The sequence below is a fragment of the Coregonus lavaretus genome, assembly GCF_964263955.1.
Source record: "Coregonus lavaretus genome assembly, chromosome: 23".
NCBI lineage: Eukaryota > Metazoa > Chordata > Actinopteri > Salmoniformes > Salmonidae > Coregonus > Coregonus lavaretus.
Genome location: NC_140010.1, coordinates 38942006 through 39086184, shown reverse-complemented (window position 1 = coordinate 39086184; position 144179 = coordinate 38942006). Strand labels below are relative to the sequence as shown.

The 144179-nt window shown below is 43.2% G+C and overlaps 1 protein-coding gene across 3 annotated transcripts; it reads right to left on the bottom strand.

Annotated features, from left to right (window-relative positions):
• Window positions 1-54089: 54089 nt before the first annotated feature.
• On the bottom strand, window positions 54090-115845 carry LOC311150679 (fibroblast growth factor 12; the record flags this gene model as incomplete). 3 transcript variants are annotated; one of them, XM_084188181.1, is made up of 6 exons in its annotated part: window positions 54090-54202; window positions 55275-55473; window positions 87760-87863; window positions 96509-96619; window positions 99505-99552; window positions 101426-101624. In XM_084188181.1, 6 exons carry the CDS (start codon window positions 101622-101624, stop codon window positions 54090-54092), a joined length of 774 nt encoding a protein of 257 aa, XP_084044307.1. The 3 variants fall into 3 exon arrangements, with proteins under 3 accessions (XP_084044307.1, XP_084044309.1, XP_084044308.1); XM_084188183.1 differs by lacking the exons at window positions 99505-99552; window positions 101426-101624 and adding an exon at window positions 115755-115845; XM_084188182.1 differs by lacking the exon at window positions 99505-99552.
• Window positions 115846-144179: the final 28334 nt, after the last annotated feature.

Genomic DNA, 144179 nt, shown 5'->3' with positions numbered 1-144179 from the left:
TGCAGAACCGTCATATGCCCTCGGGAGTGAGAGCCGAATGCCACTGGGTTCCGGTACTGAGAGAGGAGGACTGGCCGTTGGTGATGCGATGTTGTAAGGGTCCTTGGCCACCTCAGAGTTCACCAATCGGCGCAGGGCGTTGGACACCTCGTCCATGGCGGTCCCGAGTTGCTGGATCATGGCGTCCTGGAAATTGATCCGGTCCAGCAGGGATTCGGGTGCCGCCGCTGATCCTGCTGACTCCATGATGGTGTGTTGTTCTGTCATAAACCGTTGTGGATGTGGTGGAGGAGTCAAGCGCAGGAAGCAGAGGTTTAGTCCAACAAGACTTTTAATAGTCTCAAATGCAAGATAACAAACCCCGACCTCGATAACACGAAGTGGCGAGGGAAAATTACGCACACGCGTAAAACACTAAACATGGAAAAATGACACGGAAAACAAACACGTATCATATACAAAGTGGCAACGGAAAAACAACACACAAATACCCTAGATTACAACACGGAACTTATAAGACACGTAATCAACTCTCAAACAGACACAGGTGTGACAGACAGACAAAAGCAATCAAACTCAGAAACATAGAGCGGTGGCAGCTAGTACTCCGGGGACGGCGAACGCCGAAGCCTGCCCGAACCAGGAGGAGGAGCAGCCTCGGCCGAAACCGTGACATTATACTGTTATACAAGCTGTACACTCACTACTTTACATTGTAGCAAAGTGTAATTTCTTCAGTGTTGTCACATGAAAAGATATAATCAAATATTTACAAAAATGTGAGGGGTGTACTCACTTTTGTGAGATACTGTATGTAGGCTATATATTTTAAAGATGTTATACAATAGGCTACATGTCTGTGCCAACTTTCATTCAGAAATGATGATGTAATGATAATAATAAAAAAATGTGCTCAGGTAGACTACCTAAAAAATAGCACTACAACACTGGTAAATGTAAAGGAATTGCTATGTGTGGTCAACTGATCATTCCAGCACCGTTTTGATTGGGACAGCATCATTGCACTGCTTTGAGACAAGCATGGGAACTAGTCTTTATAAATCAATCAACGTCAGATTTTTGTTTTCACTGAATCTCCTTTTGGATATTTGGTTACAATTAGGCTGGGAAATGTTAGCTAAGTTGAGGCTCATGATCATTAGTCTAGCAATTGAAAGCAATGCAGATTTTCTGATGCTTTGCAGTCACTTAGCCTACTGATGCGAATACACATTTGTACACCTTTTCCATAAGCTATTCAATTCAATTGACATATTTTCTTATTGGTTGGTAGAGCATGGCGCTTGCAACGCCAGGGTTGTGAGTTCGTTTCCCACGGGGGGCCAGTATGAAAAATGTATGCACTCACTAACTGTAAGTCGCTCTGGATAAGAGCGTCTGCTAAATGACTAAAATGTAAATGTTAAAAAGGTCATTAGGCCTACATCGTTTCAGTAACAATATATCTGAAACCACTATTGGCTTCATTGACTTACTGAATTTATTCTCTTGTAATTGTAGGCTAGGCTACTTGCTGATTACTTGCAGATTATTTTAAATATGATTAACAGTAGTACACAATAAACTACTATGGTGTTACTAACCACAAGCCATTTAAATAATAATAGGAAGTGTTGATTATTTGGCCTTGGGGACAGCAGGCAGCAGCTAAACGGTCTTTCGCAATATTTAAAAAATAGAACTGCAGGAAAAAACAGTTTGGATAAGTGAGTGCCACTGGAGAGTTGGTGGACTTTAAATTCCTCCTCATATTGTAGGCCAAGAATCTGTGTATCCACTCTTTTCATTGGCCTATGCTATTGGTTGCATTGAAGACATGGGTCGTTAGTTTTATTGATCTCAGTATGTCAATGTCAGAGTGGCTTGTCATTTGTGTTGTATAAAAAAGTATTATTGGGAGATCACGTGACCCTTGAACGAGATGGCCGCATGAACTAGGAGCTCCGCACAAGTAGTTTCCAATTCCTAATCTTACCTCCACTTCAAGTTTAAACTCATTTAGCTTTAGTCAAAAAGTCATGGCGGCTTCAAAAGGCAACACTACAGGTGACATTTTTACCCGGACTCGAGTACTAGCGACGGAAAAAGCCTCCAAGAAGCAGCTAGCTTCAGAAAGGAGAAAGAGGACCCGTCCCCCCCCGAGGCCCAACGAATGCCAACCTCGCACTCTGTCGAAGACATCTTTTCTGAGCTGAGATCCCAACGTACAGAACTCAACACTAAACTAGATGCCATTAACGCTCAGCTCAGTGCGATAGGGGGCAAGGTGACAATCCTGGAAAATGCCTTGCCTGACATAAACAACAAGATAACCATAAACGCGGGGCGCCTGGACGAGGCAGAGGGGCGAATCCTATCCACGGAAAACTTATTGACAGACGCCATGGAAACAATAGCATATGCTAAAAAAAAAATAGAGCAGCTGGAAGAGAAAACAGAGGACCTGGAAAACAGGGGGCGAAGGAATAATTGTGTTCTATTAAATCTGGGCGAAAAAGAAGAGGGAAACATGCCACTGATCCGCTACCTGCAAGACAAACTTCCCGAGTGGCTCCACCTGTCCACCGACAGGCCCATAGAACTCGAGAGAGCTCACCGAGCACTGAGGCCCCCACCAGCAGCCAGACAACCACCGCACCCAATCACCATACGTTTCCTGAGATTCACCGACAAGGAACGAGTCCTACAGGCGGCGAAAACCAACACCATTACAGTGGGAAACGCCAAACTCACCTTACTCCAGGACCTGTCAGCTGGAATACGCCGAAAGCGCCGAGAGTTTGACGAGGTGAAGAAATGCTCCATTGACCGAGGCATCTTTAGGGGATTCAAATACCCAAACGAGCTCAGGATTCTTCACCAAGGAGCCCTGCGACACTTCAAAACTCCCGAAGAGGCAAAACGTTTTTTGAAAGACAACCCCGGTCAATGAGAAATGGACCATTGACTAAATGCGATTAATGCGATTACTGTTATTACTAAAGGAGGTAAGACAACATATAGCCGATATCCAAAGACCCACCGCCCTGCTAAATTTCATTATAGCCGTCCAATCTATATTTATGTTCCTTTAGCTGAGAGGGATAGGCCCCATATTATAACTTAGGCCTACTGTATGTAGGCTGGGCTATTGATTTTATTTTCTCCCTTTCTTAATGTGGTCTGGACGGGGGCTACGTTGTCAGTTACTCAATGCGGGCGGAGAGGATGAGGCATTTCTTTGGTGGGGAGGGGGAGACGTTGTGCGTTGCTAACTGTTCCCGGTCTTTTTTTTTGTTGGAACACAGAATTGTGACTGAGCGGGGAGGTAATAGATCCAACGGGATATGTCGAGTTGTTTGGGAACTCGGCTGGGGTGTTCAGAGATTGTTATTTTATGTAAACCATTTATTTTCCTTTTATGTGAACGCAGCTGTAACTACGATCCACCTTTACCCAGAGATGACTTGCACTAAAGTTCGATTACTGATCGATGACGATGACTAGTACCTTAAATCTATTGACATGGAACTGCCACGGTCTAGGCCATGCAATAAAACGGAAAAAGATACTATGTGCTCTAAAAAAGGAAAAAGCAGACATCGCGCTATTGCAAGAGACACACCTCTGTGATGCCGAACATGCCAAACTCCGCAGAGCTTGGGTGGGACAGGTGTATTTCTCATCTTTCAAATCCAACAGTAGAGGTACAGCAATACTTATCCATAAGAATGTTCCATTCATAATTGACAAAAACATATCTGATCCGGAGGGGAGATTTATCTTGATAACTGGGTCACTGTATGGGCAACCAATTACTATCTTAAACATATACGCCCCTAACACAGATACTCCTGCTTTTATGTCGAAAATGATAACCCTGTTCAATGAGCATTGTGTTTCCTTTGGAGTGTTGGCCGGAGATTTTAATTGTACCCTGAACCCAACCCTAGACAAATCATCTCAAATCACCACCACAAATCCTAGATCTGCAAAGATGTTGAACTCTCTTACTAAAGAGATGGGACTGATAGATATCTGGAGAGAGACTAATAGCTCAGCTATGGACTATACATACTACTCTAATGTCCATAACACCTACTCCCGTATAGATTACATTTTTATCCCAAAGAGTTTCATAAATTCAGCCACGTGTACAATCGGACCCATAGCGCTTTCGGATCACGCCTTTGTCCACCTCCGCTTTGACCTCTGCAAAAACATCCCGAGATCAAAGAGCTGGAAATTCAACACCTCCATGCTATCAAACGAAGCATTCCATACATTGGTAACTACATGGATAGACAACTACACACAAGACAACAAAGATTCTCCTGTTTCTCCGGCCACAATGTGGGACGCTGCTAAAGCCACACTAAGAGGTCATCTAATTGCATATGCTTCCTCTAAGAAAAAAGCAATGGAAGCACACAGGCTAGATCTGGAGAGGGAGCTGGAACGCTGTGAAAAAGTACATAAACAATCCCCAGACAGCACCTCCTGGAGTCAACTTAAAGCAGCCAAAGCCAAACTGAATTTGGACTATACTCGGGAGATTAAAAAAAAAGTTTTCTTTACTAAACAGAAATACCATGAGTATAGCAATAGGCCTAGTAGATTGCTTGCTTATCAATTTAAAAAAGAGCAGTCAGAGCGTACAATTATGGCTATCCGAACAGCAGAGGATGAGGTCACATATGATCCAAAAAAGATCAATTTAACTTTTCATGATTTTTACTGCAAACTATATACCTCTGAGAGAAAACACACGGAGGCAGAACTCCACTCCTTCCTAGAGGGAATCTCGCTACCTAAACTATCAGAGACCGACCAAGAAGATCTCAACTCCCCCTTCACTCCTGAGGAGATCCTGGAGGCAATTACCTCCATGCCACCTAACAAGTCCCCAGGCCCAGATGGATTCCCCAGAGAGTTCTACAAAGCTTTTTGGCCCCAGCTTAGCCCTATTTTCATGCCAATGCTGGAGGATTTTTGCAAAAACTGAGTTCTCCCAGACTCAATGCACACAGCTCGCATTACAGTGTTGCTCAAAAAAGACAAGGATCCCCTATCCTGCTCCTCCTTCCGGCCCATAAGCTTGTTGGATTTCGACTACAAAATAATCACCAAATTGCTCGCCAAAAGACTAAACACTCTTCTTCCCAAAATAATAAAAGCGGACCAGACGGGATTTATTAGAGACAGATACTCTTCTGATAACATTCGCCGTCTTTTTGATATTATTGATCAAGTAAACGCACAGAAGACCCCTGTCCTGCTGGCTTCACTGGATGCTGAGAAGGCGTTCGACAGGATGGAGTGGAGCTTTCTGTTCTCAGTCTTAGAGAAGTTCAACATGGGCCCAAACTTTATTAAATGGATCAAATCACTATACTCTCATCCAAATGCCATGGTGACTACTAACGGACTGAACTCTGACAGATTCCCTTTGGGACGGGGCACAAGACAAGGGTGCTCGCTGTCCCCCCTGCTCTACTTGTTGGGGGCGGAGCCTCTGGCAGAGTTGATAAGGAGCAATCCAAGTATTATGGGTGTTCCTGCAGGCGGCCTGCAGCACAAGATTTCGCTTTACGCGGATGATGTCTTGCTCTACATATCCAACCCTGAGAAATCCCTTCCTCCCATCTTAGATACAATTGCTCAGTATGGCACGTTTTCAGGTTATAAGATTAATTTTAACAAATCCACTGTCTGCCCTCTCAATATTATACTCACCAGTTCTATGAAGACACTATGCCCATTCCAATGGAAGACACAGGGGTTTCAATACCTTGGGATATTCATAACACCAGATCTGAATAGGCTTTTCAAAGAGAATTATCTTCCACTCCTGGATCAAATCAAGAACAACCTCCAAAACTGGATCTCCATCCCAATTAGCTTAGTAGGAAGAATTAATGTAATCCGTATGAACATCCTCCCTAGACTGAACTATTTATTTCAGATGCTCCCATGCTATCTCCCAGCTTCCTTTTTCAAAACAATTAACCAAAGCATCACCAAATTTATATGGGGCAATAAAAAACCTAGGATCAAGCTTTCCACTCTATCGAAACCTGAATCTAAGGGTGGTCTTGCCCTTCCCTCCCTTCAATTGTACTACTGGTCTGCCCAAATCCGCAACATGCTAACATGGATCACAAACAGACAAGAGTCAACGTGGAGCCAGATAGAAGCCCAATCTTGTGGTTCATTGCCACTAAGCTCAACTATATTCATTGATAACTTTAGTGAAGTGGGCAACATAGCCAAAACATTTGTGATTTACAGTACCCTACGAGCGTGGAGGGACTGTAAGAAATACTTGGGCATCTCCTCCCAAATATGTTCTCACTCGCCTATAGTAGGCAACCCAGACTTGCCAAAAGCCCTGAGAGATGCCAACTTCAATCTTTGGCATACTCTAGGAATCAGGACCTTTTCAGACCTATTTCATCAGAAGACCACTACACTGAAATCCTTTCAAGAGCTCTGCAATGAATTCAATGTGCCAAGATCCCATTTTTTTAAATATCTACAAATTAGACATGTCATCTCCTCATTTACTTCCAAGAGGAGGTTTAGAACTCAGTTGAATGAAGTTGAAACCCTTCTTGTCACAGCACAATCCATTAAAGGCAAAATATCCTATATCTATAGACTCCTTTCTGAGAAAGGAGGATCCTCCTTTACTCCTTTGAAAATAATATGGGAAAAGGACCTTGGTCTGACTATCAGTGATGAGTTATGGGCGGAGGTTTGCGACAGGGTATACTGCTCCTCTACTAATGTAAAAATGAAAGAATCTAATTACAAATTTTTGTACAAATTTTATTACACTCCCCTGAGACTCCATAAAATGAAAACAGACATTTCTCCTAATTGTAATAGATGTACCTCTGAAAGTGGAACCTATATGCATGTATTTTGGAGCTGCAGAGAGATTGCCAGATTTTGGCAATCTATACATACTGCAGCACAGAAAATACTAGATGTACAGTTTGATATGACCCCGTGTCTCTATCTTCTTAATGCCCAGCAGGACTTTGTTCTTGATCCTGACAGAGAAAATTTGCTCATGACCATTACATACTTTGCTAAGAAATGTATTCTTCTATTGTGGGCCTCTAATACTTCTCCTACATTTAAAATGTGGATTGACCAGATTGTTGACTTTCTCCCTCTTGAAAAGCTCACTTATGACCTCCACAAGAGACAGCCCAAGTTTGATAGACTCTGGTCTCCACTACTCAACTATATTTCAAATTGGACAGAGTGAATGGGGGAACCAGGGAGATGGGCAGATGCGTGTTGTGTAAGGTGCTGTAAAACCTAAAAACTAATTATTGGCTCGTCATCTCAGCTAAGGCTGGAAATAGCTAATAAGAACCTTGATAGTGCTGCTGCAAGTTCTATAATTTAAATGTTGTTATAATTATTATTTGTGTGTGTATGTATGTATGTATGTATGTATGTATGTATGTATGTATGTATGTATGTATGTATGTATGTATGTATATATATGTATGTATATATACATACATATATAAAATAATTTGTTATTATTATTATTTTTTTGATTTATTTGAAAAAAAGTATTATTATTATTATTATTTTTTTTTAATTCACATCTGTGAATGTGGAATGTGTTTGGTTGGTTGATTGAAAACTTAATAAAACTTTAAATTGAAAAAAAAAAAAAAGTATTATTGTGATGTCTCCAGTCATGTAAAATTACATAGAATTGCAGGAAATTATTTTAGAAAAGGCTCTTTTTTTTTTTTCTGACCCGCAAACCCCTCAGCTCCTGGTCTTCAGGACTGAGCCCCGAATGTTATGAAACTGTACTGTGTATATAGCATATTTTGTATTTGGTTAGTTTCAATTGAAATGTATATGTTTTTCAGGTCTTTTGCCATTTGATCAAGTATGTTTGATAATGTGTCTTAGTTATCCGTTTCAACAAAGGTGCTCTCACTAAAACACGTTATTTTAGCATTTACACTATTTTATATTACACTGGTTGGATGATGCCAAATAAACATACACTTGGAGTTAGATTTCTTTACATTTCCTGGGTTTTTGGTCTAAATGCAATACAAATATAAGCCCCAGGCCATCTCTGCTTACTTGTTGTTGTTATGTAACGTCTCTCCTTGTAATATATTTTCTCTCCTTGTCATGCTGTCAGGGTACAGTAGTATTTATGAGTGGGTCAATAGGTCCCCAAGGCCCACTAAAGCCCATTCAACCCAGTGGAATGACTTTGATCCTAGGCTGCCGGATCATCTTCATTCATCTTTATGGCCAATCACAACAGTTAGCAATAATAATAATTCACTTCATTTGTAAAGCACTTTTCTCACACCCAAGGCACTAATTTAGTTTAATAATAATAATATGAATAATAATCAAAACAATCCAAAACACAGAACATAGAACACAGACAACAAACAAAGCTATATGCAGGTGTTGTCAGATCCAGTGGACTGGAGAACAGAATTAGCAGTGGTCGTTGAAAGCTTTTCTGAACAGCACGGTCTTGAGCTGTGCCTTAAAGGAGGACAGAGACTCTGCAGCCCTAATAGTGTCTGGAAGTGCGTTCCACAACCGCGGAGCCGCACAACTGAAAGCCCTGTCACCCATAGTTTTTAGTCTGCTGCTGAAGGGAGACGGACCTGGAGGAGTGAATGGTGCGGTGCGGGGCTGGAGGGTAGAATGAGGTCAGACAGGTACTTAGGTCCAGAGTTGTGGATAGCTTGGTAGGTGTGAACCAGGATTTTGTAGTCGATGAGTGAGCATATGGGGAGCCAGTGGAGCCAGTGGAGGTTGAACAGCACTGGAGTGATGTGCTCGCGGGGGAGGTGTGGGTGAGGACACGTGCAGCACAGTTCTGGACATATTGTAGACTGTTTAGACACCAAAAAGGGTGTTACAATAGTCCATACGGGATGCAATAAAGGCGTGGATGAGTCGCTCAGCTGCAGGTTGTGATGGCATAGGTCGTAACCTGGCAATGTTCCGTAGATGGAAAAATTAGACTTTGGTCACGTTCTTAATGTGGGCCTCAAACGAGAGCTGACTGTCAAATATCACACCCAGGTTGCGAACCTCACTGGAGGGGAGGACCTTGACACCACCAATATTGAGGCTGTAGCTGTTGATTTAGTTATGATGGTGTGAGTGCCAATCAGGACGACCTCTGTCTTTTTTGCAGTTTAACTGCAGGAAACTCAACTGCATCCACGCTTTGATGTCCTGCAGGCAGCTGACCAGGAGTGCAGTAGCATTGGCAGTGTCAGTGTTTGTGGAGACATACAGCTATGCGTCGTCAGCATAAAAGTGAAAGCCCAGTCCGTGTTTCCCAGTGGTGTAGAGGTGCCTGGAGAAGTGTGTATACTCTAATTTTACAAAAGAAATCCAAGCGGCGCGCCCGGCGAAGGAAAGGCGCCCTTGTGTGAGGAATTCTATGAGAAACAGTGACATACACTCAATGACCTAAAAGGATCAATCCCATATTGGTATTTCACAGTCAGGCCAACACAAACTGTACTGTGCAAGTAGGCTAATTGTAGGCCTACTATTGAAACAGATAAATTAGTCTGTCAACTGAGTCAGAAATTCACAGGTTTCAATTTTTTCTGGTTTTCATTCTCAAAGTCACACTTTTTTAACAGAAAAACAACAAAATTGTGAGTTCTAAGTCCATAACAATTCTAAAACCACATCAGGGGACCACTTTTAATTCAATTGCGCAGGCACCTAGCACTATTGTTTGATTAGAGGTGTTTCTGTAGCACATGAGATGGAGTTTGCAAAATAATTGGATTAACGCAAATAATCATGATATCATTCTGCCAGGTAGGCATAGGCTACTTTGTAGCTAGTTAACATTTAATAGAGAACATTTTGGGGAAAGCCTTTCCATCTAACATAAGGTTAGGCCTATCACTAGCATCGCTATATTCTTCCTGTTTCTTAATTGTTTGAAACCTGGATGTTTCACTTAATATTATGAGGCATGTCTTACCTTTCTTCAAAGTAGACAATAGCCAAAATCCCACCATAGAAACGTGGAGGCAATTATTTGTATAAAGATGTACTCATTATGCGTTCTCCTGTTCTATTGGTTTTCTTTAAACTTTCTTTCATTGTCTAGCAGCCAAATGGCATTATCCTAATTATATTAGCAACCCATGATAGTTGTTGCTTCTTTTAATCCCCCCTCTTCCTAACTGATATTTCCATCTCAGTCCATGAAACCGCTTGCATGTGCAGTGCTCATTTTAGAAAGGTGTTTTCCCGCAAATTGCATTTTGGAACATTCACACATAGGCCTACTGCAGTGTGTACATTGCTGCGCCTAAAATGTGAAGAAATAATAGTTTATCAACATTTTAAGCTAAACATTTCAATCTGTTGCATCAGCCCTATTAATAGATACAGCGTATACAGTACCTCCACTACACTACTTTGATACGTATCAGTGGGGATTAAGAAGTGAGTATACGCTGAAACATAAGTGGGTATACAGTGTATACCCTCCACTACACCACTGGTATTTCCTCAAGATGTGTCCCAGTGGCAGCATGTAGATACAAAACACTAGTGGCCCCAGGACCGAGCCTTGAGGGACCCCCTGTCGTACCACAACTGTTATTAGTATGCAATATGTTATGAGAGGTCGGACATGGTTACTTGAGCATGAAAAACACAACTGAAAGTTTTGCTTTGATGTATAACACTTTAGGAAATAATGTGGTGGAATACTGTATGGCAAACCTCTTATTGTTTGCATGGCAAGACAAAAATTATCAAAAAGTCACTAGACTGGGGGGATCACGTGACCCTTGAACGAGATGGCCGCATGAACTAGGAGCTCCGCACAAGTAGTTTCCAATTCCTAATCTTACCTCCACTTCAAGTTTAAACTCATTTAGCTTTAGTCAAAAAGTCATGGCGGCTTCAAAAGGCAACACTACAGGTGACATTTTTACCCGGACTCGAGTACTAGCGACGGAAAAAGCCTCCAAGAAGCAGCTAGCTTCAGAAAAAGCTAGCGCCATTAGCCAGGAGAAAGAGGACCCGTCCCCCCCCGAGGCCCAACGAATGCCAACCTCGCACTCTGTCGAAGACATCTTTTCTGAGCTGAGATCCCAACGTACAGAACTCAACACTAAACTAGATGCCATTAACGCTCAGCTCAGTGCGATAGGGGGCAAGGTGACAATCCTGGAAAATGCCTTGCCTGACATAAACAACAAGATAACCATAAACGCGGGGCGCCTGGACGAGGCAGAGGGGCGAATCCTATCCACGGAAAACTTATTGACAGACGCCATGGAAACAATAGCATATGCTAAAAAAAAAATAGAGCAGCTGGAAGAGAAAACAGAGGACCTGGAAAACAGGGGGCGAAGGAATAATTGTGTTCTATTAAATCTGGGCGAAAAAGAAGAGGGAAACATGCCACTGATCCGCTACCTGCAAGACAAACTTCCCGAGTGGCTCCACCTGTCCACCGACAGGCCCATAGAACTCGAGAGAGCCCACCGAGCACTGAGGCCCCCACCAGCAGCCAGACAACCACCGCGCCCAATCACCATACGTTTCCTGAGATTCACCGACAAGGAACGAGTCCTACAGGTGGCGAAAACCAACACCATTACAGTGGGAAACGCCAAACTCACCTTACTCCAGGACCTGTCAGCTGGAATACGCCGAAAGCGCCGAGAGTTTGACGAGGTGAAGAAATGCTCCATTGACCGAGGCATCTTTAGGGGATTCAAATACCCAAACGAGCTCAGGATTCTTCACCAAGGAGCCCTGCGACACTTCAAAACTCCCGAAGAGGCAAAACGTTTTTTGAAAGACAACCCCGGTCAATGAGAAATGGACCATTGACTAAATGCGATTAATGCGACTACTGTTATTACTAAAGGAGGTAAGACAACATATAGCCGATATCCAAAGACCCACCGCCCTGCTAAATTTCATTATAGCCGTCCAATCTATATTTATGTTCCTTTAGCTGAGAGGGATAGGCCCCATATTACAACTTAGGCCTACTGTATGTAGGCTGGGCTATTGATTTTATTTTCTCCCTTTCTTAATGTGGTCTGGACGGGGGCTACGTTGTCAGTTACTCAATGCGGGCGGAGAGGATGAGGCATTTCTTTGGTGGGGAGGGGGAGACGTTGTGCGTTGCTAACTGTTCCCGGTCTTTTTTTTTGTTGGAACACAGAATTGTGACTGAGCGGGGAGGTAATAGATCCAACGGGATATGTCGAGTTGTTTGGGAACTCGGCTGGGGTGTTCAGAGATTGTTATTTTATGTAAACCATTTATTTTCCTTTTATGTGAACGCAGCTGTAACTACGATCCACCTTTACCCAGAGATGACTTGCACCAAAGTTCGATTACTGTTCGATGACGATGACTAGTACCTTAAATCTATTGACATGGAACTGCCACGGTCTAGGCCATGCAATAAAACGGAAAAAGATACTATGTGCTCTAAAAAAGGAAAAAGCAGACATCGCGCTATTGCAAGAGACACACCTCTGTGATGCTGAACATGCCAAACTCCGCAGAGCTTGGGTGGGACAGGTGTATTTCTCATCTTTCAAATCCAACAGTAGAGGTACAGCAATACTTATCCATAAGAATGTTCCATTCATAATTGACAAAAACATATCTGATCCGGAGGGGAGATTTATCTTGATAACTGGGTCACTGTATGGGCAACCAATTACTATCTTAAACATATACGCCCCTAACACAGATACTCCTGCTTTTATGTCGAAAATGATAACTCTGTTCAATGAGCATTGTGTTTCCTTTGGAGTGTTGGCCGGAGATTTTAATTGTATCCTGAACCCAACCCTAGACAAATCATCTCAAATCACCACCACAAATCCTAGATCTGCAAAGATGTTGAACTCTCTTACTAAAGAGATGGGACTGATAGATATCTGGAGAGAGACTAATAGCTCAGCTATGGACTATACATACTACTCTAATGTCCATAACACCTACTCCCGTATAGATTACATTTTTATCCCAAAGAGTTTCATAAATTCAGCCACGTGTACAATCGGACCCATAGCGCTTTCGGATCACGCCTTTGTCCACCTCCGCTTTGACCTCTGCAAAAACATCCCGAGATCAAAGAGCTGGAAATTCAACACCTCCATGCTATCAAACGAAGCATTCCATACATTGGTAACTACATGGATAGACAACTACACACAAGACAACAAAGATTCTCCTGTTTCTCCGGCCACAATGTGGGACGCTGCTAAAGCCACACTAAGAGGTCATCTAATTGCATATGCTTCCTCTAAGAAAAAAGCAATGGAAGCACACAGGCTAGATCTGGAGAGGGAGCTGGAACGCTGTGAAAAAGTACATAAACAATCCCCAGACAGCACCTCCTGGAGTCAACTTAAAGCAGCCAAAGCCAAACTGAATTTGGACTATACTCGGGAGATTAAAAAAAAAGTTTTCTTTACTAAACAGAAATACCATGAGTATAGCAATAGGCCTAGTAGATTGCTTGCTTATCAATTTAAAAAAGAGCAGTCAGAGCGTACAATTATGGCTATCCGAACAGCAGAGGATGAGGTCACATATGATCCAAAAAAGATCAATTTAACTTTTCATGATTTTTACTGCAAACTATATACCTCTGAGAGAAAACACACGGAGGCAGAACTCCACTCCTTCCTAGAGGGAATCTCGCTACCTAAACTATCAGAGACCGACCAAGAAGATCTCAACTCCCCCTTCACTCCTGAGGAGATCCTGGAGGCAATTACCTCCATGCCACCTAACAAGTCCCCAGGCCCAGATGGATTCCCCAGAGAGTTCTACAAAGCTTTTTGGCCCCAGCTTAGCCCTATTTTCATGCCAATGCTGGAGGATTTTTGCAAAAACTGAGTTCTCCCAGACTCAATGCACACAGCTCGCATTACAGTGTTGCTCAAAAAAGACAAGGATCCCCTATCCTGCTCCTCCTTCCGGCCCATAAGCTTGTTGGATTTCGACTACAAAATAATCACCAAATTGCTCGCCAAAAGACTAAACACTCTTCTTCCCAAAATAATAAAAGCGGACCAGACGGGATTTATTAGAGACAGATACTCTTCTGATAACATTCGCCGTCTTTTTGATATTATTGATCAAGTAAACGCACAGAAGACCCCTGTCCTGCTGGCTTCACTGGATGCTGAGAAGGCGTTCGACAGGATGGAGTGGAGCTTTCTGTTCTCAGTCTTAGAGAAGTTCAACATGGGCCCAAACTTTATTAAATGGATCAAATCACTATACTCTCATCCAAATGCCATGGTGACTACTAACGGACTGAACTCTGACAGATTCCCTTTGGGACGGGGCACAAGACAAGGGTGCTCGCTGTCCCCCCTGCTCTACTTGTTGGGGGCGGAGCCTCTGGCAGAGTTGATAAGGAGCAATCCAAGTATTATGGGTGTTCCTGCAGGCGGCCTGCAGCACAAGATTTCGCTTTACGCGGATGATGTCTTGCTCTACATATCCAACCCTGAGAAATCCCTTCCTCCCATCTTAGATACAATTGCTCAGTATGGCACGTTTTCAGGTTATAAGATTAATTTTAACAAATCCACTGTCTGCCCTCTCAATATTATACTCACCAGTTCTATGAAGACACTATGCCCATTCCAATGGAAGACACAGGGGTTTCAATACCTTGGGATATTCATAACACCAGATCTGAATAGGCTTTTCAAAGAGAATTATCTTCCACTCCTGGATCAAATCAAGAACAACCTCCAAACCTGGATCTCCCTCCCAATTAGCTTAGTAGGAAGAATTAATGTAATCCGTATGAACATCCTCCCTAGACTGAACTATTTATTTCAGATGCTCCCATGCTATCTCCCAGCTTCCTTTTTCAAAACAATTAACCAAAGCATCACCAAATTTATATGGGGCAATAAAAAACCTAGGATCAAGCTTTCCACTCTATCGAAACCTGAATCTAAGGGTGGTCTCGCCCTTCCCTCCCTTCAATTGTACTACTGGTCTGCCCAAATCCGCAACATGCTAACATGGATCACAAACAGACAAGAGTCAACGTGGAGCCAGATAGAAGCCCAATCTTGTGGTTCATTGCCACTAAGCTCAACTATATTCATTGATAACTTTAGTGAAGTGGGCAACATAGCCAAAACATTTGTGATTTACAGTACCCTACGAGCGTGGAGGGACTGTAAGAAATACTTGGGCATCTCCTCCCAAATATGTTCTCACTCGCCTATAGTAGGCAACCCAGACTTGCCAAAAGCCCTGAGAGATGCCAACTTTAATCTTTGGCATACTCTAGGAATCAGGACCTTTTCAGACCTATTTCATCAGAAGACCACTACACTGAAATCCTTTCAAGAGCTCTGCAATGAATTCAATGTGCCAAGATCCCATTTTTTTATATATATACAAATTAGACATGTCATCTCCTCATTTACTTCCAAGAGGAGGTTTAGAACTCAGTTGAATGAAGTTGAAACCCTTCTTGTCACAGCACAATCCATTAAAGGCAAAATATCCTATATCTATAGACTCCTTTCTGAGAAAGGAGGATCCTCCTTTACTCCTTTGAAAATAATATGGGAAAAGGACCTTGGTCTGACTATCAGTGATGAGTTATGGGCGGAGGTTTGCGACAGGGTATACTGCTCCTCTACTAATGTAAAAATGAAAGAATCTAATTACAAATTTTTGTACAAATTTTATTACACTCCCCTGAGACTCCATAAAATGAAAACAGACATTTCTCCTAATTGTAATAGATGTACCTCTGAAAGTGGAACCTATATGCATGTATTTTGGAGCTGCAGAGAGATTGCCAGATTTTGGCAATCTATACATACTGCTGCACAGAAAATACTAGATGCACAGTTTGATATGACCCCGTGTCTCTATCTTCTTAATGCCCAGCAGGACTTTGTTCTTGATCCTGACAGAGAAAATTTGCTCATGACCATTACATACTTTGCTAAGAAATGTATTCTTCTATTGTGGGCCTCTAATACTTCTCCTACATTTAAAATGTGGATTGACCAGATTGTTGACTTTCTCCCTCTTGAAAAGCTCACTTATGACCTCCACAAGAGACAGCCCAAGTTTGATAGACTCTGGTCTCCACTACTCAACTATATTTCAAATTGGACAGAGTGAATGGGGGAATCAGGGAGATTTGCAGATGCGTGTTGTGTAAGGTGCTGTAAAACCTAAAAACTAATTATTGGCTCGTCATCTCAGCTAAGGCTGGAAATAGCTAATAAGAACCTTGATAGTGCTGCTGCAAGTTCTATAATTTAAATGTTGTTATAATTATTATTTGTGTGTGTATGTATGTATGTATGTATGTATGTATATATATGTATGTATATATATATACATATATAAAACAATTTTTATTTTTATTTTTTTTATTCACATCTGCGAATGTGGAATGTGTTTGGTTGGTTGATTGAAAACTTAATAAAACTTTAAATTGAAAAAAAAAAATAAACACAAAAAAAAAAGTCACTAGACTGAAACGTTGTTATTGACTAATTCCCTTTACCAGATCGATAATGATACAGTGAGGGAAAAAAGTATTTGATCCCCTGCTGATTTTGTAAGTTTGCCCACTGACAAAGAAATGATCAGTCTATAATTTTAATGGTAGGTTTATTTGAACAGTGAGAGACAGAATAACAAAACAAAAATCCAGAAAAACGCATGTCAAAAATGTTATAAATTGATTTGCATTTTAATGAGGGAAATAAGTATTTGACCCCCTCTCAATCAGAAAGATTTCTGGCTCCCAGGTGTCTTTTATACAGGTAACGAGCTGAGATTAGGAGCACACTCTTAAAGGGAGTGCTCCTAATCTCAGCTTGTTACCTGTATAAAAGACACCTGTCCACAGAAGCAATCAATCAATCAGATTCCAAACTCTCCACCATGGCCAAGACCAAAGAGCTCTCCAAGGATGTCAGGGACAAGATTGTAGACCTATACAAGGCTGGAATGGGCTACAAGACCATCGCCAAGCAACTTGGTGAAAAGGTGACAACAGTTGGTGAAATTATTCACAAATGGAAGAAACACAAAATAACTGTCAATCTCCCTCGGCCTGGGGCTCCATGCAAGATCTCACCTCGTGGAGTTGCAATGATCATGAGAACGGTAAGGAATCAGCCCAGAAGTACACGGCAGGATCTTGTTAATGATCTCAAGGCAGCTGGGACCATAGTCACCAAGAAAACAATTGGTAACACACTATGCCGTGAAGGACTGAAATCCTGCTGCACCCGGAAGGTCCCCCTGCTCAAGAAAGCACATATACAGGGCCGTTTAAAGTTTGCCAATGAACATCTGAATGATTCAGAGGAGAACTGGGTGAAAGTGTTGTGATCAGATGAGACCAAAATCGAGCTCTTTGGCATCAACTCAACTCGCCGTGTTTGGAGGAGGAGGAATGCTGCCTATGACCCCAAGAAACCATCCCCACCGTCAAACATGGAGGTGGAAACATTATGCTTTGTGGGTGTTTTTCTGCTAAGGGGACAGGACAACTTCACCGCATCAAAGGGACGATGGACGGCGCCATGTACCGTCAAATCTTGGGTGAAAACCTTCCATCAGCCAGGGCATTGAAAATGGGTCGTGGGTGGGTATTCCAGCATGACAATGACCCAAAACACACGGCCAAGGCAACAAATGAGTGGCTCAAGAAGAAGCACATTAAGGTCCTGGAGTGGCCTAGCCAGTCTCAGACCTTAATCCCATAGAAAATATGTGGAGGGAGCTGAAGGTTCGAGTTGCCAAACGTTAGGCTCGAAACCTTAATGACTTGGAGAAGATCTGCAAAGAGGAGTGAGACAAAATCCCTCCTGAGATGTGTGCAAACCTGGTGGCCAACTACAAGAAACATCTGACCTCTGTGATTGCCAACATGGGTTTTGCCACCAAGTACTAAGTCATGTTTTGCAGAGGAGTCAAATACTTATTTCCCTCATTAAAATGCACATTAATTTATAACATTTTTGACATGCGTTTTTCTGGATTTTTTTGTTGTTATTCTGTCTCTCACTGTTCAAATAAACCTACCATTAAAATTATAGACTGATCATGTCTTTGTCAGTAGGCAAACGTACAAATCAGCAGGGGATCAAATACTTTTTTCCCTCACTGTAAGTAACTTGTGTGAACCTGAAATTACCATCTAGATGACATGGACAATTCAGTGGAAAAGAGCACCATCACACCACATGGACGTCATTTTATTGCATTTTAGTCATTTAGCAGACCCTCTTATCCAGAGTGACTAAGTTAGTGCATTCATCTTAAAGGTGAACTGCACCTACCAATTCCGCATGTGTTTCTTCCGGTGCTCATTAAGAAATGCAGCGGCCATTACTGAAGCCCAAACGAGAGTTGTCTTAGGGATGTGGTTTAATGTGGGTGTTTCTTGGGTGTTTCTTTGCCATTCAATCACAACAAACAAGGGCAGTAGTGAGTAACTTAGTGACAGCGAGGTAAGCTAAGCTAGCTTTGCTACGGAGAGAAGTTTTGAAGTTGAGGACTTCTCCCCTCCTGACTCACCATCTCAAGATAATCTGCTAATTCAGTTCTATGTGTAAACTAAAGCCTGCGCTGACCTTGTGCTTAGCCACCCTGACAGCAGCTAGCTAGCTAGCATAGCTTGGGGATAGCTACAGCTGGATAGGCTATCTAGCTAGCTGATATTTCTATGTCAAATCACAGTTATGCCAAGATAGCAAAAAGTACCAGTGTCTGGAATGTGTTTCATGAGACACTCGTTCTACAACACCTTTGTCACGTCTTCCGCCGAGGCTGCCTCCCCTCCTTGTTTGGGCAGTTTCGGCGTCACCGGCTTACTAGCTACTGCCGTAAACCTGTATTTTGCGGATTAAAGCCTGTTATTCTGTGATTTACCATCCTGCGCCTGACTCCTTCAACACCACCTCATTACAGAATCACCCACCCGCTATGGAGTCAGCGGGAGAGACACGCATGCCTGGAGTCGTGGAACGGGTCCAGGAGCATTCAACTATGCTAGCCAGCTTGGGTGAAGCGATGGATCGGGTTCTTCAGGTCGTCCAACGCCTGGAGAGGAGAGAGCCCGATCCGGAGGGATCCAGATATCCCGACCACGGGAGTTCGACGGGACACCCGCCCGAGGGTCGAGAGGCGGGCGAGCGGCTGGTCCACCTGAGGCAGGGGACGAGGACTGCGCAGGACTTCGCATTGGAGTTTCGAACTCTGGCAGCTGGGTCCGGGTGGAATGAGCGGGCCTTGATCGACCATTTCCGGTGCCATCTGCGAGAGGATGTCCGACAGGAGCTAGCCTGCTGTGACACCATGTTGTCCTTCTCGCAACTGGTGGACATGGCCATTCGTTTGGACAACCTGCTGGCAACCAGAGGACGTCCTGGAGGAGGTCTGCCCGTTTCCATCCCGGCCGACTCGGATCCAGAACCGATGGAGATGGGTGGAACCGCTAGCCGAGAGAGCGGAGGATGACAGCGCCAGTGCCACACTGGTGGCGCGAATGGACATTTCACCACACTTTTTCATCAACGCTCTTCTGGGTTTGGAGGCGGCAGGCAGGGCACTCTTGCATCACCCCAGGTATCGAACACCCACACTCGTTCAGAGCCCTCTGCTGCCCACTGTAAAATACACATCTCCTTTCCTGAGCACATGGTAGTTCCCCAGTGTAAGGCGCTAGTCGATTCAGGCGCAGCTGGGAACTTTATGGACAGCGCATTCTCCCAACGTATAGGCACTCCCCCTATCCATTCCACGCCCCATCAGAGCACTTGATAGTCGACCATTAGGGTCCGGTTTGGTTAAGGAAGTTACTGCACCAGTCACCATGATTACTCAGGAGACTCATTGTGAGCAGGTTACTTTTTCCATTATTGAGTCTCCTGCTTTCCTTGTGGTATTAGGTATCCCTTGGCTAGCACTCCACAACCCCACCTTCTCATGGCCGCAGAGGGTTCTCACAGGGTGGTCGCGAGAGTGTCAGGGTAGAGGTCTAGGTGTTTCCGTTGGTGCAACCACGGTGGAAAGTCCAGACAGTACCTCCACCATGCGCATTCCCACTGAATACCTCGATCTGGCACAAGCGTTCTCTAAAACGTAGGCGACTAAGTTACCACCTCATTGGGCGCGATAAACCTCCGGGTAGACGCTGTACCTCCCAGGAGTCATATATACCCCATGTCACAGGCTGAAACGGTGGCTATGGAGACATATGTCACCGAGTCCCTGTGCCAGGGGTATATACGTCCCTCCACTTCACCTGCCTCCTCGAGTTTCTTCTTTGTGAAGAAGAAGGACGGAGGTCTGCGCCCGTGCTTGATTATCGACCACTGAACAGGGAGACGATAAGATTTAGTTATCCTCTCCCCCTCATTCCTTCAGTGATTGAATCAATGCATGGGGCGTGCTTCTTCACCAAATTAGATCTCAGGAGTGCGTACAACCTGGTATGTATCCGAGAAGGAGATGAGAAGAAGACAGCATTCAGCACAACCATGGGGCATTCTGAATACCTGGTGATGCTCTATGGTTTGATGAATGCTCCCTAAGTTTTCCATTCCTTTGTGAACGAGGTGTTTCGGGACATGCTTGGTCGCGGTGTAGTGGTCTACATCGATGACGTCCTGGTGTATTCCGCTACCCGCCTGAGCATGTGTCCCTGGTTCGCAAGGTGCTGGCCCGACTGTTGGAAAATGACCTTTATGCTAAGGCAGAGAAGTGTATGTTTTTCCATCAGACCGCAGATGGAGGGAGATCGCATTTCAGCCGTGCGTAATTGGCCGACTCCAACCACGGTTAAGGAGGTTCAGCGCTTCCTTGGCTTTGCCAACTACTATCGGAGGTTTATCCGGGGCTTTGGCAAGGTCGCAGCTCCCATTACCCCCCTGTTGAAGGGTGGGCTGTCCCGGCTCCGCTGGTCTGCTGAGGCTGACCTGGCCTTCAGCAAACTGCGGGGTCTGATCACCTCAGCCCCAGTACTGGCCCACCCCGATTCATCACTACAGTTCGTAGTGGAGGTGGATGCTTCCGAGGTTGGGATAGGAGCTGTCCTGTCTCAACGCTCGGGTAAGCCACCCAAGCTCTGCCCCTGTGCGTTCTTCTCGAAGAGGCTCAGCCCGGCGGAGCAGAACTACGGCATTGGTGATCGGGAGCTGTTGGCTGTTGTTCGAGCTTTGACCATGTGGAGGCATTGGCTCGAGGGGGCGAAACACCCTTTCCTCGTCTCGACAGACCATCGTAACCTGGAGTACATCCGGGCAGCGAGGAGGCTGAATCCTCGCCAGGCCAGGTGGGCCCTATTCTTCACCCGGTTTGATTTCACTCTATCATACATCCTGGGTAGAACGTGAAGGCAGACGCACTGTCCCGTCTGTATGACACAGAGGAGAGGCCCAGCGACAACACCCCCTTACTGCCGGCCTCCTGCATTGTGGCGCCGGTAGTATGGGCGATGGACGCGGATATAGAGCAGGCATTACGCACGGATCCCTCTCCACCTTAGTGTCCAGATGGGCTACAGTACGTGCCTGCTCTTATCCGTGATCGTCTGGTCTACTGGGCACACACGTCACCCTCCTCTGGTCACCAAGGTATCAGCCATACAGTGCGCTGCCTGACCGGAAAATACTGGTGGCCTACCTTGGCTAAGGACGTGAGGGTGTATGTCTCCTCCTGCTCAGTGTGCGCCCAGAGTAAGGCACCTAGGCACCTCCCAGCTGGTAAGTTACAACCTTTACCAGTTCCACAACGACCATGGTCTCACCTAAGTGTTGATTTTCTAACTGATCTTCCCCTCTCCCAAGGTAACACCACCATCCTGGTCGTTGTGGACCACTTTTCTAAAGCCTGCCGCCTCCTTCCTCTGCCCGGTCTCCCCACAGCTCTGCAAATTGCGGAGGCCCTGTTTACACACATCTTCCGGCACTATGGGGTACCAGAGGATATAGTGTCTGACTGAGGTCCCCAGTTCACGTCCAAGGTCTGGAAGGCGTTCATGGAACGTCTGGGGGTCTCGGTCAGCCTGACCTCTGGGTTCCACCCCGAGAGTAATGGGCAGGTGGAACAGGTAAATCAGGACGTGGGTAGGTTCCTGTGGTCCTACTGACAGGACCGGCCGGGGGAGTGGTCGGTGTTCTTGCCATGGGCAGAATATGCCCAGAACTCTCTCCGCCACTCCTCCACTAACCTAACGCCTTTCCAGTGTATTCTAGGTTACAAACCGGTTCTGGTACCGTGGCACCAGAGCCAGACCGAGGCTCCTGCGGTGGATGACTGGTTTCGGCGCGCGGAGGAGACGTGGGATGCTGCCCACGTTCACCTCCAACGCACCGTGGATCGTCAGAAGGCCAACGCTGACCGCCACCGCAGTGAGGCCCCCATCTTTGTACCGGGGGATCGGGTCTGGCTCTCGACCCGGAATCTGCCCCTCCGCCTGCCCTGCCGGAAGGGAAGCTGAGCCCGCAGTTTGTGGGGCCGTTCAAAGTCCTGAGGAGAGTCAACAAGGTCACTTATAGGTTATTACTTCCCCCTGATTACCGTATTAACCCCTAGTTTCATGTGTCTCTCCTCAGGACGGGGGTAACAGGTCCAGGAGGCTGAGGTGCGGGAGGTCCCTCCACCTCCTCTGGACATCGAGGGGGCCCCGGCGTACTCTGTCCATTCCATCCTGGATTCGAGGCGTCGGGTGGGGGGCCTTCAGTACCTCGTGGAGTGGGAGGGGTACGGTACTGAAACACAATGATGGAACAAGCTTCCCCACGACGTCAGGACAGCGGAGTCACTGACCACCTTCCGGAGACCCTTGAAACCCTACCTCTTTAAGGAATACCTGGAATAATATAACAGTAATCCTTCTACCCCCCCTCCCCCACCCCCCCATAATTTTTTTTTTTTAAAGGGTGGTTGTCCCACTGGCTATCCTAAGTTGAATGCACCAATTTGTAAGTCGCTTTGGATAAGAGCGTCTGCTAAATGACTTACATTTTAAATCTTAAATAATGCTTGAGAAGCTGGTGTTTGGTGGATATACTGGCACGGGTGTTGTTAGGCCCGAGACGAAGTCCCGACACAAATCTAGGGTTGCTACTTAAGCCGGTTGGTCGTTCGTTCTATCGGTTCGGTTGCTAGAGATGCAACCCAGTCGTTCAGTCTTTTTGTTCTGTATCTATGGAGCGTCCCAGTCGCGACCATTGCCATACTGGCTGGCAATGTTCTTATCCCTTGCTTGCTAACTAGCCAACTACGGCTAATTTACAGTCACATCAAACAGTGCTGCCAGAATAACAACAGTAGCTGCATTTGCATTTGTTTAAGATGTTTTCTAGTGACATTTATTTGGACACATCCATAACAATGAGCTAATGAGGCGTGATTTCGCCTGGCATAGAACATGTGCTCTCTCGTCAGGACACTGTTGTTCAGAGGAGCTAGCCAACAACACATCTAACACAATCACTTCAAACTGAAGCTGGAAAGACTAGCAAACTAGCTGCACTTCGTTTAGTAAAAAAATAAAATAATCTATTAACATTCTTTGTATATATCCATAAAAATGATGCCAGCTGATTCATGATTTTGACTGGCTGAGAAATGCTGCCTGCCTGTCTGTCTAGGCCCGACTCCCGACACGTTCATTACTATGGGACAGCTGGAGATTGAATTTAAATATTGAAACCATGTTGCAAATGTCGGAGAGATAGACAGCAAAGGTTTATACAAATCTCCGCTGTTGAAAATGAAATGTTAGTCTAAAAGAAATGTGAGATAATGTCTGGATGCTTTTTATAGTGGAGATCAAGTTTATAAATTGCCTGGCTGGGCTGATGAGACAGTGGATTGCGCAGTCAAATGGAACAGAATAAATAGTCATTTTAACATCGTAGATTTAGCCGGTGGTAACTTGTGGAATAGACACCGGCTGGAATGCAGGAGGAAGCTTTGAATCGGTCAGTAGCATACAGAGTAATATAAGAAGAGTGCAATTGCTGAACTTATGTAGATATTCTAAACAAAGTGTTTTGATAACTTTCAAGTGTAACAGTTCCATGTAGAATAAACCATCCTTCACATAACACTGTAGAAGCAGTGTTCTGCTGATATAACAATGTGCAAATATTACACTTGTCTTCCATCTTCTATTGTCATTCCCAAGCAATACAGAGACTGGACCTATTAGCATTTTGTCTGGTGGTGCATGTTAGTCGTCATCCCTTCATATAGTGTCCCATATTAGACAGTTCCCTGACATGTTTGAAGAATACACAGGACCCCCCCCCCCCGTACCATTCAATTCAATTAATTTCAATAATAACAAAAGATGATGAAAAGTAATAGATGTGTCTTGTATATTTTTAATGCTGAGTGCAAGGTCTCTGTCCCAGTTCAGACATCTGTATCAACCAGTCTTTTAGTCAGGGGACTCCATGACAAACCATCTCTCCTGTCCTCCACCTGTAGTAAAACAAGGTAGAGTTGATGCACACAGCACTGATTACATTATCAATGGTTGTTAGGTCGAATTCCAGGACAGACAAGTGATAAATATTTTGACCTGTGACCAGATCAAATGTGACCACCCTGAAGTGGGACTGGTTTCTGGCCACGTACTGCCTCAGCCTTCTGCTCCTGATATGGTAGGGGGGTTCCCACGACAATGCTGAACAGCAAATCCACCAGGTTTTGTAAGTAGCCTTTGAATGAAATAAAATACACTACATGGCCAAAATTAGTGGATTTGGCTATTTCAGCCATACCCATTGCTGACAGATGTATAAAATCGAGCACACAGCCATGCAATCTCCATAGACAAACATTGCCAGTAGAATGACCCGTACCGAAGAGCTCAGTGACTTTCAACGTGGCACCGTCATAGGATGTCACCTTTCGAACAAGTCAGCTCGTCAGTGGAAACGTCTAGGAGCAACAACGGCTCAGCCACGAAGTGGTAGGCCACACAAGCTCACAGAACGGGACTGCCCAGTGCTGAAGCGCGTAGCGCGTACAAATCTTCTGTCATCAGTTGCAAAACTCACTACCGAGTTTCAAACTGCCTATGGAAGCAACATCAGCAGAAGAACTGTTCGTCGGGAGATTCATGAAATGGGTTTCCATGGCCGAGCAGCCGCACACAAGCCTAAGATCCCCGTGCGCAATGCCAAGCATCGGCTGGAGTGGTGTAAAGCTTGTCGCCATTGGAGCAGTGGAAACACGTTCTCTGGAGTGATGAATCACGCCTCACCATCTGGCAGTCCGACGGATGAATCTGGGTTTGGCGGATGCCAAGAGAACACTACCTGCCTCAATACATAGTGCCAACTGTAAAGTTTGGTGGAGGAGGAATAATGGTCTGGGGCTGTTTTTCATGGTTAGGACTAGGCCCCTTAGTTCTAGTGAAGGGAAATCTTAACGCTACAGCATACGATGACATTCTAGATGATTCTGTACTTCCAACTTTGTGGCAACAGTTTGGGGAAGGCCCTTTCCTGTTTCAGCATGACAATGCCCCCATGTACAAAGCGAGGTCCATACAGAAATGGTTTGTCAAGATCGGTGGAAGAGCTTGACTGGCCTGCACAGAGCCCTGATCTCAACCCCATCGAACACCTTTGGGATGAATTGGAACGCCGACTGCGAGCCAGGCCGCCCTACATCAGTGCCTGACCTCACTAATGCTTTTGTGGCTGAATGGAAGCAAGTCCCCACAGCAATGTTCCAACATCTAGTGGAAAGCCTTCCCAGAAGAGTGGAGGCTGTTATAGCAGCAAAGGGGTGACTAACTCCATATTAATGCCCATGATTTTGGAATGAGATGTTCGACAAGCAGGCGTCCACATACTTTTGGCCATGTAGTGTATCATCAGTCAATAAACATATAGCGAGAAAAAATAATTTTCTCTAGTTTATCTACAGAATAGATTCAGGGCATTGACACTGATACTATGCAACCAGCTATGCAACCCGGCTTTGAGGCATGCATGCCCCCGTCCTCTATGTGTGACATTTGGACAAGCTCTGTTTGCCGGAAAATGGCTGCTGGCTAAGGACGCTTCTGGGACATATGCAGAGTTTACTTTTCTCTCCTTACTTTAATTGCTGTTTGATCTGGCTTTGGAATTTAGCATTTTTACCGGCATCTTGGTTTTGTCTTTGCCCAACGTTTTTCGTTCAGCTTTTCGCTTAGGGCGTTTTTATCTGCTCCACCACGCACCTGTCTTGTAAGGTTGAAAGCAGGTGTGACAGCTACTCCTGTTGCCTGCTGCACTGCTGCTTTGATCCCATCCGGCAATCTTCTCCCCATCTGCCCTGGCCTCTCCCCCTATCTAGTACAGGTACCCCCGCCTCTCTCTCTCTCTCTCTCTCTCTCTCTCTCTCTCTCTCTCTCTCTCTCTCTCTCTCTCTCTCTCTCTCTCTCTCTCTCTCTCTCTCTCTCTCTCTCTCTCTCTCTCTCTCTCTCATCCAGCACACACGCACATACACACACCACAGACATTGGACTGATCTGAATTTTATGTAGGCTAATTAACTTGTGAATCTTATTATGTGAGCTTTACTCAGAAACGCTTTAATTAACTAGCATAGGCCTACTATTTATTTATTTTATCTCAGACTTTTATAGCCTACTGGATTCATAGAGAGCTACTCTCACGTTATTTTGTTGGGGCGAGTGACTTTTTGAACTTACAATGGCTAGCCCCAAGCCATTTTACTTTTTTCTTGTGCTTTGTGCTATTTACTCCATAATTCCTGCACGCTTTGTTGACTATGAACTTGCTCGTTTACCCGACCGTGGGACAGACAATGTTTGTTCCCACACTCGCGACTTGGCATCCCATCCTTTTCTAACTCCCTCTCGGTGGCTTTGTATTCATGTTACCTGATGAAATTGCTGTACAATATGATCTTGTCGTGCTTGTCTCCACCCCCTCCAGGTGTCGCCCATCTTCCCCATTATCCCCTGTGTATTTATACCTGTGTTTTCTGGTTGCCTGTTGCCAGTTCGTCTTGTCAAGCGTACCAGCGTTTTTCACATACTCCTGTTTTGTTGTAGCCCCTGTTTTCCTGTTTTTGACCATTCTGCCTGTCCTGATCCTGAGCCTGCCTGCCATTCTTTACCTTGTGACACTGTTCTGGATTACTGACCTCTGCCTTCCCCGACCCTGAGCCTGCCTGCCGTTTCTGTACTTTTTGGACTCTGCTCTGGATTACTGACCTCTGCCTGCCCCTGACCTGTTCTTTGCCTGCCCCCTGTTTTTGTAAATACATTTTTGCTATTTCGACTGCTGATGATATATGGAAATGTGCATGCACACCCTGGCCCGTCTACTGTTGCTATATTACAGCCTGGCCCGTCTACTGTTGCTATAGTACAGCCTGGCCCGTCTACTGTTGCTATAGTACAGCCTGGCCCGTCTACTGTTGCTATAGTACAGCCTGGCCCGTCTACTGTTGCTATAGTACAGCCTGGCCTGTCTACTGTTGCTATAGTACAGCCTGGCCTGTCTACTGTTGCTATAGTACAGCCTGGCCCGTCTACTGTTGCTATAGTACAGCCTGGCCCGTCTACTGTTGCTATAGTACAGCCTGGCCCGTCTACTGTTGCTATAGTACAGCCTGGCCCGTCTACTGTTGCTATATTACAGCCTGGCCCGTCTACTGTTGCTGTAGTACAGCCTGGCCCGTCTACTGTTGCTATAGTACAGCCTGGCCCGTCTACTGTTGCTATAGTACAGCCTGGCCCGTCTACTGTTGCTATATTACAGCCTGGCCTGTCTACTGTTGCTAGCCCCAATTCTGACTTTCTGATCTCGTAAAAGCCGGGGTTTTCTGCACATTAAGACTAGAAGCTTATTACCTAAAATGTATCAATTGAAAGTGTTGGTTCACATCTCCAATGCAGATGTGTTGGTCATTACTGAGACATGGTTAGACAAGAGTGACTTTCTGGTTATAACCTTTTTCGGCAAGACAGATCTTCCAAAGGTGGTGGAGTGTAAATCTTTACAAAGGAACACCTTCAGTGCTCGGTTGTCTCCACTAAGTCTGTCCCCAAACAATTTGATTTGCTGATTTTAAGCATTACACTTGCAAATAGCTCTTTGTTGACTGTTGCTGGGTGCTATTGTCCACCATCAGCACCGGCCTGTACCCTACCTGCCCTAAGCTCTCTCCTGGCCCCTTACACTGAGTCTGAATGTGTCTTGCTAGGTGCTTAAACCACCTGACCAAGTCTTAAAACAATGGGACTCCCTAAATCTCTCTCAGATTATTACCAATCCCACAAGGTATGACTCCAAACACCCAGAAAAAGGCTACTCGATGTTATTCTCACAAATAATCCTGATAGGTATCAGTCTTGTGTTTAGTGACCACTGTGATCACTGGTATCAGTCTGGTGTTTATAGATCACCTTAGTGATCACTGTTTTACGGCCTGTGTTCATAATGGCTGCTGAGTTAAACGACCTGTCCTGATTTGTAATGAGCAAGCCTTCCTTCATGACCTAGCCTCTGTAAATTGGTATAGATAAGGGGATCCTGGCACTGACGAATTTGGTTAACAAGGTCGACGAACTCCAGGCAAGGATTTCTTTCCAGAGAGACATCAAGGCCTGTAACATACTTTGTTTCACGGAAACATGGCTCTCTGGGGATATTCTGTCGAAATCGGTCCAGCCAGATGGGTTCTCAGTTCATCGCGCAGACAGGAATAAATATCTCTCCGGGAAGCAGAAGGGCGGAGGTGTGTGTTTCATGATTAACGACTCGTGGTGTAATTGTACCATCATACAGGAACTCAAGTCCTTTAGTTCACCCGACCTAGAATACATCACTATCAAATGCCGACGTATTATCTCCCAGGATAATTTTCTTTGGTTATAGTCACGGCCGTGTATATCCCCCCTCACGCTGATACCACGACGGCCCTCAAAGAACTTCACTCGACTTTATGCAAACTGATTGTTTTGATCACGCGTACTGGGATATGTTCCGGATAACTTGTAATTTTTTTGACAAATACACTGAAACAGTGACTGAGTTTATCAGGAAGTGTATAGGTGATGTTGTGCCCACTGTGACTATTAAAACCTACCCTAACCAGAAACCGTGGATAGATGGCAGCATTCGCGCAAACCTGAAAGCGCGAACCACCGCATTTAACCATGGCAAGGTGACTGGGAATATGTCAGAATACAAACAGTGTAGCTACTCACTCCGCAAGGCAATTAAACTGGCAAAACATCAGTATAGAGACAAAGTGGAGTCGCAATTCAACGGCTCAAACACGAGGCGTATGTGGCAGGGTCTACAGACAATCACAGACTACAAAAGGAAAACCAGCCACGTCGCCGACACCGATGTCTCGCTTCCAGACAAGCTAAACACCTTCTTCGCCCGCTTTGAGGATAACACAGTGCCATTGATGAGGCCCACTACCAAGGACTGTGGCCTCTCCTTCTCTGTGGCCAACGTGAGTAAGACATTTCAGCATGTTAACCCCCGTAAGGCTGCCGGCCTAGACGTCATCCCTAACCGCGTCCTCAGAGCATGCACTGACCAGCTGGCTGGTGTGTTTACGGACATATTCAATATCTCCCTTTCCCAGTCTGCTGTTCCCACATGCTTCAAGATGGCCACCATTGTTCCTGTACCCAAGAAAGCAAAGGTAACTGAACTAAATGACTATCGCCCCGTAGCACTCACCTCTGTCATCATGAAGTGCTTTGAGAGACTAGTCAAGGATCATATCACCTCTATCTTACCTGTCACCCTAGACCCACTTAAATTTGCTTACCGCCCCAATAGATCCACAGACGATGCAATCGCCATCACACTGCACACTGCCCTATCCCATCTGGACAAGAGGAATACCTATGTAAGAATGCTGTTCATTGACTATAGTGATTCCATGTCTATGTACTGTACATAGGGCAGCAGTCTCTATGGTTCAGGGTTGAGTAACCGGGTGGTAGCCGGCCAGAGACAGTCAAGCTGGTTAGCTTTAGAAAACCCTGAGTAGATCTAGCTTGCTTCGTAGAATACCCCTCAGGTCTTGACAGGACATAGGAGCAATTTGGAAATAACAAATGATGAAATGTGAATTTGTGAACTCCTATATTGTTTTGTTTTTACACGCTTTAATTATACTCCACGGTTTTATGGTGCGTAACAGACTAAAATGACCACTTATTGTAGACCAAACTGCCGGCATCCTGTTCCTGAAATGTCCTGTTGTGACATTATTTGTTTGTTCAATTCCACAGCCAGAATCCCTATAACAAGAATCCCTTCATTTCCTCAATAACAAGACAAGCAACATACTGGAGCTGTCCAGGGAGCTGAAGGTCAATAGAGAGGTCCATAGAGGTGTTACAGCAACGAGTTAGTAGAAAAACATTTTAAAAAAAGTAATAAATCAGTGTGTGTTTGGGTGTGTGTGCGCGCGCCTGCCTAGGTGTTTCCATGAATATGTGTGTGCGTCTGTATTTACATGTGTGAATGCCGCCTGGTTAGGCGGGCCAGCTGGACATTTTAAACAGACAATTCCACAGGCTGGCTGAGCCAATGGTGCATGGTAGGAGAAAATAAAATGTTGTATGATGTGCCACTTTTCATTCTATCAACTGCTAGTGTGGGAAAACCCTCTGTTCTGCCGTTGAACTGTCTGTGATGATTCCATTGTCTCTTTTATCCTTTATTCAATAGAAAATACGTCATTAAGTCACACTATCATCAGAAGAGCAGTATTGGCCCCTATGGTAGAATACTTAAACTCACTCACCCATTGCAATGGCTGTGGTCAATAGCTTGAAAATCCCTATGTCACAGTGGATAACAAAGCCCCAGCATATTTAACACACACTGCTTTAAAGAAGCTATATGTAATATGTTTGCATTGTAATTTCAGAAAATGTCCTTAATATATCTACAGTAATGGTGGAATGATAGTGTTTGACAATATTTTCCCCACAAAATGTTAATGGTGTTAAGAATTAACAAAAATTCAGGAGAGGGGACCAGACTTGAATGCAACACTTTAACTATTAGTTGCCTTGAATGCAGCTCCTCAACAAGCATCAGCTATAACTCATTGCTAATCAAATAAATGAAAATGTGTCACATGCTTCGTAAACAACAGGTGTAGACTAACAGCGAAACGCTTACTTACATGCCCTTCCCAACAATGCAGAGAGAAAAATATAGAAATAATAATCAGCCTCCACACCTGTCGTTACTAGCCGTAATCACCCCTGCCACCCTACTTAAACCTGACCAAACTAACATTCCTCCTCTTGTTCTGCAGTGTTGCATGACAATGTGTGTTACTAGCCTTATCAAGTCTTGCATCCCACCTTTTATCTAGTATATCTTAGGTTCTTCCGATGATGTCCTTGGGGGATTGCCATCACCACAGCAGCCTAACTATCACGGCCTGATGATGATGTCTGTCTGAGACAAAGAGTCCACACCCCCAGATCCATTCATCTGCAGCCCTCTGCTTCATCCGCTCTCATTCCCCTCATTCTCACGTCCATTCCATTTCCTCAATAAATATTAGAAACCCATTTCAATGTCTGGTCTCCATTTCAATTTTGCATCTTCAAAGTGGTATGTTGTGTAAATCAAATGATACAACCCCCCCCCCAAAATCAATTTTAATTCCAGGTTGTAAGACAACAACATACGAAAAATGCCAATAGGGGTGAATACTTTCAAGTATTTTTGATACACTGCCGATTTTGCAGGTTTTCCTACTTACAAAGCATGTAGAGGTCTGTAATTTTTATCATAGGTACACTTCAACTGTGAGAGACGGAATCTAAAACAAAAATCCAGAAAATCACATTGTATGATTTTTAAGTAATTAATTTGCATTTTATTGCATGACATAAGTATTTGATACATCAGAAAGGCAGAACTTAATATTTGGTACAGAAACCTTTGTTTGCAATTACAGAGATCATACATTTCCTGTAGGTCTTGACCAGGTTTGCACACACTGCAGCAGGGATTTTGGCCCACTCCTCCATACAGACCTTCTCCAGATCCTTCAGGTTTCGGGGCTGTCGCTGGGCAATACGGACTTTCAGCTCCCTCCAAAGATGTTCTATTGGGTTCAGGTCTGGAGACTGGCTAGGCCACTCCAGGACCTTGAGATGCTTCTTACGGAGCCACTCCTTAGTTGCCCTGGCTGTGTGTTTCGGGTCGTTGTCATGCTGGAAGAACCAGCCACGACCCATCTTCAATACTCTTACTGAGGGAAGGAGGTTGTTGGCCAAGATCTCGCGATACATGGCCCCATCCATCCTCCCCTCAATACGGTGCAGTCGTCCTGTTCCCTTTGCAGAAAAGCATCCCCAAAGAATGATGTTTCCACCTCCATGCTTCACGGTTGGGATGGTGTTCTTGGGGTTGTACTCATCCTTCTTCCTCCAAACACGGCGAGTGGAGTTTAGACCAAAAAGCTCTATTTTTGTCTCATCAGACCACATGACCTTCTCCCATTCCTCCTCTGGATCATCCAGATGGTCATTGGCAAACTTCAGATGGGCCTGGACATGCGCTGGCTTGAGCAGGGGGACCTTGCGTGTGCTGCAGGATTTTAATCCATGACGGCGTAGTGTGTTACTAATGGTTTTCTTTGAGACTGTGGTCCCAGCTCTCTTCAGGTCATTGACCAGGTCCTGCCGTGTAGTTCTGGGCTGATCCCTCACCTTCCTCATGATCATTGATGCCCCACGAAGTGAGATCTTGCATGGAGCCCCAGACCGAGGGTGATTGACCGTCATCTTGAACTTCTTCCATTTTCTAATAATTGCGCCAACAGTTGTTGCCTTCTCACCAAGCTGCTTGCCTATTGTCCTGTAGCCCATCCCAGCCTTGTGCAGGTCTACAATTTTATCCCTGATGTCCTTACACAGCTCTCTGGTCTTGGCCATTGTGGAGAGGTTGGAGTCTGTTTGATTGAGTGTGTGGACAGGTGTCTTTTATACAGGTAATGAGTTCAAACAGGTGCAGTTAATACAGGTAATGAGTGGAGAACAGGAGGGCTTCTTAAAGAAAAACTAACAGGTCTGTGAGAGCCGGAATTCTTACTGGTTGGTAGGTGATCAAATACTTATGTCATGCAATAAAATGCTAATTCATTACTTAAAAATCATACAATGTGATTTTCTGGATTTTTGTTTTAGATTCCATCTCTCACAGTTGAAGTGTACCTATGATAAAAAATTACAGACCTCTACATGCTTTGTAAGTAGGAAAACCTGCAAAATTGGCAGTGTATCAAATACTTGTTCTCCCCACTGTATATATATATATATATTTGAGGAAATGTTTTATTTGGCCTTACAGCTATTAGCCCATAGAAATGCATTGAATAACATATTTTTACATGGCAAAACAGATAGTCAAAAAATAAATCAAAAGGAAGTATGTTTTGAAGTGTCTGTCCTATTATCTAGCAGGTAGCTTAGTGGTTAAGAGCGTTGTGCCAGTAACCGAAAGGTCGCTGGTTCTAATCCCTGAGCCAACTAGGTGAAAAATCTGTCGATTTGCCCTTGAGCAAGGCACTTAACCCTACTTGCTCCTGTAAGTCGCTCTGGATAAGAGCGTCTGCTAAATGACAAATAAAATAAATAAAAAAATCTGAGATATATAAATCTCAGGAAATTATAATATATTTTTGAATTCATATTTAACCCCTTTTTTTTGGCACTAAAGTACTTCCATATATACTTTCATTCATTTTTTTATTGGTACCGGGAGACCTTCAGACGAGTCTTGTGGGCGTCCTAGAGCAAAATGACATATTCATGAGAGTCTCACCTTTCGATGGTGGAGTCATAATATTGTGTACACAGTAAAGTCGCAACTCCTATGGAGTCAAATTTAACAATATTTTGGGGTTTATATGGTCCCACCCCCATTTTGTGTTAAAACTACTCTGGTCATTGTGTTGATATTTTTGGAGTTTAAATGACACGAAATAGAGTAAATATCCAACTCTCAAAGAGTTGCTTAAACTTAACTCCAATTGCTATTTGACTCTTTTCAGTGTTGTTTTGAATTAACAATCAACTCCAGCAGAGTACATTTCTCTTTCAGTTTACTTCCTTGGGTGTAAAGCCTTTTTTGAATATTTCTTAATTTGTCACATTATGGTGGTTTGCAATGTGATATCCAAAAGGCTCTATCAAAGTACCAAATGTGTACGTGCACGCACAGCAGAGTTCTAGAATATTGGACCGTTGGCTTTCATACTTTTCAAATTCTTAGGGCAGCTCAAGCAATTTCTCTAACTGTCAACACATTCAAGTGAATAGAGGACACGTACCGGATATGTGTTGGTTGGGAATTGTGGGGAGGTGCGTGTTCGGGCTGTGCATCACCCGTGAATGGTGGTCTCAGAGCCACATAGCTATGTCACAATGGGACGCCGGACTATCGCATCTCAGCGTCTGTGGGCTATGATTTACGCTTTACAAAGAACCCTTGTCTTCCAAAAAACTGTTCTTGGTAGAACCCTATCCCTCTGCAAAGAACCCTTTTGGAAACCTTTTTTCTAAGCGTGTACTCAGCACTACTAGCGAACCATTCATGTACTGTAAGCTCGCAGGATCAGGCGGCTCGCGAGGCTATGGCACTACCTCTTCTAATCTTAAAATACCTTCAGTATAAAGACACTTTCTCATTTGCGCCTTATAGTAGTCTTCCTTGGACCTTGTCGACACCAGGCACGGTGCCATGAACTTGTGACGGAAGTGCACTACTACCTTCTGCACTAATAGGATTCATCCACTCAGTCGAAGAGGTAGTAGCCTTACTAATGGCAGGGTCGCTACACTAGGCTCCTACAGTATATAATCATATAAAGTTGTGTGCTATCCCCTTACCGGCCTGCCTCCTTCCCTTTCAAGGTGAACTTCAATAAGAGGAGCCACATTATTTGGTCTTGGGCTTGCCAAGCATGACTTTCTAGGTATAGGAATTCTGAATGTGTTTATATTAAACAGAATCTAAGTGACTGGTCAGCTATGGGGGGAATTCAGACCCGAGTTATGAACATGTAAATGGAATTTAGCTTCCTTTTAATGCACTTTACTCTCTCTGCGTATTCTGACCGTGAACTTAAGCATGGGGAAACAGCAGCGCCAGCCAGGTACGCATTTGGGGTGGAGAACACAGAAATGAAGGCGTAGCAGAAGTGTGTCTACAGTATTGTATTCTGACCTTTCCTCATAATTCCACCACCTTTACGCCTGAGGAAACTATGAATAAGGTCGAGCGAACCTGTTGGTTCCAAGTAGGAAAACATTTTCTTACATTTCTTCGATAGAAATAACAGCATTCTCCATGCACTATAATTTATAAATTGAGAAGAGCTATTGAGAAGAGCTAGGTAAATGATTAATCCGTTTGGATAAGGGGATTGTAAATATAGGCTAAATGACAATTGTTTTAGATGTACTGTATTTTATCTTATGATCACTGGAGATGAATGTGAAACCTGTCACATGGCAGGAAACTGAAAAGCATATCAAAATGACAGATATTTATGCCCCTTTCCCACAGTGAAGAATGAAATGCTGTGCCGTTAGGCTGAATTTTTATTGTATGGCCTTGTAACTTACAGGAATAAAATTTGGAGACGCAAACCAATGGGATGACAATGCAAACAGTTGCGGCAAATTTAACCTTTGTGCTGTCTAGAACGTTTTAATCAAATGCCCCGACTTTTCCTGTTTCCTTCCATTTGTAGGCTTTACTGTATGTTAAATATTCTTAGCCACTATCAGTAGCGACCGTAAGTAATAACTATGTATACTATATTTAACTGCTAATTTACTGTACATTCCCTTTAGTTGGTAGGCCCTACCCTAAATTCGTATCATTCCATTAAATTGTTTGATTTAGCCTAGCTTTATTTGTTTCCTCTGTATATGCTGTCACTTCCTTGTGGTTGTTGTTGAGGGTCAAGTAATAGTGGATACTATTTAATGAAGGCAAAATACAAATTGTAGTACAAATAAATCAGGACATGTAGGCTTCTTAAATGTTAGTTTGAATGAAAAAACTTGGCACTTGTAATCACACAGCTCCATGATCAGTGCTGTTTATTTGGCTATATTTATTACATTATACTATTGTATACTATTCTCCATATTATTATTATATTGTATACTACTTTCAACATTGCCATTGATGAACTGAATGTGACAACTTTCAGAATGAATCAAACCATTCATGATGATTCCCTAAGCATAAATCATGTGTAAAATCTGTGTTTTTTAATCTACCCATGGGTTCTGAAACTGAGACAAATATGCATATGCATGGTTGTCTTTCCATATCCTGAACGCATTCTCCATAGTCTACATTGTAGTCTTCTGCCGATCAAATTCAAATGAAAGCTACACAGTTTTTAAAGGGAACGCTTTAGATAAATGAACAGAAAAACTAATTGAACAATAACTCCATGATCAAATTGGTAGGCCACCCAGTGGGTGTGTTTTCTTGGGTTGAATAACATTTATTCAGTGTGCGCAAGGGAGCCTGGCCCGCAAACCTCGTTATACACCTCCATAAGGTAAGTCTGAATACCAACTACTGAGAAGTGCATAGGAAAGGCGTGCGTAGGAAAGGGGTACATTTCCTGAATCGGCCCCTGTGTGACTACATAAACACTCGTAGAATTAGGGGTGTCTCGAGGAACCCTGGAGATCCTCAAGGAACCCTGGAGTTCTTCAAGGAACCATTTGCAGTCAGTGGGTTCCTATTTGCAGCTATTGTTAGTTGAGGGGTTCTTGGAGGGACCTTTAATGTTTCAATGTAGCAAAGGGTATGGAGCATTTTGAAGAATGACAGCTATGATATTTAACTTATATTGTGTGGTTAAATAGATTGTGTTAGCACATGTTTTTCTGTCACGTAATAATATTGAATTCTTAGTTTGTTATATAGTGAAGTGTATATATATATAATATTGATAACAATTATTATAATATTAAAACATTAATATAAAGTATATTTACTATAATAATAATAGTAATAATATCGATAACAGCAATAATATTGAAGTGGCAGCAGCCTATCAGAAGATTGGAGGCCTGGCTTATTGGAGGTGTGGCTTTCAGATAGTTATTTTTGGCCAACCATGAGGGTAAGGGCTTGATTCAATACGTATCACTGAAGTTCAGCACTATAGCGTGATTGGAATTTAAAGGTAATTTCTGATTGAGCCAACATAGGCAGTGTTTTCAGAGCTACAGATTGAATTGAGCCCTTAATGCCATGCCTGTTCATCTGTTCTGTTGTGTTTTTATAAAACGTTTGAGGTGATTTAAGGAACTCTGGAGATTCTCATGGTGACTATTTCACCCTTTAGTATCACATGCATTTATATAAGCCTTAAACAAGGCTTCAAAACTAGCTATGTACAAGTTTAACCTATAATGATAATACAGCAGAACAGATTAACAGCCATGACATTTACACTCACGGGTGGCCAAAATATATATCTGAAAGCCATGCCTCCAATAAGCCACGCCTCCAATCTTCTGACAGGCTGCTGGACCTACAATATATTAATAAAAGGTTAATAATTAATCCCCTCCCATCACAAAAAGGTTTCTGTTTGAACCTTAACAAAGGGGTTTCTCAAGTAACCTTTTCAGAGAGGTTTCCCCATAGTGGCAACTGTTATGAACCCAAAAGGTTCTTTGAGGCTCCTTTACTTCTAAGAGGCTCTCTCTCTGGTAGTCCATCAGTTTCGACGATGACGACTCGTGCATGTCACTTCGGTTTATTGTAGGTTCTTGAGTGGCTCAGGAGTCCAAGTTTTGAAGCACAGACTGAGGCATGAGGGACAGACGTGCTTCCGCTGGTCTTGTTGGTCCGGTTGTGCGGGAATTACGCTTTGCTCTGGCTGCAGTAAGACGGTTGTTTCTGACCTGCACAAAGTTGTCTACTCCTGTGAGGGTTTTGGAGTGCCAGGTGGATCGGGTAGAGATGATGTCTGTGAGTTGGCTGGGCTGGATATTGCAGAACTCCGATGGACCGGCCACACCATCAGGACACCCCAACACTGTCTCCCAAGAAGGATCTTCTTTGGCGAGCTGGGTCGGCCTGTCTTCCGGTGCCTCTGCTGCAGATCCTTCTTGGGAGACAGTGTTGGGGCATCCTGATGGTGTGGCCGGTCCATCGGAGCTGATCTTAGCCTCAATGCTGGTGCTGTTAGCTTTCTGCAGTACCTCCCAGTTGGAAACCTTGTCTTGCCACCAGATACCCATAATAGATCTCAGAGATCGTGCATGGAAAGTCTCCAGCTGTGTAGACTACAACTGTAATAAGAGAGGTGGGAGAGGGGGGACAACGACGAACGCCAAACAGAGCATAAATCTCATTAATGGGCAGAGGGAACCGGTGTGAGCATGCTGCGACAATGAGCGACTTCCACGACCTCTGGATTCCCTAATGTGTTCCGGTCAAGTGGACATCCGTTGCCTCAACTTTATGGAGTGGAAAGTGGGTTAATGAGATCCCTGTTGCACCGTGTCAGTGTCATTAACGTTTTATTTCAAGTGAACGCACATGGCACGGCCAGGGGTTAAATTGAGCCGGGTCCTGCTGGGTCCAAGACCCAGCACCTATGATCCAAATGAGAGCCAGGCGGATGCTGAGACACGGTACCTTTGGTTATTTGAATTTATATCTAATGAAAAATTGTTCTCTCCATAGTAGAATAGTTATCTATTCAATTGTTGAGCCTGTTGCATTCTATGCGAGAAAATAATATTCCTCTTGATGCGCATTCAAATTGAGAGTGCCACACAAAGAAAGAAATATGGCCAGTCATTGTACAACATTCTTAATAATGCAGTTGCGGGAAAACCCCTTTGAAATAAGTGTTGATGGCCACTGTTAAAAGAGGAGGATCCCTGAGCTTTCTAGTGTTACTAGGCTACAATTATTTCTCAAATCCAATACATTTGTAAAATGCACCATTTTAGAAATGGAGTTTTTAATAGTGGCATGGTTTATGTGTGTTAGCACTCGCCAATGGCATTGAATTCATAGGGAAGACCGAGGCTAAATGTAACACGGGTTAGGTGTAACAGGTAGGTTACAATGATTTGCTCAATGGGATAAATGCAGATGGGTAACCGTCAGCCTATTTATTTATAGCCACCATGCTGCATCAGGTGGGCTACATCAGGTGATAATGCTGATTGTTAAATAGCACACCTGCCTGATAATATGGACCAATGTTATTGGGCTCATTTCTGGAGGGGGGAATTCTATTTTAGATTTCAGCATTTTATTTTCATTCATTTTGGAGTAGGATGTTCCTTTTCAAAAGTCATCGGAACGGACTTTCTCAGTCATTCTCCCTCTGCAACCTTTAGTATGCTGTGAATCGTGATGTGCTTTTGCCAGTATATATAACACAAACAAACAAACAAACACACCACAAGTGGAATTTATGGTCTGGATAAATGGTGCATTAAAGGCTATAGGTTACAAATAAAAATGACCTGTAACATTTTTTATTATAATCCAACATGTTATCTTCTTGTAAAATATTCAGTATTGCAAATAAGAAAAGAACAAGAGTTGCCTTTAGTTTCACCCCTTATATTTTGACCCCTAATGACTGTTGTAAATTATCTGTCACATGCTTTACTGCATCACTAAGGACAAATAGAATTTGAGGACTATCTTCATTACCTCACCCTCATCTTACGCAATACATTGGTTTAAAAAGACTGGCTCCCTAGGTAGCTGAAAGTTAGTCACAGTATCCTTCTGCATTCAATCTTGGGACATCTCACCTACCAGCTCAAGAGAAATATCAGATGGCCCTCACCAGAGTCTTGTGCGCATTTGTGTTTGTATGTGTCGCGCTGTGTCAGGCAGGGAAGATTGACTATGTCGGAGGGTTGTCGGATCTCAAGCTCGACCACCAGGATAAACTATCGTGGCTCGAAACATTACAGGAGAAACAGGTAAGGAGCATGGTGTTCTGTACCTTTTTAGGGTTTGTGAAAGTTAGGCGATATAACGTTTATTTTGTGGAACGTGCTTGTGTTGAATGAAATGAGTGGATCTGTCCATGGACCTGAAATTGCTCATTGGTAGTAAACACACAACATGATAGGCTACTTCACTTTAGATGTTTTCTTTTAGCAGGCTAGCCTACCTATGCTAGGCTATAGACTATTTTAATTAACAAGGAATGCATTTAACATCTTATATTTAGGCTATATTCTACACATCAAATATTGCTAACACTGTCCACTGTCTATCTATGCAGACTCAACTTACTTTACAGGATTTGACAATAAGCTTTTTCCTTTCACAGGTATCCACCGACGACAAATACCACCTCGCCTGGCTGCTATACAAGCTTTTAAAGTCACACAGCGACCAGTTCAAATCAAACGTTCTCCCTCATGGCCCGGAGAGTGGTGGGGTACAGGAGAGTAGGCACGAGACTACGCCACAGAAGGACAAGCGCGTTCGCAAAGCCAGATGCAGAGTATTCTTTTGGAAGTCATGGACCGCATGCTGACAGACTTGACAGACTTGTTTAGTCCAAAACAGATGGTTTTTCGAATCGACAGCCTTCATCCCAAATCAGCGTACCAAAGTTTTCACGCAACAATTAATGTAACTTATTATTTTTATGAATTGTAACTTATTATCAACTTATTGACGTGGTTGTGAGGCTGTATCTGTCAAGCTTGAAAAAATCTGAATTATTGATTCATTGTTTGTCTCCAGAATCTTTCTCTCTCTCTCTCTCTCTCTCTCTCTCTCTCTCGCTCTCTCTCTCTCTCTCTCCCTCCCCTCTCATTTCTTAGAATGGTAAGTAGTATTTCTTACAGATTAGACTGCACTTTAAAGGACCAACCTGCAATTGATACATCCATTTTTTTTCTTTTAAATTAATGATGTATAGGCTACCCATTGATTCTTGAATAATATAACTTATAAATGCCTCATGAGCTTAATTCAACTGTCATACCCCATCAGAACCCAAAATATAAGCTTGTTTTACTCCATAGTTTGTAAACAATGTAATTGTAAACAAACACTGTATAGCCTCAAAACATGGTTAAAACTATAATTGTAATATCATGGATGGTCAAGCCTTGTATCCATAGCTCTGTCTGTGAATTTCAGAGTTATCTTACATTTCTCCAGCCCCGTCCCTCAGCTGTTTACCGAAACAGTGGTGGTGTTGGAGCCGTTTATGAAAAAGCCTATGTTTATTATTTTGAAAGAAAGATAATATGTATAGGAAAATATTGACCTTTATGTTTGAAGAAAATATTGTTATAAGAAGGTGAAATGTAGGAAGTATGTACTTACCTGAAATGCCAAATAGGCTTTGATATCCCTGTGACATAGCCTACCTATTGTATAATAAGACTGATGGGGTAGCCTACTACGTGGGCGGGATTGTTAGTCCGGCGGAAGCGACACAGTTTTCCACCTTAATTGACTGCAGTTAACGAATGCACGGCACGGCCATTTTGTTTGATTTCGAATCATACTTTTCATTTCAGGCTTTTATGGTTCATGTTTTTAATATAAAGCCTACTTTATTTTTGATGGAATTGTCATTTATTAGAACTTTATATCATTTTGGTTTGTATGAACTATATCTCTGCTATCAAACACCTGTTGGACCCGACGCAATCATCACTAAACAGTGAGTAGGCCTAGCTTAACGTGAATAGAATTTAATTGATTATAGAATACGGAACTATTTTCTTTGGGATACACGTGTTTACTCCTGTCCCCGGTTTGACGTGGCTATAGAACTTTTGATTTGGATACGAAGTGGGGTGGCCATTTTTTTAGTGTTCAAACTGCAGATTGCCCCTTTACCTTTAATTAAAATCAAGGAAGGTTTATTCCTTGTATTGGATTTTGATAGCTGGTGTATCATGCGCTCTAGCACCTCATCATCAGCAGGGGGGGCTCTTTGCCTGGTGCACCACTGAATCTACCTGAAATCCATCAAATGTCTGCAGTACCCTAGATTTATTTCAATGATCTATGCAGTACAGTAGTAAATATAAAAACCCATCGTTCTATATGGATATTCACTTGCCCGTGCACTATATGGCATTAACTGGACTACAATTTAGTATGCTGCCTGTACTGGGTAGTCTGTGTTTCTGAGTATACCTGATACATGTGTGGTCCTCTGTAGCTCAGCTGGTAGAGCAAGGTAGTGGGTTCGATCCCCGGGACCACCCATACATTAAAAAACATTTATGCACGCATGACTGTAAGTCGCTTTGGATAAAAGCGTCTGCTAATTGGCATATTATTATTATTATGTATGTGGAGTCTGCTGAGAGGAGGACGGCTCATAATAATGGCTGGAAAGGAGCGAATGGAATATCATCAAACACATGGAACCCATGTGTTTGATGTATTTGATACCATTCCACCTATTCCGCTCCAGCCAATATCACGAGCCTGTCCTCCCCAGTTAAGGTGCCACCAACCTGTACCGTGTGTGCACATGCACACGCCTCTGTGTGTGCATGAGTGAGCGTGCATACATGTATGTACTGTATGTAGGGAGCTATGTACTTTACGTCCAGTATGCATGTATTATGCATGTAAAATGTATGTGTATATTTATGTATGTATGTAGTACTGCATGAGCTTGGGTTTGAGAGAAATAAATATGCATTAATTCATATCAAATTGGGCTAAAAGGGAAAGTAGTGAGAGTGTGAGAATAGAGAGAGAGATAGAGAGAGCAAGAGAGAGAGAGCAAGAGAGAAAAGGGGAGAGAGGGAGAAGAGAGGGAGAGGAAGGAAAAGTAGAAAGAACAATTCTAGTGAATAGAGGAGTGAAAGAACGAGAGAGAGAAGGAATAAGATGGAGAGAGAGTGTGTGAATCATTAAAGGAGCAGTGTAGCAGAGCTTACGCCAAAGCTTGGCTTAGTATCTGTTCTGTCCCTGGGCTAATGGGATTGAGCAGAACAGCGTTGCAATGTAACAGGAAACAGCAGAATTACATGATCATACTGCAGAGTTGGCGTGTGTGTATGTGTGTACATGCATGTGTGTGTTGGAGTATACGTACACCTCCGGATACATAAGCCTGACTGACGTAATCCTCGACTATGTGGGACCGGCGTGTGTGAACATGCATGCCTCTGTTGAAGTGTGCGTACAACAGAATATATTTGTGTCTTTGTGGCGTGTATATGTGTGTTTTGGATTACATTTATCAGTATTTGTGTGGGTACTTCTATATGTCTGTGTTGCTATGTGTGTGTGTGTGTGTTTCTTTGGGTGAATACTAAAACACGAGACGGAGAGAATGTTTCATAGCATATAAAGGATGAAATTCTCTGTTTTCTCTGTGGTAACATCTCTCTTTTCTGCCTAGCACAAAACTTCCAAAACTCCTTTCATTTACAGCCAACTTGCTTTTGTCCCTTGCTCCAGGAAATAGAAGAATGAAAGCCTATTATCCAATACTTTCTTCACTTCTGAACAGTAGATTTGGATGAAAATACATGAGAAACACCTGCGAGCCTATTTAGATCAAAGGCAGACCACTGAAGTCTTAATTGAACGGAGACCAATTATTTTTAATGAGGATGTTGGTTCTACTTCAGCGCTAGGAATTCCCCTTTCTCTCTGGAGAGAGGGTAGGATAAGAAAACAAGGAGGGTTCCCAAGGCTCCAACCCATATCTAAACAACATGGAGGCTGCGTCTCAAATTGCACCCTATTTCCTTTCTAGTGCCCATAGGGCTCTGGTCAAAAGTAGTGCACTATATAGGGAATAGGGTGAAAAAGAGAAGAAAGATAATGAGGCAAACAGAGAGAGATATTAGATCTTTATTAGGCTTTGATGATTTTCTGATGATGACTCACTCTGGTATCAACTCAAATTGGGTGTCATAATTAATGAAATGTATTCAGAAAATCAATGGAGGACGGAAACTGGCTGTCGATCCAGTGTTTCCTCATGGTCACGCAGCAGAGAGGAGGTGCGAAGCAGGGCTGCAGTTCCGATACCTTGCACTGTTCCATGTTTACATGTCGGAGGGTGCAGAGTGTGGCTGAGTGCAGCCCTTGAACTCACTCACCTAGGGTGCCGAGGGAGTCTAAACAACTGTTTTCCACTTACAGAGGAAAGGTTTTCTGTGAGCTGTTTTCTTCCTATTAAAAAAGTTTATCAGGAGGCACGCTGAAAAGGACAACATAGATTCATATAAGGCAATAGAGATGTTGTATTTCTGTGAATCATAATATTAAAGGCACAGTTCACTTAACAATGTTTGTCAGTTACTTTCAGACAACTTTCTCAAGGGTGGTCAAATGTCGAGATGGGTCCCACGATATCATGCTATATGCCTCAATCCCAAATAAACTGGAGCCTTTAGATCAGCGGCTCCCAAACTAGGGGTCGCCACCCCATATGGGGTCGCCTGATATGAAAATGGGGTTGCGGGAGAATTTCCTAAATCGTGATGAAAATAACATATACACAACAACAACAAAATATTGTCTTATAATATCGTCTTTGTATCTCTAAATCATTGTAATGTGGTTAAATCTAAAAACTTAAAATGATCATCTTGGGAAGAGGCCGCACTTGACCGTTGCACTTAAACCATTCCCAGGGTGAATGGCTAGGCCTGCTACGCTATGAAACCACACACTATTGCAGAGACTTTAATATTACTGGACACAATTGATATGGTGAAAACAATGTATGGGGTGGCAGAGGCACAGAAACTCACATCAATACCTTTGTCTGACTAAACAAACAATGTATGCTATTGCGAGCAATCAAGAGGAAACTAACTGAATGACTCAAAAACTCCCCAGCTTATGCTCTCCAAATGGACGTTAGCTGTGAGGGCCAAGATGGCCGTGCATTGACTTTTGTTCGCTATACATGTTGGGGGATGCTATTCACGAGGACATATTGTTCTTTCTCACAATTCCCGAGTATGAAATGGCATAGGGGATGTTCAGTGTGCTGCGTGGCTATATTGACGAAAAACAGATTCCATGGAATCGATTGGTGGACTTTTGCACAAATGGGGCTTCATCTATCACGGGAAGGCGAGCAGGCCTCTGCACTCTAGTTATGAATGTCTCCCTCTGCCATATGGACGCATTGTATGATACACCCAGAGCAACTGGCGGCAAAAGCGCTGAGCACAAAACTCGGGAGATATGCTGCAGCAGGTAACTTCGATTGTAAACTACATCAAACAACATCTACAGGACGCACGCCTGTTCGCAAAACTATGTGGAGATATTGGATCAGAGCATGACAATGTTCTATTTCACATAGAGGCTTGGTGGTTATCGAGGGGGAGTGTTGGAAAGATGTGTTGCATTGAGAGAGGAACTGTTGTTATCCACAATGGATGTAAAAAATCTGACTTCGTTGACTTTCTGTGTAATGAAAAGAAAATTATAGAAAACACCATCAGTACTGAAACAGGGCCCAAGTGGTAAATATAAAGATCCAGTCCATTAAAAAAATTGGAGGCCCCTTACACTTCAGTGTTGTGATGCAAAAATTATAGAAAAATGCATAGTGCATAGAATTAAAAAGGTATTGTTGGGTATTATTTGTCCTAATCAGACAGGTTTTTTACATGGACGATACATTGGAGATAATATAAGACAAGTAATGGAAACAATGGAACACTATGAAAAATCTGGGAAACCAGGCCTGGTATTCATAGCTGACTTTGAAAAGTACGACTGGAATTGATATATAAATGCCTGGAATATTTCAATTTTGGAGAATCTCTTATACGATGGGTTAAAGTTATGTATAGTAACCCTAAGTGTAAGATAGTAAATAATGGCTACTTCTCAGAAAGTATTAAACTTTCAAGAGGAGTAAAACAAGTTGTCCACTATCGGCATATCTATTTATTATGGCCATTGAAATGTTAGCTATTAAAATCAGATCCAACAATAATATCAAGGGGCTAGAAATCCAGGGCTTAAAAACAAAGGTGACATTGTACGCTTATAATTCATTATTTTTAATCCACAATTTGGATCCCTCCACATCTATTTGTGGAAAAATCACCCTGATTAACTCTTTAGTCATATCCCAGTTTACCTATTTGAATATGGCCTTGTCTACAGCTAGTGACCTGTTTTTAAATTATATGAGCAAAAAATATTCCATTTTATTTGGAACGGCAAGCCAAACAACATTATATAGGCCTATTTATATAATTAATATGAATTCGGAGGGCAGAAATTATTAAATATTAAAGCATTAGACCTCTCACTAAAGGCTTCAGTCATACAAAAGTTATACTTAAATCTGAACTGGTTCTCTAGCAGATTAGTAAGAATGTCTCACCCCATGTTCAAGAATGGCCTTTTACCCTTTATTCAGATTGCAACATCTCACTTTCGGTTATTTGAAAATGAAATAATCTCCAAAATATCGCTATGACTAAAAATAACAAGATAACTCATGTAAAATATACTGTGTCCGTAAAATGTATATCGTTTAAGAACTTTTGTGAAACAGCACAGTTGATAAATATATAGGAAATATATATCAAAACGGGATGGTCTTCAGAGATAGATGGGAGGGGTTGAGGGTAGCTAAAGGCTGGGACTAAAAACAAACAAAAGATAACTATTGTAAAATATATGGTGTCTGTAAAATGTATATAGTATGTATAAGCTGGAAGTAGAAGCCTAAAGGTTGTTGTCCATTAGTTTACTCCAATTAAGGGAGGGTTAGGGGAAAATAAATAGGAAAATATATTTACAAAAATATATATATATATATACACTTCTGTTTAAAAGTTTGGGGTCACTTAGAAATGTCCTTGTTTTCTAAAGAAAAGCAAATTTTTTGTCCATTAAAATAACATCAAATTGATCAGAAATACAGTGTAGACATTGTTAATGTTGTAAATGGCTATTGTAGCTGGGAATGGCTGATTTTTTATGGAATATCTACATAGGTGTACAGAGGCCCATCAGCAACCATCAGTCCTGTGTTCCAATGGCACGTTGTGTTTGCTAATCCAAGTTTATCATTTTAAAAGGCTAATTGATCATTAGAAAACCCTTTTGCAATTATGTTAGCACAGATGAAAACTGTTGTGCCGATTAAAGAAGCAATAAAACTGGCCTTCTTGAGACTAGTTGAGTATCTGGAGCATCAGCCATTGTGGGTTCGATTACAGGCTCAAAATGGCCAGAAACAAATAACTTTCTTCTGAAACTCGTCAGTATATTCTTGTTCTGAGAAATGAAGGCTATTCCATGCGAGAAATTGCCAAGAAACTGAAGATCTCCTACAACGCTGTGTACTACTCCCTTCACAGAACAGCACAAACCAGAATAGAATGAGGAGTGGGAGGCCCCGGTGCACAACTGAGCAAGAGGACAAATACATTAGAGTGTCTAGTTTGAGAAACAGGCGCCTCACAGGTCCTCAACTGGCAGCTTCATTAAATAGTACCCGCAAAACACCAGTTTCAACGTCAACAGTGAAGAGAACACTCCGGGATGCTGAACTTCTAGGCAGAGTTGCAAAGAAAAAGCCATATCTCAGACTGGCCAATAAAAATAAAAGATTAAGATGGGCAGTCTGAGATATGGCTTTTCTTTCGAAAACAAGGACATTTCTAAGTGACCCCAAACTTTTGAACGGTAGTGTATTTTAGGACCAGTCAAAAGTTTGGACACACCTACTCATTCCAGGATTTTTGATTATTTGTACAATTTTCTACATAGTAGAATAATAGTGAAGACATCAAAACTATGAAATAACACATATGGAATCATGTAGTAACCAAAAAGTGTTAAACAAATCAAAATATATTTTATATTTGAGATTCTTCAAAGTAGCTACCCTTTGCCTTGATGACAGCTTTGCACACTCTTGGCATTCTCTCAACCAGCTTCATGAGGTAGTCAGCTGGAATGCATTTCAATTAACAGGTGTGCCTTGTTAAAAGTTAATTTGTGGAATTTCTTTCCTTCAGCCAATCAGTTGTGTTGTGACAAGGTAGGGGGGGTAAACAGAAGATAGCCCTATTTGGTAAAAGACAAGTCCATATTATGGCAAGAACAGCTCAAATAAGCAATGAGAAAAGACAGTCCATCATTACTTTAAGACATGAAGGTCAGTCAATCCGGAAAATTTCAAGAACTTTTAAAGTGCAGTCACAAAAACTATCAAGCACTATGATGAAACTGGCTCTCATGAGGACCGCCACAGGAAAGGAACACCCAGAGTTACCTCTGCTGCAGAGGAAAAGTTCATTAGAGTTACTGGCCTCAGAAATTGCAGCCCAAATAAATACTTAATAGAGTTCAAGTAACAGACACATCCCAACATCAACTGTTCAGAGGGAGACTGTGTGAATCAGGCCTTCATGGTCGAATTGCTGCAAAGAAACCACTACTAAAGGACACCAAGAAGAAGAAGAGACTTGATTGGGCCAAGAAACACGAGCAACGGACATTAGACCGGTGGAAATCTGTCCTTTGGTCTGAGGAGCCCAAATTTAAGATTTTTGGTTCCAACCGCCTTGTCTTTGTGAGATGCAGAGTAGGTGAACGGATGATCTCCGCATGTGTGGCTCCCACCGTGAAGCATGGAGGAGGAGGTGTGATGGTGTGGGGGTGCTTTGCTGGTGACACTGACAGTGATTTATTTAGAATTCAAGGCACACTTAACCAGCATGGCTACCACAGCATTCTGCAGCGATACGCCATCCCATCTGGTTTGGGCTTAGTGGGACTATCATTTGTTTTTCAACAGGACAATGACCTAAATCTAAAATAGAAAATATATTTTGATTTGTTTAATACATGATTCCATATGTGTATTTCATAGTTTTGATGTCTTCACTATTATTATACAATGTAGAAAATAGTAAAAAATAAAGAAAAACCCTGGAATGAGTAGGTGTGTCCAAACTTTGGACTGGTACTGTATTTACAAAAAATATATATGGGGGATTGGAAATGGTGAAGACAATTACATTGATGGAAGCTACAATCTATCTGCAATATTGAAGCTGATCTACCCCCTAAATTTGTTAAATAAAAATAAATAAAAACAGCATCAGTAAGTGTCCCACACGAGTGATGACTGCTCACCTCCAACGCTTGGAAGAGCACTTTGGGACCTACTTCCCAATCCGTTTGACTGTAATCTTGGCTCAGTTGACATGCCGGTAAGTGAAATCGAACAGCTGATCGAGCTGTCATGTGACCGAATGCTGCTGACAACTACGAAGGAGTTTTGGTTCCTGACTCAAAGGGAATAATATCCTGCCGTCTCCCTCTGAGCATTAATGCCTCGTTCAAAACAACTGGGAACTGGGAACTCAAAAATCTCCGACCTCCGAAGAAAAATCGTTTTGAAAGGTCATCCAACTCAGAATTCCAACTCAGGAACTCTGGCCTCTTTCTAGAGCTCCGAGTTCCCAGTTGTCTTAAAAGCACCACAAAACTCATGGTAGGCTACCCTTCGCCAGCTCATATCTGTGTGGAGCTGGATTCAGAGCTCTCGTCTGCATTAAAACCAAATATCGATCCAGGTTGGATGTGACAGCAAAGATGAGGTGCGCACTGTCGACCACGCCCCCTGACTTTGAGAAACTTCGACGCAACATGCATCAAGCCACACCCATCTCATTAGTGGTAGTGAGATAAGAGACATTATGTCAGACTAATTTGCAATTGACTATCATTGCCCCACATTAAAAGGATGTGATGGTGAGTTGAGAAGACAATCAGAAATACTGTTAGAATGTTTTTCAATTGACTGCCATTGCCCCAAATAAAAAATAAAAGATTGGCTGTTAATTACATAACTTTTTTCACATGGTTGTGGTCGTGAGAATGTTCAGATATCAAAATGGGGGTCGTGGAACCCCTGCTTTAGATATATAAATGATTTCCCATTCATTTGCGATTGACACATATAATACAGTAATAACAATAGCTGGATCTAAACAACAGATAGCATGGGACAGATGGCATGTTCACCTAATTTCCTTTATGTTACAAAACATGCATTGTATGGTGTAGACAGAAATTGCTGTGAAATATATTTTCAATAATGCCAAATATTGTATTTTTAGCTGTTTGAAGCTGGTGTACAAAACCAAAAGTAAAAAGACGCAAAAACAAAACTTAAGAAGGGGAAGCCAAAATAGCACACATAAAAAGGACCTACCGCTTATCAGACTTGCTTTTAATGAGAATGACAGGTCTATAACTCACATTTCTATGTGTATTTGGATGGGTCGAGCACAAAGCTACATACCGCACCTTTAAAGGTTCATAAACATTTGACAAACGTTAGATTTTCTAACAAACTATCACTTTAACACAGTAATAACTGATGAATTTGTTCCAGTACCCCATGTTTGAGTTGGACATTGTCTTTGCTCAATCAAAATACCTTGAAAAGCACAAATCTATTCAGCTCTATAGACTGTAACATCTTGGAGCAATACTGCTCCAGTCTAACATTGAAATTAGCATAGCTTGATAATGATTGAATCAGCAGCCATCAGGCTGAGGAGAAGACAGCCCTGAAAGTTTGTTTCCATGACAACAGTAGAATTAAGGGGCGCAGGAGCGCAATCCCAAAATGACACATTTGAATCGAGCCTAAATTATATGATAAATCACCTTCAATGATTTGATACTGGGCGCTCTCTCATACATAAAGGATACTACCTGAAATCTGGGGGAGGGGGTAGAAAAAGTTATACTCTACATGAAATCAAGTCTTTTTGGGGATGTTGTTATCAGGGGAAGAATACAAGGTTATCAACAAGAACACAGCGGTACAATAAATAGGTGAAAGCTTTTGATAACGTATTTTATTCTTAAACAATCACTAACTTCATTCTGATTTTAAATATCAATGCATTTTTTTCATCTCACAATTCATAATGCATATATGCGTGTGTTCCATTTACGGTGAAATCATTTGCAAACTTAAACATAAATATAATATCCCTTTACACAGTATTGAGCCCCTGCGCTGTCCCTCTGGCATTTTCATTTCATTTTGTCCCCCAAAAGTGCTCTCTTTGTTCACTCCCATATCCCCCATTTACTCTCACTCCTTATTCTCAACACATCCTTTCTGTCCCTCTTCTCTGCCAGAAGGTTATGTAAAGTACATCCATGTTTCATGCACTGCTTCGTTGCATTCTACCCCCCCAACCCCACTTGAGCCCCTTCCAAGTTGTATGAAGTTGATGCTGATCTAAGGTCAGTTTTGCGTCCCTATCCCCTAATGGTTAAGGTTAGAACTGAGGGAGAGTAAGCTGATCCTAGATATGTGCCTTTGAGCTACTTAAACTGGAGCAACTACTGCAGAACTGAGCCCCACTCTCTCCTGACCCCAGTGGAAGACTTGTGCTGGTCTTCTGCCATGACCTGCCACAGTTACTGGAGGATGTGTCTGACCTGACATCCCCTACCTCATGCCCTGGCCAGATCCCAAGACTTCCAGACCCCCCACTCTGCCACCAACACCCCTGACCCAACCCCCCCAAGACCACACCTTTGGCCAGGCTTTGTGCATTAGGTGCTGGGCAAGGGTGGCCCGCCTTGTTGTCAGACTCCGTTCATTAGACTGGAGTGGGACTTCCTGAGTTAGACGAACAATAGGATCAGTGGACACAGCGACTTCTCTATCTTGGTGATGGGGGAGATTCCTTCCTGCCTTGCCTACTGGTTTAACCAGCCTTTTTACTCTTTGTATATACAGCCGCTCTCCTACATTTGATTTATGAAATGGCGGGGGCTCATTTCCACAATGCAGCAATCGGCTAATTTCATGGCTCACAAAACCTACTGAGATGGAAGCCATTGGGATGCCAGCCTGGAAGTACAAAACAGTGAAATATTTACAGACTCTCAGGGCAAACGCACCTTCCGGCGTCCAAATGTTGTTTTTGTGGGTTTTGGATGGCTGGGCTCCTTCCCGTTGAATTGTGGTAGGTTATTATTGATTACAGTGTCGTAGGTGAAAGGGTAATGACAGAAGAGGAGTGCCTCACAGGGGCTTCGTCCAAAATATATATCCCTCATGGCCACAGATATAAAGAGACAAATTACATAGAATGAATACGCCATCAACCAATTATTGTGACATTTCTAGTCTGCTCAGTGTACTGACAACGAAGATGAAGACACAAGGAGAGGAAACTTCTTAAGAGTATTGGGACGAATACTTGGACAGCTTTCACAATCACCTTAGCCCCAAGCAGCCTGAGTCTGCTGAGCCCTTACACAAGCCACAACAACGTGCCTTCCCAAGGACATTTTTATGATTTATTTGTACCGACTAAAAGGATTCTCTGACGCACTTCAAACAAAGTCTTTGTCAAAGCTCATACAGAGGTGAAGTAGACCTGTTCCAAATAATCACGAAAGAATCCTTGATTGGTGGATGCTAGTCAAGTTTCCCTCTGTTTTTTGGAGAGAATATTACATTTTCCCCCTAGAATTGGCCAACCCAGACCTTATTAGAGAAAAATACCCTTATTAGTGCTGGCACACCAAACAAAAACAACCTGAAGCTCTATCAACCTTTTTTCCTCCTGGCTATACCCACTTTGCCAGAGTATTGATACTCTTACCAGGCTATCCTTTCTTTTCTCTTTTCCCTCTTGACCATTAAGTTCATAGGACTGGATCATTGAGAGTAATGGTGCGTTCGAATGGTCCTCGGAATCTATTATTTCCCAGTTGGTGAAGTTGTAAATACGACATGAATGCTTTCAAGTGGTTTTGAAGTCGGAATAACTCTTCAACCAATTACATTCTTGCTAGATGGCTAATCTAGCTAACGTTGCTTATGTTGACAATATGTCAAACTATATACTGTATGGATCCACCTAGCTACATTCATCAGATGGTTAAGGTTGTAAATGGCTTTCTTTTACCATCTAGTGGTCGAAAAGGTGAAAGGTCAGTGATGAAACGTCACACCTTGTAAACTCGAGTATCTTCATTCCGGACCGTGTTTCCCACTTGTAACTCAGCTTTTGATGGTCGTTCAGTTGTTATTTCTGGGTCGGGAACCCGTATTTCCAAATTACCAACAGCACTCGAACGCACCATAATATGTTAGAGGCCTACTATGAGGCTTGGTGCAGTAGCCGCCATTTTGCTTTTAGTTGTCTAGTCCTGTCATATCAAAGAGTATGAGGAGATAGGAAAGGAATCCAAATTACAGAGTATTGAGATCCACCCAACCTATTCCACACCGACAGTACATCACCTGAGCAAAAGCCATCCCACCCACCCATTCCTTCCGAGCCCACCAACGAGTTCTCATATATATTCATTCTTTACCCTCACACAAGTGTATGCAGTGTGAAAGTGCATTCACTGTCAAGCAATAAAAAACACCAACAATTTTTCAAATGTCTACAGTCTCAAACAAAAAACAGAATACCCATGATATTAAATTGGGATGAAGAGTTATCAACACATAAGTAATATTGTTATTATTGGACAACAGTAACACAATTAAGCATGTGAGGGTGCCCTAGCATTCATAAAATCAATGCATGGGAAATTGAACGTCTTTAAAGCTCATTTTTCACAGCTTAAATTGGAAACGATAGATATTTGTATTGTGAAGAGACCACCATTCCTTTGTCACAGCTTTTTTTTTCTTTTTTGCATAAAACGTAGGTCAACTCCTGATTGAAAATGTTTGTTGTTGTTTTTTTGTTTTCCTCTGGGTTTATCTTGATATTCGTCTAAAAGATTTTCACAGGCAAGAGTTCAGTTTTTTGTCATCTTGGGTGTAGCTCCTCCCCCTCGTGGTGGTCCATCCCTTCAGAGGGCATGGTGGTGAGGGGGGTCTGTAGCCCCTCCCCCTCTATTTAAGAGAGGGGGGGGGGCAGGCCCCCCTAGTGGCCCCCCACCCTTGGGGCCCTGCTGCTAGGAGTTCTGGTTGACAGCTTTCCCTCCGTTCATGGTGGGAGTCCCTGAGCTCTTCCTGGAGCGCTGTTTCTCCTCGATCTCATGCAGTGACGGCTCCCTGTACATACACACTGCAGACAGTGTATGTAGTAGAGGATGAAGCAGGAAGCAGGGGGGGATAGAGGAGAACATGGAGGACAAATAATGAGGAGATGAATGGGCAAACAGAGAGACAAAGTCAGATCGAGCTCAGGGACTCCCACAGAGTGTAGGAAGTTGCTCTTGGAACCTGTTTTGGAATAAAATATTAAGTATCTGTCCTTAAAAATGTAACTTCCTGTGTTGGATCGTTACTCTTTCACCATTGGTATGTTTTAGGTCATTTTGAGACCTCAGGTACTGCTGGAATGTCTAATGGCATGTCCAGCTTTTTGGGAGGAATTACTCAGGTCCTTTATAAACAGGTTGTTTACAAAGTATAGATAGTACTTGCTTTAGATCAGGTAGCCTATTGCAAAAGTCTAATATAGATAAGTATCTATATTTAACACCTTTTACATGTCCTTATAAACCAGCAATACATCATTTAAAAAGGTGTTTATAAATGCATGAATAACTAGCTTTCTGACATTTAAAAATATAAGAATAATGATTAATAAAATGGTGGGCAGACTATTTCTAAATAACTTATAAATGATTTATTACTGGATATAATTATAAAGCGTTACCCACTTTTGTGAGTATTTCATTTGTGCCATTGTGCAAAGTAAATCAAATACAGCTAAAGTATTTGACAACAACATAGGTCCAACATTATTCCCCATGTTTATAAAACTTTTTGTACTTAATATTAGCATGAGGAAAACTGTAGCGGCAGTGTGAGGAAATGCAATTTTTTAAATGAGTACACACTCTAATAATGTTGTGTATATCACATAAAAGCGTTTCATTTATAAATCATGAAATGTCATGCAAATCCAAGTAAATCACTTATTTCCAACGTCAAGTTTAAGATTTATAAATCACCATGTTGTTGTGGATTTCATCGTACGCACAATGTACGATCAAGTCTGTGCATGAAAATGTTTTTTAAACGAGGCCCCTGATTTCACCATATAGGGCTTCAACCAACTTACTCCAGGCGATCAAAACCTGCAAAAGACAATACACAGATGAGATGGCAGACACATTCAGATACCTTACCTTCAATGGGCCTGGGGACAAAGTGTGAGGAGGGCTTGGTTTTCTTGACCCTGTTCCCCTTCATGACCTGACCTTCCTTGGTGAGGCCTAGGAACCAGGCCCGACCGGACTCCTGCTGCCGGTACACAGTGGACGAGTAGATCACGTAGTAATTCTCAAACACCGACTCCTTAAACTTGCACTCCGGCGTGAACATTTCCTGTTTTGGTGCCAAACAACAAAGGGAGTTTGTTGTTAGAGTAATGTTCATGAAGTCGGATCAAAGTTCAGGAAGTCGGATCATGTTCAGTAGGGAACATCGTCGCAAAACGTTTTGCAACCGAAAATGGAAATCTGTGTTCTTATTAGACAAAGTCAGATTTCACTCTCACGTTTCAAACTGTTTTCTCCCCACTGAACATGACAAGGCAAGTGAGGGTTATTGTGGTAACGAGATGGTTTGAGTTACGAGACGGTGGTGATGGTGATCCACACGCCGTACGACAGACAAACGGACACAGGTCAACAGATGAAGGAGAGATGGGCGGAATAGACGAGCCTATGAGAAATCGCTTTGGATTATATTGTTTTGAGGATGATATTGGGTAGAAGGCACTGCCGTCACTCAAATCCAACAAAACTCCAGTGCCAAATGGAGATGGAACTAGCTACTGTATGTGTAATGACAAGGTGTGGTTGGGTTATCTTGGATTGGCGTATCAGACTGTGTATGGTCCAGGTGAATGAGTTTGTTTGGAACTGCTGGGCTAAGTGATTCAGCAGTGTGTGTGTGTGTTTGGTGATATTTCATTCATCTCTGTCTCCTTCAGGGTTATGTGCCCTTTTAAGGATGTCCCTTTGACTGACAGCCCAATTCTGCTCACCGCTGGAGATGTTCCACAGGCGAACTTTGTTTGTTTGTGTGTGTGTGTGTGTGTGACAGAGAGAGAGAGAGAGAGAGAGATAGAGATAGAGAGAGAGAGAGAGAGAGAGAGAATGTGTGTGTGTGTGTGTGTGTTAGAGTCCGAGAGAGATGCATGTTTGTGCATTCAAGCCTGAATATTCATATTTAATATGTGAATAGGTGAGACTGTATCGCACTATCTCACACTGTTTGTGTGAGTGCTCGTTTATAACACCTATACGGTTTTCGACACGCGGCGGCAGTGTGAAGGACTCTGGGTACGTGTGGGGCATGTAAGCCGGTCAGCAGGGGTGTGACCGTGGATAGGCCGCAGTGAGGAGTTAGAGAGGCCGGTTTTATCTGGACCTGATGACATGCTGTCAGAAAGCAGACGCCTCTCTATATGGGAGGTTGCGGGGTCACATCCCTCCTGTCCCACGGTGGGCGACTCAGCCAGGGTTCCTCCACCTCCATCTTTCCCATCTCTGCCAAGGTCCCCTCACACCTTGCTCCCACACCCCCGAACCACCCCTCCCTTTGTCAGCCACACTGACATATTCTGAAATCCCCTCCAAACTTGGCGACAAGGACATCACTCTATTAATGTCTGTTATGCCGGTAGCATAGCAGGGAAGGTTATACGTGCATAGGAGGCTTCGATGGGGGAATGATAGGAGGTGTGTATGGTATTTATTATCTTGTGTGGTTGAATGGATAGTGAATAGGATGGTGATAGAGGTGTGAGATTGTAAGGACATGAGCGTAAACGCACACAGGTCTTTGTGCCGTGCTAACAGTTGGCTCCTCTGCCAGGAATGCATAATGAAGAGAAGCTGTTACTGGCTCACCGAGGAGGGTAAAAAAACACCCAACCATTTTTCAGAGTAACAAGCTGTGCTTAAAGAGAGTCAACTGATTAAAAGGACGCTCAATTATATTCAGCCCCGATTCTGAAGGAGAAGCAATTAACTCGTTATTGAAACTGAGGGGGCTCTCACGCGCCGGCATTACGGGGCACTGGGGCAGGACAAACAAGCTGGGTGGGCTAGCCCGGAGCCCAGTGGAGAAACAGTGGAGAGCAAACAACTGGTAGATGCAGGAGGAGCAGATGTACACTCTTAGAATTAGTGTTGACTTGATGAACCCTAGAGTTCCTCAAGGAACCATTCCAGAAGGAACCCTGGACTGGAGGCGTGGCTTAGTAGGGGCGTGGCTTTCAGCTAGATATTTTTAGGTCACCGGTGGGAGTCATTCCTGTTCATCTGTTCTGTTGTATTGTCATCACATGTTAAGGTTGAACACTGACAGTTTTGTTGCTTCAATGAGCAAATCCCAAAATGTGAATAGTTACCACTTTATTACCATATGTAATCAGCAATGTTAATATTATATTAGTAGGGCGGCAGGTAGCTTAGTTAAGAGCGTTGTGCCAGTAACCGAAAGGTCTAGGTGAAAAATCTGTCGATGTGCCCTTGAGCAAGGCACTTAACCCTAATTGCTCCTGTAAGTCGCTCTGGATAAGAGCGTCTGCTAAATGACTAAAATAAATAAATAATAAAATATATTCAAATATGTAATATGTGTAAATATTCTAGGTAAATTGAAATTTGCAGTGTACAAACTTAACCTGATGAACAGGAATTACATTTACTCTAACTGGTGGCCAAAAAGAACTATCTGTAAGCCACGCCTCCAATAAGCCATGCCTCAAATCTTCTGATAGGCTGCCACCACTACAATATATTCTTTAAAAGGTTCAAAATTGAAACCCTTCCATCAAAAAAAGGTTCCGGTTTGAACCTTTACACGGGGGTTCCTCAAGGAACCTTTTTGAACTGGAAAGGTTACTCCAGTGTCGCAATTTTTAGAACCCCAAATGGTTCTTCCAGGCTCCTTTAATTCTAAGAGTGCAGAGCACATAGACAGGACGGACAGACGAGAGATAGAAATAAAGCAGATAGAATGGACACAGAGTATACAAACAAGACCGAATGGTCTGTACATGTGGAGCTTCAACGTATATGTAAACAATAGTCCGACTGATGCGTAGATATACGCAGAGCATGTGGTGCGAACATGGTAGACCAAGCACACAGTAGGGGAAGAGAATGTAGAGTAGTTTGTGGACAGACAGAGTGATTTCAGTTCAGTTAAACAGACAGAGTCAATCCAGTTCAGTGTAAACAGATTAAAGGCCGGTATTCAATCCAACAGCGTGTTTTCGGCAATGTGCCTTTTAATGGCAATGTTCCCGCGTTGGCGAAGATCGCATTCACAGGAAACGCTGCATAGGTCGGCTCAATCAGAAACAACGCGCGAACAGATTGAATCCCGGCCTAAGAGTGAATCCAGTTCAGTGTAAACAGACAGAGAGTGAATCCAGTTCACTCACCAATATAGCATTTTGTGTTACCTGACTAGCCCATACCTTTCCTCAGGCTTTGGAACTCCCCTTCTCATGTTGAAACCATACAGCAATTGAAACCACATCAGAATTTAAAGGCCCTTCAATTGAATCTGGATCTGAATCTAGATATGGTATGGGGGTTGTTCTATGTGTCTGACTCCCCTCTACTCGGTATCATTACTATTCCTAGTCCGGGCCTATACCACTCTAGTCTAGACAGCTACCTCAGTGACATTGGGAGTTCGGGAACGACAAAGAACCCAGAAAGAGGACATATATTACACAGTTAATGACCAAACACACACACCCACAAACGGACAGAAACACACATGAAAATGGACACACAGACAACGCACACTTGCACACACACACGAAAACAGACAAGCGCACACACAGACAGAACCCACACATGCATAAGGACACGTCCGTACATACAGAGACACACGCACGCACACACGCACACACTCACAAAAACACTCACAATTTACAGCAAGAACAAATATTTTTTATGGGGCTCCCTCTGAGAGAGAATTAAATGAACAATTATGTTCCAGTGTTCTCTCTCTAACAGAAGGCCACCCGGCTACATCTCATTAGTAGCCGCAACACAGTCTTAACGCTTTATCAGAATGCAGTGCCTGCACCTTCACAGTAATCCTCTCCATTCCACACACTCACATCAGTCTTTGGTTGGAAAACAGAGACACTGCACAGCACTCTCTCACAAAAAAATTATCTGTTCTCATTTGCGGTGTGGCGGCCCCGTCCCTAAAAAGAAAAACTGGAGTCCCGCCTTCCCCTACTCTCCACAGCTTCCACTCTATGGTTTTACTGCGGCACAATTTTTTGTCGCCGGCGGCACAGGCATAAATAAGAAGCAATGAAGTCAGTGGGCGATTGAGAGAAACAATGGGAACAATTTAGACACCATTTAAAAGGTCAGGTACAAAGGACAGAGGGCAGATGCAGGCCGGGATTATCAGCAGTGTGTAAATGTATGTGTGAGTGTGCACGCTCGTGCGATAGGTTGCACATAAACTGTAAGTGTGTACGCGCCCCTGTCCCTTAGTTAAAGATAGATGCGTTTAAAATACAGCGAGAGAGTGGTTACCGCTGTGCTGCAAAGTAGGTCACAGTGAGTGTTATAAATAATGGAGATCTCCTCACTGGAGCTGAACCCCCACGCACCCCAGCTCTCAACACCAGCTCTCAACACTCAACACCAGCATCACCCTCCAAACAAACACTCAAGTGAAGTCAAGGCTTGAAACCAAACCAACATCAGCATTGTTGATCATCGTTCTGGATTCCGTCCATACACTGTAGGACACCAACACTAGCTACAGTACTCAGCATCTGTACTACGTAATCTCACATCCATACTCTCAATACTTCCAACATATGCAGTACTCAAAATTACACACAAAAAGTTAACATCCTAATTTTGTTGATTTCTGTTGAAAAAGTTGAAATATAGTGGCCGTTTTATAGTGCTGAGCGATTAACCGGTTTTTAACCTCTTAAGGATCAGACCGTTCTTTTCAATTTCCGCCTAAAATGACATACTCAAATCTAACTGCCTGTAGCTCAGGACCTGAAGCAAGGATATGCATATTCTTGATACTATTTGAAAGGAAACACTTTGAAGTTTGTAGAGATGTGAAATTAATGTAGGAGAACATAACACAATATATCTGGTAAAAGATAAAACAAACAAAAAAACATACATTTTCTATTTTTATTGCATGATCTTTGACATGAAAAAGAAAAGCCATACATTCAGATAGGAAGCTGGAGGTAATTTAGATGTTGTCTACAAGAGGGCAACAGTGTATGTGCAATAACATAACATTTAGTATGAAGTCACACAGGTGTCCCTCACGAGTTTGTCCAAATGTACCCAAGTGGCCTCCAAGTGGCTGAGTTGGTAAACTGATACATTTCCAAGTACATAACTATAGAGAACATACAAAAATGCTATGGTAATACAATAAAATAAAAGTTAACACACTCCCAGGAATGTCATCCATGATGGATCATTAGCTTCCCTACATAAAAGGTACTAACAAGAGACGTGACGAGAACGCTGATCCAATGCCTCCCAACACAGAAGTTAACTATTTAAGATAAGGGCCAAGTTAGCAGCCAACACTGATCTAATGTCATAACTGAACACACCACAAACAAAGTAAAAAAAAAAATGAATAAATAAAATAATATTTACACACTATTTACAATTACAGTATTTAGAACACCCACAGTCCTCTACACAATATTGTGCTGCTGATGCCAAGTCCCATAGCAGTCTCTTTCTGATGTAAAGCAGAGGGTAACAGAAAAAGTAGTGCAGGTGATAGGAGATTTCTTGTGAAGACACCTGGGTGACTTCATACTAAATGCTCTCTCTTTCATACACCTTATAGAACAGCAGGGACTGTGAAGCAACACAAACATAGGCACATACACACGCATAAAAACACACACACAATAACATACATAGATATGTGGTAGTGGTGGAGTAGGGGCCTGAGGGCACACAGTGTGTTGTGAAATCTGTGAATGTATTGTAATGTTTTTAAAATTGTATAAACTGCCTTAATTTTGCTGGACCCCAGGATCCATAATAAATACAAATACAAATACAACAACGCCTCCCTGCTGTGCTCTTTTGGCCCTGAGGCACATTCATGTCAGCAGTTATGTATTTTGGCAGGTGAACACCACTGGTGGCAGGAGTAGAGGGGTGAAGATGAAGGGGGCTGTACTTTCCAGTCATGTCCAGCTGAGGTCCTGGCTGCCTTTTCGGTCTAAATGTTGGTGGAAGTGACTCCACATCATCTTCTGGGCTGGCCTCTTCACACCTCTAGATGGCCAGCGGGGCTAGGTGTGGAGCCAGAGACAGCAGCAGGGGTCGGACTGAATAAATAAAAAAATTCAGTAAGAACCCTTGCATCAATACATCAAATAAACAACACATTTCTATAAACATATACAGTGGGGGGGAAAAGTATTTAGTCAGCCACCAATTGTGCAAGTTCTCCCACTTAAAAAGATGAGAGAGGCCTGTAATCTTCATCACACAAAATGAGAAAAAATAATCCAGTAAATCACATTGTAGGATTTTTTATGAATTTATTTGCAAATTATGGTGGAAAATAAGTATTTGGTCAATAACAAAAGTTTCTCAATACTTTGTTATATACCCTTTGTTGGCAATGACACAGGTCAAACGTTTTCTGTAAGTCTTCACAAGGTTTTCACAAACTGTTGCTGGTATTTTGGCCCATTCCTCCATGCAGATCTCCTCTAGAGCAATGATGTTTTGGGGCTGTCGCTGGGCAACATGGACTTTCAACTCCCTTCAAAGATTTTCTATGGGGTTGAGATCTGGAGACTGGCTAGGCCACTCCAGGACCTTGAAATGCTTCTTACGAAGCCACTCCTTCGTTGCCCGGGCGGTGTGTTGGGGATCATTGTCATGCTGAAAGACCCAGCCACGTTTCATCTTCAATGCCCTTGCTGATGGAAGGAGGTTTTCACTCAGAATCTCACGATACATGGCCCCATTCATTCTTTCCTTTACACGGATCAGTCGTCCTGGTCCCTTTGCAGAAAAACAGCCCCAAAGCATGATGTTTCCACCCCCATGCTTCACAGTATGTATGGTGTTCTTTGGATGCAACTCAGCATTCTTTGTCCTCCAAACACGACGAGTTGACTTTTTACCAAAAAGTTCTATTTTGGTTTCATCTGACCATATGACATTCTCCCAATCCTCTTCTGGATCATCCAAATGCACTCTTGCAAACTTCAGACGGGCCTGGACATGTACTGGTTTAAGCAGGGGGACACGTCTTGCACTGCAGGATTTGAGTCCCTGGCGGCGTAGTGTGTTACTGATGGTAGGCTTTGTTACTTTGGTCCCAGCTCTCTGTAGGTCATTCACTAGGTCCCCCCGTGTGGTTCTGGGATTTTTGCTCACCGTTCTTGTGATCATTTTGACCCCACGGGGTGAGATCTTGCGTGGAGCCCCAGATCGAGGGAGATTATCAGTGGTCTTGTATGTCTTCCATTTCCTAATAATTGCTCCCACAGTTGATTTCTTCAAACCAAGCTGCTTACCTATTGCAGATTCAGTCTTCCCAGCCTGGTGCAGGTCTACAATTTTGTTTCTGGTGTCCTTTGACAGCTCTTTGGTCTTGGCCATAGTGGAGTTTGGAGTGTGACTGTTTGAGGTTGTGGACAGGTGTCTTTTATACTGATAACAAGTTCAAACAGGTGCCATTAATACAGGTAACGAGTGGAGGACAGAGGAGCCTCTTAAAGAAGAAGTTACAGGTCTGTGAGAGCCAGAAATCTTGCTTGTTTGTAGGTGACCAAATACTTATTTTCCACCATAATTTGCAAATAAATTCATAAAAAATCCTACAATGTGATTTTCTGGAATTTTTTTTCTCAATTTGTCTGTCATAGTTGACGTGTACCAATGATGAAAATTACAGGCCTCTCTCATCTTTTTAAGTGGGAGAACTTGCACAATTGGTGGCTGACTAAATACTTTTTTTCCCCACTGTATATTATATAGAGTAGGGGGAACACAATCACTGTGGTGAAGTGTGTGTACCAATGGTAAATAAGGCTGGTGAGGGGAGGACGGCTCGGGGGGCCAGTATGAAAAATGTATCCACTCACTAATTGTCTGCTAAATGACTAAAATGTCAATTGGATCACTGAAAAATACAACTTTATGGTCCCGTGTGGCTCAGTTGGTAGAGCATGGCGCTTGCAACGCAGGGGTTGTGGGTTTGATTCCCACGGGGGACCAGTACAAAAAAAGTATGAAAATTTATGAACTCACTACTGTAAGTCGCTCTGGATAAGAGCGTCTGCTAAATGACAAAAATGTAAATGTAGTGGTGGCCGGGGTGGGGTGAGTGGAATGGTATCAAGCACATGGTTTCGGCTGTTTGGTGCTGTTCCATGCACTCCATTCTGGCCATTCCGGCCATTGTTAAGGGCCATCCTCCCGTCACCAGCCACCACTGGCTTATATATACACTGCTCAAAAAAATAAAGGGAACACTAAAATAACACATCCTAGATCTGAATGAATGAAATAATCTTATTAAATACTTTTTTCTTTACATAGTTGAATGTGCTGACAACAAAATCACACAAAAATTATCTATGGAAATCAAATTTATCAACCCATGGAGGTCTGGATTTGGAGTCACCCTCAAAATTAAAGTGGAAAACCACACTACAGGCTGATCCAACTTTGATGTAATGTCCTTAAAACAAGTCAAAATGAGGCTCAGTAGTGTGTGTGGCCTCCACGTGCCTGTATGACCTCCCTACAACGCCTGGGCATGCTCCTGATGAGGTGGCGGATGGTCTCCTGAGGGATCTCCTCCCAGACCTGGACTAAAGCATCCGCCAACTCCTGGACAGTCTGTGGTGCAACGTGGCGTTGGTGGATGGAGCGAGACATGATGTCCCAGATGTGCTCAATTGGATTCAGGTCTGGGGAACGGGCGGCAATGCCTTCCTCTTGCAGGAACTGCTGACACACTCCAGCCACATGAGGTCTAGCATTGTCTTGCATTAGGAGGAACCCAGGGCCAACCGCACCAGCATATGGTCTCACAAGGGGTCTGAGGATCTCATCTCGGTACCTAATGGCAGTCAGGCTACCTCTGGCGAGCACATGGAGGGCTGTGCGGCCCCCCAAAGAAATGCCACCCCACACCATGACTGACCCACCGCCAAACCGGTCATGCTGGAGGATGTTGCAGGCAGCAGAACATTCTCCACGGCGTCTCCAGACTCTGTCACGTGTGTCACATGTGCTCAGTGTGAACCTGCTTTCATCTGTGAAGAGCACAGGGCACCAGTGGCGAATTTGCCAATCTTGGTGTTCTCTGGCAAATGCCAAACGTCCTGCACGGTGTTGGGCTGTAAGCACAACCCCCACCTGTGGACGTCGGGCCCTCATACCACCCTCATGGAGTCTGTTTCTGACCGTTTGAGCAGACACATGCACATTTGTGGCCTGCTGGAGGTCATTTTGCAGGGCTCTGGCAGTGCTCCTCCTGCTCCTCCTTGCACAAAGGCGGAGGTAGCAGTCCTGCTGCTGGGTTGTTGCCCTCCTACGGCCTCCTCCACGTCTCCTGATGTACTGGCCTGTCTCCTGGTAGCGCCTCCATGCTCTGGACACTACGCTGACAGACACAGCAAACCTTCTTGCCACAGCTCGCATTGATGTGCCATCCTGGATGAGCTGCACTACCTGAGCCACTTGTGTGGGTTGTAGACTCCGTCTCATGCTACCACTAGAGTGAAAGCACCGCCAGCATTCAAAAGTGACCAAAACATCAGCCAGGAAGCATTGGAACTGAGAAGTGGTCTGTGGTCACCACCTGCAAAACCAGTCCGTTATTGTGGGTGTCTTGCTAATTACCTATAATTTCCACTTGTTGTCTATTCCATTTGCACAACAGCATGTGAAATTTATTGTCAATCAGTGTTGCTTCCTAAGTGGACAGTTTGATTTCACAGAAGTGTGATTGACTTGGAGTTACATTGTGTTGTTTAAGTGTTCCCTTAATTTTTTTGAGCAGTGTATATATAGCCAATGTGTATTTTATGTTGACTTTGACATGCTGTGGCTGTGGTTTTCGAGTGCCTTGTTTGCTATTCATACACATATTTCATTAGTGACTATATATATAGCAATCAAAGAAAACATCTCAAAAATATCTCAAATGAATAATATGCAACCATTCAAGCAACTGCATTAGCATGAGTAGAAAGAACGTATTTCACTTACCAGTCTAAAGCGGCGTCCTCTCCTTCCAAAAACATATCTTCAGCTGTTGAGTCTAAACTATATTCACTAAGTCCTCATCTACTGGTTCTGTGACACTTTCCCGTCGATTTCTGCTACAAACTCGTCCAAATCTGTATACCTGGACTTTGATTTAGCTTTTCCAGTATTAGTAGCTATATTGTACTTTCAAAATGTCTACTAAATCGAGCTGTGCGTAACATCATGCACCACTTCCTTGTTCAGATTTCCAATGGACACTAAACCGCGTTGAGCGTGCTGAATACACAGGCTTTTCCTCAGACAAAGGACAATCTCATACTTCTGTAAAGCCCAGCTCATTGGCTATCTATCTAGCTATGTTTCAAAACGATAGGTGGTAATTTCACCAAGATATAGTCAATCTAGTGAACACCGCCTGTCTCATTGGCGCGTAATGATGTTGTGTCATTGTGGCTAAAATTGTTTCTGTATCGGATATACCTAATGCAGAATGAAGGCAAGGCTGGTTACCTTCTGGAGTGTCTGACGAATAAATAGGAACCTAACTTGACTGGCTGAAACAAGGTTTAGCTTTTGATTTCTTTCTTTGCAAGTTGAATGAGTGGGAATACAACATGGATCATGCATACAACATGGATCGTGTTAGAATATAAAAATGGATTTTATCAAACAAAACTATGCTATATTTTATCTCTGGGACCCTCTGGATGACAAATCAGAGCAAGATTACTGAATGTAAGTACATTATTTACCTTCAGATGTATCAATGTATCAAACCAGTTGCCTTGATAAAAGTGTTTTGTTGTTGTGCATCTTCAAACAATAGCATGGTATTTTTTCGCTATAATAGCTACTGTAAATTGGACACTGCAGTTAGATTAACAATCATTTAAGCTTTCTGCCCATATGTGAAAATGTGCTTTTGTTTACAACGCAGTTGTAGTCACATTATCCTTATTGAGCAACAACTGTCCCGATTTCGGGACACCCTTCCAGTAGAGGTTAAACAACTAATTGACCGACTTCAGTTCAATTATTTGAATTCCATTTCGTCCTGTTTTTTTTCTATGAGCTCAATGTGTAGTTTCTGTAGAGATAAATCAGATCAAGCCTGAACTGTGCGATGTAGTAGGGAGTTGTAGTTTCCAACAAGCCAATATTCTACATAGTTTAACTACAATGACCATAATCCATTGCGCGCCCGCCTACTTGTCCGGTCTGTATGGAGCACTGAGCTACAGTGCCATGAAAAAATATTTGCTCCCTTTCTGATTTTCTCTATTTTTGTATATTTTTGATACTGAATGTTATCAGATCTTCAACCAAAACCTAATATATCACCATGGTTGACCATTAGATTGAGGTTCTTACTGTGGAATGCAGTGTTTGGTTTTCACCAGGCATAATGGAATCAAACCAAAAATTCTGCCACCTTTTATTTTTGTTGAACAGCTGACATGATGTAATTTATATTCTTAGGTGGTACCGTTTTTCTTGAGCATTGCAGCAAGTACCGCTATTTCCCAAACCTTTCCCTAAATACACACTCCCCACTGAGAAAATTGCTATATTTTTTACATCCCACTCACCTGGTAGTGAGTTTGGCACATACACAATAACATACACTGAGTGTACAAAACATTAAGAACACGTTCCTAATATTGAGTTACACCACCCCGTTGCCCTCAGAACAGCCTCAATTCGTCGGGGCATGGACTCTATAAGGTGTCGAAAGCGTTACACAGGGATGCTGGCCCATGTTGACTCCAATGCTTCCCACAGTTGTGTCAAGTTGGCTGGATGTCCTTTGGGTAGTGGACCATTCTTGATACACACGGGAGACAGTTGAACTTGAAAAACCCAGCAGCGTTGCAGTTCTTGACACAAGCCGGTGCGCCTGGCTCCTACTACCATGTCCCGTTCAAAGGCACTTAAATCTTTTGTCTTGCCCATTCACCCTCAGAATGGCACACATACACAATCCATGTCTCAATTGTCTCAAGGGGGTTAACTTAATTGCCTTCCATGGGGTGTTACCAATTACCAACTTAAGCTTGTATGAAACCACAGATTTGTCACTCTGAGGTCCACTTTCTTTTTAGCCAAGTCCCGAAAATATAATATGTAAGCCCACAAAAATTACGTTGTTACATTTAACAATACATTTTGGGACCAGAAATGAGCTCCAGGACTATAACCAACCTTAAGTCTATAATTTCTCAACTGAAAACCCTTAACTTTCCAAGATACCCTCTTCAACACAGACCTTAACACCCTCAAGCAACATCACACCGATCACTCAACACCCTTTCCCACAACTTCTTTAACTCACACTCACACCCAGCCCTTCTCCAAGTTGACAGACCAAAGAAACACTGCAACTTCTTCCCACTAGTCCCTATGGTTCGGAGCACGGAGGGGGGGAGAGGAGTGTTAGAGAGGTAGGGGGATACCCCTCTGTAATTACTTCCCAAGGGGACCACAACACTGCAGCTCTGGTCTGATACATTAGAAAAGAAAAGCATTAGAAAAGCCACTCAGACAGCAACACTTGAAGAGACCATGACATAAAAAAAGAGTGAAAGAAGTTAGAATGTTTTACCATTCTCTCTCCTTATACTCCTTCCATTACTGTGAAAAACGTCTCCCCATCCACTACAAGTGAAGAATCTCATTCGTGGTAGCATGAGCAGCATGCCTAGGACTATGCTGGTCAATACATTTCGTCAGCCGGTGATTGTCAAGCAAATAACTGTCCGTCTCAGGGTAATTGACCGTTAATTAACAAACACATTTAGCATCTCCTGGCGTCCACAGATAGCCTACAAGCCATTTTAGTATAATAAATTCATGTAATATAGCTTACACCTTCACAATAAATCCATTATTTATTTTAGACAGCTCTAAAGAAGCATGATAGGAAGGAAATGTAGTCTATTTCAGAAGAACAGAATAGCATACTCTGAGTTGTCCTTATGTTAGGTCCTGATCTGGCTATGCCATATGGCTGTGGGCTACACTAGTTCATTTAGCAGACAAGATTTGCTTAGAATTCCGTGGCATTATTTTATATTATTTCATAGTATGAAGAATACAATTGAACAAAGCTGAATAAAATATAAATATTTTCTCCAAACGATTTGAAGGAGTGCGAACATGCGGCTATTCTATGTTGAGTGGTTAACAAAGAAATAGGTACTCCTATATGCTTAACTTAGAGTTATTAATGTAACTTTAGTTGTTCTACAAACGTTGGGCTATATGTTTTGATTTGTAATACATTGTAGGGCTGCATGATGAGATTCTAATGATAATTTGAAAAAAGTTGCTTGAAAGGCATGAGTTCGGCTTTGGGTTTTGCGCAGGCTGTACACACTCCAATAGCCTCTCATTCCCAATTTGACAAGCACTTGATAATGCTTCGAATTTCGCGGCGGCATCCCCTTTGTGGCCGTAATGCACACTAAAAAAATCCATGCCTTTTGCGGCCCGGAGTGCTGCGTTGTGCCCTTCTCTCTGAGTGTGCTTCGCAATCGGAAGACCTCTCACTCACATGGCTCTCTGTCACGTTCACAGGCTACAAATTAAAACAGACACATCTGGGACGCAACTGCGCACGTCCTTATCCAATTCCGAGGTGCATATTGAAGATATTGGAAGAACTTGTCCACATTTACTTTTCGTCAGCCAACAAGATGAGTAGGCCTAACGAACAGCAAAACCACTAGCCTATGTCAATCTACTATCCCCCATAGTACAAAAGTCAACCTATTCTATTCTGTGCGAGAAATACATATTCCAAACATAGTCTGGGACAGTTGTGGGATGCGATAGATCCCAAATTAATACAACCACTAGCATCAAAAAAACGTATTTATGCAATGTGACTGACGCAACAGATCAGAACGTTTCGCTTAAAATGTTGAAACTACACTGCTCAAAAAAATAAAGGGAACGCTAAAATAACACATCCTAGATCTGAATGAATGAAATAATCTTATTAAATACTTTTTTCTTTACTTAGTTGAATGTGCTGACAACAAAATCACACAAAAATCAATGGAAATCAAATTTATCAACCCATGGAGGTCTGGATTTGGAGTCACCCTCAAAATTAAAGTGGAAAACCACACTACAGGCTGATCCAACTTTGATGTAATGTCCTTAAAACAAGTCAAAATGAGGCTCTGTAGTGTGTGTGGCCTCCACGTGCCTGTATGACCTCCCTACAACGCCTGGGCATGCTCCTGATGAGGTGGCGGATGGTCTCCTGAGGGATCTCCTCCCAGACCTGGACTAAAGCATCCGCCAACTCCTGGACAGTCTGTGGTGCAATGTGGCGTTGGTGGATGGAGCGAGACATGATGTCCCAGATGTGCTCAATTGGATTCAGGTCTGGGGAACGGGCGGGCCAGTCCATAGCATCAATGCCTTCCTCTTGCAGGAACTGCTGACACACTCCAGCCAAATGAGGTCTAGCATTGTCTTGCATTAGGAGGAACCCAGGGCCAACCGCACCAGCATATGGTCTCACAAGGGGTCTGAGGATCTCATCTCGGTACCTAATGGCAGTCAGGCTACCTCTGGCGAGCACATGGAGGGCTGTGCGGCCCCCCAAAGTAATGCCACCCCACACCATGACTGACCCACCGCTAAACCGGTCATGCTGGAGGATGTTGCAGGCAGCAGAACGTTCTCCACGGCATCTCCAGACTCTGTCACGTCTGTCACGTGCTCAGTGTGAACCTGCTTTCATCTGTGAAGAGCACAGGGCGCCAGTGGCGAATTAGCCAATCTTGGTGTTCTCTGGCAAATGCCAAACGTCCTGCACAGTGTTGGGCTGTAAGCACAACCCCCACCTGTGGACGTCGGGCCCTCATACCACCCTCATGGAGTCTGTTTCTGACCGTTTGAGCATACACATGCACATTTGTGGCCTGCTGGAGGTCATTTTGCAGGGCTCTGGCAGTGCTCCTCCTGCTCCTCCTTGCACAAAGGCGGAGGTAGCAGTCCTGCTGCTGGGTTGTTGCCCTCCTACGGCCTCCTCCACATCACCTGATGTACTGGCCTGTCTCCTGGTAGCGCCTCCATGCTCTGGACACTACGCTGACAGACACAGCAAACCTTCTTGCCACAGCTCGCATTGATGTGCCATCCTGGATGAGCTGCACTACCTGAGCCACTTGTGTGGGTTGTAGACTCGTCTCATGCTACCACTAGAGTGAAAGCACCAACAGCATTCAAAAGTGACCAAAACATCAGCCAGGAAGCATAGGAACTGAGAAGTGGTCTGTGGTCACCACCTGCAAAACCAGTCCGTTATTGGGGGTGTCTTGCTAATTGCCTATAATTTCCACCTGTTGTCTATTCCATTTGCACAACAGCATGTGAAATGTAGTGTCAATCAGTGTTGCTTCCTAAGTGGACAGTTTGATTTCACAGAAGTGTGATTGACTTGGAGTTACATTGTGTTGTTTAAGTGTTCCCTTTATTTTTTTGAGCAGTGTATTAGGCTATTTCTTCACATTATAAGCGCAGCAATGTGCACATGGTAGTAGGCTATAAGCGCGATTTCTCCATTAGCGGAAAACACCATTATCAAAAGTGACCGCAAATGCAATTATGCATGTAATGCTTTTATTATAAAGGTGCCTTTTTATGGTGAAAATTATCTTCTCCAAACTTGAAACTCATGCGCTGCTTATAAACTCAGCAAAAAAAGAAACGTCCTCTCACTGTCAACTGTGTTTATTTTCAGCAAACATAACATGTGTAAATATTTCTATGAACATAACAAGATTCAACAACTGAGACATAAACTGAACAATTTCCACAGACATGTGACTAACAGAAATTGAATAATGTGTCCCTCAACAAATGGGGGGTCAAAATCAAAAGTAACAGTCAGTATCTGGTGTGGCCACCAGCTGCATTAAGTACTGCAGTGTATCTCCTCCTCATGGACTGCACCATATTTGCCAGTTCTTGCTGTGAGATGTTACCTCACTCTTCCACCAAGGCACCTGCAAGTTCCCAGACATTTCTGGGGGGAATGGCCCTAGCCCTCACCCTCCGATCCAACAGGTCCCAGACGTGCTAAATGCTAAATGGGATTGAGATCCGGGCTCTTCGCTGGCCATGGCAGAACACTAACATTCCTGCACGCACATGAACGAGCAGTATGGCTGGAGGTATTGTCATGCTGGAGGGTCATGTCAGGATGAGCCTGTAACGCACAGCGTTGAGACAATGACAACAAGCTCAGTCCGATGATGCTGTGACACACCGCCCCAGACCATGACGGACCCTCCACCTCCAAATCGATCCCACTCCAGAGTACAGGCCTCGGTGGAACGCTCATTCCTTCGATGATAAACGCGAATCCGACCATCACACCTGGTGAGACAAAACCGCGACTCGTCAGTGAAGAACACTTTTTGCCAGTCCTGTCTGGTCCAGCGACGGTGGGTTTGTGCCCATAGTTGACGTTGTTGCCGGTGATGTCTGGTGAGGACCTGCCTTACAACAAGCCTACAAGCCCTCAGTCCAGCCTCTCTCAGCCTATTGCGGACAGTTTGAGCACTGATGGAGGGATTGTGCGTTCCTGGTGTAACTCGGGTAGTTGTTGTTGCCATCCTGTACCTGTCCCGCAGGTGTGATGTTCGGATGTACCGATCCTGTGCAGGTGTTGTTACACGTGGTCTGCCACTGTGAGGATGATCAGCTGTCCGTCCTGTCTCCCTGTAGCGCTGTCTTAGGCGTCTCACTGTACGGACATTGCAATTTATTGCCCTGGCCACATCTGCAGTCCTCATGCCTCCTTGCAGCATGCCTAAGGCACGTTCACGCAGATGAGCAGGGACCCTGGGTATCTTTCTTTTGGTGTTTTTCAGAGTCAGTAGAAAGGCCTCTTTAGTGTCCTACGTTTTCATAACTGTGACCTTAATTGCCTACTGTCTGTACGCTGTTAGTGTCTTAACGACCGTTCCAGAGGTGCATGTTCATTAATTGTTTATGGTTCATTGAACAAGCATGGGAAACAGTGTTTAAACCCTTTACAATGAAGATATGTGAAGTTACTTGGATTTTTACTAATTATCTTTGAAAGACAGGGTCCTGAAAAAGGGACGTTTCTTTTTTTGCTGAGTTTATATGCCAGTTAGGCTCTACACCCCTTGTAAAGCGGATTTATGTGCTTAATTTTAAGAAGTTATTTGGCCACTTTAGTTGTGATACAAACCTTATCAAAACATATAGGCCTATGGGCTAGGCTACATGAGGTGTGCGACTATGATTTGAAAAAGTCGCAAAAAAAGGCATTGTTTCTTATGCTGGGCATCATTCACAAGTGATAATATATCATTCACAAGTGATAGGCTAATATTGTCACCCATCAGGCTTTTCTTGATTTAATCTTGTCTTTACATATACTTAATAATATATGTGTGAAATTTGTTTTGATTTAGAATGGACCAATATCATGCACCTGTCTCGAAACAGGGGCAGCGGGTAAAAATACATGTCATCTATGCACTTAAACAGCGAATGGAGGATGCTTTTCCCCGTGGTTTATTTTAATGCCAGCCAGGTAGGCTATACTCCTGTTGTAAATATAAGCAATGTGCTTAATATTAGGAAAGTTGAGAAATAAATATAGTAGGCCTAGCCTATAGAAAGCTGATGGGATCCTCCTCTTTTTATTAGCCGCCATCACTCTGTTTTCTCCCGCAATTGCATAGCCTATAGAAATGTTGCGCAACATGAGCGCATTGGCTCTCAAGAAGTGTTTGATTAGATTTTCGAAGACATTTGCATTGATGTCAGAGTGATTAGAGGGACAATAGAGTGCTGAGTACCAGGCATTTAGCAAGTTTGGTAGGCTACTAATGACCAGCAGCAGCATCAGAGCTTGGAGAAGCCTAATTACCGTGACTAAACGGTCATGTGGAATTTGACTGCCTTCATGACTCGTGACCGCCGGTGTGGCGGTAATACGGTTACCGCAACAGCCCTAAGCATGCCTAATGCCAATCAGAGGTCAAGTTGACTACATTACAGGGATGTAGCTCAGTTGGTAGAGCATGGCGTTTGCAACGCCAGGGTTGTGGGTTCGATTCCCACGGGGGGCCAGTATGAAAAATAAAAAAATAATGTATGAACCCGCTAACTGTAAGTCGCTCTGGATAAGAACATCTGCTAAATGATTAAAATTCTAAACCCCAATGTGCTGTCATTAGCCAAACCTTTGAGGAAATCCCTTTCACTTAATATCCCAGAGTACAGTTACTTAAAGTGATTTTCTAGTCATTACTCAAAAAGATGAGTCACTGTGACAAATGTTATCATTATAATTGTGGCGGCAGGTAGCTTAGTGGGTAAGAGCGTTGTGGCAGTAACCGAAAGGTCGCTGGTTCTAATCCCCGAGCTGACTAGGTGAAAAATCTGTCGATGTGCCCTTAAGCAAGGCACTTAACCCTAATTGCTCCTGTAAGTCACTCTGGATAAGAGTGTCTCCTAAAATGATAATTAAACTCTTTATGAAAATACATTATGTATCTCATAAGGCCTTATTTTGAGGCCTAGCAACATCAAAACGAATCCATTGGGGTTTCCCATCTTCTCAAGGGTATCTCTGAATAGACATTCCTAAAATTCCTAGATTTTCAAAAAAATCCTGGTTGAAGGATTTCCAGGAATCTTCCAACCGGAATTTTGCAACCCTACTTGCAAATCACATTATGCTGGCTTGCAAAGTGATGGGTAATTCCTATTGGAATCCAGCCAGATTTAGGGATATCCAACAGTTGGAATTTTTATTCATCCGAACAAGATGGCGCCGATAGACATGCTCGCCTGGTTCCTGGCTCCTAAGCAACTTTGCATAATTTTTTTTATTTTTTCTTACTTCTCATATTATTAGTTCAGAAAGTTTTTTGCATTATTACATACAGCCGGAAATAACTTTTTGATATTAGATCCTTTGTACCCCCAAAGTGATTCCACTTATCCCAGAGGCTGCTCCAAGACAACAGAGAAGAGGTATTCGGAGTGGACTTTTAGTCCGACTCAGGAGCCGTGCATACCATCCACCACTTCCGAGTATATTACTCGCTAATGTTCAGTCCCTGGACAATAAAGTAGACGAGCTCAGGTCGAGGATCTCCTTCCAGATAGACATCAGCGACTGTAACATACTCTGTTTCACAGAATTATGGCGCTCCCCAGATATACTGTCCCCGTCCACACAGCCAGCTGTGTTCTCAGTACATCGCGCAGACAGTACCCGGAACTCTCCGGGAAAAAGAAAGGCAGAAGTGGTAACGTACAGGAACTCAAGTCCTTTCAATCAAATACCTCACAATCAAATGCCGACCACATTACCTCTCGAGAGAATTCTTACAGCCGTGTATATTCCCCCTCAAGCCGATACCATGACCGCTCTCAAGGAACTACACTGGACCGCAGTTTTACCAAGACATTGCCTGTGCTACTCGCACATCAAAAACATTGCTACTATCCCATCTGGGACGGCTACAAGGCCCTCCCCTGCCCTCCCTTCAGCAAATCAGATCACGCCTCCATTCTGCTCCTCCCTTCCTATAGGCAGAGACTCAAACAGGAAGTACCCATGGTAAGGACTGTTCAATGCTGGTCTGACCAATCGGAATCCATGCTTCAAGATTGTTTTGATCATGCGGACTGGGTTATGTTCCAGATTGCCTCTGAGAATAACACTGACGTATACACTGACATGTTGACTGAGTTCATCAGGAAGTGTGTAGGGGATGTTGTTCCCACCGTGACGATTAAAACCTATCCAAACCAAAAAACGTGGATAGATGGCAGCATTCACGCAAAACTGAAAGCGCAAACCACTGCATTTAACCACGGCAAGGTGACTGAGAATATAGTTGAGTATAAACAGTCCAGTTATGCCCACCGTAAGTCAATCAAACAGGCAAAACTTCAGTACAGAGACACAGTGGTCGCAATTCAATGGCTCAGAAATGAGATGTATGTGGCAGGGACTCCAGACAATCACAGATTATAAAGGGAAATCCAGCCACGTCGCAGACACCGACGTCTTGCTACCGGACAAGCTAAACACCTTCTTCACCCGCTTCAATGCGGGCCACTGCCGCTCCCGAGAACTGTGAGCTCTCATTCTCCGTGGCCGACATGAGTAAGACATTTAAGAGTGTTAACCCTCGCAAGGCTGCCGGCCCAGACGACATCCCTAGCCACGTCCTCAGAGCATGCGCAGACCAGATGGCTGGATTGTTTACGGACATATTAAATCTCTCCCTATCCCAGTCTGCTGTCCCCACTTGCTTCAAGATGTCCACCATTGTTCCTTTACCCAACAAAGCGAAGGTAACTGAACAAAATTATTACCGCTCTGTAGCACTCACTACAGAGTCCCAATCTGACTCTGGAAGCAACGTCAGCACAATAACTGTTCGTCGGGAGTTCATGAAATGGGTTTCCATGGCCGAGCAACCACATACAAGCCTAAGATCACCATGCGCAATGCCAAGCGTCGGCTAGAGTGGTGTAAAGCTCGCCGCCATTGGAATCTGGAGCAGTGGAAACGCGTTCTCTGGAGTGATGAATCACGCTTCACCATCTGGCATTCCGACGGACGAATCTGGGTTTGGCAGATGCAAGGAGAACGCTACCATTTCCAATGCATAGTGTCAACTGTAAAGTTTGATGGAGGAGGAAAATTGGTCTAGGGCTATTTTTCATGGTTCGGGCTAGGCCCCTTAGTTCCAGTGAAGGGAAATCTTAACGCTAGAGCAAACAATGACATTCTAGACAATTCTGTGCTTTCAACTTTGTGGGGAAGGCCCTTTCATTTTACGTCATTTAGCAGACGCTCTTATCCAGAGCGACTTCACAGTTAGTGAGTGCATACATTTTCATATTGGCCCCCCGTGGGAATCGAACCCACAACCCTGGCGTTGCAAACGCCATGCTCTACCAACTGAGCTACACGGGACTTTCCTGTTTCAGCATGACAATTCCTCTGTGCACAAAGCAAGGTCCATATAGAAATGGTTTGTCGAGATCGGTGTGAAAGAACTTGACTGGCCTGCACAGAGCCCTGACCTCAACCCCATCGAACACCTTTGTGCGGACATTGCTTCCAGAGACAGTTTGGGACTCTGTAGTGAGTGCTACAGGGCGATAATCGAACACCTTTGGTATGAATTGGAATGCCGACTTCGAGCCATGCCTAATCTCCCAACATCAGTGCCCGACCTCACTAATGCTCTTGTGGCTGAATGGAAGCAAGTCCCTGCAGCAATGTTCCAACATCTAGTGTAAAGCCTTCCCAGAAGAGTGGAAGCTGTTATAGCAGGAGGGACAAACTCCATATTAATGCCCATGATTTTGGAATGAGATGTTCGAGGAGGAGGTGTCCACATACTTATGGTCATGTAGTGTAGCTTAGCATTAGCTCATCATAATCAGTACAACCTTCCAAAAAGTATCTTACACACATCATATGTGTTCATTAAAATCTATGCAAGAATAGGAATGCATGATTTGTCACCAGTACTTGAAAGCGTGAATAAAACTGTAAATACATTATGCTCCATACATACGGTATGCTCCACTAGAAACGACAACATGATATACAGAAAATAAGGCACTTAGGAACACACACATGTCCAAAGTTATTATTTGTACGGAAAACAACAATGAAGGCAATGCAAGCACCAGCCAGAAAATGTGCCAGTGGGAAAAAGTTTGTGCTAGACTGCACAAATATTTGCATACTTAATCTATGGAAGAACTGGGGAAGTGCTTCGGCTCTCCTCGAAGAGAGAAGTTTGTCCGGCTCAGTAAAGCCTCAAACATAAATTGTCCACAACAGTGAAATGGGCTACTTCTATGTGAATTAATGAGGAGGCGGAACACACCTCAATTCAAACTGTTGTTAAAAAATAATTTGAAATTGACATGTTGAAACATAGCCTATAAATAACTAGCAGGCAGTGTGTCTTGTTTAGAAGGGCAGCGTGGTTTAACTGTCCTGTTGCTTAACAATCACATTTTGGAACAGTGAGTGCATTCTGACATCACGTGCATAAAAAAAACTCATGCTGGGGCGACAGTTAAAGATATTTGGAACTCACGCCTGAAAAGGTTAAGAAATGTTATTTACCTTTGATTGATTAATCATATGCTACACAATCATAATTAATAATTACATTTTACGTCAATAAGCAGACGCTCTTATCAAGAGCGACTTACAGTTAGTGAGTGCCTACATCATGTTTTGCATACTGGCCCCCCATGGGAATCGAACCCACAACCCTGGCGTTGCAAACGCCATGCTCTATCAACTGAGCTACATCCCTGCCAGCCATTCCCTCCCCTACCCTGGACGACGCTGGGCCAATTATTCGCCGCCCCATGGGCCTCCCGGTCGCGGCCGGCTATGACAGAGCCTGGATTCGAACCAGGATCTCTAGTGGCCTTCGACCACTGCGCCACTCGGGAGGTATCATTCAATGTACATGCAAAAACACAGATATTTAACAACAAAAAAATATCTACCAGCAGTAGAGCATGCTGGGAAACAATCAATCAATCAAATGTATTTATAAAGCCCTTTTTACATCAGCAGATGTCACAAAGTGCTTATACAGAAACCCAGCCTAAAACTCCAAACAGCAAGCAATGCAGATGTAGAAGCACAAGTTAATTTGTTATCATAACTTAAGAAAATTGAGGTGATGTGACTTCTCATATAGTTTTGAGTCAGTACCACATAAACATTTGAAGTAATAATGACTTTTCATTGAATTTGAGTTCAACATAGTAGAAGTATTTGAGTAAAAAATGCTTTGGGGTTTACAATGTAGAGAGGTCAAAGTGAGAATTCAGGCGTTAATGCTGTTTGGTAAATATTGAATGAATCCCGCTCGGCTGTTTGCCGAGGCCTCTGTGATCTGCGTTCTACCACGGCATGATCATTTCCCATGATGCATGTCTGGAGAGACGGGCCACTGTATATGGCCGCTCTCTGTTTAATTAAAATGGGTCTTTCAGCCACTACTGGAAAAGCCTTCACGGCTTCTGACAGATTCCTCATCCTCTTTGTGTAAGAGGAAAGATTTGTGCTCCGGCCCATAAAAGTGATGATGAAGGATTGTGTAGCAGAGCCTTAACAGCTGCTGTTTGACACTGGGGTTAAAGTCTTTCTGGCTGTTATAACCTGACTGACTATATGGGAGATGCTGAATTTATGTATCTGTATGTGAGTGTACTAGCATCATGTGATTATGAATATTTTAGCATTCGTATCTCTATTTATGGATTTATATACAGTGAGGGAAAAAAGTATTTGATCCCCTGCTGATTTTGTACGTTTGCCCACTGACAAAGAAATGATCAGTCTATAATTTTAATGGTAGGTTTATTTGAACAGTGAGAGACAGAATTACAACAAAAAAATCCTGCAAAACGCATGTCAAAAATTTTATAAATTGATTAGCATTTTAATGAGGGAAATAAGTATTTGACCCCCTCTCAATCAGAAAGATTTCTGGCTCCCAGGTGTCTTTTATACAGGTAACGAGCTGAGATTAGGAGCACACTCTTAAAGGGAGTGCTCCTAATCTCAGCTTGTTACCTGTATAAAAGACACCTGTCCACAGAAGCAATCAATCAGATTCCAAACTCTCCACCATGGCCAAGACCAAAGAGCTCTCCAAGGATGTCAGGGACAAGATTGTAGACCTACACAAGGCTGGAATGGGCTACAAGACCCTCGCCAAGCAGCTTGGTGAGAAGGTGACAACAGTTGGTGCGATTATTCGCAAATGGAAGAAACACAAAATAACTGTCAATCTCCCTCGGCATGGGGCTCCATGCAAGATCTCAACTCGTGGAGTTGCAATGATCATGAGAACGGTGAGGAATCAGCCCAGAACTACATGGGAGGATCTTGTCAATAATCTCAAGGCAGCTGGGACCATAGTCACCAAGAAAACAATTGGTAACACACTACGCCGTGAAGGATTGAAATCATGCAGCGCCCGCAAGGTCCCCCTGCTCAAGAAAGCACATATACAGGGCCGTCTGAAGTTTGCCAATGAACATCTGAATGATTCAGAGGAGAACTGGGTGAATTGTTGTGGTCAGATGAGACCAAAATCGAGCTCTTTGCCATCAACTCAACTCGCCGTGTTTGGAGGAGGAGGAATGCTGCCTATGACCCCAAGAACACCATCCCCACTGTCAAACATGGAGGTGGAAACATTATGCTTTGGGGGTGTTTTTCTGCTAAGGGGACAGGACAACTTCACCGCATCAAAGGGACGATGGACAGGGCCATGTACCGTCAAATCTTGGGTGAGAACGTCCTTCCCTCAGCCAGGGCATTGGAAATGAGTTGTGGATGGGTATTCCAGCATGACAATGACCCAAAACACACGGCCAAGGCAACAAAGGAGTGGCTCAAGAAGAAGCACATTAAGGTCCTGGAGTGGCCTAACCAGTCTCCAGACCTTAATCCCATAGAAAATCTGTGGAGGGAGCTGAAGGTTCGAGTTGCCAAACGTCAGCCTCGAAACCTTAATGACTTGGAGAAGATCTGCAAAGAGGAGTGGAACAAAATCCCTCCTGAGATGTGTGCAAACCTGGTGGCCAACTACAAGAAACGTCTGACCTCTGTGATTGCCAACAAGGGTTTTGCCACCAAGCACACCCGTCGCTATGGGCGGGCCATAGGGGGCCGGGCCCGCCCCCCAAAAAAGCTTGTGCCCCCCCCACTTGAGGCACAGATCTCTTAAAAAAATTACTTTAATTTTATATTATAATAGTTGCTAATTTTGTGTTGCATTAATGTTGCATTCTTTATCATTTAAACATTAAAAATATAAAGAAACAATGGTGTGATTTTGTTTGATTGATGGGAATCTACACTGCAACAGCCTATCACGGCCTTAATAAAAAGAAAGTTAGGCTACGTACGTGACGTAGCCTACGTCAGTGTAGCCGCTCAACAGTTACCGCGCATTTTTGAAAGCTGGATGAGTTTTCGCCGGCTTACTCGCTTCAGTTCGTCATGGATATCCGTAAGTGGTTGAAAAGCCCACCGACAGTCTCCTCTGCCAAATTGGATACGACACCGGCGCCTCCTGATGTTGTAGTTGGAGAAGGAGACCCTGGACGACAGTCTGAGCCTGATGCTAGTAGCTCCGTGGAGTCCGACCCTGGGCCTGGCAGGACCTGCAGGTCAATTGCAACCGCGACTGGGGCAGTATTTGGGCCACAACTGCCTGTTGAATCAGTGGGTGTGAGTGACCTCGGTATGGACAAACCCAAACAGGTTGTGTTGAGGAAATATCCAGTCAAAATGTTTGGTAAAAAAAAACGATCATTTTCCTCTAGCTGGTATTTGAACAGGGACTGGCTTGAGTACTCGGTGGAAAAGGACTCTGCATTTTGTTATGCGTGCAGGAAATTCAAATCTGTATCATCGGACGCGACCTTCTCCATTAAGGGATTTAATGATTGCAAACATGCAATTGGAACAGGCAAGAGCTTAAATAAGCATGCAGCTTCAAAAGAACATTTAGCCTGTGAAGCAATGTGGAGAGATTCAGAAAAACGTAGAGAGACAGGAAAAAAAAATGTCCACTCTCTTAAATTCAGCGCAACTGGCTCGCAACAGATACTACATGTCAGCTGTAATTGATATGCTGGAGTTTTTAGTGGTGAATCAATTGCCGTTACGTGGAGATAATGCTGGTTTTGCCAGTGTGCTAGATGATAATAGCTCAATGGGGCTGTTTTTGTCTCTCTTTGAGTACACCATGCGCAAAGATCCTGAACTGACACGGATTACAAAAACAATCCCACAGAATGCACACTATACCAGCCCACAGATACAAAACGAGATTATCGAAATTATGAGCAAACTCGTGACAGAGGAGATAGTGAGACAAGTCGGCGATAGCTGGTATTCAATTAAAGTGGATGGCACACGGGATCCTTTAGGCCAAGAAAACATATCTGTAGTTGTGAGTTTTGTTGACAAAAACTATGGTCTGTGTGAGCGCCTCTTGGTAATGGCCACATCTGAGAAAGGTGATGCAGAGGATCTGACAGGTGTCATCACTGATGAGCTCACCAGCGCCGGACTCAGCACGGACAAAATCCTGAGTCAAGTTTATGATGGCGCATCACTCATGTCTGGCAGGCATGGTGGTGTGCAGAAATTGCTCCAAAACAAGCTGGATCGTAACATACCATATATTCACTGCTTTAATCACCAACTTCATCTGGTTGTGATTCATGCCATGTCCAGTGAAGCAGCTGTCGATGATTTATTTGGAGTATGCAACATGCTGTACAACTTCATCAGGAAGCCAACCGTGGCTATTCTGTACAAAGGCGATACCCTGAAACGTCTCTTGGACCAGAGATGGACTGGCCACTTGGCAACGGTCAAAGTTGTGGTGAAGAGTTTTCACGACATATCCACATTACTGACCGAGGTGGAAAACACACGAGGCCTTGGAGCGGAGGTGCGCGTCAAGGCTACGGGGCTGCTTCGTGCCATTACGCAGCGCAGTTTTCTTTTCATTGCGCACCTTGTTATGAAATTGTTGTCACTTTTCGAGCCGCCTAACAGCCTACTACAGGCCGAAGATATGGACTTGTTCACTGCGGTGACACTTGTGAACAGCGCTTCTGACTGCGTGAAGACACTGCGCACAGAAAACAAGTTTTCTGCACTGTGGGATCTCTACGCTCCTCCAGCATCAGCCACCGAGGCTGTGCTGGTGACCGACCCTGGTCCAAGCAAGAGAAGACGCACAATTAATAAGAACCTCCGCGGATTTGCAGTTGAAGAAACAGTTGGTCAGCCACAAAGTGACATAGATGAAAAGACTGAGTTCATGAGATTGTTTTACAGTGTTATCGATGCTGTGCAAGGAGAGGTGAATGCGCGTTTTGGAGAGCGCAGTAGCGAGCTCATTGGCGCACTGGCTGCTTTGAACCCAGAGGCCGAGGATAATTTCCTGGACTCATCAAAGGTAACCCCTCTCCTGGTATTAACTGGAACTGATGTGGTTGAATCTGAATATACTGTGGCTCGTGAGTTCCTGGTGAAGAAAATGACAATAGCCAACATCCTCAGCACATTCAACTGTGCACTCCAGGCTATGTTCTCACAGCCTACACACTTGCACTAACTTTAGGAGCTTCCACAGCAATATGTGAAAACTCATTTTCCACGCTCAAAAGCGTCTTCTCAGAGCATTGGCGCAGTATGCTGCACAGACGCAAGGCCCAGCTGATTCAGCTTGCTTTTGAAAAGGACCTCACTCACAAGTTTAAGTCCGAGTGGAAGGATACTTTGATGAGGAGGTTCTGCTCGGAGAAACGCCGCCTCCCGCTGTACTGACAGGATGGACTGGAGAGAGGAGAGCGCTGCCTCCACTCAAAGTACCGGTAGGTTCAAAGTCTCTCTGTGTGTGTGTATATGCGTGCGTGTGTGTGTGTGTGTCTCATGGCAATGCATATCCCTCTGTTGACTGCTTTAAAATGCAATGTTTGAGAGATGCTTCTGGTGTTACATCTAATATGTTGTATAGTCAAGTGTTTTATGGATATTCATAACATTGCTTCTATGTAATGTGGTGTAGGCTATAGGCTACCTGGTCATATTGCTGTTGGTTATGTTTAATGTGATGATTACGTGCTGCGCAAATAGAGTATGCGATTATTATAAATATACGTACTGTAGGCTAATAATAATTGTGCCCTGCCCTCCCATGCATTTCATATGCCCCCCTAAGACTGAGGTCTGGCGACGGGCCTGCCACCAAGTACTAAGTCATGTTTTGCAGAGGGGTCAAATACTTATTTCCCTCATTCTAACTGTAAGTCGCTCTGGATAAGAGCGTCTGCTAAATGACTAAAATGTAAGTGTAAATGTAATTAAAATGCAAATCAATTTATAACATTTTTTACATGCGTTTTTCTGGATTTTTGTTGTTGTTATTCTGTCTCTCACTGTTCAAATAAACCTACCATTAAAATTATAGACTGATCATGTCTTTGTCAGTGGGCAAACGTACAAAATCAGCAGGGGATCAACTACTTTTTTCCCTCACTGTACATTTGTGTGTGTGTGTGTGTGTGTGTGTACGTGCAGGCATGCATTTGTGTATGTGTATTTCTGTGAACGTGTTGCCACCAGAGACATCTAAAGCTGAGCTACCCTCTCTGACAGACTCAGCACGGCTGAGCAGTGATCAGATGGCCATTACAGCCGCACCACAGGTCCCTCAGCAGTCAGACACTCCTGGGGGACCCCATACCCCTCTTCTCCCCCATATATATTCTTTAACAGGATTAGAAAGTTGTGCTGCTGTCCGTTACGTAACCATTTGGAGATCCTCCTCTCTCCCTCTCTGCTGCACCAAATTCCCACAAACGTGCTCAAGCCTCTCCTGGCAGTGCAGAGGCATGCATTCGTCACCAATGGGAACAGCTATGACACCCTCACCACAGCTATCACACATACACACACAAACACACACCCCAACCCCCCTCCCACCCACAATTGAGCCCCACAGAAACATTGCATCATCCTAAACTTAAAGAACGACTGAACTTCCTGATTTGGCCTCATTTTTAAGTTTGGTCATTAATAAATGTTAGCGGCCATGACTGAAGCCAAACGAGAGTTGTCTTGGGGGTGTGGTTTGATGTGGGTGTTTCTTGGGTGTGTCTTTGCCATTTGCCATTCTTGGGTGTGTCTTTGCCATAGCTTTGCTATGGCGAGAACGAAATGTTGAAGTTAAGGACTTCTCCCCTCCCGACTGATTTGTAATCTCAAGATGGTCAGCTAATTCAGTTCTATGTGTAGGCTAAAGCCTGCGCTGACCTTGTGTTTAGCCAAGCTGAAAGCAGCTAACTAGCATAGCTTGGGGATAGCTGCAGCTGACTAGCCTATCCAGCTGATATTTCTCTGTGAAATCAGTTAGGCAAGATAGCAAGAGCCAGTGTCTGGAATGTGTTTCATAAGACACTCATTCTACAACACCTTGCTACCAAAGTAGCTTGCAACTTAGTTTCAATGTTTCATCACTTCATGTAAAGACATGTTACTGTGAAAACGGTGACAACTGTGAGTTCAATGCCCGGTCTTGAGCCAGCTCAGCTCTCCTACAACACTAGCTGTAGAAACACTAGTTCTATAACTGGCTAATTTTGTCTCGTCTTGTCTCTCCTTATGTCCTCTGTTAGATCTTTCCCGGGGGGAAAATCCTAGTACTACTAACATCCCTACAGGTGTAGGCTACATGTGGAGTGTGTTCGTGTTACAAAGACAAAACAGTTTATGCTGTAAATATCATATTGATGTGCTTATGAAGACAGTATGCCTACACTTACCTAGCAAATAACAATATGTTGTATGTAGTGTACAACTTCAGCTGTCTATCCAGAACTAGAATGGCTGTCTAACCACACACTGGGTGAGGTTCTGTCTTCAAGTCTCCAGTGGGTGATGAAGTCCCTTCCATCTATGTAATGTATTACAGGTTATGGACAGGTGCAGTCAGGGGACAGGAGAAGTGGAGTGCATGACACTCCATCCTGGATATGACAGAGTTTGCTTCAACCCATTGGTCCAGCAGGCAGAGTTCAATAACTACAGGCAGATGTGTAGGATGGCACACTTCTCATACCACTCTGTAGGCTACTGACAAATTCAAAGCTTCCTCCAGGAGGTTAGTAGCCTAATCAGTAATATGAGAAGAGTGCAATTGCTGAACTTATTACATTTACATTTGACATTTTAGTCATTTGGGAGACGCTCTTATCCAGAGCCACTTACGTAGATAATGTTCAATTGTAACAGTTCCATGTAGAATAAACCATACTTCACATAACACTGTAGAAGCAGTGTTCTGCTAATATAACAATGTGCTTTCTGTATGGCTTCGTCCCCCCCCCCATTGATAGTACCGTCCAATTCAATAATAACAAAAGACCATAACAAGTAATAGATATCTTGTATAATTTGAATGCTGAGTGCAAGATCTCTGTCCCAGTTCAGACATCAGTATCAACCTGAGGTCTCCATTTCAAAAGTATCTCTTCTGTCCTCCATCTGTAGTAAAACGAGGAAGAGTTGATGAGTGACGTATTGAAAGAGTGATATTACTAAACACTTGGGGTGTACTATCTTATTACTTATCAACTGTTGTCCCTTCTGAGGTGTTTGCCAATGCCTGATGTCCATGGCAGCGTAGATCAGCTCCAGGATCCTGGTCATGAAGGAGCCTGACTTAGGCTCCTATATCTGACCCAGCTCCTTTATCACAGAGGGAGGGAGAGAGAGAAAGACCGTCACCATACAGTCATGGAAGCCAACAGTAAATACACGGTTGAACATAGCCAATCAGAGATTATGATTCACAGCTAATTCACAAGGGACATGTGCCAGCATGGCACTGACTGGTTGGCATTACTCACTCAGGCCCAGGAGTAGTCCATTGGCACAGTGGAAGGGGGCACCTCCTTACAACATACAAGACACACATATACTGTACACACAGCACTGATTACATTATCAATGGTGGTTAGGTGAATTCCAGGACTTTTGACCAGATCAAATGTGACCAACCTGATTCAAGTGTCCTCCATTACTCTGAAGCGGGACTGGTGTCTGGCCACTGCCTCAGCCTTCTGTAACAGCTCCTGATATGGTAGGGGGTTCCCACGACGCTGCTGAACAACGAATCCACCAGGTCTTGTACGTAGCCTGTGAATTAAATTAAATATAATCAATAAACATATAGCGAGAAAAATAAATTACTTTAGTTTGGAAGTAATTTATATGCTAATAGAGGGACTGTAACTACAGAATAGATCCAGGTCGGTGATGCTTACACTGTTAATTCGCAACCAACTGTGTACGTTGCTGAATGCTTGCTGACAGAGCCATAGCTATATTTGTAGTAGATAGGTACCATCCTTCATTTATTTTTGCCCTAGAAAATACACAAACTTTTATGAGAACAGGCATATTACCTCGCTAGCTAGCTCTTGCAAATCCGGGTTAGTTATCAAAATGTTTGCCTGAGTTGAAAGGAGTTGGCTAGCTAGCTAACGTTAGCTAGCCAGTTTGAGTTGAAACATTATTGAAAGCAAGCTAACTACATCCTATGATTAGCTAGCAAGCTAGTATCCAAATGCCTGTCCTGTATTGATCCTAAATGCCAATGGGCTACAGTTAGCTGTTGTTAGCAAGGTAGCTAGCTAACGTGAGCTGCACATCTTCCTCTGACAAGCTACATCACATTACACGTTAGCTTTATGTATTTAGCTAGCTACAGTACAGTATAATTCCCCTTTCATCTGTGGTATCATAGCTAGCCTGGCTCGATAGCAATATCAAATAATGTTGTATAACCAAAGGTAGCTACTAGCTAGTACCAGCTATCTACTTTGCTAAAGTACTCACCAACACCAGTGGTTTGACGGTTGACATGCAGCAGAAGTGACCGTGTCGGCGGTAATCCATTCCTGGTCATTTGGCAATATTGTTGAAATGCATTGGAAGATTGCATCAACTTTATGGAAGCCAATTTTCTCTCCTATTTGCCGAGCGAAATGTGCGTGTGTGGCACCCATATGCAGACTTGACAACAAATGTCCACTTGGCAGCTGGGGGCGGACCACAGCGTGTTGTCTCTGGGCAATTGGGCATCATCGGCAAAAGTGGGCATGTAAGTAGCCCATACCCAACCCTCCAGTAAGTCGTGACAAACTCACAAAACTCTGTTTTGGACGAGTCTGACTTTGTGACCAAAATGATCCTATTTACACTTTGTAGTCAATTTTGACACAATAATACATGTTTCTGACACATATCGATGCCACATAGGCAGTTTTCAAAAGGAGAAGTTTGTTTTTAGGGGCAGTTAGTATTTTTTTTTAAAGTGAAACGCGTTTTTGCATTAAGTACATGCACGGTACTAGAAAGAAACTATGAACAAGGTAACAATTATTGCACAATAAAACAAGTGTTTTACACAGCCCCACACACAAATACAGAAATTGAAATATGTATCAATGTAGAATGAATGTAGTAATGTACAATGAAGGAAAACATTTTACAAAACTGAACAAGAACAACAAATACAAAAACATATGCATGCACACTGCACAACAGTAGCACGTACCCATACACACACAACAACACACGCATGGACACACAACAACACACGCATGGACACACAACAACACACCCATACACACACAACAAACACACGCATGGACACACAACAAACACACGCCCGTGAGAAGCGGTGGGTCTTACTGAGCTGTAGAGGAATCCTTCTCCGTTCATTCCGATGTAGAGGCCGGCCTTCACCCCTTGGATGGCCACCACCCTCAGACCCACAGGAATTAGATTAAACAGGGCTGTGAGAGAGAGAGAGAGAGAGAGAGAGAGAGAGAGAGAGAGAGAGAGAGAGAGAGAGAGAGGTATTACTCATCTGAGACCCTCATCTGAGACCTTTTGACCTCGCACTTTTAGTATTTAACTTTTTCCTGTGAACGGCCTGCTGTGCGCAATTATAACTGAATTACCCAGGAGATGGATCCCACTTCTGACACCAGTGTGACCTGACTGATGTTCCTTTATGGCACCTCTTAAAGTGGGGCTTTTGAACAGTGGCTGACATTGCAGTTATACAGCATATGTCCTTTCCTTCTGAGGCAGAATTCCCTCTGAAGTGGACACTCCTTTTGAAGTGGACTTCCCTGAAAGCAAATATTTGACAAAAAGTGAACATCCTTCTCTCAGGTGGACTCTTTCCTAAAGTGGACTTCCTCTAGTGGTGGATGTCCAAGTCGAGTGGTTAGGGATACAGCACGAGCACTAAGAAGATTGTAAGTGGTGACAGAATCAGATAAAGCTCAGATAAAGCTCACAGGGATGAGAGGAGAGGTGCCAACACACGTCTGTCTGCCCAGCAGATTCAAATTCACTCAATAAATATCGACGTGCCGCTTTCGCCTAGCTATAGTATAAATCTGCCCCTGAGGATCTCCAGGCAGGTGATACACTTACACTGAAAAGGCTTTGTTGGATCTTTCAGCTACTGTACTCTGGGCCCAATGTGGCGGGGTTGTCCAGCACCTCTTAGTTTCCTTTCTTTTCCATTTTCTCACTCTCTCTTTCATTCATCCCTCGCTCTGTTGTACTTTCAGACGTAGGCCTCTGTTGCTTTGATGACCAAACTTGTCTCTCTGAGGATTCGTGCATGACTCCATGAGAGTGAGACAGAATGTTCTGGATGAGAGCTGCCGCTACATCAGCCATCAACCGCACAGACATATTGTAGGGTTCAATCAGATCAGATGCAGTCCCCTCAGGCAGACCTACATTGCCATTGCCTGAGATCAGAGAAGTGGTAGGACGTGTGGAGTAGAAATCTGCATCCCCATGAAATAATTATCAGCTGCCACAGCTCTCATTTGACTTGTTCAACAACTGTGACTTAACTAATGAGACAGTAGCTGTCCTACATTTGAATTCATAAGAGAAAACGCTACTTTTGACTACTTTATCGAATGATTCAACAATCATGGCCTTTATGCATGCAAAGACATGGGCAAACGTCGAGTTAACGACGACCCTGTAACTCCCACGTCTATAACTGCAACTTTAACTTTAGCTAAAGCTGGCCTAACCTGCCATATGAAAGGATTTCCAGAAATATTCATTAATCAAAAGGGCAGACAAATGTGTCAAAGTGACTTGAGGAAGCCAAATCCTATGAATGTCAGCCCTCCGAAGAAGCTGTAATCGGCCAAGGCAAATCCAAAAGGGAAGGTAAGCCTGTTTGATGCGCTAATATGGGCTCGGTAGATAATATAACCCCGGGACGGTTTAGAAAGTATGGGCCGTGCAAATGGGAAGGGCAGTTCCCATAATCCTGAGGGACTTTTGGAGGGAGGAAGTGGGGGGCTTACTGTGACAGATAGAGAAGGCTCTCTCAGCTGCACTAACAGCTAATGCTAAACAAGAGCATTGGCCATGGAGATGCTAGAGCAGGCGAAGAACTAGCATTGTATATGGAGTTGGTCTCTCAAAACCAGCGATGTCTTCATGAGCCTCAATTTGTGCAGGTAATTATAGAGGAGCGATCAACCGACGACACGATGAAATTAGAGTGTCGGATTGCTGACTCAAAATGTAACACGGTTGTTAATTAATTTAATGGTGGTTTCCAGCACTCTCTTGTAATTGTGTACTACCCTATCAGTCAATCATATTACAAATGAGACACCCACTCAGTACTGTAAATGCAGTCACCTGCACCCTAAACCAGCTTTATCAACCCACCAACAAATATCATGACATTTAGAAACTAAATGCCTAATTTTGGATAATTAAACAGAATGGTTTGCATTGGTGCATGAATTCCTCCTGTTCTCTGAAATAAACAGTTTATCCTTGCCAGATTTGCCTTCAGCTTGCTGCCTAGAGAATAAGCATGGACCATTTCTATTGTCGGAAAATTAGAGGCCAAATAAATGTAATTGAAATGTCTGTTTGGTTTCACCATAGCCGGTCACACCTAGTATGCAGTTAGTGTTTTTTCTGCTGATCCCAAAAGTACAACCAAACCGCCTCCTGAAAGTAAATTATTCCTGCCATCGCGGCAGCACATGGCAGAGGTCAGGAGTTCGAGCAGTTCAAGGGTGGAGGTCATCGGTTATTCTAATAATCCATCACACAGATCAATAGGTCCCCGAATGCCAAGCTTTCTCCTTCCATTTCTCTCCCTCTCAATCTCTCTCATCCTCCCCTCTCCCTCCCTCCCTTCCCTTCATGCCTATTTGTAATTATTGCTCGCCAGTTCTCCAGCTCTCTCTTACTCTATTCATTCCTAAATGTTCTATCCTTCCCCCAGTGGGAAAAACAGACATCATGGTCACGTTGTATACTGGTTGACTAGGGAAAGGTTTTTAGCAACCAGAATAATAATAATGTTTATCTGGTTGTAATCTGGATATCTAACCAGGTAACAACCAAAATAGAACATATTTACCATGACAATTTGATTAATTTGATTTCATCATGGCAAAAATACATCTTTACCTGGTTTTTGAAAGAAACCACACTGTAAAATATGACCCCCCCCAAAAAATGAGTTTATGTTTCTCAATTGAAAAAAAAAAAACATTTGTTGAAACCAAAAATATATGATCCAATGCCAACTGTTATATTTGACTATTAACAAACCTATATTTCCTAATTCTTTCAACACTCAACCTACTTTTCCCTTTGGTTAAACCTAATAAATAACAAATACAGACTAATATTTAATGTAAGTACACACCATATTTCTTTGACTTTCGAATTAAATCAAATCCCTGTAAACTAAGTGTATTAAACAACATAATAATACAGTATAATATTATTTACAAAAGATCTTCACATTTAGGAAGCACAATATCATAACCAAGCAAAGGCTACCTTAACACAGAAACCTTTTCAGGCTCTTCAGTATAACTTTTCTTTTGTTGTTGTGGAAAAATATTTTTGTATTTCATTTCACATTCAAATACAAGTACAAATTCAGTGCATAACATTGTACATAACATGGATTTATAAAAACAGTACCTTAACCGTATCAAAATAGCAAAACTCCTAAAAAAAGTGCTGTTCTGCGGAACCTGACCAGTTTATAGGCCCACATTCAAGAGAAGCATGTAAACAATTTCCTCTAACGTGTCGATGGTGCATATACAATAATTAATCGAAGACATTTACCCCTCCAATCAATACTACTATTAAAACCCTCCCGTGTACTGCCGGAAAACTTCCCACTATTTTTAAAACCCTATTTCCACCTAGAACACCAACCCCTGCAGAATGCACCCCGCCGACACTCCACCTTGACTCTCCCTGAACCCATTCCCTTGTAAATCACAACACAACATTTTTATCTTTTAAATGTACTTCTTGTAAAAAAACACACAGAGAAGCAAATTGAGGATAGGGCTCCTAAGCCCTCTAGTGTTTATGTTAGACACACCATTACAGATGCTAGCAGTTGGCATATATAAGTTTAAATTGCAACTACAATACACCACATTAACTGGAATGACATTCACTCTAATGGTTAGAAAAAAGGACACTCTGAAAGCCACACCCCTAATTAGCCACGCCTCCAACTACTCTGATAGGCTGCCACCGCTATATTTCCCCCACCGCTATTCAATGCACATGCGCAAGGTGTTGAAAGCAACTAAGAAGTGTTCATTCAATTAAAAAAATCTAATTGATATGACAAATTCATTATTTGATTTCAGACAAATTTAATAGAAGGTTGAATGAACCAAAGCGCAATTTTCGATCATTCCGATCAGTAAAAACACTTCAGATGAACAACAGTGCAGTTGGTTGCAATCTGGTTATACAATAACTTCTTGAACAGAAATGATAGCATTAAGACATCATGAGCCAGTTGGGCCAGTTCTTTCTCTCCTTTCCTCTGTCTGTCGTCTTCAGTCTCTGAGCATGAAGCTTCTCGCAGAGGGAATTATTAATTTGGTACAAATGGAGAAGGAGGTATTTTTAGTTCTATTTGCTGAATTATTTACTGCAGTTTACTGCGCTCCTCTATCCCTGGGCCAGCATTGCTGGGTATTGAGAGGATTTCCCAGATACCACTGAGCTAAACCACACTGTAAAAGAAAACAATCATTTATACGGTAATGTTGGGTATTATCAACAGTAAAACACTCTGAAATGTTTTACTGCAGCATACTGTAAATGATGGTCCATTGTGAGAAAATGTTGTGGGTGGGGTAAGAATTGCTGTATTTCGAATGGTACACTGTAAAATTACTGGCAGCCAGTTACCTGTAAGTTACTGTAAAGAAAGGTACAGTATGTTACTGTAAATTCCAAATAAACTTTGGTTTAACAGTACATTACTGTAATCCACCCCACATAATACATTTTTACATTTTAGTCATTTAGCAGACGCTCTTATCCAGAGCTACTTACAGTTAGTGAGTGCATACAGTGGGGGAAAAAAGTATTTAGTCAGCCACCAATTGTGCAAGTTCTCCCACTTAAAAAGATGAGAGAGGCCTGTAATTTTCATCATAGGTACACGTCAACTATGACAGACAAAATGAGGAAAAAAAATCCAGAAAATCACATTGTAGGATTTTTAATGAATTTATTTGCAAATTATGGTGGAAAATAAGTATTTGGTCAATAACAAAAGTTTCTCAATACTTTGTTATATACCCTTTGTTGGCAATGACACAGGTCAAACGTTTTCTGTAAGTCTTCACAAGGTTTTCACACACTGTTGCTGGTATTTTGGCCCATTCCTCCATGCAGATCTCCTCTAGAGCAGTGATGTTTTGGGGCTGTCGCTGGGCAACACAGACTTTCAACTCCCTCCAAAGATTTTCTATGGGGTTGAGATCTGGAGACTGGCTAGGCCACTCCAGGACCTTGAAATGCTTCTTACGAAGCCACTCTTTCGTTGCCCGGGCAGTGTGTTTGGGATCATTGTCATGCTGAAAGACCCAGCCACGTTTCATCTTCAATGCCCTTGCTGATGGAAGGAGGTTTTCACTCAAAATCTCACGATACATGGCCCCATTCATTCTTTCCTTTACACGGATCAGTTGTCCTGGTCCCTTTGCAGAAAAACAGCCCCAAAGCATGATGTTTCCACCCCCATGCTTCACAGTAGGTATGGTGTTCTTTGGATGCAACTCAGCATTCTTTGTCCTCCAAACACGACAAGTTGAGTTTTTACCACAAAGTTCTATTTTGGTTTCATCTGACCATATGACATTCTCCCAATCCTCTTCTGGATCATCCAAATGCACTCTAGCAAACTTCAGACGGGCCTGAACATGTACTGGCTTAAGCAGGGGGACACGTCTGGCACTGCAGGATTTGAGTCCCTGGCGGCGTAGTGTGTTACTGATGGTAGGCTTTGTTACTTTGGTCCCAGCTCTCTGCAGGTCATTCACTAGGTCCCCCCGTGTGGTTCTGGGATTTTTGCTCACCGTTCTTGTGATCATTTTGACCCCACGGGGTGAGATCTTGCGTGGAGCCCCAGATCGAGGGAGATTATCAGTGGTCTTGTATGTCTTCCATTTCCTAATAATTGCTCCCACAGTTGATTTCTTCAAACCAAGCTGCTTATCTATTGCATATTCAGTCTTCCCAGCCTGGTGCAGGTCTACAATTTTGTTTCTTGTGTCCTTTGACAGCTCTTTGGTCTTGGCCATAGTGGAGTTTGGAGTGTGACTGTTTGAGGTTGTGGACAGGTGTCTTTTATACTGATAACAAGTTCAAACAGGTGCCATTAATACAGGTAACGAGTGGAGGACAGAGGAGCCTCTTAAAGAAGAAGTTACAGGTCTGTGAGAGCCAGAAATCTTGCTTGGTTGTAGGTGACCAAATACTTATTTTCCACCATAATTTGCAAATAAATTCATAAAAAATCCTACAATGTGATTTTCTTGAGAAAAAAATTTCTCAATTTGTCTGTCATAGTTGACGTGTACCTATGATGAAAATTACAGGCCTCTCTCATCTTTTTTAGGTGGGAGAACTTACACAATTGGTGGCTGACTAAATACTTTTTTTCCCCACCGTACATTATATATATTTTTTTCATACTGGCCCCCCGTGGGAATCGAACCCACAACCCTTGCGTTGCAAACGCCATGCACTACCAACTGAGCTACATCCCTGCCGGCCGTTCCCTCACCTACCCTGGGCCAATTGTGCGCCTCCCCATGAGTCTCCTGGTCACGGTCAGCTACGACAGAGCCTGGATTCGAACCAGGATCTCTAGTGGCACAGCCTAGACCATTGTCATTGTCTCTAGTGGCACAGCCTAGACTAGTGGCACAGCCTAGACCACAGCCTTAGACCACTGCGCCACTCGGTACTGTATCTTTGGAGTGCCAACAAACTTTTGACCACTAGTGGGTACATGGTTTTGTTGTTTCCAGCTCATTAACATATTTTGAGGCATGTCTTGTAAGAGGCAACATTTATTCCTATGTGGTTATAGAGCCCCATCAATTGTAAAATATATAGGGGACAGATTGGAGTGGCAGCAAGTCTCAAATGGTTGAGCATTTTGTCATGTCATTTTGGTCTGTTTTGTCCTGTAGTTGCTGCCAGTTTGGAAACTTTTGTTAAGGCCTCTAGAAGTGTAAGTGATATAAAACCCAAAACATTAATTAAGATAACTTTATTGGTCAATTGCACACAAGGTTCAACTGAAATTTGACTTCTGCTTTCAAAAAAGACACGCATACATATATATGTATGTATGTTTTGAAGAGGTGCAGCCACACGGGGAGCTGTTGTTGTGGGGGGTTAAGTGCCTTGCTCAAGGACACACTGGCAAGCAACGGAATCTAGGACTTTAATACAGCTCACTTCCCAACAGATTTTTTGAGCAAACTTCCCAAACTGAAGTAGTTTGGTGCTGATCTACTTATCCGGGTGCGCGATCCTGATTGTAGGGATTCGAACTGACAACACTCCGGCTGCTGGCTCACCTCTCTAACCGTTAGGCTACCTGCAGCCCTATGCTGGAATGTGTAAACATTTGACCTACACTGTAAAAAAAATCCTGTTGTTTTTACGGTAATTTACTGGCAGCCAGTAACTTGTAGGTTATTGTACAAAAAAAAACAGGTACAGTATGTTACCGTAAATTCCAAAGAATGTACTGTTTAACCAAAGTTTCTTTGGATTTTACGGTAACATCCTGTACTTTTTTTTTACAGTAACTTTCAAGTAACTGTCTGGCAGTAAGTTACCGCAAAAATATGATTATTTTTACAGTGTAGCAGCTAACCTGCTTGCACCAATTCCTTGTAATTACAGTAAACTACAGTGAAATACAAACCCCTCCCCTCAAACGAATTTCATTCATCCATTAATTCATTCCGATTATGGTAGCATTTATTTTTTACTGTATAATACAGTCAATTCTATTACACAGTACTTGCTTTGATACTGTATTTATATTATAGTAGGTGTACTGTAATATGAAATACAGAATTTTACATGCCACCGAGCTGCCTAAAACTTACTGTCAAATTCACGGAAACACATTTACAGTGCAGCATCACTCCCAGAACACTGCAACAGAGCCCAATAACTAATTTAAAGCCCCACCCCAGAGGAAATTGTTGCCACTATTTCGACATAATTTCCTGTCCTAGAGATGAAACGCATGTTTAGGTTCCACCTCCGAAGAATGAAGGCTACTTATACATATTCAATAATTGGGTGTGGGAATTTCCACTAAGTTGATAAACATCAACAAATAGGGCACAGCACTGACAACTGTCAGTGTAGCTTGCTAGCATGCTAACCTAAATAGCTAACTATCTATTTTGTCAACCTTATCTAGCTAGCTAATGTTATCTGTGGTTTAAATTATAATGGAATTTACCCCAACTCTAGGCTGTTTATTTCTCAATATTACACTGATGTGTAATATTGTCTAAAACTGTCACAAGAGGCAAAAAATTATATATTCAAATTGACTAATCTGCAAGACATTGTTTAAAAGTTTGACCCAATTGATTGTTCGTAGCTGGTCTATTTTACATAGTTATAGATCTTGCCATTAGATGTTGGCACTTAACTATAACAAAACTGCACACACATTTGCACACACATTTTGTTTCACTGTAAATACTAAATAGCAGGCCAAATTTTCTAGCTTAGCAAGTCAGCCCCTCTGTCATGCTTTGATCATGCAATACCATAAAGGAAGTCATACTAAATAGGGTAACGTGAGTATCCCAGTTCAGAGTCTTTAAAAGTGCATCCTTCCTTCCTTAAAGTAATCACTGATTAGAAATGACCAGACAGGTGAAAGCCATGTGGTGGTGCCCTTGCGTTCACCTGTCGAATAATGTCTAACCAGTAATTATGTCAAGAAAGGAAGGACACACTTTTAAGGAATTGGAATTGGGCCAGTGACTCGTGGTAGCCATGCGGCATGCTGGGAGTCGTAGTGCCGACCCCAATTACTCACTGTAGTCACTGTTCTCGTCCTTGCTGCCATCGATAGAGCCGTCCTGCTGCATCTGCAGGTAGAAGCCCTGCTGGCTGAACAACCGTGTCACGATGCCCTTCAGCTGCGGCTCTGAAACAAAGGACAGACCCCCACCACGCCCCACCCCCCAGGGGCACGTCAGACCACACCCCTAAGACCTCACACCTCGCCACTGCTGCTCACATTGACAAACTAGTAAAACAGATGTTGGGGATGGGGTTAACGGTAAAAAGACTGGGTATCAGATTGGGGTCAGGGTCAGGGGTGAGAATTGACTTGGTGTTGAACAAGAAAATTCAAGGGAATCAATGACAGTAACCTACGCATCTTAACTGTTATCTTGTTGTACTGCCAACTTGCTTGCTAAGGTATCTCCTAACCTTTATATGAGGTTCGAATCCGGAAGCACCTGTAAAAATTATATATCTACTGCACTCTTGTACACTGGTGATGTTAATGGGTCGTTCTTGAAGGTAATGATGTAATCTGACATTTAATATATTAATGGTGCAACAGCAACTGGCCAAAATGTTTGGGTTTTGAGGGTTGAGATTTGCCTGATAGTCATAATTTTTATCAGATGGGTGCCTTGTGCAAGCATTCAGATTTTGTCACTGTTCACCAAGGGATGAATCCTAACCTTTTATGCGCTTAAATTGAACTTTTGCGTAAATCATGCACTGATGTCGTTGGGATATTTGTGCAAAAACAACAGTTGTCCACAATAATCTCAAACTGGTATTCTGTTTCTAAGTAACTGTTTGCTCCTAGATGGGCCTGACGACGTTGGTGAGCCGGGACTTCATAATGTGGGTTTGACTAACAAAAATCCACTACTGTTGATTGTGCCGTTTAGGGCTTTCAACACCACAACTGATCCCCAATCAAAGGCTATGGTTATATCCTGAGGAGAGTCGGCCCAAAATGTTATACCATCTATAAATAACCCTGAGTTACCTTCCAACTTGGTGGTGCTGGTGATATTTGGAGGAGAGCCGAGATAGTGCTGGGCTCAGGTTGCAGCAATCAACACTTGGGAGGGAGCAGGTGGATACAGAGTATTAGCCCAAGGTTATGGGAGTCCTCTCGCCCAAGGCAAGACAAAATGTATGTGTGAATAAGACTGTTTATCATTGGGAAAGGGTGGGGGGGTGCTAGAAGATCACGCTGTGAGAAACAACGATCTGCGAACTCTCAGTGATGATTCACACGCAGTTATTTTGATTGTGTGGATAGTTTCATTTTGATGGAGCTTATCACCAGCAGCACTTAGCAGTGAAAATAGATTCTGAGTAAACTATCTTGCATTTGGGATTTTTGGCCCTTCAATATTTGGCCTTTATGAAAGCGCATGTGTTAGATTTGGATTGAACAGTAGAGGCACGAAAGGAGCTCCTACATTGTGGATGTGATGCTGCTTATGGAGTCATGTAAAGGTTCATTTGAAGCACGGCTGAAGTTAAGGCAGTTGTGATCCAACCAGGCTGTTATAAACTGTGTAAATTCAAAATAATCTTCATCATCAAACTGAGAGTTAACGGAAAGTCGCAATCTGGAAATAATGAATCCTTTACTTTGCCTGAGCTAAACAAACAAAATTGTCTTTGGACGCAAGTTCATTATTCAATTGAATTTTCTTGGTCTTTAAATGAAACAAACCATTCATTGATCAAGATCAGATCTTTAGAGGTGAAGTGTGAACATGTGGACGAGTTCAGATAGGACTGACAGTGTAGCATCTGACATCAGAACAGAATCAGAATCATGGCCAGTGTCCACAGTGGATCTGTAGGCCTCCAGAGCTAGTCCTGGAGCAGATTAGTGGCATTTGATCCATACTGTAGTTGAGCCCAGGGTTTGGCCTGCGAGCTGACCTCGCAGCAGTGGAGGTTCATGTCGCCTCAACTGTACACTATTCTGTCCATCAATCCACAACTCACCTCCCCTCGTGGGCGGAGCCATCAATCTCTGGGACAGGCCCGCCATCATCCATCATGAGTAGGGCAGGGAGAGTGGGGGCTAGCTGGGCGACCTCACTAAATCACATGTGATAACTGCACTTCTGTAAATAAAGGGCTAAGTGATCACTGACAGCAGAGCACGTCAGCTCCATTCAGAGGAGGCGGGAAACAGAACGGACGTGCGTGTTGTGTTGTGTTGTGTTGTGTGTGCGGGTGCGTTGACGTGCAAGTGAAGTATGCTGGTATGTGTGAGAGGAGAAAGAAATAGAGGGAGTGTTTAAGTATGAGTTTGAGGGAGACGTGTGGACAGTGAAGGAGCAAATTGCCTGTGTTTGTGCTTAAGGTATGCTTAGTATAGGAGAATGTGCCTGTGTGTATGAATGTTGACTGGAGCAATTCAAAATTGCACAACTTTACATGTCCCAATGCAGAGACATAAACAGGGACATTTGGGTATGTTGACAAATGGCGTTATGACCATGAAATGGTGAATGATCACCTCAACTGCTATAGTCGACAAGTTAGACAGGGAATACACAGCAGGTCGATGCACACAAATAAACAGATCTCTACCCAGTAACACAGCAATACTCCACATGTGACACACATGTGAAACACACATGTTGAACACACATGTGAAACACAAACAAAGACACACTGGAGGAGCAGAACGAAGTGAGAATAAAAACGGATCTGACACATACGAACTGAAAGACTGAGACAAAACAACTAAGGAGAGAAGGGAGAGAGTAGCCAAGGAAAAAGAGACTACTGGAAGACAGCGTTACAAGGAATAAAGAAAAAGACAAAAAAAAAGAGAAATAAAATCAAAATTGAAAGCATAGTGTCAAGAAAATCAGCAGAGGGGTCACCGGCATCAGACAGGTGCTGTAAGCCATCACCCACCCACCTCCCCTCCCTCGCAAAAGGGGTATCAACATGGGCGCGAGATGGAGCGGGGGGTGGAGACGTAATATCAACACAGCACACACGGATGGAGGCTGAGCTACTGACCTAGCCTGCCGCCCTTACGGGACACCTGTGGAGGTTTGGAGGGTGCATCTTACAGGGGGGGATAGAAGGAAAAACAAGATTCTTTTAACAGACAAATTCCTCCAGCATTGGCTGTTTGTCAAAATGTTCAAATGATTATAGCAGTATAGGTTCTGTCTGTCGGTCTATGGTCCTGTTCTGTCTGTCTGTCGGTCTATGGTCCTGTTCTGTCTGTCTGTCGGTCTATGGTCCTGTTCTGTCTGTCTGTCGGTCTATGGTCCTGTTCTGTCTGTCGGTCTATGGTCCTGTTCTGTCTGTCTGTCGGTCTATGGTCCTGTTCTGTCTGTCTGTCGGTCTATGGTCCTGTTCTGTCTGTCTGTCTGTCGGTCTATGGTCCTGTTCTGTCTGTCGGTCTATGGTCCTGTTCTGTCTGTCTGTCTATGGTCCTGTTCTGTCTGTCGGTCTATGGTCCTGTTCTGTCTGTCTGTCGGTCTATGGTCCTGTTCTGTCTGTCTGTCGGTCTATGGTCCTGTTCGTCCTGTTCTGTCTGTCTGTCGGTCTATGGTCCAGTTCTGTCTGTCTGTCTGTCGGTCTATGGTCCTGTTCTGACTGTCGGTCTATGGTCCTGTTCTGTCTGTCTGTCGGTCGGTCTATGGTCCAGTTCTGTCTGTCTGTCGGTCTATGGTCCTGTTCTGTCTGTCTGTCGGTCTATGGTCCTGTTCTGTCTGTCTGTCGGTCTACGGTCCTGTTCTGTCTGTCTGTCGGTCTATGGTCCTGTTCTGTCTGTCTGTCGGTCTACGGTCCTGTTCTGTCTGTCTGTCGGTCTACGGTCCTGTTCTGTCTGTCTGTCGGTCTATGGTCCTGTTCTGTCTGTCTTTTGGTCTATGGTCCTGTTCTGTCTGTCGGTCTATGGTCCTGTTCTGTCTGTGTGTCTGTGATTCTGGTCTGTCTTGTCTGTCTGTGGTTCTGGTCTGTCTGTCTGTCTGTCTGTGGTTTTGGTATGTCTGTCTGTCTATGGTTCTGGTCTGTCTGTCTGTGGTTTTGGTCTGTCTGTGATTCTGGTCTGTCTGTCTGGCTGTGTTTCTGTGCTGTCTGTCTGTGGTTTTGGTCTGTCTGTCTGTCTGTCTGTCTGTCTGTCTGTCTGTCTGTCTGTCTGTCTGTCTGTCTGTCTGTCTGTCTGTCTGTGGGGACGGTGCACCTGCCGTACATCACATGACAGCCTTTGGTTAGATAAGGAGAGGAATGATTTGCCCTTTCCTCTTTATCTGTGCACCAAGAGCATAGGAAGAACGATACCTTTGCGTAGTAGGCACGGCACCCGTGTCCATCACTATGGCTGGGTAGCCTCTTAATCACTATAGCTACCTCCCTAAACTGCAGTAAACATCCCCGCTGCAATAAACATTTACCATTAAACATTTCATCTCAAAAGAGCCTTGGTGCACTGCGGTGCAACTTATCTTCGCTAAGTCTCAATTTGCATTAATTATTGAATTCTTTAAGGTAGCATTATTTTCTAATTGGCAGGGGAGATGTAAAAAATGTGCAGGATTAAAAATATATGTTAATATTTGCCTTGCTTTCTTATAGAAATGCACAGCCTTTGACTATAGGATAGGATGGCAATAATGGTGCTAAGATAACAGATCATTCTGACCACAGCAATATAACATACATATTGGTAACGTCACAACATATACATAATTTTACATTGAGGCTGATACGGTAGGATGTGGGTAAACTGTTGTGTCGTGCGGTGGTTCTCGACAGACAACACGTGAGCTATGGAACAGGTAGAATTTTCGCATCGCATTCTCAGGCACCGCGGAGAAATCTACCTCCAGCCATTTAGATAGGCAAGAGCCTTCGACTGCGGTAATGCCTTAGCTCGGCTCGGTCGAGGGGCAGGGGGAACCGTTGCACACAAAACTACAGCACTGACCTGGTCGCCGCCGAGCGGCTGGTCTTTTCTTGCCACTGCAGAAACGGACTTTGCTGAAGACCCCCAAGAAATGCCGCTCGCATATGGAACGAGGGTCTTTGCTGGGGCTGGGGCGCCGTTTAGTAGTGGAGACCCGGTCACTGTTCGACTCCCTCGCCTGGCGTTTCTGTCGGATCAAGGAGCTGGCGATTGCGGCCATCTCCCTCGCGGGCGAGCCGAACCGAAACCGAGCCCAGAGTCGTTGGACAGAGGTCGAGTTGTGTGCGACTGTTTGATGGCTGTTTGGTGCAAAAAGAACCGGGTGGAAAAAAATCGAATTTACGGTCCACGGGGGTTTACTCAAATGTCATTCCGATCCACCAAGTCCAGCGCATCATCGGGCTTTAGACTGCATCCTCTTGGGGAACGATACTTCCAGGGAAAGCATCAAATGCCGTTGACTCATAAAACATATAACAATTTACGCACTGCTAAAAGCTTGGCTACAAAATGTAGGCTATTCAAAAAATATACAACAGTGGTAAATAAGTTTGTTGTCGGAGCGTGCGTGCACAAAATTGAATCTCAGGTATTCCAGTTGAATAGCGCCAACTCTGACAAGATCGACTGTCCCCTCTGTACAATCCTCATTTGCACGGAATTTCGGTAAGTGGCAAAATATCCAGCACCATAATGCATTCGAGACACCTTAAACTTCACTGTAAACAATTGTATCAACAGCTGCGTTAATGCAACACCTCAAACTTTCAATTTATTAAGCCAAATACAACGCCGAATCGAGAGGCAACAAGAGGTAGGCGGCTGTCAATTTGGCTGCCCCACTCACTCTCGAGACTCCGGGCATTTGTGCCAGCCCCTCTACCAGTTGCATACCCTCCGAGCACTGTCGGGGAAAGATAAAGGTCTGCGAGAATGCAGCAGCAACATGGTGATTGGGCTATTATGATGAAAGAAAACAAATATGCGTTTTGTTGTTAATATTGTCCGTAGGTAGGCTATAAAACGCCTGTTTTCTTATTGCCTACAAAACGATTGGTGTAGCCTAAACAATTATTTCCAATGCGTTCCGTATGGATGTGTGACGTGAATGGGCTCACCTTTCTATTTCTCTCGCTCTACGCAATCATACGTGATTGAGGTTTGGATGAGAAAAAAAGAGAGAGGGGCACGGAGAGAGAGAGATAACAGAGAGAGAGGCAGGAGGGGGAGAGGAGCAAGGGAGAGAGTGTGTGTCTGTACACGTGCATGTTCGAGAGAGAGAGGGCGAGAGAGAGTAGTGCATGTGTAAGAGAGAGACAGAGGGAGAGCGCGCATCTCCAAAATAACGGTGTGCTGTGGTCGTCCCTACACGCGGTCAACCCAAAACTGTCCACGAATTTCAGAAGCACGTCAGTACCACATGTTTTCATGGGACAATGGGACTAGAGACTTTCTTCAATTTTAAATGGAGCAGTGAATAATGTTATATCATCTAGTGCTACAGAGACAACTTGGCCCAATGATATTCCCACTATACCATCCCAATTCCATTGGCTTAATTTCTTATACAGCAGTTTATATTATATTGTTTTATACACTGCAGTATTCAAGTACATCCCTATTTAACTGGGTCTTACATTAGCTCGAAGTGTCAATGGGCACCTGATGGCTAAATGTTTTATGCAATATCACCCTATACGAATCCCAGCACACAATGCAATGCAGATACTGGTAGAAAGAAAGGCCATATTGATAAGGCAGCGACAATACAACATAAACAAATAACATATACATATGGACCACATGAAATACAGTGACTTTATGTGAATATGAATTTGGTGAAAGTCATATTTTCTGTTCCATGCGTTATTAGAGTGTCATTACATTACAAGGGTGTTATGGCACGTTATAACAAGTGTTATATCAAGTCTGCCAGTGTTAAAGTGTTCTGGCAGTGGCAGGCCTTCTTAAGGAAAATGCCAACTCCTGACCTCTGTTGCATTAACTGATGAAAGTCGGGGTGTGTGTGTGTTTGTATATGTGTGTGTGTGTGCGAATTTCTTTCTGGTCCTGTGTACTATATCACGTGTGTGTCCTCATGTAGGAGCACACACAGGACAGCGGCTTAGAGGGTGAGAGGGAGGAGGACGTGAGTCATACAGTACATGGAAAACCTCTTGCCTCCCTGCCACAGAGAATTGGCATGAAACATTTAGGGGCAAACTTTGTCTGGGTTTGACATCTCTTCTCCGAAACGGAATCAATGATGGAGGAAGCTACTTTCTCCCTCCTTGTCTCGACTCTACCCTCTGTCTTCTCAAGTAAGTTTCAAAGTAAGAGACAAAATTGTCAACCCAGGGGCCACTTGGGGTCCATAGTTTATAGGTCTGGGGCGGTGAAAGGGGTTTGTGTGTGTGTGTGTGTGTTTGCCATGTGCGTTAGTGCCTAAGTGTTCATGCATATTGTTAGGTGGGGGGGAGGGGGGGGGGATCCAAGCGCATATATGTCGAAATTGATATTTAATTACTACCAGAAAATATAATCAATAACAAACCTCAAATTACTTCAATTATCATTTTTACTGTTTGTCGCCCTGAATGGCACCCTATTCCCTATATAGTGCACTACTTTTGGCCAGGGCCTATAGGGCTTTGGTCAAAAGTAGTGCACTATGTAAGGATTAGGATGCCATTTGGGATGCAATCACTGTCTTTCACTCCACGTAATTCTCTGATATACCGTTCGGTGGAGAAGGGGTTCATGGGTATTATGGAGAATTCTTAGAAAGGGGAAGTGGCTCCCACATAATTAAATGATATAACATCTCTTATAGAATACAAATAGAATAGCTCTCTATGGTGGCTCCACTGTGGTGCCAAATAAAGACCAGGCTCAAATGGTACATATGTCATTGTCACAATAAGTTAAGCTTTTCCCTAATAGGGAACTACTTTACACAAAGTGAATTGTAAATTATATTTTCATGTAAGTTCGCTCTCCTCAAGATGCCTACTGCCTCATTCCTTCTGTCCACACACAATGTCTTCTTGTGTGTGGTGCTATTTACAGTAACACAAGTAGTTGAGAAATCCCTCATCATTTGTTTGCATTTTGTGGATGTTATTGTGCTGAAATGTCAACATTATTGTGCTGAAATGTCAACATTAAACAGTCTCTATTACATTACCTAACTTGTTTTTTCTCTTTATAGTATGTATCCCTATAGCGCGGCAGGTAGCTTAGTGGGTAAGAGCGTTGTGCCAGTAACCGAAAGGTCGCTGGTTCTAATCCCCGAGCCGACTAGATGAAAAATCTGTCGATATGCCCTTGAGCAAGGCACTTAACCCTAATTGCTCCTGTATTTCGCTCTGGATAAGTGCGTTTGCTAAAATGTAACTGTGTAGCATTGACCTTCATTATTCTATACTATCAATAACCTGAAATGTCTCCCGTCAGTGAGTGATATTCTTTTTTTTGTCAATCCTTGTTTGTTAAGGTTTTATGTTTTTCTACAACAATATTTGTGATATTGTAGACAATAATTAACATATATCATAACATATCAGTATATGTGTATGTAATGTTAGTAAATACTTTTTGTGTAGTTGTCACTGTGCAAATCCCACTGGGCACAGACGTCAGTTCAACATCTAGTTTTGATTTACATTTGGTTGAGTTGTCAACTAACATGAATTCAACGTGAAATCAAACAAATGTGTCACCATGTCATTGGATTTAGGTTAAAAGTTGGGTGGAAAAAAGAAATGCTTTTACGTTGATGACTTTTTGCAATTTCAATTCGTTTCCCACGTTGGTTCAACAACATCACATAGATTTTGGGGGTTGAAATGACCAGTTTTTGCCCAGTGAGGTACAAATTCTCCTTTATTTGTTTATCAACAAAATGAAGTAATTTTTGTCTCAACAAAGTTTAAAGGTCCAATGCAGCTGTTTTTATCTCAATATCAAATAATTTCTGGGTAACAATTATGTATCTTCCTGTGATTGTTTTCAATAAAAATGGTCAAAAAGATACAAAAATAGCTTCTTAGCAAAGATCAATTTCTCAAGCAAGGATTTTGCTAGGACTGTCTGGGAGTGGTCTGAGTGGGGAGGGGGAAACTAAAAACGAGTTGTTATTGGCAGAGAGGTTCGGAACTCTCTTTCTTATTGGTCTATTAACACATGTATCGCCTGGTGATGTCACCAGGCAGGCCAAAACTCCATCACACCAAAACCGGTCTTTTCAAACAGATCTTACACAAAAAAAGGCATTATCATAATTTTCACAATTTCACAGTATTATTCCAACCTAGTGTGGAAATATACAGTATATATAAAACACAGGAAAATGACGTTTCTTACTGCACAGCGCCTTTAAATCAGCATTCAGTCTGTTGTGGAGTGATTCTCGTTTTACTAGATATGAACTCATAATATCCCTGACAAAATTAGAATTTTAATAGATTCCCTCAAATTCTGAAAATATTGGAACATTTACAACAACGTGGCCAAAGTGATCTTGTTCACCAGCTGTGAGCCTGTCAACCCCGCGGTGCAGTGCCACAGCAGGCCACAGCGTTCCAAGAAGAGCTCTACAGATGTCCTTATATCTACCGCCATCTTGTGGACAAACCTTTGCATTGCGTCGTTGTCATGCGTCAAGTATTTTAGTGCTATCTCAATTTAGCTGTCTTGCCATTAGAGCGTACTGCTTTTGTTTGAAAATGTGACCATGTGACACAAAGGGAAGTGTGATACTGAACTGTTTCATGATATATAATAAGAAGTGCATCTTAGATTGTGTTACTTTATGTACTCTATTGGCATTCTTGTCACTATTGGTATACATATTTGCAACCCTCTCCCCCATTCCAGAAACATAATGCAGCAAGATGGAATGTCAGCTTTAGGGCCCTCAGGAAATAAAGTAAACATTTCAGGACCATGGACAGCAAATCAGCTCTTTCTGAGCACATTTAGGTTTCAGCAAAATGGACAGCATACATACTGATAGCGTTGAACTCTATTATGTGAAAGCTGCGAGTAGATACAGGTAACTGCCAAAATAAAGGACACACTTGAGAAAATGAGGAATGCAAAGTATATTGAAAGCAGTTGCCTCCACACAGGTGTGGTTCCTGAGTTAATTAAGCAATTAACATCTCATCATACTCAGGGTCATGTATAAAAATGCCCAGATGATCAATGTGAATAATGTACTCCCTGATCATTTCCATAAAATAAAACAATTTGATCACAAAAAATGGAAAATGGGAAGTTACATTAAACCCAGTTACTACTCTGCTTTCATTTCCATGTGAGAATTACATAAAAGTGGCCACAAATATAAAGTCATGTAGCTATTAGGTTTTGAAGTGTGTATGATATTAACAGGTGTATCCACCTTTTAAAACCAGTACAATACTGTTGACAAAAACGATTCTGTAAGGGATGAAGTAGCAAAGAACCTGGGGCCAGATTTACTAAAGGTTTGCACCTGTGTAAATGTATCAACCTGTTATTTACAGAGGGGAACAGATCACAGAATGCACCGTAATTTACACTTTGCAATAAAATATTAGCATTTTAGTCCCTCTTGGAATGAATGAATGACAATTTATTTTTGTGTCAAATCGGCAGTTGGCAACCCATCCCTTACGGGATGAATTGACACATAATGATTCACAGTGATAATTCTTCTGGTGTTCTGTGCAGTGCACACCGCATAAAGAATGAAAAATCAATCAATACATAATAGTAAATACAGTTATCCAAGCAATAATAATAACCCTAAATTATACAATTAAAATAAACACAGATAAAGAAATACAGAAAAATGAAACGGAAGGTGTTTAAACCCGGCCTGGCACAAAGAGAATATTAAAGTGTGAGAGATATAGGCCCATACACCTACATGGGCACTTTGCTATATGTCTAGAGGTCAGTTAGGATCATCACTTTATTTTAAGAATGTGAAATGTCAGAATAATAGTAGAGAAAATTATTTATTTCAGCTTTTATTTCTTTTATCACATTCCCAGTGGGTCAGAAGTTTACATACACTCAATTAGTATTTGGTAGCATTGCCTTTAAATTGTTTAACTTGGGTCAAATGTTTCGGCTAGCCTTCCACAAGCTTCCCACAATAAGTTGGGTGAATTTTGGCCCATTCCTCCTGACAGAGATGGTGTAACTGAGTCAGGTTTATTGGCCTCCTTGCTCGCACACGCTTTTTCAGTTCTACCCACACATTTTCTATAGGATTGAGGTCAGGGCTTTGTGATGGCCACTCCAATACCTTAACTTTGTTGTCCTTAAGCCATTTTGGCACAACTTTGGAAGTATGCTTGGGGTCATTGTCCATTTGGAAGACCCATTTGCGACCAGGCTTTAACTTCCTGACTGATGTCTTGAGATGTAGCTTCAATATATCCACATCATTTTCTTTCCTCATGATGCCATCTATTTTGTGAAGTGCACCAGTCCCTCCTGCAGCAAATCACCCCCACAGCATGATGCTGACACCCCTATGCTTCACGTTTGGGATGGTGTTCTTCAGCTTGCAAGCTCTCCCCTTTTCCTCCAAACATAACGATGGTCATTATGGCCAAACAGTTCTATTTTTGTTTCATCAGACCAGAGGACATTTCTCCAAAAAGTACGATCTTTGTCCCCATGTGCAGTTGCAAACTGTAGTCTGGCTTTTTTATGGCGGTTTTGGAGCAGTGGCTCCTTCCTTGCTGAGAGGCCTTTCAGGTTATGTCGATATAGGACTCGTTTTACTGTGGAGATAGATACTTTTGTACCTGTTTCCTCCAGCATGTTCACAAGGTCCTTTGCTGTTGTTCTGGGATTGATTTGCACTTTTCGCACCAAAGTACGTTCATCTTTAGGAGACAGAACGCGTCTCCTTCCTGAGCGGTATGACGGCTGCGTCGTCCCATGATGTTTATACTTGTGTACTATTGTTGTACAGATTAACGTGGTACCTTCAGGCGTTTGGAAATTGCTCCCAAGGATGAACCAGACTTGTGGAGGTCTACAATTTTTTTTCTGAGTTCTTGGCTGATTTCTTTTGATTTTCCCATGATGTCAAGCAAAGAGGCAGTGAGTTTGAAGGTAGGCCTTGAAATACATCCACAGGTACACCTCCAATTGACTCAAATGATGTCAATTAGCCTATCAGAAGCTTCTAAAGCCATGACATCATTTTCTGGAATTTTCCAAGCTGTTTAAAGCACAGTCAACTTAGTGTATGTAAACTTCTGACCCACTGGAATTGTAATACAGTGAATTATAAGTTAAATAATCTGTCTATAAACAATTGTTGGAAAAATTACTTGTGTCATGCAAAGTAGATGTCCTAACCGACATAACAAAACTATAGCTTTGTTAACAAGACATTTGTGGAGTGGTTGAAAAACAAGTTTTAATGACTCCAACCTAAGTTATGTAAACCTCCAACTTCAACTGTATATCTCGCACACACAAATGCACTCGAAGACCTTTCCTGCAGTCAAATGACCTAGTGGCCTCATAGGTGGAATGTTAATAATATTTTTTATATTTTAATAAATATTAAACATTATTTTCAAAAAACAGCTGAAAATACAGTGTTTCTACAGTGAGGGAAAAAAAGTATTTGATCCCCTGCTGATTTTGTACGTTTGCCCACTGACAAAGAAATTATCAGTCTATAATTTTAATGGTAGGTTTATTTGAACAGTGAGAGACAGAATAACAACAGAAAAACGCATGTCAAAAATGTTATAAATTGATTTGCATTTTTTAAATGAGGGAAATAAGTATTTGACCCCCTCTCAATCAGAAAGATTTCTGGCTCCCAGGTGTCTTTTATACAGGTAATGAGCTGAGATTAGGAGCACACTCTTAAAGGGAGTGCTCCTAATCTCAGCTTGTTACCTGTATAAAAGAAACCTGTCCACAGAAGCAATCAATCAATCAGATTCCAAACTCTCCACCATGGCCAAGACCAAAGAGCTCTCCAAGGATGTCAGGGACAAGATTGTAGACCTACACAAGGCTGGAATGGGCTACAAGACCATCGCCAAGTAGCTTGGTGAGAAGGTGACAACAGTTGGTGCGATTATTCGCAAATGGAAGAAACACAAAATAACTGTCAATCTCCCTCGGCTTGGGGCTCCATGCAAGATCTCACCTCATGGAGTTGCAATTATCATGAGAACGGTGAGGAATCAGCCCAGAATTACACGGGAGGATCTTGTCAATAATCTCAAAGCAGCTGGGACCATAGTCACCAAGAAAACAATTGGTAACACACTATGCCATGAAGGACTGAAATCCTGCAGCACCCACAAGGTCCCCCTGCTCAAGAAAGCACATATACATGCCCGTCTGAAGTTTGCCAATGAACATCTGAATGATTCAGAGGATCATAAGGGGACAGGACAACTTCACCGCATCAAAGGGACGATGGACGGGGCCATGTACCATCAAATCTTGGGTGAGAACGTCCTTCCCTCAGCCAGGGCATTGTAAATGGGTCGTGGATGGGAATTTCAGCATGACAATGACCCAAAACACACGGCCAAGGCAACAAAGGAGTGGCTCAAGAAGAAGCACATTAAGGTCCTGGAGTGGCCTAGCCAGTCTCCAGACCTTAATCCCATAGGAAATCTGTGGAGGGAGCTGAAGGTTCGAGTTGCCAAACGTCAGCCTCGAAACCTTAATGACTTGGAGAAGATCTGCAAAGAGGAGTGAGACAAAATCCCTCCTGAGATGTGTGCAAACCTGGTGGCCGACTACAAGAAACGTCTGACCTCTGTGATTGCCAACAAGGGTTTTGCCACCAAGTAGTAAGTCATGTAGCCTTCAACTGCTCTTAAACACTAGTAAAACTAAATGCATGCTTTTCAATCGAACGCTGCTAGCACCCGCCCACCCGACTAGAATCACCACTCTCGACGGGTCTGACCTAGAGTATGTGGACAACTACAAATATCTAGGTGTCTGGTTAGACTGTAAACTCAACTTCCAGACTCACATAAAGAATCTCCAATCCAAAGTTAAATCTAGAATCGGCTTCCTATTTCGCAACAAAGCCTCCTTCACTCATGCTGCCAAACATGCCCTCGTAAAACTGACTATCCTACCGATCCTTGACTTCGGCGATGTCATTTACAAAATAGCCTCCAACACTCTACTCAGCAAATTGGATGTAGTCTATCACAGTGCCATCCGTTTTGTCTCCAAAGCCCCATACACTACCCACCACTGTGACCTGTACGCTCTTGTTGGCTGGTCCTCACTACATGTTCGTCGTCAAACCCACTGGCTCCAGGCCATCTATAAATCACTGCTAGGCAAATCCCCGCCTTATCTTAGCTCATTGGTCACCATAGCAGCACCCACCCGTAGTCTGCGCTCCAGCAGGTATATCTCACTGGTCATTCCCAAAGCCAACACCTCCTTTGGCCGCCATTCCTTCCAGTTCTCTGCTGCCAATGACTGGAACGAATTGCAAAAATCTCTGAAGCTGGAGACTCTTATCTCCCTCAATAACTTTAAGCATCAGTTGTCAGAGCACCTTACCGATCACTGCACCTGTACACAGCCCATCTGAAATTAGCCCACCCAACTACCTCATCCCTATATTGTTATTTATTTTGCTCTTTTGCACCCCAGTATCTCTATTTGCACATCATCTCTTGCACATCTAGCATTCCAGTGTTAATACTATTGTAATTATTCTGCACTATAGCCTATTTATTGCCTTACCTCCATAACTTGCTACATTTGCACACACTGTATATATATTTTCTGTTGTATTTCTGACTTTATGTTTTTTTTACCCCATATGTAACTCTGTGTTGTTTTTATTGCACTACTTTGCTTTATCTTGGCCAGGTCGCAGTTGTAAATGAGAACCTGTTCTCAACTGGCTTACCTGGTTAAATAAAGGTGAAATAAAAAAAATATAAATAAATGTTTTGCAGAGGGGTCAAATACTTATTTCCCTCATTAAAATGCAAATCGATTTATAACATTTTTGACATGCGTTTCTCTGGATATTTTTGTTGTTATTCTGTCTCTCACTGTTCAAATGAACCTACCATTAAAATTATAGACTGATCATTTCTTTGTCAGTGGACAAACATACAAAATCAGCAGGGGATCAAATACTTTTTTCCCTCACTGTATGTCAAACGGTTTTGTTATATTTCAGTCTTCTGTGAAGTGTAATATTGGGGTGCAAACTCAAAATTGAATACATTTCAACTCTATATCTGACATGGTACAGGTGTCTTGTTTTTCTTAAACCGATAACCATGTCTGTGAGGTGTATACTTTGGTTTTAAAGTAGATTTGTTTAAGACTACCAAGAAACACTCTGTGTGACCCTGATTTAGCCTACTGCAGTAAAAGGTTAATCAAACAAAAGGTTCTCAATTTGGGTTTATGATTAATCTCCTCCATCCATTTCTTTTCATACTGCATCGTCAGTTGTTTTTTAATAGCGTGCAACAAAAAAAACATGTCAAATTTGCATTTTCACATGTGAAATTGCATTTTCACATTTGAAATCACAGTTTTCACATGTTGAGCTTAAATTTCACACGTGAAAGCATATTTTCAAATGTTTTAAATTCAGAGTTCATATGATAACACCACCTTTTCACATGTGAGGAGAATAACATGCTTTCACCTCACATGTGAATTGCAGTTTCACATGTGAAATTTGTGGTTTCACGTTAACTTTCACATGTGAATATTGGATATGCAGTTTTACATGTGAAAAAAACATACACATTTTAAAATCTCACTTTCACATGTGGAATTGCACGTTCATATATGAAAAACAATCACGTGAAAATCTAAATTGCAGTTTCACATGTAAGAAAACTCCAACTGTAAAAATCTCACTTTGTGGGGTAGAAATAATGTTATTCTCCTCCCATGTGAAAAGATGGTGTTAACATATTACAGTAGCAATGTCTCCATCGGTGGAATTAGGGTCACCACATCTAAAAGGCCCAAATGTGGGACAAGGGAACGATTTTGTGGGACATTCGCAGAACAGAATAATATTTTTGGGGGGGCAGGTTAATGGATCCCATTCAAATGGCGACATAGTTCTGCTGCATGATGGTCACTGCCTGTTAAAGGGGCAATCCTTAGTTGCTACATCAATTTTCGGACTTTAATGAAATTAATTATACTGTATGTACCCATTGATTCTTGAAGAATATAACGTATAAATGCCTCATGAGCTTATTTCAACTGTCGTACCCCGTCAGAACCCAAAATATAAGCTTGTTTTACTCCAATGTTTGTAAACAAAGTAAATGTAAACAACCATAGTTTAGCCTAAAAACATGGTTAAGGGCTTTATTCAATCCGTAGCGCTGAAGATCCGCAATACTTCGGCGATACAGATTGAATCCAGCCCTAAAACTATAATTTTGATATCATGGATGGTCAGTCCTTGCATCCATAGCGTAGTCTATGGATTTGAGAGTGGTTGCATTTCTCCAGCCCCATCCCCCAGCTTTTAACTTAAACTGTGGCGGGAGTAATAGTATAATTGAGTAGTAGTGTTATTATATGGTGCAATCCCTTATCTGATTTGTGAATATTTCTTTAAAACACGTGATATTTTCATGTCTTTTTTTTGTAAGGGTCCCTACATTTGGTTTTCGTACAAATGTTCACAGTCAGACTGTTGGAAAAGGTCAGACATTTTGATTGCCCAGGCTCCCCGTATGGAGAGATCCCATTGAAAAACTTTGCTGGCTATTCTGGCAATTGGCATATCCAACAGTCTATTCCAAAGTCTTACCATGCACGCCTTCCATCTCACCTCACAGGGTTCCCAGCCCATGTCCCCAGTTATTGCCAATATAGGCACAAACTTGTGGACACCTAAAAGAATAACGTCCTGCTCTGTTATGGACAGGACACACGCATGTCTGATACAGTTTGGCATAACCAATATCTGTGAGAGTTTTTTTATTTCTTATAACTCCCCCAAGATCTCTACTTGCTGAGCTGCCATATAGAAAGGTAATATATTCATCCAAGACCCACATATTTATAATTGCTAGTAAACTGAATAATTTCTTCAGCAAAACAAAACTGAAAAACTCTTCTCTTAGTACCAGTTTTTTTCTGATTGACCACCAACTGACTGCACATAATAACAAACATGGAAACAAAAACAGGTGCAAACTTTGCACAGGTGAAACCACTTAGCAAGACAGGCACTTGGTTTTAACAAATTGGAGAACCATACACTTACTGAACTGTTTACCTACTTCATTGTAAATTGAAATGATGGTTCCTGGGACTACTATAGATATTTCATTGACATAAATGGCTATTTGCATTATACACATCCTACAGATTGCCCCTTGTATCTATTGAATTAGCCTGGTCCCAGATCTGTTTGTGATATCATGTCGACTCCTTGTCATGCCAAATGACAATGAGTGGAAAGGAGTGGCATGACGGCACAAACAGATCTGGGACCAGGCTAGGAATGGACCCTCCCCTAACACTCTCAAACAGAAGTGGTGAAACAATGACAGAACAATGTTCTCGGTAGTGGGGACAAAGCTAACCCCAAGAATAATCTGCATTGCATACTGTCAGAAACCTGCAATAGTAGACTAGTTCTAGTAAACCTAGTTTAGACTGCAAAACCTCAGTCATGCACCATTGTTTAATCAAAATCAACTTAGCTAGTTTATTCGTTGTTTCCAAGTTGCTTCAGTAAGATTTCCAAGTTGCTGCAGATACCATTTCCTGTCACGTGGAAGAATGTAAAATGCTCATTGTGAAACTTAAAACGAAGTAAGAATATGGGACAGCGTAACTTCCAAGACATCTGTATAAGGCACCGTTTCACCATTAAGCTTTAGCATAACTCATCTTGTCTGAAAATGACAGGGATGACTTTAGTCCCTATACTGCTTTCCCTATAGGGGCCTATCTGTCTCAAACCAATCATATGACAATCAACATGAAATGCTGAATTAGCTTTGGAGGAGGTTGTTGTAGTTCACTTGAACTTCTTAAAGGGTATCGACACTATTTAAGACATTAAGTCCTTTTTACCACTCATCTGTGATGTCTTAAATTGACACTACGATACTATGCCAATAGTCATAGTCATATGCTGTTTAAGACATGATTTGACTCTTGTTGTATAAGTATAATTACAAGTCTAATAAGTTCACTTGAACTTCTTAAAAATTGCTGTATAGAACAGTCAGTGACAGTGCTTCTCTATCCAGGAGATCACAGTCTGCATACTGCTTTTGGTCCAACTACCCCCCGAGGAATCAACTGTGCTTAATGGAGTTTCTAATTGTCTCTGCCCTGAATTTGAGAAGCGTTAGAACTGAAACGACTTGAGGTCCTATGTGACGAGAGGAGAATGAAGTGTGATGGGATGGTGTTGCCTTTGTTTCAATTTAACGTCAACTTCATTTGATCAGATCATGATGAGGAATATGAATAGTGTTTAGTGTCATTGAAGAAGGATGTGAGTTGGATCGTTGCAGAGAGCAGCGTTGCAGTGTGTTGAGGGGACTGCAGGACTTGACAGGGGTCTCAAGCCTAACTGAGTGAACTGATACTGGCATCTTTCACTAACAAAGACTATGAATATGTATGCTTTCCATGGTGCTGAAACATAAATATTGAGTGAAAAAGTAAAAGCAGGGGAATATACTCCCAAAATAACTGAGTTCAAGACTGCCACTATGTATGCTGTCCATGGTTTTGAAACGCAAACACACATAGAAAGATATGAGTCGTTGTCTATGGTGCTTAAACCTAAACGTGTTGAAAGCTCTGGGTTGCTGTCTAGGGTGATGAAATGCATTATATATTTGCTGAGGGGCATAAAACTGACATTCCGGGCCGCATAAGTTTAAGACGTGAACCCGTTTTGTCGCCTTTGGCTGTCCGGCTGGCCTGCTTAATATGCAGTGCTGTAAATGACTCATTCTTAAAATAGCATGTCCTAATAGCTCTATAAATGCCGGGTATCTCACATAAAGCCGCTGAACAAAACCACATGTCTGAGGTGTGTTAGATTGTTTTAGGACTTGGAACACAAATACTTGGGTCTTTCTATGGTAGTGCGGGGATGACGAGTCTCGCGCACTGCCGTCACTGCGCCGCGCTTCGGCGGGCGAGAGGCAAAACTCGGGACAGAGGCAAGTGCGAGGGGAGCCTGTTCTAATGCAGATTCGGAAGATGTTACTCACACACTCGGATGGCCAATGAAATCGTTTCACCCCTCTTTTTCATCATCGCCCAAGAGAGAAAGCATGCAAGGGTAGAGGCTATGTCTCACCGGCGGTGATTGTGGTCGGTTTCGATCGTTCTCCACAGAAACACTGCAGCATATGCGCTCCTTTCTGAAGGAATGGCCTCAGAATCCTCATTGATTTGGGTTGGTGGGAGCCTTCCTCAATCCAAGCAATCCGGACACGCTATCACAACACTGGGTGAGGTAGCATAGCTTATAGCCACCTCGATTTAGAGTAGCCGCTCTCTAGGTTCACAAGCCTCAAAACGCCGGAAGGGCACCGTCTCCAGGACAAATTACGCTAAAATGAGGCATAGTGAGTAGTTTTTTCCTCTTCTATTCTCGTCCACTAACGGTCATTCACAACCCTCTGTCTTCCAAGGCTAGGCTACGCAAGGACGTTAGAATGTGCTCCTAATTTGTACAGCCTCTGTCTCCGCGTCTTTACTAGCGGACGTAATATGAGGGAGGGGGAGAGAGAGAGCTGGAGAGAGAGAGAGAGAGAGAGAGAGAGAGAGAGAGAGAGAGCGAGAGAGAGAGAGCGAAAGAGAGAGAGAGAGAGAGCGAGAGAGAGAGAGAGAGAGAGAGAGAGAGAGAGAGAGAGAGAGAGAGAGAGAGAGAGCGAAAGAGAGAGAGAGAGAGAGTCCTAGTGCGAGCAGCGTGCACGCGAAAGTTAAACTGCAGGGGTAAGTGGCGGGACGGCCATGGATGAGGTAATGCGAGAGACTCTGCACAGCTGTTCGGATTAAAAAGGTCATGTTCCGCGATCCATAGGAAACCGGAGGACAACGTATAGCCTACGTCAGATGCAGCCGACAGTTTAAAGACAAAAGATGAGCAAATGCACGGTCATGATGAAAGAGTAGCGTAAAGAAACTTTTAGCCAAAAGCCTACCATGCAGATGTCAAGTCTATTACAGAGGTTGACGCACTCTGAGCTCTGCATCAACTATTAGTTTACTGTACATAGACATAGCAGTGGTCACTGTCTGGTGATGACGTAGGCAACCTAGACATCTGAGTAGTAAGACTATTTTTGGCCAGGACTGATTTTGTATCATTTCTTGCAGTACCAATAGGTACCAGTACCAATTCTGTTGAGCTCTCCAATCTTAGGTGAAATAAAACAGACATAAAGGTTCTGTGACTTATTAATATCTTAATGATAAGTGATATAATAATATGATTTTGACATATTAATATAAAATATCCTTGTCTCTTGAAGGATGTACCCCCAACACGCGCTTAATTGAAGTAGCAACATGTCACTGACAGGTCAGCGAGCCCTTCTGTACATGTTTTTAATTAACCATAAACAAATTGCATAAACATTAGGGGAAATCTTGTATGAAACAGAGCATGCAATTTGCTGTTGATGTAAATTTCCTCACATAGTTGATTATGAAAATAAAATAATTGAGAAACAACAGATGATTTCTAACCACAACTTGACATTTTGCACTTTGCACTTTGACCCTTCCATATTCAGAGTGTGCAAAGTTATCTACATATGCAAATGAGTCACCTCCAACCAGTCTTATAGCCAATAGGGTGTGCCAGCATACCTATCAGCCAGTAAATGCTGGCTGTGGAAATGCTTAGCAAATGTACTCCCTCAGATAGGTTAAGAAATAAGCCACATAAAAAATGTATATAGTAAATAGATAGTGAATCATTGACAAAGGGGGCTTCAGTCCACTCCTGATAAGTGCTAGTGGGACTCTCCTGCGAGGCTGTATGGGTGATTATACAGAAGTGATGCAAATTGCAGTCCCACCCCTAAAAAACTATTTTAAACAAAAGTTAAGTCTCCAAACTTAGGACATTTATTTACATCATGATATGTTCTAATTCAATCCAAGGCATTTATATATTACAAAGTAATTGTTTATACACATATTTGTATTGAGAAGTGGCTATCCCAAACCCTGACCCTGACTTCATGTTTGAAAGTAAAGAGAATCATGATTATTGTACTGTCACGATCGTCTTGACGAGAAGTAGACCAATACGCAGCGTGTTGAGCGAACATGATTGACTTTATTACCGTCAGTGATAATAAGCACACTACACAAAACAATAAACGACTCGTGAAGTCCACGGTGACAAAGACCGACAAGGAACAAAAACCCACAAACACAAAGTGAAACACAGACAGTTAAATATGGCTCCCAATCAGAGACAACCAGCACACAGCTGACACTCGTTGCCTCTGATTGGGAGTCACTCAGTAAAACATAGAAATAAACAACCTAGAACACCCAACATAGAAACAGAAACACATAGAAACAGACACACTCTGGCTCAATAACTAGAGTCCATTAGCCAGAGTGTGACAGTACCCCCCCCTAAAGGCGCGGACTGCGACCGCGCCTCAAAAAACGCAAAACAGGGGAGGGCTGGGTGGGCATACCTCCTCGGCGGCGGTTCTGGCTCCGGGCTTGCCCACCACCCTCCAATAAACCCCCCATAGCGCCCCTGGTCCGGTCTGGTCCCGCTGGCTGGAGCTGACCCGGACGTAGCAGGAGCGGCTAGCTTCAGCTCCGTTGTGGAGCCGTTGACCGGTACCTGGTTAGGCACCGGTGACCCAGGCACGGGTTGTGCCGGACAGACGATGCGCACCCCTGGCCTGGTGCGTGGAGCAGCAACGGGCCGGACCGGGCTGACGACTCGCACCCCTGGCTTTGTGCGTGGAGCCGGAACGGGCCTCACCGGACTGACGACTCGCACCCCTGGCTTGGTGCGTGGATCCGGAACGGGCCTCACCGAACTGACGACTCGCACCCCTGGCTTGGTGCGTGGAGCCGGAACGGGCCTCACCGGACTGACGACTCGCACCCCTGGCTTGGTGCGTGGAGCCGGAACGGGCCTCACCGGACTGACGACTCGCTCCCCTGGCTTGGTGCGAGTAGCAGGAACGTTCTGGACCAGGCTGACGACTCGCACCCCTGGCTTGGTGCGAGTGGCAGGAACAGGCTGGACCAGGCTGACGACTCGCACCCCTGGCTTGGTGCGAGTGGCAGGAACAGGCCGGGCCGGGCTGGCGACTCGCACCCCTGGCTTGGTGCGAGTGGCAGGAACAGGCCGGGCCGGGCTGGCGACGCGCACCGTAGGTTTGGTGCGAGTGGCAGGAACAGGCCGGGCCGGGCTGGCGACGCGCACCATAGGTTTGGTGCGAGTGGCAGGAACAGGCCGGGCCGGGCTGGCGACGCACACCGTAGGTTTGGTGCGAGTGGCAGGAATAGGCCGGGCCGGGCTGGCGACGCACACCGTAGGTTTGGTGCGTGGAGCAGGAACAGGCCGGGCTGGGCTGGCGACGCACCCCGTAGGCTTGGTGCGTGGAACAGGGACAGGCCGGGCTGGGCTGGCGACGCACCCCGTAGGCTTGGTGCGTGGAGCAGGGACAGGCCGGGCTGGGCTGGCGACGCACACCGTAGGCTTGGTGCGTGGAGCAGGAACAGGCCGGGCTGGGCTGGTGACGCACCCCGTAGGCTTGGTGCGTGGAGCAGGTACAGGCCGGGCTGGGCTGGCGACGCACACCGTAGGCTTGGTGCGTGGAGCAGGGACAGGCCGAACCGGGCTGGCGACGCATACCGTAGGTTTGGTGCGAGGAGCAGGAACAGGCCGGGCTGGGCTGGCGACGCACCCCGTAGGCTTGGTGCGTGGAGCAGGGACAGGCCGGGCTGGGCTGGCGACGCACACCGTAGGCTTAGTGCGTGGAGCAGGGACAGGCCGAACCGGGCTGGCGACGCATACCGTAGGTTTGGTGCGAGGAGCAGGAACAGGCCGGACCGGGCTGGCGACGCTCACCGTACACTTGGTGCGAGGGGCAGGAACATGCCGGGCTGGGCTGGTGGCGTGCACCTTACACTTAGTGCGGGAAGCAGGAACGGGCCGGACCGGACTGGTGACGCACACCACTTGCTTGGTGTGAGGAGCGGGACTGGGTTTCATCATAACCCTCCGCTCCCTCAGCTGCCTACCGAGTTCCTCTCGCCGTGCCTCATTTCTCACCCTTTCCCTAATCGCCTCTAATAGCTCCATCCTCTGCAACACTAACTCCTGCTCCCTCTTCGCCAGTAGCCCCCTTAACCTGGTGGCCTCCTCACCTAATCGCCCTGTGGCAGCCTCCTGCTGCCCAGTCGCCCCTGCCGTGTGCCCCCCCCTAAAACATTTTTGGGGTTGCCTCTCGACCCTCCGACGCTGCTCCCACGTCCAGGCTGCCTGTTCCTGGACACGCTGCTTGGTCCTGGTATGGTGGGTTTTTCTGTCACGATCGTCTTGACGAGAAGTAGACCAATACGCAGCGTGTTGAGCGAACATGATTGACTTTATTACCGTCAGTGATAATAAGCACACTACACAAAACAATAAACGACTCGTGAAGTCCACGGTGACAAAGACCGACAAGGAACAAAAACCCACAAACACAAAGTGAAACACAGACAGTTAAATATGGCTCCCAATCAGAGACAACCAGCACACAGCTGACACTCGTTGCCTCTGATTGGGAGTCACTCAGTAAAACATAGAAATAAACAACCTAGAACACCCAACATAGAAACAGAAACACATAGAAACAGACACACTCTGGCTCAATAACTAGAGTCCATTAGCCAGAGTGTGACATGTACTTTTTTAAACACTATTGTTTCTCCAAAAGATGCTGTCCCACCTTTGATGTCACTACCGAAACACACATTAAAAGACTGTAGAATGTATGTGCCTTAAGCCACACCCCTACATGTATGTGCCTTAAGCCACACCCCCTGTGTAGCCTACTTGGAGTAGTCTACACAGTGAAAGCATGCGTAATTGTACATAATTTAACATAATTTAATATGCCATTTAGCAGACGCTTTTATCCAAAGCGACTTACAGTCATGCGTGCATACATTTTTACGTAAGGGTGGTCCCGGGGATCGAACCCAAAACCCTGGCGTTACAAGCGCCATGCTCTACCAATAGAGCTACAGAGCTACAATATTTGTGTTTTTTGTGTTTTTTGTTTTTACATATAGCCTACAGTAACATAAACTAATGAAAATGCTATTGTGTTATTTGAAATACAATACACATTATTCTAATATTACCCAAGGCCTTCATAAACACAACCAAATTATTATTTTTGCGATAGCATATATGAAATGTATTGATCTACTGGGATTTTTAAAAGACAGACTAACTTTATGTTTTGTCTGCTTGGACTCAAGAGATAAGTATGGTTGCATTAATCTTTTTGCAGACAGTTATGTTCTTTCGATGAATGTATTTGCAATTTTGACGGTATAATATAGCTTTGATTAATGTATTTATGTTTTGAGAAGGCAACTACAATCTGAAAACGCATTTACTGTTTTGCAAAATTCCACAGAGTTCTGTGTCTTTTGGACTCTGTTTGAAAATCGACAACATTGTTCCAAAAAATGCTTGTACGCTATTGAGAAAAACTGTACTGTCACCGGTTCAGCACAGAGCCTTTTAGTTTCCGGTAAAACCATAGTGTGCTTTCTCACAGCGTGGGAAGAGTTTAATTTCGCTTTAACCCTGGAAACTAACAGCCAAAAGAATGAGGTAACTAAAAATGACCCAAGACCAGGTGTGACAATTAATCAAATGGCCACCCGGACTATTTGCAATGACCCCCCTCCCCCCCTTGTTTTTACACTGCTGCTACTCGCTGTTTATTATCTATGCATAGTCACTTTACCCTTACCTGCATGTACAAATTACCTCGACTAACCTGTACCCCCGCACATTGACTCGGTACCGGTACCCCATGCATATAGCCTCGTTATTGTTATTTTATTGTGTTACTTTTTTATATTTAATTTTATACTTTAGTTTATTTAGTAAATATTTCCTTAACTCTATTTTCTTAAAACTGCATTGTTGGTTAAGGGCTTGTAAGTAAGCATTTCACGGTAAGTTGTGTTGTATTCAGCGCATGTGACAAATAACATTTGATTTGATTTGATTGGATTATGACCCTAGAACAAAACAGTGCATACATCACGCCATTTTGTTAACAGACAAATGTTTCCAAACATTAATTAATTTCATTATGTATGTTTCGCTACACAGTACTCACATTAAAAAGTCATGATAAAGCAATGTAAGGACACTGTAGTGTCTATTATTGCTCAACGTTGCTTAACACAATAATCGCAATACATCACATTTTACAGTAGAGGGCGCTGCATAATTACATTTCCATGGAGAGTGAGCTGAGACGAGAATATGAGATTTGAACATGGAGGGGGGAGGTAGACAAGGATGATGGGAAAGGGAGAGGTAGAGAAAGTTGCATAGTTCAAGACATCAACAAAGTTCGATCAAGGGTCCCTGCCAAGATTTATGCCATCATTCATTGGTAGGTGCCGAAAGTCAATATTTCGTGAGTGGTTGTGCAATGAGGCTGAAGTCGATGTGTTCAGAGGGTCCCTGGTTCGAGCCCAGGTTAGGGTAAGGAGAGGGACGGAAGCAAAACTGTTACACTAACAAGCTGGAACAAGAACATGTGTTGAACAATACTACACAGTAATGGTATCCAAGCTCAGAGACACATTGAGAACAGGGACTGGTAGAACTGTAGTCATGCTTATGAGTTTGTGTGCATTTGCTATTTGGATAGCCCTGAAGCAGACATAAACTAAATGTGGGCTTTGATTGAATTAGGAATTTGTATAAGAGGGTTTAGGGATGAGTGGGGGCTTGGTGGGGGGTAGAGAGACAATAGAGAGCAGAAGGAGGGAGAGTGGGAGGGAGTCACTGAAGGGAGGAGCGGGTTAAGACAAAAGGAAGGGGGGAAGACAAAGCAGGAGACGATGGAGGGAAAGAGGGAGCAGGCGGGGGAGGCAGTTGGCAGTGGTAGAGAGAAAGAAAGAGAGACAGGATGATATACATAGAGAGGAAAGGAAAGAGATTGATTATGCGGGATGAGGTCGATCCGGTTTATTTTATAGTTCTATTTCTGGAATTCACTTCATAATGAAATTGTGTGGTAGAAATTGATACTTTTAAGTACTTACTTTAAATGTTTTAACACATTGAATGATTAAACACAATTGGTAACATGCCAAATGACATGTAGAGGTGCTTGTTTTAATGAAGCCGAAATAAACAAGAGTAATTACAAGGTAATTATAAAGACAATTTCCCATTTTAAGAAGTAATATGTTTCAAGACCCTAGACAGCAACAGTTCTTTCAGGGGAAGTTTGTTGCAGCATTTTTTCTGCATAGAAAAGTATTGTAAAGTATTTTTTACTGTCCAAACACACAAACCAAAAAATGGTTGTTTAAAGGCAAATTTCACCCTGGCTCTGCCACGGCATATATACATCACTATATTAACAATATTACGTTTTCGTCATAAACATCAACATTATCCAATTCACAAACTAGAACAAGCTTATTTTAATTTCACTGGTAGAATCGGGAAGTTTCGACATCCTGTTTATTTGTCTGCTCATAGCGAACCACAAAGTCCAGCATTCATAGCGAATGCAGATACCGCCCCGCTTGGTAGATTGGGTGTGCCCACAAACGTAGATCATTATTTACTTCGAACAACCAACACACAGTAATCTCAGAATTTCTCTAGGCAAGATTTTTTTGAAATCTTTTGTTTTTCACTAACGTTTGTCATCATGCCCGTGTGGTGCTCTGCTGGCTGTGCTAACAAGCCCCGATGCTGCCAGTGGCTTGTGGCTAACAATAATTATGTTTACGGTGACCAAAGATTATCAGAGGGATTTTCAGGCTGAACTGATGGGGAATCCATTTTGACGAGAGCTGAGAAGTGATGCGATACCATCGTTTTTTGTCTTTAACAACAAAACTGAAGATTCACGATTAGAGGTAACGTAACATTAGCTAGCACGCTAGCCTAACTGGACTAGGTAAGTTAGCTGTTGTGAATGAAGAACAGGGCGGGCCATTCTATTGTACTGATCCATTCTAATTATAGTCTTAAAATGCTATGTACCCTATATCAGTCCACCGAATCCAAGCAGTCTTATCAATCTACTCTGGCCTACTTGGAGTAGGCTACACAGTGAGAGCATGCGTAATTGTACATGCTGAACAGCTTTCAATATCTGGGAAAATATCCACATCGGGCAGCAGGTGAGCGATTCTCTGAGAATGTGGTGATGAGGCTTGTAGAACCTTCCGTTGCCAAGGGGAGAAATGTCGCCATGGACAATTTCATCACTTCACTGTCATTGGCAAACAACTACTGCAAAGAAAACAATATACTCCAGAATGTTATGAAGAGTGATCAGATGAATTGCAATTAATTGCAAAGTCCCTCTTTGCCATGAAAATGAACTTAATCCCCAAAAAACGTTTTCACTGCATTTCAGCCCTGCCACAAAAGGACCAGCTGCCATCATGTCAGTGATTCTTTCGTTAACACAGGTGAGAGTGTTGATGAAGACAAGGCTGGAGATCACTCTGTCATGCTGATTGAGTTAGAATAACAGACTGGAAGCTTTAAAAGGAGGGTGGTGCTTGAAATCATTGTTCTTCCTCTGTTAACCATTGTTACCTGCAAGGAAACACGTGCCATCATCATTGCTTTGCACAAAAAGGCCTTCACAGGTAAGGATATTGCTGCTAGTAAGATTGCACCTAAATCAACCATTTATTGGATCATCAAGAACTTCAAGGAGAGAGGATCAATTGTTGTGAAGAAGGCTTCAGCGCGCCCAAGAAAGTCCAGCAAGCACCAGGACCGTCTCCTAAAGTTGATTCAGCTGCGGGATCGGGGCACCAACAGTGCAGAGCTTGCTCAGGAATGGCAGCAGGCAGGTGTGAGTGCATCTGCACGCACAGTGAGGCGAAGACTTTTGGAGGATGGCCTGGTGTCAAGAAGGGCAGCGAGGAAGCCACTTCTCTCCAGGAAAAACATCAGGGACAGACTGATATTCTGCAAAAGGTACAGGGATTGGACTGCTGAGGACTGGGGTAAAGTCATTTTCTCTGTTGAATCCCCTTTCCGATGGTTTGGGGCATCCGGAAAAAAGCTTGTCCGGAGAAGACAAGGTGAGCGCTACCACCAGTCCTGTGTCATGCCAACAGTAAAGCATCCTGAGACCATTCATGTGTGGGGTTGCTTCTCAGCCAAGGGAGTGGGCTCACTCACAATTTTGCCTAAGAACACAGCCATGAATAAAGAATGGTACCAACACATCCTCCGAGAGGATCCAAGAACAGTTTGGTGACGAACAATGCCTTTTCCAGCATGATGGAGCACCTTGCCATAAAGCAAAAGTGATAACTAAGTGGCTCGGGGAACAAAACATAAACATTTTGGGTCCATGGCCAGGAAACTCCCCAGACCTTAATCCCATTGAGGACTTGTGGTCAATCCTCAAGAGGCGGGTGGACAAACAAAAGCCCACAAATTCTGACAAACTCCAAGCATTGATTATGCAAGAATGGGCTGCCATCAGTCAGGATGTGGCCCAGAAGTTAATTGACAGCATGCCAGGGCGGATTGCAGAGGTCTTGAAAAAGAAGGGTCAACACTGCAAATATTGACTCTTTGCATAAACTTAATATAATTGTCAATAAAAGCCTTTGCCACTTATGGACTGCTTGTAATTATACTTCAGGTAGCTTAGTGGGTAAGAGCGCTGTGCCAGTAACCGAAAGGTCACTGGTTCTAATCCCCAAGCTGACTAGGTGAAAAATCTCTCGATGTGCTCTTAAGCAAGGCACTTAACCCTAATTGCTCCTGTAAGTCGCTCTGGATAAGAGCGTCTGCTAAATGACTAAAATGTAAAAATGTATACCATCTGACAAAAATATCTAAAAACACTGAAGCATCAAACTTTGTGAAGACCAATACTTGTGTCATTCTCAAAACCTTTGACCATGACTGTACAAAACATGCTCTTTCCATGACATAGACTGACCAGGTGAAAGCTATGATCCCTTATTGATGTCACTTGTTAAATCCACTTTAATCAGTGTAGCTGAAGGGGAGGAATCAGGTTAAAGAAGGATTTTTAAGCCTTGAGACAATTGAGACATGGATTGTGTATGTGTGCAATTCAGAGGGTAAATGGGCAACACAAAATATTTAAGTGCCTTTAAACAGGGGTATGGTAGTAAGTGCAAGGCATATTGGGTTTTGTCAAGAACTGCAACGCTGCTGGGTTTTTCACACTCAACAGTTTCCCGTGTGTATCAAGAATGTTCCACCACACAAAGGACATCCAGCCAACTTGACACAACTGTTGGAAGCATTGGAGTCAACATGGGCCAGCATCCCTTTGGAACGAGTCCATGCCCTGAAGAATTGAGGCTGTTCTGAGGGCAAAAGGGGGAGTGCAACTCAATATAAGGAAGGTGTCAATGCCATTATTGCTTTTGTGCAGAGTTTCACTATTTATCAAGGCCACTTGGCACTTATAATGATGTTTAGGCTACTGATGTTTTCATCATTTGATCGCACATCTTGACCATATGTCTTGGTGGTTGGGGTTATTTTTTTATTTTGTCATTATAAAAAGAAGCTGTTACCGTGTTGCAACACACATGCTTTCTGTTTCATAGTTGTAACAAAGGCACTCCATGAATAAAATGTATTGAACACTTTAATTTTTGTGTTTTTTGATTTTTACATACAGCCTACAGTAACATAAACTAATGAAAATGCTATTGTGTTATTTGAAACAAAATAAACATTATTCTAATATTACCCAAGGCCTTCATAAACACAACCAAATGATTATTTCTGCGATAGCATATATGAAATGTATTAATTACACTGTTAGAATGTTGCAGTCAGAATGACTGCTCTTTAGCTTGAAAGGGTGTCCCTCAAGGCCCAGCAGTTCTGAAGGAGGGTGTCCCTCGAGGCCCAGCAGTTCTGAAGGAGGGTGTCCCTCGAGGCCCAGCGGTTCTGAAGGAGGGTTCCCTCAAGGCCCAGCAGTTCTGAAGGAGGGTTCCCTCAAGGCCCAGCGGTTCTGAAGGAGGGTTCCCTCGAGGCCCAGCGGTTCTGAAGGAGGGTTCCCTCGAGGCCCAGCGGTTCTGAAGGAGGGTTCCCTCGAGGCCCAGCGGTTCTGAAGGGGCGTCCCTCGAGGCCCAGCGGTTCTAGTGTTAAGGGAATGTCTCAGGCTGGACACATTGGCAGTCAGGATCTCTAGTCTTCACCGAGTTTTGTTAACACCCCATGGTTCCTCTTATCCAACAGTCGGTGGAGAAACCAGCTTTTGAGTGTTCAGAGATAAAACACCTACGTTCTTCCGACTGGCATGGAAGTGGCTAGAGTCTTCAGAGGTGCAAAGATCATTAGGAGTCTGAAACTAGGGTATATGATCGTTTACAACATATTTTGAGGCTTTACATTATACACTCAAATTACAACAAAACAATGGAGCAATACAACCTTAGATTTTGAGTTAAGGTAGAGTAAGACACTTGTACTAATGGATAAGGTCTTTATTTATGTTATAATTCTTCAAGAATCAATATATCATTATCTGAACATTGAACAGCAGTCTCACAGATTGTGCCCTTAGGTGGAAATGGCAAAGGAAGGTGACACAAAGGTAGTTATGGGAAGAAAACATAGACACTAAACAGTGTGCAGATAGAAGGGGTGTACACCAATGATGTTTAGTTGGTTTAGTTGTTTAGTGTCTATGTCTCCTGAGTGGCGCAGTGGTCTAAGGCACTGCATCGCAGTGTTAACTGTGCCACTAGAGATCCTGGTTCGAATCCAGGCTCTGTCGCAGCCGGCCGCGTCCGGGAGACTCATGGGCGGCGCACAATTGGCCCAGCGTCGTCCAGGGTAGGGGAGGGAATGGCCGGCAGGGATGTAGCTCAGTTGATAGAGCATGGCGTTTGCAACGCCAGGGTTGTGGGTTTGATTCCCACGGGGGGCCAGTATAAAAAAAAAGATGTATTCACTAACTGTAAGTCGCTCTGGATAAGAGCGTCTGCTTAAATGTAATGTTGTTGTTTTTACAGTATAAACTGTACAAGACTATTCTCTGCTAACCCATATGGAAAGGATCATACACATTTGATTTATGTCAGTCTTCATATAAGTCAATCTTATATGATTATTATGGCCTACTTCCAATAAGAAAACACACAAAACATGTATAATTCTTATGCAATTCCTGTGTTTATCACATCTACAGTATAACGTATAAGTAAAACATATGAGTCTTGTACTATGCCTGTGTATGATTGTGGCCTACGTCTTATAAGACATATACCACATATTGCTACATGTTTCAGGAGTACCCATAAAATAATCCTTATTTGATTCATATACAGTGGAGAAAAAAAGTATTTAGTCAGCCACCAATTGTGCAAGTTCTCCCACTTAAAAAGATGAGAGAGGCCTGTAATTTTCATCATAGGTACACGTCAACTATGACAGACAAAATGAGGAAAAAAAATCCAGAAAATCACATTGTAGGATTTTTTATGAATTTATTTGCAAATTATGGTGGAAAATAAGTATTTGGTCAATAACAAAAGTTTCTCAATACTTTGTTATATACCCTTTGTTGGCAATGACACCGGTCAAACGTTTTCTGTAAGTCTTCACAAGGTTTTCACACACTGTTGCTGGTATTTTGGCCCATTCCTCCATGCAGATCTCCTCTAGAGCAGTGATGTTTTGGGGCTGTCGCTGGGCAACACGGACTTTCAACTCCCTCCAAAGATTTTCTATGGGGTTGAGATCTGGAGACTGGCTAGGCCACTCCAGGACCTTGAAATGCTTCTTACGAAGCCACTCCTTCGTTGCCCGGGTGGTGTGTTTGGGATCATTGTCATGCTGAAAGACCCAGCCACGTTTTCATCTTCAATGCCCTTGCTGATGGAAGGAGGTTTTCACTCAAAATCTCACGATACATGGCCCCATTCATTCTTTCCTTTACACGGATCAGTCGTCCTGGTCCCTTTGCAGAAAAACAGCCCCAAAGCATGATGTTTCCACCCCCATGCTTCACAGTAGGTATGGTGTTCTTTGGATGCAACTCAGCATTCTTTGTTCTCCAAACACGACGAGTTGAGTTTTTACCAAAAAGTTACATTTTGGTTTCATCTGACCATATGACATTCTCCCAATCCTCTTCTGGATCATCCAAATGCACTCTAGCAAACTTCAGACGGGCCTGGACATGTACTGGCTTAAGCAGGGGGACACGTCTGGCACTGCAGAATTTGAGTCCCTGGCGGTGTAGTGTGTTACTGATGGTAGGCTTTGTTACTTTGGTCCCAGCTCTCTGCAGGTCATTCACTAGGTCCCCCCGTGTGGTTCTGGGATTTTTGCTCACCGTTCTTGTGATCATTTTGACCCCACGGCGTGAGATCTTGCGTGGAGCCCCAGATCGAGGGAGATTATCAGTGGTCTTGTATGTCTTCCATTTCCTAATAATTGCTCCCACAGTTGATTTCTTCAAACCAAGCTGCTTACCTATTGCAGATTCAGTCTTCCCAGCCTGGTGCAGGTCTACAATTTTGTTTCTGGTGTCCTTTGACAGCTCTTTGGTCTTGGCCATAGTGGAGTTTGGAGTGTGACTGTTTGAGGTTGTGGACAGGTGTCTTTTATACTGATAACAAGTTCAAACAGGTGCCATTAATACAGGTAACGAGTGGAGGACAGAGGAGCCTCTTAAAGAAGAAGTTACAGGTCTGTGAGAGCCAGAAATCTTGCTTGTTTGTAGGTGACCAAATACTTATTTTCCACCATAATTTGCAAATAAATTCATTAAAAATCCTACAATGTGATTTTCTGGATTTTTTTTCTCATTTTGTCTGTCATAGTTGACGTGTACCTATGATGAAAATTACAGGCCTCTCTCATCTTTTTAAGTGGGAAAACTTGTACAATTGGTGGCTGACTAAATACTTTTTTTCCCCACTGTAGATTATTTTCCATATGGGAATATACCAATGCTTGCTGCTTGCCTCTTTCTATTTCCTACCAAATTATGGAATTAAGAATACATTTAAAAGAGCAATATTGCAATGTAGACCTCAGACATTTCTTGTAGATTTTGATGTATAGGCCTACACATTGATAAGTACGCTATCAGTATATCTTCCATTTGAGTCAACTCAGTATTGGCTGCGATACTGGTGTTGCCAGAAGCTTGGCCCAACCCCTCTCTCCTTTCGCTTCATTATGTCAATAGAAGCGAGGTTAAAATGTTCACCTTGTAAGGTGATAGGAGCATAAAACCAGACAGTAACAGGAACTGTAAAGCTGAACGCTCAAAGTTAAAAGTGAAAGTTAAATCGTATTATACGCCATAATAATTATAAGTAAATAATATACAGTAATCATAAATATCAGTTGAGATCCCTCATAACAATAATCAAATGTGTCAATATCCATTTATGTGGATAGAGAATAAACAATAACAATTTCTGGAACATGCCATGTCATAGTGCTGCAGCTTGTTAACAACAGCAAGGTCACTATTGTTCAGGGAGGGACTGGGAACAGAAATCGTCCTGGGAATTTCTAACACACCAGGCCATTTTTTTATTTGAGGCTCCCCACACCAGCCCACTTTTTGATTTGAGGACCCAATTATTAGCCAAAAAAAGATCATTCTGCGCATTCTTCTGCAATTTATACAGGCCCACTAGGCTAAAAATGGACAATCCGTCTCTGCTATTGTTAGATTACACACTGCTGCATGCATAATCTTTTTTTATGGCAAGTTGTTATGATCCAAACCATTCAATTACAGATAATGGAAATTGTATACAAAATGAACACATGCCATGTTCCATGGCATGTGAAATGACTTGATAACCTGTCTCCAATACATTTTTTATGTATTTAGGCATTAAAAACGTACTCCACATATGGAGTGAATTTAGTAGCAAAAGTCTGTGAATGGTGGCTTTTGTGAATGTAAAAAGACATCCTTTGTAACAAGAAAAGTGAGTTGTAAATGAATTAACATTTTAAAGTATTATACAACTATTTAACAAACTAATACACATTATTATCATTGCAAGCACAAATCGTTTCTGTGTGTTTTTTTCTTTTTCACATTCAACTTTCACTTGCATGTGTAAGTTTCTCTCTTTAAGCGTAAAGAACTGTATTCCACCCACAGACTTTTGGCACTCATCTTGAATAGAATTCAGCAGGTACACGTACTCAAACCATAAAAAGCAAAAAGCCAAGGAGGCAAAGATGCAAAAATATACAGCACAATGATGGCATGGCAACAAAAGGTATGCTCTTTTTTGTTTAGCTCTTTTTGCACTTTACACTGGCACTTTTTGTATTATTTTGAGCATGGAATTAAATTAAGTATATTTTTGCATCTCAGCCTCCTTGATTTTTTCATTTTTATGGTTTGAGTGGGAGTATCTGCTGAATATTTGTTCTCTCACGCACCGGCCACCATTCATTCAAGCCTGAGCGCAGACCTTCATACTGCTTTTCAACTCCTCTTGCATACAAATTAGATTCGTAGTGGTAATTTGGGGATTTGTACAGTTGTAGAACTTACCTCACAGATTACAGAAACAGCAACTGCTAAGACCATGCAGCAGCTCCACTTCATCAGCTAGCCACAAGCATTAGACTGCTACACAATTGTGGTGACTTTGTCACAAGAGTAAAGGGTCATGATCGTGCTTCAGTAAACAACAAGCAAATAGCAGCGGTCAGATATTTCAATACCAGCAGCAGCAGCGAAATCGGAATCCAACATGACAGTGCCCAGCAGCTGTCTCAGGTGAGAAGAGGAGAAGAGGCCTACACAGGAAGAAAGAAGCAAGAAGCCTGAGGGGGAAGACTCCCACACAAACACTATGCTAGACTGTAAACAACCCAAACTATTCAATCACATCCTTGCTTTCTAAGTGTTCTAGTTACCTCAAACTATCTACTGTTCAGCCATTTTTACTCAACTTTGTTGTAAAGAATTTGGAATAAAACTGCAAATAATTTAACTGGACTTCTCCAGTGATGCTTTGAAACTACATATACAACAATCTCTCTCTACTGCTATCCCCAACTTGGAGGCCCAGCATTAGCCTGGTCCCATGTCTGTTTTTGCTGTACAGCCAAATTGGTCAATGCCGAACATGGCTCCCCAACAACATCTGTCCTACTCACTTTCCCTAGAACTCCTTGTATGTCTATACGATCCATTCATACTCATAGATAGAATTCTGGGATTTCATGAAGCGTTTGGCTGTAATAAACTTGTTTGTGGGAGTGCAATGATGATGTTGATGATCGTGACGACCATGAGTTAGTGTGCCACTAAGTTAATAATCAGGGGCCTTAATAAACATGAATGAGTTAGCATGCCACTCTTTTGCTGATCGATACATCAGCAGCCCCCAATGCCCTCCGGGCCAAAGCAAAAATTGGTTGAGTCAACCTAGTTTCCCATTATTACATTAATATATCAACGTCATCATGGTCCATCAACGTAGCTGATTGGTTGAATTTGCTAAAAGTGAACAACGTACGCAGTCTTTGTCTCATTTGAACCCAGAGTTCAACCACAAGTCACCAATAGAGTTCCAAAGGTTGGTTTATTTCTAATTGAATTTAAGTTTGCTGACCACTCAATCAAATATCAACCAAAATGGTATGGTGATCTGATGTCTTTGCTTGGAGAGTAGATGGAGCTCTGGTCCAGGGCGTGCGGCTGGCTGAGTGTCAGCAAGCCGAACGTAACACCCTGGATCAGAGCTAGGGGAATGGGAATAGAGATCTATAAACTGAAACAGAAGGATGGGGAAAAGGAAGCTCCCAGTGAATCTGAGGTCACCTGAGCTCTCTCTGGAATCACTGAGGGCTGCCAACTCGCCTCCGGAGCCCATGCAACTGGGCAGGGCCAGATTGTCTCCTGCTGTGCCCTTACGCAGACTAAACACCAAGAGCTGTCTGTATTGTGGAGCTACCGGACATTTCTTATCTACCTGCCCATTAAAAGACCAGGCTCATCAGTATGTACGCGTACCCTGATGAGCCATACGGGGAGTTTCCAATCCCTTACTACTCGTAACCCCCTCTATGCTACCCTGTTGTGGGGAGGCCAGTCCAAATCCATCCGGGTGCTCATTGACTCTGGGGCCGACGAGAGCTTTATGGACAATACCTTGGTGTCGGAGCTGGGTATCTCCACTCAACCCATTTCCATTCCGATGGTTTTGGGGTTTTCATGGCTCCAGAGGCACAATCCCCTTATCGACTTGGCTACGGGGTCCATCATGGGTTGAAGCCCATTTTGCCATGCTCATTGTCTGAAGTCGGCGCAGCCTGCCCCGGGACGTCTCCCTGCTGGCTTGGGGAAAACCTTGGATCTCTCCGCCGTTCCCACGGAGTACCAGGACTTACGGGAGGTTTTCAACTCTACCCGAGCCACATCTCTTCCACCGCATCGGCCATACGACTGTGCTATCAACCTTCTCCCGGGCACCGCCTCGTGGGCGACTTTATTCCCTGTCGGGTCCGGAGACCAAAGCGATGGAAAGGTATATTGAGGACTCTCTCGCTGCAGGGATTATGCGTTCAACTTCCTTCCCCGCCGGCACAGGGTTCTTCTTTGTGGAGAAGAAGGACAAGACCCTGCGTCCGTGTATCAACTACCAGGGTCTCAACGACATTAAGGTTAAAAAACGTTACCCGCTACCACTCATCTCCTCAGCTTTCGAGCCTCTCCAGGGGGCGATCATCTTTTCAAAGTTGGACCTTCGGAACGCCTACCATCTGGTTCGGATACGGGAAGGAGATGAGTGGAAGACTGCCTTTAACACGGCTAGTGGGCACTAAGAGTACCTGGTAATGCCGTTCGGACTGACCAACACTCCCGCAGTTTTCCAGGCCCTGGTCAATTATGTGCTTCGAGACATGTTGAACCAATTTGTGTTTGTCTACTTCGACGACATCCTCATCTATTCCCGGTCAGCTCCATGTCCGACAGGTCCTCCAGCGTCTCCTGGAGAACCAGCTTTTCGTGAAGGCGGAGAAATGTGAGTTTCATCGCTCCACCATCTCCTTCCTAGGATACATCATTGCTGCAGGGAATATTCAGATAATAATAATAATATGCCATTTAGCAGACGCTTTTATCCAAAGCGACTTACAGTCATGTGTGCATACAATTTTTCGTATGGGTGGTCCCGGGGATCGAACCCACTACCCTGGCGTTACAAGTGCCATGCTCTACCAATTGAGCTACAGAGGACCACCCATACGTAAAAGCTCCCAGATGGACCCTGACAAGGTGAGAGCGGTGGTGGTTTGGCCTCAACCCACATCTAGAATGCAGCTGCAACGTTTCCTGGGGTTTGCCAATTTCTACCGTCGTTTCGTCTGGGGTTACAGCATCCTTGATTACCCCTCTCTGCACTCACCTCTCCCAAGGTTCATCCCTGCGCCTTCCTTTCCCATCACCTGAACCCCGCTGAGAGGAACTATGACGTGGAAAATCGAGAATTACTCGCTGTCAAGATGGCATTGGAGGAGTGGAGGCACTGGTTAGAAGGGGTGGAACAGCCATTCTTGGTGTGGATGGATCATAAGAACCTGGAGTATCTCTGCACCGCCAAGTGCCTCAACTCCAGGCAGGCGAGATGGGCCCTGTTATTCACTCGTTTCCATTTCACTATCTCCTACCGCCCGGGGTCCAAGAATGTGAAGCCTGACGCACTCTCACGTCTGTACAGCCCCGCTACCACACCATCGGACCCCGAGACCATCCTTCCTACTTCCTGTCTAGTGGCTACCGTCTTGGGCAGAGGGTATGGCTGTCCACTCGGGATCTGACCCTCCGGGTGGAGTCCCGCAAACTTTCCCCCCGTTTATCGGACCTTTCCCCATCTCTAAGGTCCTTAGCCCCCTTCTGCTGCCCCGCACTCTCCGTATTCGTTCCACTTTTCATGTGTCTAGGATTAAACCTATGTCTCACAGCCCTTTGTCCCCTGTTTCCATTTCATCTTGTACCGTCAAGTCCTACCAGCGTGTTCCCGTGTTTCCTGTGCTTTAGTTTGTTTTTCTTAGTCTTCCCAGTTCTGACCTTTCTGCCTGTCCTGACCCTGATCCTGCCCGCCGTTCTGTACCTGCCTGACTCTGATTTGGATTACGACCCTTTGCCTGCCTTGACTTACCTTTTGCCTGCCCCTTGAACTATAATCAACTCAGACTCGTACTATCTGCCTCTTGTGTCTGCATCTGGGTCTTAGCCTGAACCGTGATAGTACTATTAATGAATCAATTGTGACACATGCATACTGTATTCTGTTGTGTATGTATTCCCATGAGATGAAAACTAAGTCTCTTCAGGGAGTGTTACGGTAATAAGGTGAAGTTGCACCTAGACGCTGATCTTGATTCAGTTTTTCATTTCCCCCACTAATGGTTAAGGTTAGGATTGGGGAGGGGAAGCGGACCCTAGATCTGTACCTAGGGGAAACTTCCCCCCCCAAGCATAAAATACCACGAGAAGGGCTTTCCTCCCATCCCACAAGCATTTCACTGCACCTGCGATAACATCTCTAAATCTGTGTGTGCGACCAATAAACTTGGATTTGGAACTCCTAGCCCAACTCAATATATGCAAGTAAAGCTTAAAATATATTACTTCAAGAATTGCATTATAAATGCCCTTACATTCCAATGCATTTAATTGGTTGAGGTTGCATCCGTCAGCACACCATATTGAAACGATATGTCACATGTTTTGGAAAGGTTGTCAAACTCTTTCTGTGTGAGAGAGAGGAGAAGCAATTAAAGGTGATGACAGCTGTGGTAGGCATGACACAGAAAGAGGGGATTTTGAAAGATGAGGAGAGTGAGGAGGGGAGGCAGGATGTGAAATATGAAGATGTAAGCATGACTGTTTGAGAATCTCACAGTCCTTAATAAGAAAACCAGGGGTAAACAGAAAAGATGCCTAAGTCAGTAAAAGGTAGGCTAAGCTCGCTAATGAAACGCAGAACACTGAAAGTACTTTAACTGGGCTTGATTGTGCTTACCTGGCCCAATGGAACCAATAGAATACAAAACCCAGAAATACAAAACCCATGTCTGGCACTCAAGGCAGGCTAAACACCTATAAGTATTTGAAAGATTTGAAATAGTATTTGAACAAAGGTTTGGCTTGCATGCATATGCCTCTGCGTGAGTGTGATCTGGTATAAGCATATTCATGGATCGATTCAATTGTTCTATATTCGTTTCTGTGCGTTTGTGAATGCAATGAATAGGGTATGTTTATGATCATATTTAATGTGCTTGTTATAAAGTATGTTGCATGTGCTGTAAATCAGCATGTGTCATGTTGGCTGCAAAGTATGAATGATAATTGTGTACATGTACTCTACGTGCATAGAGTACATAAATGTAGGCCCTATTTATTGTTAGAGTACATGTACCTGCCCTCAGCACTTTGAAAGTCCCCTTTCAGTGAACACGCTTCTGATATTACTTTTTGCAGCTAATGTAGGCTATTACACAAGGCTATTACACAATACCTGAAGTACAAAGACAACATGTTCACTGGAAAACGTTGAGCCAACTAGAACTAGCCTACACACAATAAATGCACAAAATAATTCACTGTATACAGTATTCACTAATGACTAGTCACAAATCACTATCTTGGCAATATGCAACTCATTATAAGCTAATATTAAAACAAAATGGGGTAGTAAAAGTCTTGGGGGTCATAAATAAACTATATTTTTCACAACTGGCAACCTCTGGTGCTGTGCCCTAACCCCTGTCGGAAATGTTAGCAGATTCGGAACTTGTTCCTGCAACAATGATCCCTCTACTGCTCCCATGCTGATGTAATCAGGGAGCTCGAGACAGGCGGAACAGAACATTTATCTCGCGCCGAAAAAGTGATCAGCAAGCACTTTTCCTCACCACCTGACATGACGAAGCGCTCAACTGATACAAAAATGCATTTATCTTCTGCACAACAGTAACGTGAAATGCCCACATTTGCAACTTCCCTGGCCTTTTACGCGGAAAGGATTGCACCATAGCCTATATACTGCGCGCAAAGCACCTATTGCAATGGACATAAAAATACAGAAAAGTGGGAGTTGAGGATTGCTGTCGGCTACCGCAGTCCATACAGAAGGTCCTCGCCTCTAGACCCACTCACACACTGACTGACACACACGCTGCAATAGCCTGCATCCACGGCACCTTCGCAGATAGAACGACACAAATAAAAAAGCACATAAAAGTTTCTTACCGGCGTTTTTATCTTTATCACTCATGTTCCGCTGCGTAAAAGCTGATCAGCGATTAAACTGAAGACTGCTTCGATGTGAATGTGCGTGGTTGGGGTGCGTTTTTTTCCTCCTCTTCATATGGGGCAGCAGGGACAGCAGCAGAGGAGTGGGATGCTGAGCTGAAGTGAAATCGATAAACAGACGAGATCCGACAGAGACGCTGTAAACGCGTCAGCTATTTTGGCGTGTCTGTGTTGTGCTTGAGTTTTATGACTGAAATGGGCGGGTGTTCAGGTGTGTGTGTGTGTGTGAGAGAGAGCGAAAAGCCGAGAATAGTCGAGAAAAGTATATTTTGGTGCAGGCTGGAATATTATAGCCTGCCATAGGGTACTGTACCTGACTGTGTGGACGCTGTTGTCAGAAGCTGATCCCTCGTATGCTGCAGCTCCGCTGAACTAGGGGTGACATAAAATAAAGCGGCTCGATGAGGTTTTAAAGGCTTATCTCAGAAAGTAGAGTTGTTTAAAAATGCCAGGACATATCTTGACAGTAAGCTGCAGATGTGCTGCCCACTCCTCATTTGTGGTGTAGCAGCCTATCGAAAATAAAGCATCAATACTATGCTAAAATCCATTGAGTCTGCAATAGTGGCAAACAATGTGCAGCAGGGGAGTATATTCAGCTAATTTAATTTATCATAATTTTGGCTTTTAGGGTTTCAGGAAATGCATGTCCAAGTTAACTGTGGCTTTCAAGAAAACAAAAGTGATCAAAAGCTTTTCTGACCAGACACAGCATCCTGATGTATAAAAAAAAACAGTTGACCTTTTTATTTGGTTTTGATTCAGTAACTTTGGTCCCAGGTAAAGGTAGGGTCATGAACTTTAAAAGTGTAAACAATTTTGATGCATGTTTGTTTACAAATGTGATGTTTAGGGTCACTGTGACCAAGGCTTGCTGTGCAGACATAACACGCGTATCATCTTTTTATTTTGATCCAAAATGTTTGCATCAATTGTTTGCAAAATGTTTTTTAAAAGGTATAATCTTCGTAAATGATATCATCGGTAGGACTGGTGGAGTTATGTTGCACATGCAGCTAACAAAAACATATGGAAATGTCTGCTCTACCCAAAATTACAACCACATAACTGCAACATTACAGCAAATATGGAAGAGGAAAGTGGAGGGGGGAAAAGGAAGGAACTTGTCTGTCGGCCTTGCATTAAAGAGCATACTTGGTTAAAGAAAACTGTGATAAATAAAAAAGTATACCAGTTTCATTTAAGGACCAAAGGATTGACAGCCATCCCATACAGATTGCAAAATAGTTGGGAAGAGATTTTTGACGTACCGATCCCATGGCATAGTGTTTATGAACTGATACGCAAAACGATGTCGGATTCAAAGCTTAGAATTTTTCAATTTAAATTATTATATAAAATTCTTGCTACCAATAGAATGTTATTTATATGCGGGATACAATCTTCCCAGCTCTGCAGATTTTGCTGCGAAGAGACAGAATCATTAGATAATTTGTTTTGGTACTGTCCATTTGTAGCTTGTTTTTGGACACAGGTCCAGGAATGGCTGAAGGATTGCAATATTTACCTGGAGCTAACCCTGCAGATAGCATTACTGGGTGATCTGAAAGTCATAGTCAATCGATCAATAATATAATAATACTTTTAGCAAAAATGTTTATTTTCAATTTACAACCTGTAGAAACAATGAGAATAGAAAGGTTCAGAGCTTTTGTAAAACATCACAGTACAGTTGAAAAATATATGGCAAATAGAAATCCAATATGGATGGTGTTAAGAGATAGATGGGTGGTGTTGAATGGAGTTGAAGGATGGGACTAATAACAACTAACAACAACTAATAACAACAAGATAACTAATAATGTAAGCATACTGTGTCCATAATAAGTATATAGGTTATAGGTTGAGAGCTTCTGTGAAAGAGCACAGTTAGAAAGATATGGCATATAGAAGCAAACCGGACGGACATCATTACATTTTACATTTTAGTCATTTAGCAGACGCTCTTATCCAGAGCGACTTACAATCAGTGAGTGCATACATTTTTTCATACTGGCCCCCCATAGGAATCGAACCCACAACCCTGGCGTTGCAAGCGCCATGCTCTACCAACTGAGCTACACAGGGTCACGAAAATGATCAGAGAGGTTGAAGGTAGAGGAAGTTCAGGAGTAAAAACAAACAAAATAGAATTATTGTAAAATTGACTGTGTCCATAAAATGTATATAGTATGTATAAGCTGGACGTAGAGGCCTAAGCATTGTTGTTCACTAGTTTACTCCAATTAGGGAAGGGGTGGTGGGGTTGGAAAGTAATAAAGGGAAATATTTCTTTTTTTTAAAGGATATGTATACAGTGGGGGGAAAAAGTATTTAGTCAGCCACCAATTGTGCAAGTTCTCCCACTTAAAAAGATGAGAGAGGCCTGTAATTTTCGTCATAGGTACACGTCAACAATGACAGACAAAATGAGGAAAAAAAATCCAGAAAATCACATTGTAGGATTTTTAATGAATTTATTTGCAAATTATGGTGGAAAATAAGTATTTGGTCAATAACAAAAGTTTCTCAATACTTTGTTATATACCCTTTGTTGGCAATGACACAGGTCAAAAGTTTTCTGTAAGTCTTCACAAGGTTTTCACACACTGTTGCTGGTATTTTGGCCCATTCCTCCATGCAGATCTCCTCTAGAGCAGTGATGTTTTGGGGCTGTCGCTGGGCAACACGGACTTTCAACTCCCTCCAAAGATTTTCTATGGGGTTGAGATCTGGAGACTGGCTAGGCCACTCCAGGACCTTGAAATGCTTCTTACGAAGCCACTCCTTCATTGCCCGGGCGGTGTGTTTGGGATCATTGTCATGCTGAAAGACCCAGCCACGTTTCATCTTCAATGCCCTTGCTGATGGAAGGAGGTTTTCACTCAAAATCTCACGATACATGGCCCCATTCATTCTTTCCTTTACACGGATCAGTCGTCCTGGTCCCTTTGCAGAAAAACAGCCCCAAAGCATGATGTTTCCACCCACATGCTTCACAGTAGGTATGGTGTTCTTTGGATGCAACTCAGCATTCTTTGTCCTCCAAACACGACGAGTTGAGTTTTTACCAAAAAGTTATATTTTGGTTTCATCTGACCATATGACATTCTCCCAATCCTCTTCTGGATCATCCAAATGCACTCTAGCAAACTTCAGACGGGCCTGGACATGTACTGGCTTAAGCAGGGGGACACGTCTGACACTGCAGGATTTGAGTCCCTGGCGGTGTAGTGTGTTACTGATGGTAGGCTTTGTTACTTTGGTCCCAGCTCTCTGCAGGTCCCCCCGTGTGGTTCTGGGATTTTTGCTCACCGTTCTTGTGATCATTTTGACCCCACGGGGTGAGATCTTGCATGGAGCCCCAGATCGAGGGAGATTATCAGTGGTCTTGTATGTCTTCCATTTCCTAATAATTGCTCCCACAGTTGATTTCTTCAAACCAAGCTGCTTACCTATTGCAGATTCAGTCTTCCCAGCCTGGTGCAGGTCTACAATTTTGTTTCTGGTGTCCTTTGACAGCTCTTTGATCTTGGCCATACTGGAGTTTGGAGTGTGACTGTTTGAGGTTGTGGACAGGTGTCTTTTATACTGATAACAAGTTCAAACAGGTGCCATTAATACAGGTAATGAGTGGAGGACAGAGGAGCCTCTTAAAGAAGAAGTTACAGGTCTGTGAGAGCCAGAAATCTTGCTTGTTTGTAGGTGACCAAATACATATTTTCCACCATAATTTGCAAATAAATTCATTAAAAATCCTACAATGTGATTTTGTGGACTTTTTTCTTCTCATTTTGTCTGTCATAGTTGACGTGTACCTATGATGAAAATTACAGGCCTCTCTCATCTTTTTAAGTGGGAGAACTTGCACAATTGGTGGCTGACTAAATACTTTTTTTCCCCACTGTATGTATGTGTATGTATGTATGTATGTACAGTGGGGAGAACAAGTATTTGATACACTGCCGATTTTGCAGGTTTTCCTACTTACAAACCATATAGAGGTCTGTCATTTTTATCATAGGTACACTTCAACTGTGAGAGATGGAATCTAAAACAAAAATCCAGAAAAACACAATGTATGATTTTTAAGTAATTAATTTGCATTTTATTGCATGACATAAGTATTTGATCACCTACCAACCAGTAAGAATTCCGGCTCTCACAGACCTGTTAGTTTTTCTTTAAGAAGCCCTCTTGTTCTCCACTCATGACCTGTATTAAGTGCACCTGTTTGAACTCGTTATCTGTATAAAAGACACCTGTCCACACACTCAATCAAACAGACTCCAACCTCTCCACAATGGCCAAGACCAGAGAGCTGTGTAAGGACATCAGGGATAAAATTGTAGACCTGCACAAGGCTGGGATGGGCTACAGGACAATAGGCAAGCAGCTTGGTGAGAAGGCAACAACTGTTGGCGCAATTATTAGAAAATGGAAGAAGTTCAAGATGATGGTCAATCACCCTCGGTCTGGGGCTCCATGCAAGATCTCACCTCGTGGGGCATCAATGATCATGAGGAAGGTGAGGGATCAGCCCAGAACTACACAGCAGGACCTGGTCAATGACCTGAAGAGAGCTGGGACCACAGTCTCAAAGAAAACCATTAGTAACACACTACGCCGTCATGGACAAAAATCCAGAAAATCACATTGTATGATTTTTAAGTAATTAATTTGCATTTTATTGCATAAGTATTTGATACATCAGAAAAGCAGAACTTAATATTTGGTACAGAAACCTTTGTTTGCAGTTACAGAGATCATACGTTTCCTGTAGGTCTTGACCAGGTTTGCACACACTGCTGCAGGGATTTTGGCCCACTCCTCCATACAGACCTTCGCCAGATCCTTCAGGTTTCGGGGCTGTCGCTGGGCAATACGGACTTTCAGCTCCCTCCAAAGATTTTCTATTGGGTTCAGGTCTGGAGACTGGCTAGGCCACTCCACGACATTGAGATGCTTCTTACGGAGCCACTCCTTAGTTGCCCTGGCTGTGTGTTTCGGGTCGTTGTCATGCTGGAAGACCCAGCCATGACCCATCTTCAATGCTTTTACTGAGGGAAGGAGGTTGTTGACCAAGATCTCGCGATACATGGCCCCATCCATCCTCCCCTCAATACGGTGCAGTCATCCTGTCCCCTTTGCAGAAAACGGTTGGGATGGTGTTCTTGGGGTTGTACTCATCCTTCTTCTTCCTCCAAATGCGGCGAGTGGAGTTTAGACCAAAAAGCTCAATTTTTGTCTCATCAGACCACATGACCTTCTCCCATTCCTCCTCTGGATCATCCAGATGGTCATTGGCAAACTTCAGACGGGCCTGGACATGCGCTGGCTTGAGCAGGGGGACCTTGCGTGCGCTGCAGGATTTCATTCCATGACGGCGTAGTGTGTTACTAATGGTTTTCTTTGAGACTGTGGTCCCAGCTCTCTTCAGGTAATTGACCAGGTCCTGCCGTGTAGTTCTGGGCTGATCCCTTACCTTCCTCATGATCATTGATGCCCCACGAGGTGAGATCTTGCATGGAGCCCCAGACCGAGGGTGATTGACCGTCATCTTGAACTTCTTCCATTTTCTAATAATTGCGCCAACAGTTGTTGCCTTCTCACCAAGCTGCTTGCCTATTGTCCTGTAGCCCATCCCAGCCTTGTGCAGGTCTACAATTTTATCCCTGATGTCCTTACACAGCTCTCTGGTCTTGGCCATTGTGGAGAGGTTGGAGTCTGTTTGATTGAGTGTGTGGACAGGTGTCTTTTATACAAGTAACGAGTTCAAACAGGTGCAGTTAATACAGGTAATGAGTGAAGAACAGGAGGGCTTCTTAAAGAAAAACTAACAGGTCTGTGAGAGCCGGAATTCTTACTGGTTGGTAGGTGATCAAATACTTATGTCATGCAATAAAATGCAAATTAATTACTTAAAAATCATATAATGTGATTTTCTGGATTTTTGTTTTATATTCCGTCTTTCACAGTTGAAGTGTACCTATGATAAAAATTACAGACCTCTACATGCTTTGTAAGTAGGAAAATCTGCAAAATCGGCAGTGTATCAAATACTTGTTCTCCCCACTGTATATATATTTGCGAGAGAAAAAACCCAAATGGGGGATTGGAAGTGATGCAGACAATTACATTGATGGAAGTTACAATCTATCTGCAATATTAAAGCTGATCTACCCCCTAAGTAAAAAATTAAAAAGTAAAAAATAAATAAATAATCATTTGGTTATGTGGCAAACTGTTGCGGCTAATTCTGGCAAACAATTCTGGGAAACTTGTGGTGAACATTCTACTGTTTGCTGCCAATTTTACTGCTAACTCATTATATGCAAATTAGATCCGGTTTTTGGTTACTTCATGTATTAACAACATTGAAATCTATCTACATAAACCATATCACATTTCATTTTAAACGAACTTGCTTCTCACAGAGAAAACTAAACTAAACTTACTAAATGTACTAAATATACTAAACATCATGGATTCAATGTCTTGCGGGAAGTTTTGCCGCAACAGATTCATTTTTGTAAGGGATTGCACCTGTGGTAATATATTTTCAAATGGAACCCTAAGAGAGAACGCCAAATCCATAATATATTTTCAAATGGAACCCAAAGAGAGAACGCCAAATCCATAGAGATCCTATTAAATTACTATGGGGGCTATGTCATAAATCCCTCAAAGCTCCATAATGGGGCGAAAATGGCAACCATCTTGGTCAGGGAGAAATCCAAAACCATGAACGGGAGTGGAGGCATAGATGATGCATTTCCTGCTTTTACTTATGCATGAAAATAAATGTAAGGCATGTGATTTATCAGAAATTGTGTAATGGAATTATAGTCAACCTAAGATATTGTCATATTAGTACAAATATGGTTAATTAGTACACATATGGTTAATTGTTTCCAATGTTATTTCATGCTTAAGAGTACCTGTGATTGAGCCAGCTAGCTGCTACCATTCAGCTGTTTTTCTAACCTCATCCGAGGCATTAACGTTAGGTGGTTGGTAGCTGCTGTACTTAATTACAGCTACTGATAACAGTCTGCTGTAGTTTACAACAATTCTAATTTCTAAAGTGGAAGTTGGGAGAGTTTTACTCGGGTGGTTCAGTGAAACAATTATAGTTTCTGAGGTGGAAGTTGGGAGAGTTATATATATATATT